General features: G+C 48.5%; 1 protein-coding gene and 1 pseudogene across 4 annotated transcripts; both read right to left on the bottom strand.

The window, feature by feature from the left end:
- Window positions 1-10,828: 10,828 nt before the first annotated feature.
- On the bottom strand, window positions 10,829-27,148 carry LOC142849029 (mitochondrial fission regulator 1-like; annotated as a pseudogene).
- A 49,661-nt stretch (window positions 27,149-76,809) lies between these two features.
- Macroh2a1 (macroH2A.1 histone) lies at window positions 76,810-139,971 on the bottom strand. Of its 4 annotated transcripts, none has more exons than XM_075969484.1 (9): window positions 139,839-139,971; window positions 129,834-130,038; window positions 104,820-104,926; window positions 104,254-104,451; window positions 98,080-98,187; window positions 93,437-93,536; window positions 87,629-87,718; window positions 85,373-85,547; window positions 76,810-77,560 (listed from the first exon to the last, which is right to left on the bottom strand). In XM_075969484.1, the coding sequence occupies exons 2-9, from the start codon at window positions 130,003-130,005 to the stop codon at window positions 77,395-77,397; spliced, it is 1,116 nt and encodes a 371-aa protein (XP_075825599.1). In that variant the 5' UTR covers window positions 130,006-130,038; window positions 139,839-139,971; the 3' UTR covers window positions 76,810-77,394. The 4 variants fall into 4 exon arrangements, with proteins under 4 accessions (XP_075825599.1, XP_075825598.1, XP_075825600.1 ...); XM_075969483.1 differs by having other exon boundaries at window positions 76,942-77,560; window positions 98,080-98,190; XM_075969485.1 differs by lacking the exon at window positions 93,437-93,536 and adding an exon at window positions 91,767-91,857 and having other exon boundaries at window positions 77,253-77,560; window positions 98,080-98,190.
- Window positions 139,972-143,601: the final 3,630 nt, after the last annotated feature.

The following is a 143,601-nucleotide window of genomic DNA, read 5'->3' as shown; positions in this document are numbered from 1 at the left end:
ATGTGGAGTGTGGGAAGAAGAGGGGTGAGCAGGTAGATTGTGGCTTTTTGGTACCCCAAAGCCACACCTCAACCTGGTTCAACTTCTTCAAAGTCATTGGCTAAAGGAGGTTCCCCAACACCTACTCCTTGAGAGAACAAGAGAGCCTATCTTAGTCATATGTCCACTGTAGTGATAAAACACCATGACCAAGACAGCTTATAGGAGAGCGGGTGTATCTGTGGTTTATGGTTCCAGAGGGCTAAGAGTGCATTGCCACCATGGCAGGGATCACGGCAGCAGTCAGACAGGCAGGCATGGCTCTTGAGCAGAGAGCTAAGAGCGCTCATCTTGATCTACAAACAGGGAGCAGAGAGAACATGCTGAGAATGACTGGAGGCTTTGAAAGCCTGTCCTCCTCAAGCAGGACCACACCTTCCCATCCCCTCTAGACCAAGTATTCAAATGCCCAAGACTTATGAGGGACATCTCATTCAAACCAGCGTGGATCCCGGCTTGTGACACAGGCATGAGAGTGAGTGGCCACCTCTCAAAGGTCCTGTATCTCAGCCCTGTTACTGTAAGGGTTAAGTTTTGAACTTGTGAGCTTCGAGGGACAAAACCCCAGTGACAGCAGTTATTGCCAGTTGAAAGGAAAGAAAGTAGAAGACCCAGGAATGCAGGAAATGTTGTGAGAGCTTGTTTGAGACTCATTGGGGCAGGGCAGCCAAGACTTTGAGTTCTGGACTCAGACAGACCCTGGCCTTCCACAGAACTCCATGTGCTGGGTGCCATGCTCTGGCACCCTCATGTGGCACAGAGGAACAGGAGCTCACAAGCTTTCCTCGTGATAATGATAAAGATGAAAATGGCATTGGTGACAAAGGGTCAAGGCTCTGCAGCCAGATTGCCTGAGTCCAAATCCCCATGACACTGCTGGACAACATGGGACAGCCCGTTCTTTTTCTAGTCTGTGCAATGGGGGGATGGCAGCTGTGTCTTTCTTGGGTGGCTGAGTCTTCTTGAAAGGTCAGGAAGAGACCATCCATATGTGACTGTTATTGCTATGGCCTCCTCCACACATTCTCCCTGGTCCCCACGTCGCCATACGTGAGGTTAGTACCGTGAGATTATTATGGTGAAGCTGGCAGGTAATGGATGCCCAATAAATATTAGCAGGGTGAAGGGCTGGAATTTACCAGGTGGCTTAGAAGCCTCCTGCAGTCATTAATTTTCTCTTAAAAGGATTCTTCCCACAACTTCCTGCCCGAGACTAACCTGCAAGCCGGGAGCCTGTTCAGCATGCTTTCCCTGGGTCTGTTTCGTGACAAGGTCCCACTTCCTGTGTACCCCAGTTCCTGGCTGGAGACAAGGATTTCCCCAGAGACAGATGACAGCAGACACCAACCTTCTCGGTGGGGCTGCTAGGAGCTGAGTAGCTATTCTGGGGGTATGTGTGAGCCAGAGCCTTCCCCCAGCCTGGAGGGGGAGGGGCCTGGCTAGCCTGCAGAGGAGGCTGTAGAGCCTGTCAAGGTTAACAGATAGTCCTTGGCTCTCCCTTAGGAAGCTACGCAACTTCTCCCCTGACTTGGGCCACGTTGTTTCAAAGCATATGGTATAAACTACTGACCACTGGGGGATTGCTTGAATTAATAAACTCATTTTTTCCCAGACTGGAGGTTGACGTTGAGTGAGGAGTTCAGGGCTCTTTTGCAGAAACCCAAGAGGTCAGGAGAACTTGAGTTGCCCTGTGTGTTCAGCCTTTTGCATGGTAGGCCTTTTCCTTGTCTGTGTTGTCTCAGCCGCCCTAGATTGATAGGAACCATGGTGAGCTGGGATAGTGGCTGGCAGTGGAGCTGGAGTTGGAAGAGTTTCAGTGAAGTCCACCCTCCTCCTGTTCACTCCTGTGATAGCCTGAACCTACCCTTCCGAATGACTTTGCCTAAGAAATGCTGGAGGGAGGGCACCTGTAATCTCACTGGAAAGTCAGAGGCAGGAGGATTGATTGCTTGTATAGTGAGTTCTATAGGTTATAGTGATCTACATAGTGGGTTCTAGGCTAGTCAAGGGTATAGAGTTAAATAATGTATCAAAAGACGAGGGAGGGAGAGAGGGAGAGAAGGAGAGAGAGAGAGAGAGAGAGAGAGAGAGCAGGTTTTTATTTTTTATTTTGTTTTAGAGAACTTCTAAAAAGCTCCAGTGGAGGAGACTTGGGGAGGTAAAGGTACGCGGCCCAAACTAGTGTTCCTAATCCTGACTCAGCCTCCTGGTCAGCTGGGCACTCTGTAAAACAGCAGCTGGACCTCTGCACCCTGGACTTATCCAGTAGTAATCAGGGAGGAGAAGGGGTCTCACACCTTCTTGTGGCCACAGATCCCGAGTCTCAATCACAGCGGGTGGGTGATGGTTGACTGCCCCGATTGTTTTCTGTTGAGAAACTTTGTTGGCAGATCCCCCCCCACACACACCTCCACTTGCTGAAGGAGACTAGAGCCCCAGTCCTTGATAAACTTGAGGCTTTCAATATGTATGGGTCCTCTGACACTGGGTTCTGAGTCTTTCTGCAGAGAGGGTTCCACGCCTCTGTTCCATTCCCTGCTGTCCAGTCACTGAGCTTAGGTTTAAACCAGGTCCTTGTGTCCTCAACTATGGTGAGACTTGTGGAGCAGGTGGACCAGCTTCGTACATTAAAGGAACATGGAGGTTCTTCGGAGTCTACCTTCCTCTTCTTGTTTCTGGTGGCTGCTGCTCTAACTGTAGCCCAGTAAGGTTACTTTAGGAAATGGAGTGTGTGGATGTGAGAACAGGGGTGTGTTTCCTGTGTGTGCTGAGTCCCTCATTCTCCCTTCTGCTGCGCTGCACCCTGACTCCAAACTGCGTTTTCCCTTCCCCACTGTGTCAGGGAGCCTATGCCTCCCCCCCTTGCAGTGTGTGCCTTGGAGATAAAGAATCTCCCCAGTGCCTTGGCTTTTTGCTGGGATGGGCACTCCAGGCTGCTTGGGTTTGCATCCATAGTATTCTGCTTGTGGGTTCCCGTTTAGGTCAAGGTCAAGCTTCGAGGGCATTGAGAATTTCTCTTAGAGACCAGGCTGTCTGTGAATGCACCCTCATCAGCTGCTATACATGGTGTCAGAGGCTGCAAGGCTCTGGTAGCAGAGAGTGGGTGCTCCTGCTCGGAATGCTAACTCCTGGTGGTGGATCGAGTGCTGACCGTGGGTGCCGTCTCTCTCCTGCCGTCTGCACTCCACGGAGGCATGTGTGTGCTATTTATGTGTCTAATAGGCTTCCTTACCGAGGCGACATTTACATGCTATAAAAAGTCCATTAGCCGAATTTAAGCTTCTCCAGAGATCATGGGGCCTAATCTACACCTGGCATTTGACACAAGGGCTTGAAAAATCCCATGGACTCTTTCTGCTGGGCCAAAACTGATATTGGAGCAGTAAGTGGAACAGGCAGGTGGGTGAGTGAATGCATGGATGGGGGAGGGAAAGGGAAGCTATCTAGGGCCAAGTGTGTGTTTCACAAAATAAGGGAGACTGGTATTTATTTATTTATTTATTTGTGTGTATGGCTGTTCAGTAAATAGCTTGAATTTCTAAAGCCGGTGGCAAGGTCAAATTCACTATTGTGAATGCCACCAAAACTGTTTTGTATTTTTATAGATTGAAGCCTTTTCAAACCATTCCTCATGTTGAAAATCAATGTTCAGAAATCTTTCTTTGCTTTTTGGCTAAAGACTTCACTGGGTTAAGAATCAATACAAGGTTAGCTTTCCCCAGTGCTGTACCTAAGCCTGCATCTTCTATCAAGGCTGGTCCTGCGGCCTGTCTGTAAATAGCTCCCTCTCCTGCCTCAGGACAGTCACCTGAGTTCTAGAACTACCATGGGCACCATGTGCTCGAAGCAAGGTCTCTACTACATGTCTGGACCTTGGCAGAACTTGCCTTGAGACCCTAGTGTGTCTTTCAAAGCCTGGCTTAAGGAACAGCCTAGCCTGTCTGCCTTCTCTGCAGACTCCCCTGACCTCCTGGAGAGGCTCCACGCAAGCCTCTTGGGCATCATTGACCATGAGCTCCCAGGGACCAGGCACAGAGTCTCCTTTTAAGAAGCCTTTCCCTAACCCATTGCTGAACATCTAGAAAATGCTCACTGATGCTACTACCTCAAACGGTACAGTGAGAGGTGGTGACAGACCCTAAAATCACACCTGGATTAAGGGCGGTACCGAGGGGAAATCATTGGGGGCCTCAGAACAAAATCTTCCGAGCTCGTGTCTAGGCTCAGGGACTTCCTCCTCTGTGAGCTTGATTGAGGGCGTTGACTCTTCTGTTTGCTCATGTTAAATTAGGAGTGAATGTCCCCATCTCCTGGGGTGCTCTGAGGGCTTCGTGAACATGGTGACTGCTAACTGTCCATATGTTAAAGACGCAGGAGAGCCAGGCTCGAACAGCCTGGGTTTGGGTCCTGTGCCACCACTGGTGTGAGCCTGAAGCTGAAATGACTTGTTTGGTTTCCTTCGTAAACGCTATGTGCTTTTGCCTCTTTTCTGGTGATACCCAAAGTTCCAGGCACTGAGCTGAGCCTGTCACCAGCTGGGCCAGCCAGCAAAGGGTTGCCACCCCATAGGCTGTGACCCCTGACTAACTCCTGTCAAGAATTTCAACACCTTCTCCCCCACCCTAGGTTTGGAAATTTGGGGCAGAAAGGCTGTTCCTGGCAGTCCTTGGGGTATGCCCAGCCTCCTGATGGCTAGCAGACCCTGGGACTAACCAGGAGGTGGAACTCGGCCTGGCCATGACCTCGGGCCCCCAAACCTGCTGGTGGTGCCCTGCTTGTCATCTGCGGCCTTGTCAGGGCCAGCTCTGCGTTCTCCAAGTCCCTGATGGCGCGTACTGAGTTATGTAATGCTGCTGAACCAGCATTTGTGAGTCACAGCCAATTTGCCGACCTCCAGTTACACTGCGCAGATACTCCACGTCACGGTTTGCCTTTGTCCCAGCGCCCGTAAGCAGATAGCGTAACCCCGCTTACCATTAGACATTTTGCAAATCATCTGGGTTCGAGCGTGCCGCAGCCAGACAGTTCATTTATGCTGTGGATGGTATGATTTGTAAAGCAATAAATTTCCCATCTCTCTGCCAGCAATAAAGTACAGCAAGCAGGCGGGGCCAAAGCCCTCAAACACACACGGGCTCCCTGAGAGACCTGGGAGCGTTCTGTTAGGTTTTGCTTCTCCGTCCCTCAGTTTGCCGGATTCTGAGAAATCAGGTTTGGGCCATAAATCTCCTCTTCCATCTGGGTGACTGCTGGCCCAGCACGGATTTGTCATTAGCATGTGTAATTGGCCCCCACCATGACCCATTTGTTACTTCCTGGGCCCCTCTTGTTCTGGCATTTGAGGGAGGGCCTGGGCAGACATCACTGCCTGTGAAAGTCATCGACCATCCCGCCCTCTTTCTAGTTGTCTGTCTGCGTCTGGAGCCAGGTCACAGCCTGTGAAGCTCAGGGGCATGGCGGGTCAGCGCTGCCAAGTGGCAGGAGCTTTCCTTAGTGTCCATGAGACAAGGGCGTGAGATTTTTCACCTGAGAAAAGTCCCCTGGTGCAAAGGTGGTCAAGGTCCGAATCAGAGTAACCCTGAAGGGCCAGGTCGCAGTTCTGTTCTTGGAGGAGAGTCAGAGTTTGGAAGGCCTGTTGTCAGAATGGAATCTTTAAGCAGGGGCTGCCTAAGGGGACTCCAGAGCTTCAGCTCGGCATGCCAGCTCTGGTCTGGGACACTGCAGGGTGGCCAGGAGGTTTGTTGTCCATTTTTGGCCAGACTTTCCTTGCTCTGGGTAGTAGTTTTTACTAATGGGGATTATCCCCATTCTGGTCTCTGGCTTAGATGGCAATGAGGCCCCAGGTGCTTCAGACCCTGCCAGCCAATAAGAGCCACATCCGTGGAGAATGTGGCCTGGAAACTCCCCTGAGAAAGTGAGCATCCTTATAGCCTGACAAGGCCTTCTAGCCCTCCTCTTCCCTCTGCCCACTTCTTCCCTTTGCCTTCTCTTTCTCCAAAAACAAACAAACAAAAAACAACAAACAAAAAAAATTCTCTCCCACTTTTGATGTTTGCTATCTTGTCCCATTTTAAATTTAAATCACAGTTAACCGATAACAGAGGGGAAATAAGTTATGTAGAATATAGTTTCCAAACTCTGTCGCTGTGGAGAGTTTGTGCTATTTCCTTCAGGTGGAAGTGTTCTATCTGAGTTGGGAGTCCCTGGAAAGGGCATTCCTGCTTTCACCTGCTGGCATATGGGGTCCAGTGATGCCCTCATTCCTTGGGCTTCCGGCATCAGGGATGAGACTGGGAAGTGGGGTTAGGGAAGCTTAGAATGAGGGAAGGTTGACCTCCAGGGAGGTCCCCGCTCTGGGAGCAGTCTCTGGACTCTGATCTGTCCAGTTCTTCCCACGCCTCATCAGGGGACCCTGTTTCCTTACTCAATCCCTTTACTACATGTTGACCTCTGTCTGCCCTGAGGTGGAGGTGGGGTTCCCCCATAGGGTTGTGACATAGATTGAAGGAATTGACCTGACACGCCCTGGCTTTCAGTGAATGTCTGACAATACCGAGCTGATGCGTGTACCAGCACACGGCCATCCCATTGCTCAATTTAACCAGAGGCCTGCATGTTCTAATGTAGGCACCCTTCTCCTGCCTCCACGGAGCACTGACTCTACAGGTGACATCTCTAAAGGATGACAGTCCAGCAGAGAAGTCTGTTAGGGAACTAGGAGAGTCTGACTTGGGGACTTTAAATGCAAAGACCTCATCCCCTGGAAATGCGGGAGGAGGGGCTGGGCAATCCAGGCCTCTGGACAGAGGCTATGTCTACCAATCCTTTGGAGCTCTTTAGAGAGAGAAGAGTCAGAGGTTGGAAGTGTGTTAGGGACCTGTAGGTCAAAGTCCCTGAGCAGAATGACTCTAGAGAAAGACACTTCTGGAACACCTAGAGAGAAGAGGAGACCTGAAGCCAGGGCTGGGAGTCCAGGTGGACAGGAGGCCCAGGATGGGGGCTTGGACCAAGTTGCCTTCTGCTGAAACACAGGGATGTCCACATTCCAGTCTGGTTGAGGGCTGATGGAAAGCTCTCCGGCTCGGCAGGGAGGGCATCACCAGTCACTCTCCGAGCAGGAGCAGTCAGAGAGTGACTCTAGAGGACGCCATTCTGTGCAGCTTTCTCACTTCACAGGTAGAGTAGCCTGGAGTAGGAACCCCAGGCCCAGTTAGGTAAATTCATTCCTCCAAACTTCCCAGCTAGGGAAGAAATACAGAGGTGAGAGCTCCTTACAGACTTCTAGAAGGCTAGGAGCAACATGTGGCCAGAGACCTGTATGCTGAGGTGTGTGTGACTTCCCCTGCCTCCCTGCTGGGACTCCCCTGGCTGGTGTGTGAATGCCTGGTGCCATCAGCACTGAATGTGCTATGGGTCAGTCCACACCTGAGTCTCTAATGTCCACTGGATGTGTCCTTTCTGCCTCATGGTAGCCCCAGGCCTTGACCAGGCATCGTGGTAGTTGAGCATTTTCATGATTTGATTTATGACACTGCTCAGGAAGAGGACGAGAGAGTGATACATGCTAGTTTAATAAAGTCGTGTGTATTCTCGCGAGTGACAGATGGATCACCCATGGCTGCCAGAACCACATGATCAGAAGTCACCAAGTTCAACAATTATGCAGAACATTTAGTCTCTTGGCATCATTTTATTTGAGCTAATGTGTGAAGCTTCTTCCTTCTGCCACTCTGGGCACTCCAGAGGTCTGCCATCTTGTGTAGGAAGAAGGGGGTGAAGGTCTGCCAGACAGAACTATCCATTCTGTTATTCCTCACAGAAGCATCCCCTTGTCACACAGAGATACAGTAGCTGTGATCACAAAACTCACCTGCTGCCTCTGTGCGCATATCCAGTGGAACCTAAGACCGCAGATCGGCCAGATGCTGACACATCTGCACCGGAGAGGAAACTCATTCAATCACCTTTACCGTTAACATCTTCTAGGACAACAAAGATTTCTTCTTTCCTTGTCTGGGTTTCAGAAGTCAAAATTGAGGTGTTGGCAGGAGTAGGCTTTCTGGAAGCTCCAGGCAAGCATCTGCCCCAGGCTCACTGTGGCTGCTGGCCATTCTTTGATGGAGGAAGGTCATTGGTTAAATAAAAAGAAACTGCTTGGTCCTCATTGGTTAGAAGATAGGTGGGAGGAGTAAACAGAACAGAATGCTGGGAGGAAGAGGAAGTGAGCTCAGACTCGACAGCTCTCCTCTCGGGAGCAGACACCTCAGAGAGACGCCATGCCCCAGCTCCGACCCAGGATGGACTTAGGCTAGAATCTTTCCCGGTAAGACCGGTGCTCACAGATTATTAGAGATGGGTTGATCGGGATATCAGAATTAGCCAGTAAGGGCTAGAGCTAAAGGGCCAAGCAGTGATTAAAAGAATACAGTGTCCGTGTAATTATTTCGGGGCAAAAGCTAGCCGAGCAGGCGGCTGGGGTGTTGGGGACGCAGCCCCGCCGCTTCTTATTACTACAATTCTTGACTCCTAGTTACATAGCTTCAGCTCTGTCTCTGTTATAGCCTCACACTCTGTCTTTCCCTCTTATGAAGACGCTTGTCATTGGATGTAAGAACAACCATATATGTAGTATGGTCTAGTTCCCAAGACCTGGGACAACTGTATGCATCAGCATGGTCTAGCTTTGAAGACCCAGGACAACTGTATACATCAACATGGTGCGGATCTCAGGAGCTTTCACTGAACTACTTCTGTAAAGAATTGTTTGTAAAAATTCCACATTCACAAGCCCTGGGTAACTGTACTTTTTATTGGGGGAAGTCTGCTCACTATGCCCCAGAGCATCGTGGGAATATTTTTTCTTCTAAGAGATGGATCATAAGGTTCCTTCTCACTTCAGAATGGGAGAATTAATACTGGGACAAGTCCAGCTTGCACCTTGGCTGTTGAGTTTTCTCAGACTAGAGACTTGGCCCAGGTTAGAACGACAGTCAGGGACACATAGACATCCAACAGGGCCTGCAACTAGACTTCATCCTTTGGGAGCAGAACCTCAGACCTTTCATGGAATGTTCCAGAATAATATTTCCCAGCCAGCGGAAACTTATAAGTATCTGGTCTGATGACCACTATCCATGCATGTCACTTCAGCTGGTGAACTAAAGGGCTTAATTTTAAATTCTATTTAGGCTTAATTAAATTTTAATATAGTTAGACCTAAGTGACTAGGCAGTTATACTGGAGAGCAAAGTTCCAGAGTTTCTTGGTTTGACCTCTTTTCCTTGTCTGTTCTTCATTTTATTGTTGAAAATAGATTTCGTCATAAGGAGCTAAGATGACTCTCACTTTCTGTGTGTGTGATATTTAGAGTTCTAACTTTTGGCTTGGAGACACAGGCCAGATGGCGTCGACGAGCTTTAGGCTGAGCATGAGAAAGAACTTTCTCCTTCTCTCCATGTGACAGGAGAAGGGACACTTTCCTTTAATGCCCCTGTCTCTGATGATGTCTGAGTTAAGCTGGAAAACACTAGATGGGGCAGGGCGAATCTGGAGTCCTGGCAGCAAGGGGGTAACCTGGCCAAGTCCTTACACCAGAAGAAAGGAGCAAGAACCTGTCTACACCTGGGTCTGCTCTAGGTGACTGGGGTTCTCCCCATCTAGCCCCAATCCAAACCACCCTTCCCCTCCCCTACTCCCCAGCTCCACCCCACCCCTACCCTCATCCCCAGCCCTATCCCCAACCCCACCCCTACCCTCATCCCCAGCCCCACCCCCACCCCCACCCCTACCCTCATCCCCAGCCCCACCCCACCCCACCCCTACCCTCATCCCCAGCTCCACCTCATCCCACCCCTACCCTCATCCCCAGTTCTACTCCCAGCCTCTTAGCTTCCTGAAGCTCAGGAGAAATATGCGTATCACAAAGCCATCCTTGTCACACGCAAAGCTTCTAGTCTCTTTGCTTCCACAGATAGGCAACACGGTCTTGTTTTAAAACACTGTGTTTATTTTTCCTACTGTTTAGACCCATCTTAAGCACACCATCGTTTGTTTACTTGCTTGTATGTTTTTGACCCTTCTGGATGAAACATTACCTGACAAGAGCTAAAGTCTCTAAGGAGGCATGTGCTGGAATGGCTGTTCGGGTTTTAAGCTTCAGCTATCTTCTTTCCCCTTCTTCTCCTTTCCTCTCTGGGCTATCTACCCCCCCCCCCCCCCAGCACAGGCAGAACAGCTCCCGAAGCTTGAAGGTGTCTGCATGTCTATCTCCACTCATGCTCAACAGCCTGGAATCTTGGTCAGGAGTAAAGCAAGGTCCGGGCTCCTGCCTCCACCTGCCCAGGGCAGAGGCTCAGCCCTGCTCTAGGGAGAGGTGTGGGAGGGCAGGCTGCTGACCGGGGTCAGGGAACAGTGTGCTGCTTGCATGGAAGACACAAATGAGGGATTTAGAGACATGAAGCTGGTAGGTGTTGCTAGGCAACCTCTCCATGGGGCCCGAGGTAACACAATCTGGGGAGCAGCCTGGTAGCAAGGCCTCCTAAGGACAAACCTGAACTTCACCATTGGCGTCTTCCCGGAGGTGGATAGGGCCGGAAAGGTCAGCAGAGCGGTTCTGCTACTGAAGCTGCGGGAACGCCGCTTCCACGGCTCCGTTCCCTCATCACTGGTATCCCCTTTCGCTTTTAATTTGTGCCCCATTTTGCACAAAGGAGGATCAGAAGTGGATTAGAAATATACACGCTATAGTAGGACAGACATCAAATAAGAAAACACTGGGGCAAGGGCAAAGTCAAGGGTGGCTGTTAGGGGAGGAATCCAACATGTGTTCGTAGGTCTGTGGGCACAGCAGTGAATGACAGTGTCTGGCAGCCAGCCTTCCTGCTTGCTGTGTGATAAAGGCTGCATCCAGGCGCCTGGTGGAATACGGCTGTAAGTCAGACTGAGTCTCCTAGTAAGAGGGTGTGCAATTGTGAGATGCTAGGTGTGTCAACACCACTCTATCAGTAACAACACAGCAACAGTGGCCTTGTCCTCCTGTCTTCAGCTACAGAGCCTGCATAGGGTTCCCCAGTTTCCCCACCAACCTCATTTCCATGGACTAGTCTCTTGACTGAGGCCATGGTGGTGTGGCACAGACATCCAGGCAGGCTGCCATATTGTGAGAGCTCTAGGCCCTTTGGTCTAGCCAGTTCTTTATGCCCACCCCTTGTGTCTTAAGCTAGAATGTTCCAGCATCGAGAATGCAGTTTCTTCCCATTGCTGTTCACCCCCTCCACTTACCCATTAGAGTCCCGGGCATATGTTAGTGAGTTCGTTATGACAGCATCTCGTTTGATGTTTCCAGCCACACTGCGAGCTTGTCATAGCTTAGCCATTGTCCCAGTTAGCGCTGTCAGCTCCACAGACGGGAGTCATTTTAGAAGGGAGTCTTAATAAACCGAAACCTGTGGGCATGTCTGGGGGGAACTGTCTTGGTTGTTGACATAGGAAGGCTCAGCCCACTCTTGGCAGCACCATTCCCTGGGCAGATGGTCTAGGGAAGCATGTAAAAGCTAGCTGAGGATAAACCTGTGAGAAAGTCAGAGAGCCAGGCAGCAAGCAGCATCCCTCCACGGTTTCTACTTCAAGTTCCCACTTGAGTTCCCGTCCTGATTTTCCCTCGGTGAAAAACTGTGGCTTGAAATGAGCCAAATAAGTCCTTTCTTGCCCCAGTGCAGATTGCTTTATCGCAGAAAAAGAAAGGAAGCAGGAACAGGCCTGTGGGAGCTAAAGGAAGCAGAAGCAGAGGGAGAGGACGCTGCCCCGCAGTTTCTGCCTCCTTCTGAGGAGTTCTGTTTGGGAACCTGCCTGCCTGGCAGACCCATAAAGTGTTTGATCCTCCAGATCCTGGCTTCCCTCTGGGAGGCACATTGTAATTTCATTGCTTACTTCAGTGGAGGGGGGTGGGATGATCCCTTCACCCCATGGAGATAGGGTAAGCAGACACTGGCCTTTGGGGTCCCCTCCCACTCCCAGGGCTGCCCCTTTGGTTGTCTACTTATTTATTGATTCACTCAATAAATATTCCCTGAGCGTGTGTGGTGCTGTGTGGTAACCTCTGGTCTCTAACCTAGGAGGCTTTTAGGGGAGCCAAGATCACCATGGGACATGGCATGATGGGGAAGAAAGTGACAGGGCCAGAGTGCCAGTTAGCAGCAGCAAAAAATAGGGACACAAGCAGGTCACGCACACATGGCCCTGTGTCATGTCAAGTGTCCTGGATCCCAACCCCTTTCCTCTTCAGCACTCCACAATGGGCTTTCTCTAAATGCTCCAAGCCCACCTTAGCCTGAAGAGCCCAGAATATACTGTTCCTTTGCTGGTTACCCAAATGGAAACAAACAACAAACAAACAAAAAGCCTAATTTTTCTTGTTCCTAGAGGTAAGCTCATCCCAGAAGGGCTAGCCTGTGACACAAACAGTCCTGTAAGAGGAGGACTCACAGCCAAGGGGCCCACTTTCCCCTGAGGAATGTTGAGGGAATTTTAAGAACGTCAGGGAAGTTGTGCATTTCCTATTAATGAACGGCATCTGCTCTTGGGTTACTGAGCAGAACTCTTGGATGCGTTTCAATGTTTTGATCCCCTTTAAAGAAAGCAGCCGCAGCTATCCCAGGGACGAATTCCAAAATAGCCTGTGGCGGCCATCGGAGCAGGAGCTGATTGAACTGCTGGTTATCATCCCATCCATCTGCCCGAGATAGAGACTTGTCTAAGTAAAACCACATTTCTGCTTTTCCAGGATCCCAGGTACCTAAGGAAAGGACAGCCAGGCAGACCAGGAAGCAGCACCAGGCACATTCTCAGACTCCGGAAAGTAGCTGCCCACTGATAGAAGAGATTTAGGTACGTTTGATCTCTGGTCCCCCATTTGTCCTTTTACAAATGATTGTAGACAATCTTGCTTTGAACGGCTAGGGTTGTTTGAAGAAGGCCAAGCTCCATTTGAGACCACACGTCTGGGAAGGACTGCTGTTGAATTCCAAGTGGAGTAGATGATGTTTCCCTCAAAGCCACAGGCTTGTTCTGCAGCTCTGGTAGCTGCTGGCCCATAGTGCATTGCTGCTCTCCTGCTTTCCTGCAGACAGAGCACTGGTGGAGCTTTCCTGGGCAGTCAGTCGTTCTTCTTACCTTCATCCTGGTCCTGCTTACAGGTGTATCTCGTCTTCCTCATTGTGTGCCCTTATCCGGTCTTGGTCCTGAGTCTGGTGCATGCCCTGGGGAAAGGCTTCTTCCTAAGAACAGAATGATGTCAGGGCACCTGGGAACATAAAATATGGGAGGCGAAGTTCGTCATGGAAGAATCATGTGGGGGTGGGAGTGGGGTATGTGCGAGTGGGGTGCTTGTGTTACTCAGGGCTTGGATGTACAGAGAGACACATGAGCCGGTCCAAATTCAGATGCCCGATCATCACTGAAAGACTGCTCAGCTTAAGGAAATTATAACGCTCACTCCCACTCACCTCCCTAAGACATGTAGGTTGAGTGTGGTTTCCAGCACCCACACTGCTTGGGGTCAAGTCTTAAATTCCCTGGGTAATGGTCCTGTGTGAGTATGGTTTCCAGCACTCACACTGCTTAGGGTAGTGGTCCTGTGGTTTAGCCATGTCATTTAATTTCCCCAAGCATGCATTTCCTCACCTAGTAACCAACACACCATTCATTGAGTGGTAAGAAACAAAATTGTGCACATATAAAACACTACTTGCTTTGCCTGCTGAGTGTCTACCCCTTGGTGACTGCGTGTCCAGCCTACTGTGTGTCTAACCCACGGTGGCTGTGTATCTAACTGATGGTGGCTGTATGTCCAGCCTGCTGTGTGTCTAACGCTCGGTAGCTATGTCTTGCTTTGTAGTTACAATTCTAAGCTTATTCCTTTGTTTATGATGCATGAACTCCTTCCCTCATATGAACAGCTCCATATGCAAAAGGTTATGAGACTCACGGGGAGGGGAAGTGAGATTTCATTTCAGTTTCATTAGCAAAGAAATAATGTGTGAAAGACAAACATTAGAAATCCTGTAAATACAAACTCAAAGCAAGTTATTACTAATACTCATCCTTAGAAAGGAACTCCATCTAGGATGTAAAATCCATAAGAGAATGATGCCCTTACTCTAATCATTAAAAATAAAAACGTCAGACAGCTTACAAAATCATATCCAGTCCATTACAGAGCAACCTCGAAGATATAACCTAGTGAATTAAAACTGAATAGTGGGCTTTCCCGAGAAACATGGCTGCTTTATCTTGGGTAGAGCAGCAAGAAGGAGGAGGGAGGAAGGAGGAGAGGGAAGTGGAGGAGAGGAGGGGAGTTGTAAGCAGTTACAAGGATGCTGGACTTAGGAGAGCCGAGTGTGGACAACAACACAATATAGAATTCATGGGTGTGTTCCCTTGTCTCCCTCTAGTCCATGGGCCTCTATGAACTAAAGAAGAGAGTCAGGGCAGACCAGGGGCTAGAGGACACCTATGCCGCAGGAACATCCTGTACTATAGTTAAATGTAAGGAAAACCAATGGAACCGCCTATCACTCCTGATGTCTGGGGAGTGAGAGGTGAGGTTGTCTGCTAGCAGCAAGGGACTGAATGGGTGTAGGGGTCCCATCTGCAGCTAGGGCAGGAGAACCAAAAGGAACTACCTTGAACCACACCAGGGGAACAGTCCACAGTCATGTGTTGCTGGAGGATGGGTAGCAGCCAACTCTCAGTTAGACCCTCCAGAGTATGGGGCAGTTTTCTTCTGCTGGATGAGACCCAGACACCTGCCCACGCTATGGCGCCTCAGTTTACTGCTCCTGCTGCTGGGAGAAAGGTGGGAATTCACGATCCTCTCTAAGGCCAGATGTCAGGCTCCCTAAATAGATTCGGCTTGCAAGGACTTCCACAGGGCACCAGGCAGCAGCAGCTACTGGAGATGGGCGGTAATGCTGAGAGACCTCTCTCATCTTGTAGTTCACAAGGGGCAAGGTGGTCGTGTTAGTTATTTTTTTGTTGCTGTAATAGAATACCCAGGCGAATCAGTTCCGAAACTAAAAGGTCTATTTCAGCTACGGTTCTGGAGAGAGAGTCCATCATGGCAGGAAGCTGGGGTAGCAGGAATGGAGGTTAGCCTGGCAGGGAGGGAGCAGAGAGGTCACATTTCATCTGCACATAGAAGGAGGAAAGAGGAGAGAGGGAGGAAGAGAACAGGAAGCAAGGCCAGACTATAAAGTTCTAAAGCCCACCCCCTTGTGACAAACTTCCTCCAACAAGGCTCTACCTCCCAAAGGTTTCATAACAGTCCCCAATAGTGCCATCATCTGGGGACCAAATGTTCAAACGTCTGAGCCTGTAGGGGCCATTTCTCCTTCAAGCTATCACAGTCGTTAGGAGCATTGAGACAAACGGTCATACTGGGCTTAACAGTGAGTACGGGTTGTGATCACCGCTGGATGTGGCTAAAATAACAAAGTCCACAACCCGTTCAATAGAAACCAGACACTCATTTATCTTCATGCGTGAACACGCTAATAGAGCTCTCGATTTTAGTATGCATTTAGTCACCTCTCTACTATAAATGTAGTGTGTGGCTCAGTATAGATTTACCAAGCACACACATCTCAAAGAAAGAAAGATGTGATTGTTAAGATGCAAAATAATCCCATGAAAGTTGGAATCGTCAGACATTGTCAAACTGTATATATAGTCCCTGCCCATTAGGTCTTTGGCATAAGTATAAGGACCTAATGGAAAGACAGGCAACACATTCACAGTGGAGCTGTGAGACCTGGCTAAGATGCTAAGTGGGAACAGGAGGACTGAAGACAGAAGAACAAACGTGACCTCAGAGACTGGGACTCAGTGGTTCTGAGTATTGAAACAAAAAGTCAAACCAAACTGTGATGGCAAATATTGGTTGTCAACTATACTCTCGTGGGAAGAGGGAGCCCCGACTGAGCAATTAGGGTCTCCAGATTGGCCTATAGACATAGCTGTGTGGGGTTTTCTTAAATGCTAAGTGATAGGTAAGGTCCGCCTACTATGGGCAGTGATGCTCCCTGGGCAAGTGGGCCTGGGCTGTGTGGGAAAGTTATCTGAGCAAGGCCGTGAGCATCAGTCCAGTTATCTGAGCAAGGCAGTGAACATCAGTCCAGTTAACTGAGCAAGGCAGTGAGTATCAGTCCAGTCATCTGAGCAAGGCAGTGAGTATCAGTCCAGTCATCTGAGCAAGGCAGTGAGCAACACTCCTCCATGGTTTCTGATTCTGTGCTTGTCACCAGGTTCCTGCCCTGGAGGTCTTGCTCTGAACTCCTCCAGTGACAGATTATGACCAAGGAGTTTGTAAGATAAACTAAATCCTTTGGGTCATGGCATTGGTCATAGCAATGGGAAGCAGAATAGGACACAAGCAAAAAATGTAACAGCAATTGGCCTAACAACCAACCAACCAGAGCTCCAGAAGGAGATGAGAGAAAAAGGCAGAAGAAATCAATGACAAGATCAGGAAAAAAATTGTGAAACTCAGGAAGAAACAGAACCCATTTAGCTCAAAGAACACAGAAAATCCCTAATAAGATCATAGCCAAGAGAGAAAGTCCTTACTTTCCTTCAAGTTAAGAAAAAAAAATCTTGAAATCAGCCAGAAAAGGAAGAAAAAGCCAAGGTGAACAATTATAAGATGAAGGCAAGGGCTCATCAGATATAACAGAAGACAGTAGACAATGACACAACGGCTCTAGCCTGGCAAGAAAGACAGACAGACAGCCCTGACAAGCTGATATTTGACAGCCAGTGACGAGACAAAGAAGACAAAAGCCACAGAAATGTCTCCAGTAGTCAGGACATGGAAAGAGGACTTCTAGGAGCAGGCAGGAATGATTTTAGAAGGAAACCTGCTCTAAAGCAAAGGTGAGAAAAGTGATTGGATGATTAAGGGTGAGTGAAAGGCACCCTCAAACCTCTTTAAAGGCAGCAGGTCATGTAAAGAAAAATAATAAACATGTGACTTCCAACCTTAGAAACATACATAAACACATATGACATGTATGCCAACATTTACTTTGATGTTTCTCAATGGCTAGCGTAGTAATGGAACATTTTTGAAGGTAAGTTGTGATGAATTCAAGATAAAGAATACAGTCTCTACAGAAAATTTTAGAGTATAATTTAGAGTGATAGGACCAAAAAGGTAGTATAGGTGATGAAACAAAATTCTTCTCCAAGATACAGAATGCATAGAACAAGAAATCAAAGTGCAGAAAGAGCACGGAGGGGTGGAGGAGAGGAAATTCATTATATGCATGCATAAAATTCTTCAACAGTAAAAAATGAATATATAAAGATAGATCTCAAATTTGGTATATATAAAATAAAATATATGAACAAATTCATCAATAATAAATAGACTAATCATCCCAATTGAAAGCAGAGAGTAAAGATGCAGGACCCAACTCTATGTGCCTTATGAGGACTAATACTTTAAACATGAAGATACGGAGTTGAAAGTAAAAGATTTTAAAATATATCTACCAAATACTGTACACAAGAAACTAGATAGAGCTGTAGTGTAGACTATACAGTGTAGACTTAAAGATGACGAAAAATTAAAGGGGACATCTTATGATTATATTTAAATTTTAATCAATCAAAAAAACCTTTCTATACCTAATACATGTTTGGTTCCCAGCACCCGAATTCGCTGGAAAACATGTGCTGTTTATTGAGCAGTCTGGCTTCTAATTGCCACAGAGCTCAAATTATTGGAAAGTTGTATAACGTTACCAAACCAGCATTAGTCTTCATTGTCACAACAAGCACCTGAGAGAAACAATTCAAAAATAATAAAAACTTATTTTGGCTCATGGTCTCGAGATTTCAGTCCAAGACTGACTTGATTCCATTACTTCCGGTCTGAAGCCAGGAAGAGCGTCATGGACATCACAGTATGGTGGCCAAGAAGGAGAGGGGTGGGGAGAAGAAAGAGTGAGAGGCAAAGAGCTAGCAAAACCCTTCGAAGACTCATGTCCATGACCTACTTCCTGCAACTAGGTCCCAGCTATCACACTCCCCCAACCTCCAAGCCATTCAAAGATTGGATCCACCACAGACTAAACCATTGATTAAGTTAGAGAATATATGAAAGATTTTAAAAGTTAAATAAATGACGAGCATCCAATCAAAAGTGAGTGAAATGACTTGAAGAGAAACTTCATAAAAGATGATGGACAAATGGCTAGTTAAGCCCACGGATGATGTACAGATACCTAGGAATCAAAAGTATAAAGCCAGGTCCTTCTGAGGAAAGGAAGCCTCAGCAGCTCACAGTTTGGAAGGTTGGAAGACACACCTGGGAAGTCCCATTGGCTTAGTGTCTGGTGAGGGCCCCTTTGGTGGTATCAGACAATGAGAGAATCATCATGGCAGGAACACATACATATGGGAGAGTATATATGTGAAGACAGTCAGGCAGGAAGTTAGACATGGTCCTTTGGAGGAACTCGGTCCCAGAGCACAGCTCACTCACTCAGTGAGGCCCGTACCAGGCCCATCTGAGGACAAGGCTCCAGTGACTTCACTATGATCCTCTTGGCCCTACCGCTAACAGGTTCTACCTCCTCTCCAACTACCGCTCTGATGACTAGGCTTCCACATGGACCCTTCAGAACAAGCATAAACATAGCAGCACATGAAAAAGTGCTTGACATCATTAGATCGGGAAGCAGGAAGTCCAGTCACGGTGTCACCGCTAGACACTGGCACGACGTTGAGGTGAGACAACTCGGCACTGGCAGTGTCTGGAAGAACTAGATGCTTCTGCATTACTGGCTGGAGTATGACGTGGTATGACAACCCAGGGAAGCCGGCATTTTCTTAAAAGTTAAAAATACATCTATCCTGTGACCCAGAAATTCTAATCCTAGGTATTAACCTCAGAGAAATAAAAATAATTTTCCATAAAAATCCTTGAATAAGGATATTCACAACTGTCTAGGAGTGGGTCAAGCGTGGTGCTACATGCCTGTCATCCTAGCACGTAAGAGGCAGAAAGATGGAGAATTGAGAGTGTAAGGACAGTCTGGGGCTGCACAGTAAATTTTAGGATAACCTGGGCTACCCATACACAACAAAACTTACCTTCAAAAATCAAAGGGTTGGGGTTGTAATTCAACGTTAGAGCAGTTGCCCTAGTGTGGCCAAGGCTTTGGGTTTGATCTCTAGCATAACAAATAAAAAGCAATAATTAAAAAGCCCTCCCAAATCAGTGACAGAATAAAAAAGCAAAAGTCAGGTGTCCATCAGTGAAGAATACATAAGCTTATCAGGCCCGGTCAGGCAGCAGCATGCACACGTGGTAGAATATGTAGGTTATGCAATGCCATGGATGACAGTCAGGCATGTGAGTGAGTGAAGCTGGATTTTAAAAACTAAGTTACCTAAAAAGAAGGCTAAGTGGGGGACATTGGTATGGGGCGGCAGAAATCAAGTCAAGGCTGATTTCTAGAGGAGCTTGGGAACCCATGTGAGATGCTGTCTTGTGTTTTCATATGTTCATTAAAACTGAACAGAGGACCAGAGACATAGGCCAGTGGCAGGGCCCTTGCCGAGCACATGTGAGGCCATGTGCCTTGTCCCCAGCACTGCAAAAGCAAGCACACAGACAAAGCTAGGGCATCCATCTTACATAAATTTCCGTAATTAGAAAATGCAATGTAAAGGTCATTATCTTTTATTGACCTTCCAAACATAGGTAACAAATGTGATAGTTCGCCATTTCAGATGACTCAATGATATAACGTTATCTTTTTTTAAAAAATGACTTATTTATGTTTGTTTTATGTGCATGAGTGTTTACCTACATCTGTGTACATGCGTGCATCAGGTGTATGCAGTGCCTGTGGCTGCCAGACAGGGCATCAGATCCCTTGGAGCTAGAATCATAGATGGTTGTGAATTGCTACGTGAGGGCTGGAAATTGAACCCAAGTTTTCTGCAAGAACAAGTGCTCTTAGCTGCTAAGCCACCTCTCCATCCCCCAAATTAGCTTACGACGGGGAGAAAATGCCATGAAAAACCCACTGGAAGAAAGCAAACTGAAAGCATTCAGTGGGAGCCATGCACTCTCAACCTGTCCTGCAGCAGCACCGTTCTCGAGCTGACCTCAGGTCCTTCGGGGAAGTCACTGGGCAGGAGAGAAGCAGGCCACCCTTGCCCTGTGATGTCCACACAAACAACCACCGCTGTTGTCTGTCAACGGCATCTTCTGAAACTGGAGTCCCTGAAATGGTCATCGCCAGACTTCAAAAGCTGGGGGTTGTCTTGGTTATCTTTCGCAGAAGCTCAGCTTAACCTCCTCCCTGATCTGTGACATCAAAGACACTTCGGTTGCACAATCATCCGCCACGACGGTGTCCCAAAGGCTCCTTTTGGAAGGTTTGCAAAGGTTCAGAACCAATGATGAGTCAGGCTTCCTCGGGACCCTCTTGCCCACCCTCTCCTCCTCCTGGCTCTGCTCAAGGGTCCTTGGATGTGGTGGCATGAGGTCTCTGGCTTCCCTGGCTATGAGTCTGGCAAGGCTCTGCTGTGCTGTAACTCAGGGCTAAGTTCCCAGCCTGCCTGTAGGAACAGCTCCATCAGACTCAGCCTGGGAGAGTAGGGCTTAACCATGTGTTTATGTTTATTAGGTCACTGGTGGGAATTTTTGTTGACTGGGGAGTGAGTCTGTACTCCTTTCTTGAACGGCCAGAGCATGGCCAGCAATGGTCAGTCAGCTTTGATGCTGTCCTTCCATGTCCCTGTCTGGCAGGTTCTATTTGTCACTCTTGGGTTTTAGATGAAAGCCTACTTCTGTTTGCTCTGCTCTCCCTGTGCCCCCTGGAAAGCCTTACGTTCTAAAACAGTATAAATAGTGACATGTACACATGTTTTCTCTTTTCAAACTGAGCACGGTCGATGAGTTAATGGTAGACAAAACGGAATGGAATTGTGCTCCCTAGCTCTGTAGCTCCTTCCCGGGGCTTGCGTGGTTGTTCCAACTGTCACGTCTCACCACCCATGCGCAGATGCAAAATTTCAGTCTGCTTGGGATTCTGGAGTTGGGCTTGCAGATGGAACTGAAGACCCTCGCTTTTGTAAAGCCGTTCTGTTTTTTACTTTTGTTTTTAAGCGTAGTTAGGTCCAAAGCTTACATCCATTTAGCTGACCTTTGCAGCAGTAAGAGCTGTTTTATAAGGCAGCTGAAGAAGTGAAAGTTATCCGCAGAGCCGGGTAATGTAAAGTATTTATGAATGGAGGTGCAGGCCTCAACCTGGGGGTGTAAAATGCGCGGCTGTGCTCAGGCAGAGCTGCTGATGACTCAAGCCTTCTTCGCAGTAAAGCATAATTCATGCTGCTGTTAGCCCTTAAAACAGGAAATAATATACCCATTTAACTTGATCACAATTTATATTACATGTGCATATTTCTAAACAAATGATGTAGATGGAGAGTTTGGTAGCAATAATATTTATGAATTACACTTTTAGTTAGCAAAGGAAATGTGTGACCTCTTACATTTGGTTTGACATTTGAATTTGCTGTTCAGTGTATTTGACAGGCATGATGGATTCTCATTAGCTCCATGTATAAACAGGAAATGCTTCCTCGGTGAATGGTTATTAATGCAGGGCACCCCTGGATCTGAACGCTCGGTGGCTTATTCTGGTCCAGACTGTGACATTTAATTTCTCTCCTTAGAAAAAAAATATAGTAAAAGTGAGGCTTTAATTTTGTCGCTAGAAACCTGAGCAGTGTGAAGGCTGTGCTCAGAGTCTGGGAAATGGCGGATGAACAGTGGCAGGCAAGGCGGCTGTTGGAGGCGCAGAGGAAGGCAGTGGTCTTGGTTGCAGCCAGCCCCACGTGGACCTGCAACCGTCTGCCTTCGTTTCCAAGTCAGATAACCTATAGGAATTAGAACATGACGTGGGGCAGATTGGAGTAAGCCCACACTTAACCTTGACCCGCGGTGGGGATTAAAGCGGTTCCTTCAAAATGGGAGTCAGCACAGATTTTTGTACAGTGGAAGGCAGTGGGTGGATTTTGTGTTTTCGGCTCCAGCTTGGCCCTGAGCAGCAGTACCACACAGCAGAAGCTAGGCTGCAAGAACCAGAGAGAAGTGTGTGACTTCTCTCCAAGCGAGAAGGGCTCTGGGGTAGCTGCCCACTGCAGGCCCGACCTGTCCCCAGATGGTTCCCAGCAAAGCTTAGAATCGTGTTAGATGTCAGGTAGAAACCCAGAAAGTGAAGCTATCAGGCCCTTCATCTGCATTCCGGGTCTTCAGAGAGGGAAAGTAGCAATTTTATTGTTTGAGGTCAAAGTTTAAATTTAGTTTATATCAGATTACCCAAATACGCTTCTGTTGAAGTTAGAATCTCGTGTGCAGAGGGAACAGGACTGTAATAAAAGTGAACAGGGTGAGAAATAAACCCATTACAGATGAACTCATCACTCTAGCCCCCAACATTTAAGAGCCATAACCATCCCACAGGAAGGGACTTCACAGAACACCCTGTCAACCCCACGGCTACCCATCCTGGCCCTCCCAGCCTTGCTCGGTCTTAAGCTAGATATTTATGAATGAACTTGATTTTTCCAGTTATGCTAAAAATTAAATCCCACCAGGGCAGAGCTCTGTTTCCCTCACTGCTGTACCCCGACCCTGGCTTGCAACAGGTGTTCCCTGAAGGGTCTTTAGCTCTTGTGAGCAGAAAGCAAAGACTTCATAAAACGAGGGAAGTTGGTGCCGAGGAAGAGAACCAGGCCTTGGGGGCTCTAAAAACTGCTCCCAAAGAAGCTGGGGTGATATGTGGGTTCTTCTGGAGAAGGTAGGTTGGGGGGGCAGTTGTCAGACCATGAAAGAGGTCACACCTGCTTGCAGGGTTGAGGACTGAGTTAGGAGCACAGCCACAGCGAGGGCTTGTGTGCGTCTGCGAGCTCTGTCCTGCCCACATCCTTTTAGGATGGTATCTGTAGTGAGCAGAGCAAAGTGAATCCTTGTAGGTCTAGACTGAAGGCCAGGAGCATGGATGTGAGGCTCCTGGGAGTGCTTGTGAGCCACACCAAGCAGGCCTGTCTGCTTTCTCGACAAGGATGAGCATTCTGAGGGTGGGTGTGTCTCTCTCCAGAGCTGGCTTTACTGTGCCCATGTAGTCTGGAATGTAAGCTTTATCAAGACTTGTGTGAGCTCTAGACCTATGGAGTGTTACCCTTTTGACAAAGGAAGGGTTTGTGGGAACACCACAGGCCTCAGAAACTACAGGTGAAACCCATTACTCTCTGTGCCTTTGATAACAGTAATTTACAAGCTGGTTGTTTTCTTCCCTGTAGAAATGGACACGCTCAATGCCCTCTTTGCCCAAATGCTGCCTGAGGAAGATAGTATGGGTGCTGTATTCTCCTGGAATCTCAAGGCAAACCACTGTTTATCAGTCTGGTAATGCCCATAGTCCAAGCTTTGCTTCCCAAGACTTGGCAATGCGTTCTGCCTGCTGCTTCACCCCCGGGGTCAAAGTAGAGAATGAGAGACACTGCCACAGAAACCAAGTCTGAATGAACAGAGAACTTGCTTCACCTCACTGATGTGGCCGCTGCCTTCCAGGACAGTTGCAAAGAGAGACTACGTGTTTGAGGCAGCATGACAGAGAGGCGGGCATGGTTTTAGAAGCTGCAGTGTGACCCAGAGATGAGCCTCACAGGTCTGCACCTAGGACTCCCAAGTCCTGGAACTGAGAGCAGCTTGGTTGTGAAGTCCCCTGGGAGACCAAGGCCACGTTGAAGGGAAAGGAAGCTGGTCTTCTTCAGATGTGGCTCGGTATTGATGAGCTAACTCCCCCTTCGCCTCCACACCCTCTGAAGACTAGAAGGTTCCACAGGCTGAAGCATTGCTGAGAACTTCCTGCTGCTACCTTCTTTTCTCAAGTCTCCATCGCTCCTTACCAGGTAACTTCACATCTAGCCCCCTTCGTTGATGTTGCGGTCTCCTCTTGCGCTGCCCTGGTCCTGCTTGGGATGTTACATCTAGCCCCCTTCGTTGATGTTGCAGTCTCCTCTTGCGTTGCCCTGGTCCTGCTTGGGATGCCCCCACCAGGAAGCCCTGCCCCTGAAAGTTCAGATTTTATCTACCTCTACATTTGTGTGGATTTCCTAACTGGTCTCTAAGGATGTTGGGTATTTTGCACCCACCTACCCTCTACTCGTCCTGGGTAAAAGACTGTGGGTTTTTTTCTCTTTTTTCTTTCTTTATTTTTTTCTTTCCTTCTTTCTTTCTTTCCTTCCTTCCTTCCTTCCTTTCTTGTTTGTTTTTTGTTTATTTGTTTTTTGAGTCAGGGTTTCTGCGTATAGCTCTGGAGCCTGTCCTGGCACATGCTCTGTAGACCAGACTGGCCTACAACTCACAGAGATCCTCCTGCCTCTGCCTCCTGCGTGCTGGGATTAAAGATGTGCGCCACCACCGCCCAGCAATGCTGTTCTTGAACCACTTCACAATGGCCATTGACTAGTGTGCATATTGATTAAGCTTGTTCTGAGTATCTATAACCTCTTCCCTTCTTCCAGTGAACTTTGTATTTTGGGGTAAAGATTTTTTCTACTTAGAATATTATAAAGTGATATGTTTTATATTTTAAAAACAAAGTAGCATCAAAGTCTATAAAGAAAATGTCACAAGCATGGTGGCACATGCCTTTAATCCCACTAGTTTGGAGGCAGAGGCAGGAGGACAGCCTGGTTTGCACAGAGAGTTAGTTCTAGGTCAGTCATGGCTACATAAGAGACCCTGTCTTAAGAAAGAAAACAGGAAGGAAAGAAGGGAGGAAGGAATAGTTTGTAAGAGAATCCCTCTGTCCACTTCCCTTCCCGTCCCCAAGACTTTCAGAGTCGGTTAATATAAGGTTATTCCACCCATAGCTTTCTTCAGGAAGTCATGAGCAAATTTAAAAATGTATGTGTGTGTACGTGTGTGTGTGTGTGTATGTGTGTGTGTATGTATGTGTGTGTGTGTGTCGAGTGAAGGTTTTGCCCATGTGGGCACATGTGGAGGTCGGAGGTTGGTGCTGGTTGTCTTCCTTGATTGCATTTCGACCTTATTTGTTGAGGGCGGGTCTTCACTGAACTTGGAGTTTACTCTTTGAAGCTGGAATGGCTAGTCAGCAAGCCCCCAGACCCAGCTGTCTCTGCCTCCCAGAGCCAGGTTCCAGGCCCGCACCACCATGCCCGCACCACCATGCCCCCAGCTTGTACATGGATTCTGGAGATCCAAATCAGGTCCTCAGTCTTGAAGTGCAGCGAGCACTTCACCTACCAGCTATCTTCTATCCCCTCCCTCCCTCTCCTCTCATCCTCTCCTCTACCCCTCCACTCTCCTCCTTCCCCTCCTCTCTTCTCCCATCTCTTCTCTCCCCTCTCTTCTCTCTCCTCCACCCTCCTTCTTCCCTTCCTTCCCCTCCCCTCCCCTCCCTCCTGCCCCTCCCTTCTCTTCTTTTGATGCTGCACTCAAACACATCTTTCTGTCTTGACATTGCTCTTTAACCCTGTGTGTGATAAGATGAGTCGGAGAGTTTCTAAAGAAAACCTCGATTGGGGATGTGGGCAAATTCCAACCTTATGACCTACAGCGATGCTGCTGAAATATTATGGTATGAAGGACTAATGTCCAGCAGGACATATCAAAGGGGAGTCCATCTAATACAGGTGTAATGTAAAGTGGGAAAGTCCACCGTGGTGGTCTGTTAGCCAACATAAACTGCCACTCATTCTTCTTTCCTAACTGCTGTTAATTCATATCCAGTGGCATAGGAACAGTGTTTACACATCAGGAAGTGAATATGATTTGATTTTAGTGTTTTCCTCTTCTCCTGTATATGGCATAAATGTCTAAAGGGGATATTCAGGGACTTTATCTTTTTTATCTTTTTTTTTCATTGTCATAATGAAAATTTTATTAGATTGAATTTCACTTGGTTATATTTAAATATAAATAAAAGCCTGCAGGGGAAAATTAACACTGGAAACTGCTCGGCAGTGAAATTCAGAGTTAGTCTTTGTGGGTTTTTTTTGTTGTTTTTACTTATGTTTTTCTGTAAGTTTGGGATTTCCAAAGAAACAACTGACTTAGGGTGAGAAAAGCAGAAATACGAATGAAGATGTCCTCCTTTTGGGGCACACTGTCTATTAGGAGTTGGGAACATTAAAGCCTTCATTTTCCCTGTAGACTTCAATATACGTGGGCCAAACTGGGCTGGCTCAGAGGCAGCCTCCAACCCTGGCTTTGGAGATCCCCTTTCCACATTGCCTCGGTTATTGAGTCGATGCTGAGAGGTGACTTCTTTTTCAGGGGCCTCTGCTCCAAGGGCAGCAGGGTCAGAGTAGCCACATCTTCCTCTGACCTGGTGGCCAACCGTCACTTCACCCTGTCCCCATATTTCAGGATCTCTAGAATATTTTGTATGTCAGACTTCTTCAGGATCCTCTTGGTCAAAGTCTTTCCAGCACTGGGCTTTCACTATCTTCTTTCTTTAATCATATCTAGAGCAGACATTCTTTGGGGGAGTACTAGCGGAGGATGAGGGTGCTACCTTAGCAGATGTGGCCTGCCCTGGGTCTCTGTTGCTCCTACAGGGTCACAGTCTTGGCAATCTGAGGTCTGAGGGCAGCAAGCTCATTCTTCTGCAAGGCCTTCTCACTGGCCAGGATTGTCTTTGAGGAGGTTTGTCTTGATACAAGTTTGAGAAGGAAGTGTGCTTGCTTGGGGCTTCTCAAAGTAAGGAACTGCCATCCTTGCGGGGGGGGGGGGGCTGGTGTGGACCTGACCTTTGGCCTGAGTTACTGAGAATTCTCCTTCTATGACTACCCACTCAACATTAGCCGAAGATGCCACCATAGCCTATGCACGGGGCTCCATTCTTCTGCATGGCTGGCAAGCTGAAACTGAATTCTTAAACAATGAATCAGAGATAAATTGGTACCAATTTTCCTTACGATACCTCGAGATGAGCTATATGGGTTTCCAAAGTACCAACTGCATGCTAACTCCAGCTGGCTGCAGCACCATCCTCATGACGACCTTATCCAGTCCAGCATTTTGAGTCTTCCCAATGTGCAGTTCAAATCCTTCAGGCATCCACAGCAGCTCAAAGAACAAACCCGGATGCACAGTGGCCTACACCTTCCTCAGCTTTTCCAGGATTCTGTCTTTTATTAGATGCTACTACGTACATTCTTATCTCTCCTTAGCAGTCAATGAGAGCTCTTTCTTCCACATCCTCAATGGAGTTAAGACATGCGCGGTGTCAGCAGCATGAGCCCTGGACCCTGCCCAGTTCTCCTCTTACTGTTCACCAGGAAAGGGGAAGGCTTTGGATCACACATGCTCAACTCAGGCCTTTTCCAAGTTCTCAAAGCAGCACACATATCTTTTAGCTTAAAAAAAACAACAACAACAACAAAGAACCAAGTTTGAATTTAGCCAGCTGCGGTTGATGCCCTAAGTCACCAACCTCTGCTGAGGACCACAGAGCCCGCCTTAAGAGACCCTGGTGACAGGTACTCTTGTCCTGGGAGGCTTGAGGGCTGTGTCACCTGGCTTTCTTTTCAGTATCTGTTCCTGGAGTGAGATTCCTTTAGGCCAAGCTTTAGCCTACAGCAGAATTTTTTATGGCTGTGAGCTAATCCCCTAGCAAACCCTGGTTTATATAGAGATGCTGACATGGTACTCTCGCTGGTGATTCAGCTGAGGCCACTGGGCTATTTATGACTCCCTGGTGCCAATAAGGGAAAATTCTCATCTAGTGTATTCAGTTTCTGTTGGGACAGGGGTCCCTCTTGTCCCCCCAGAATGACTATGGAACCTCTTACTCCAAACTTGAGCAAGTTCGGGGTCTGTGCCGGGGAAGGGGGGCTGCCTCAGAACAGCTCGAATCGCAGTAAGTTACAACCAAGGTGGGCTTTTCATCTGGGATTGCAAAAGCCTTAGAAACAAATAAATATTTTCATCCCCTATTTTATCTCTGGGCAGTGAGCCCAAAAGGCATCTTAATTCCATTCTGTGAAACTCAGGAGAAAAGCTAAGGATGACCTAATGCCCCCTTTCTCCTTCGCCTTTTTGTTCTTACTGCCTTGCCCACGGCTGCTAGAGGCAGGGGAGTGGGGTCCGAGGGGCCGCACCTAGCAGTCGTGAGTCAGGCACAGCTGGAGAGTATGACAGATACCTTTGGGGGCAATACTGCCTGCGACCAGTGTATTCAGCATAGGACCAGATAGGGCTGGTGGGAGGTGACCAGTTCTTGGCTTGCGCTTCATTTCAGCCAGAGGCTGAGAAGGGCCCGAGTGCCTTATTTCCTTACTCCTGACATTCTTTGTTTTGGGTAAAGATGGAATCCAACTTCAAAAGAACATGGAGATAAATTATTCCTAAGGTAAACTTACCATTTTCAACGTTTTAAATACACTATTCATTGGCATTAAGCACACTTGTGTGAAAATCTGCGTGGCTCTACAGTCAGGATCTCCCCCTCCAAACCCTTCTCATCTGCCCAACATAAACCCTACTAAACAGTAGACGCCCACTCTCCTGGGAAGACTCCTACCACTGTGGAAGAGGGGTTTGGAGGCTGAGCCCTGATGGCCAGAAGTTCGAGGCTGTGATCAACTGGCCCGGTTACCATGCCGCAGACTAGGACATAAGCCGGGGCTGCTTGGCTCCAGAGCCCATGCTCATAACCATTTCTGTGTATTTATTGATAAGCTTGAGGGCTCCCGCACTGATCCCCAGGCCAACAGGGTCGTCCCAGGAGCACCAAACATTGCTCTGAACTCAGCCCCAGCAGCCAGACCGGCCCCACCTAATTTGAGGCCTTTGAAGTCAGTGATGTCAAAACCAGGCAGCTGTGTCTTTAAGCAGCTTTTATGAGGCCTGTCAGGGTGATGGAAGCACTTAGAGAGGCAGGCAGATAAAGGATGGCTGGACTCGCCTTGATAAGGTGGTCTGAGATGGGGTGACACTGAACCCCAGGACTGCGGTTTCTGTATGGGAGTGGGCGGGATTTCTGGCAGACTGGAGAAGCTGTGAAGACAGGCTGGCGGCCCTGGGATTTAGTGGTTTAGCTTTGTGGAAATCTCCAACTTCAAGGACTTCCCTGTGATGACTGAGCTCTGCCAGGCTAATTAGGAGCGAGCTCGGTCGAGCTCTGGAAAAAGGATGGAGCGAGAATGGGTGATGGATGCCCAGAGTGGCCATGAGGGAGGTGCTGTCGTCACTCGTGACAGATGAGGATCACTGGGGACCAGCAGGACAGACAGCAGGGAAGGTGCTTGGAAGGTGTGCAGGGCAGGGGGTGAACCACCTTCACACAGTTCCTCTCTCATGACTCCCCTTCTCAATGGTCAACTGGACATGGGGGCAGCGACCGATCAGCTGGGCATGGGGGCAGTGACTGACTAGAATCATCCTTGAACTTATGGCTTAGCTGGGGACTAGCACTCATCTTGTAAAGACTCGTGGCTTTTTTTATTATTATTATTGAGAAAAAAAAATTTCCTCCTCCTCCCAGCCTCCCACTCCTCCCCGCTCCCCCCACTCCTCCCCCCTCCCCCCACTCCTCTCCCCCTCCCCCTACTCCTCTCCCCCTCCCTCTCCAGTCTGAAGAGCAGTCAGGGTTCCCTGCCCTGTGGAAAGTCCAAAGTCCTCCCCCCTCCATCCTGGTCTAGGAAGGAGAACATCCAAACTGGCTAGGCTCCCACAAAGCCAGGACATGAGGTAGGATATGAGGTGAAGGGGCTGCTATGGATGGGAGCAAGCAAGGAGGAACCATGCAGATGGTCCTTGGGCTTCCTTAGCATGCTCCCCACAGAACAGGGGCTCATGGGATATGTGCTCGGGCAGCAGCACAGCTCTGGAAAAAGAATGTCTTCTCAGCCAGGCTCTTGGATGTGAGGGAGATCCCCTTACTCTCCCTGTCTTAGAGCCAGCAAAGGTTAAACAACTGATTTAAGGTTGTACAGCCCAGTCAGAATGTTTTAGCTTGTGTCTGTACAGAACCGGGAGAAGGGCCTGCCCGCACTCAAAAGGGCCTGAGGTGCATAGAGTATGCTGGAGACAAAGCTTGGAAGGCAGGCTCCATGTCAAGTAGCTGAGTAAGAGGCCGTACCATCCCTGTTGTGGCAAACAGACCAGGAGCAAGAGCAGGTCCCTGTGGGCAGGGTAGGGTCTAAGAGGAACAGGATTCTGCTCTGCCGTATCCACAGAAAGGTTGGGTACAGGCTTTTTATCACAGCAACAAGTAAAGGGGTTCAGAGATCTGTTTGGGTTAAAGCCCTGCCTCTGCTACTTTGTCCTTGAATGGCTTTTTAACCCCTCTGTGCCTTTCGTCATCTGTGGAGGCATTAACCGTGCATATGGCATACAGCTGTCTTAGGCAGCAGATGAACGAGTTCTCATCTTTAGCTGGCTTTCTTCAGAGCGATGTGCCAAGAACTGAGCAGAGCATTTCCCGGGTTTGTAGACTTTCTCCCACTTGGCTTGGCTGAAGATGGTGGGGCAGAATTTGACAGGGGAGGGCACATGGCAGGCAACATACAGCACCGGCGTCTTTGTCCTCCTTTGACAGCAGGGGTTGGTTCTGGAAGGTCAAGTCAGGTGTGGTCCTTTGAGGAAGCTCTCAGGCCAGTGGGGAGAGAGTTGTCCGTTCATTCATACCATCGCACAGCCACCATTTATGGAATACCTGCTTTGTGCCGGAGACCTTCCTAGGTACCGGGAGCAGAGCAGACATGGAAAACGGGACATTTAGCTGCCTTCGGGGCCTGACTGCTAGGCTGTGGGTTTATGTTACCGGAATATCATCAAGATACATTCAATTTGGAGTGACCAACCTGGCCTTCAATCCCTACTTGCCAGTCACACATCTTTCTGGGACTCTGAAGTCAGATGAGCCGGGGTCTGTATCTCAAAGAAGTTTTTTTTCCAAGAAAATAAGCGGCTAATGCACAGACAAGAAGCAGCTCAAACCTGCATTTTCAAAACGTTTCTGTTAACATGGGAAGATAGAGGTTTCGCTGTGCAGGTTGATGAATATTTTTTAAATTTAGTGATGCATTTTTATCAGAGTCTAGAATGGTCATACAAAGAGACTGGACCACTGTCATTCTTGGTATGGGAAAAAAACAAAACAAAACTCAAACAGTCTTTAGACTAAAGGATGAAAGCAGAGCACAAATCTGTGCTTTGGGTGACAACATCGCCATGATCTTTGTGTACCTCAACACTGACCCTTAGATGGTCACCAATAGGACCCAAGTGGCAGGACAAAGCCACTGTGGATCGCATCACCATTGCCTCATCAGTCTGAGGAAGCCACAGCACTAAGCAATGGGCTGAGATGGTTTGGGCCCCTCGTGTTCATTGTGAGTTTTGACTTTGGTGGCATCCCCAGAATCAGACCAGCCCCTCAGTCACATACTGTGGCTAGAAATACCACTGAGCAGCTGCCAAGCCTGTGCGTTTTTGCAGGAGAGCTACGCTAAAGGAGCGATCTGACCCGAGTGTTCAAAGTACTCCCGCAAGTGGTCTGGTCACATGATAAACAAGTCGAGCTTGCTGTCAGGAGGTGAGATTAGTCCCTCGAGGTTTTAAGTAGTGCAAAAAATGAGAAATAGGTTGTTCAAGTTGAAAGAGAAAAGGGAAAACTAAAAAGCATTGTCATGAGGTAATCTTGGACTGAAGCAGCTTTGAAACTGAGTTGTGTACAAGTCTCAGTGACACTGACTTGACCGCCTTCTAAATACACAACAAACATCTGTAATTTTGAACCTTATAAAAATGATTTTTCTGGTATAGATACAAATCATGGTAATTCATTTCAAATGTCAACATGATAAAATCTAGAATTCCCTGGAAGATGAGCCTCGGGGCATGGCCTATGGAAGATGATCTTGATTGGAGTAGCTGAAGTAGGGAAGACCCCCTACTATGGGTAGCGCAATTCCCTGGGCTGGGATCTAAGAGAAATGAGCTGACCTAAAGCATTTCTGATTTTCTGCTTTCTGATTGCGAGTGATCAGGCTCCAGCTACCCTGGGTTGGCCCTGACCCTGCCTCCCTGCCATGATCAATGTTGCCCTCAAATTGTGAGCCAATATGTGCCCTTCCTCCCTTAAAGTCACCTTTTGTCATAGCAGCAAGTAAGATAATAATAAAGGAAATCGATTTAGACCAGCAGCTATCAATCCATGGGTCGTGACTCTCACCGGAGTAGCATATCAGATACTTATATTACAATTCATAACAGTAGCAAAATTACAGTTATGAAGTAACAACAAAGATAATTACATGATGGGGGGTCACCACAACATGAGGAACCGTATTAAAGGGTTGCAGCATTAGGAAGGATGAGAACCACTGCTTTTGATGGTCCCAGCCATAACTGGGGCCTTCCTGAGCTTTGGTCAACTTGAAGTAGAATCAAGGGGTTTGGTCTGAGCTAGCCAGTGAGCCAGAGGACCTTGTCTTCAAGAGCTAGAAGAATAGACATTTGGCTCTATATTCTTGATTCTGCTGAAGAATCATAATGCATAACCCACAGGTGGGGGCTGAAAGTCACAGTGTACCCTCAGAAATGGAACTTCCTCCAGGACTGAGTAGCAGGTGTCCTGGGGAGAGGGATCAGATTATCCCGAGCTAAGATTGCCTTAAACAGGCTCTATAAGTAGATGATCAGGCCTCCAGATTCAGTGAGAGGTAGCCAGAGAGTTTTCATATGTGGTGACTGTTTCATGTACCCTGCCTCTTCGGGAAGGACAGGGTCTCCTGCCACAGCTGGAGTCATAGAGACAGGACCTTTAGGACAAGAAGCACGGGCAGAGGGGCTGACCCCCCTGCAGCTGACTGCCTACTGCTGACTCCCTGCAGCTGACCGTCTACTGCTGACCCCCCTGTAGCTGACCTGCATGCAGCTGATCCCCTGCAGCTGAACCCCCTACAGCTGACCCCCCTGCAGCTGACCATCTATTGCTGACCTCCCTGTAGCTGACCTGCATGCAGCTGACCCCCTGTAGCTGACCCCCTGCAGCTGACCACCTACCTACTGCTAACACCCCTGCAGCTGACCTGCCTGCAGCTGACCCCCCCAGTAGCTGACCCCCCAGTAGCTGACCCCCCTGCAGCTGGCCCCCTGCAGCTGACCCCCCCTGCAGCTGACCCCCCTGCAGCTGACCCCCTGTAGCTGACCCCCTGAACTCTGGTAGCTGAACTTCAGAGGCGTCAAAGCTGATGACTTTCAGCTCCTCTCCTTCTTTCAGTGTTTTTATCCTGAATTTTATTTTAAAAATAAGTTACCTTTATACCTAAAGAGTCTAATAGTTCAAGAGGTGATCTCTCTTCCTCCTTCCCTCCCTCCCTCTCCCCTTCTCTTTCCTATTCAGGGGTAGGTCTTTGATATGTTTGGAGGAAGGAAAGTGATATAGTTAATTCCACAATGCTTTGTTTCCCTTAGTCTTTCTGTTTGCTTCTACCTTCTGCTGGACCTTGGTTATCCCGAGACCTACTCAGATTCTCCAGAACCATTCTTTTAGTCTCCTGCAGTGGCGGCCTTAGGGGACAAGGGTGTTGTCTGACAGTTTGGCAGTCTTCAAGAGTCGAAAACAGCCTCTTGATGTTGCAGTGCTGACCCCCGGGGTCTCTCTTTGCTACTGTTGGGTTAGGACTTGGTTTTTCCCATCTGCTTCATCTGTTATCAGTTGTCCAGCTTCTCATATTCTTGCTGTTGAATTCTTTCCATCCCTGGGGACTGCAGTTGAATGGTGGCTTTGGGTGGAGTGGAGATTTGTACACGTTTGCTCAACTCCCTCTCTAACTGGGAGCCAATACTCCCTTCCCAGAGAGCCATGGCTCCCTTCAGCCCAGTGTCCCACGGAATGCTCTGCCCCATGCGTGTGTGTTTAGTGCTGATGTTAGCATTAGCGCTTGGTCTCTGAGGACAAGTGGTCTGCTACCATTTGACCTAGAGATGGGCAGCTTATCCACCGACCTCTTAGTGAACCCTGACAGTGGTTCATGTTTTGAGACAAAGACCCTTCCCCCTTTGCTACATTTTCCCCACACTTAAAACCCAAATATACTGGGGAGAGGGGAGGAAAGAAAGGGAGTGGAGAAAATGTATAGCTCAATAAAAACAATGAAAAAAACCTAATATATTGTCGGTAGACCCGAGCCTAGCTATGCCAGTCATCCTCTGTTGCTTTTGATAGATCATAATTTTGCTTCAAGCACGCTATACCATTTAAATCAGTTTTTATTAGCTTTTCTCCTGCATAAGTCTTTTCCTGAGATTTTATTTAACAGTACTTTAAAAAAAAAACACTCAAAGTTGAACTGACAATCCACGAACCTGAATTTCATTAGAAACTTTGCTGTTTGTGTGTTCTGAGGAAGCCAGACTTACACTATGGAAAAGCTTGTGAGCTCAGTTGGTGTCCCCAGCTAGGCGAGGCTGCACACTCAACACCAGCACCAAGCACTGTTTGTGTCCCCAGCTAGGCAAGGCTGCACACACAACCTTCTTTGCCCAACATTATACTTCATGGCATTTTTGACCAAAAAGGAAGGTGGTATTTTGTTAGTACCGACAGCACAGCAGGTAGAATTCTATTTAGAACTGGAATAAACAATATTTCATCTATACAGAGTCCTAATAAAAACCTCAGGAGACATAGAAATGCAGATGTAGATATGACTAGTACATGCTTGGAATGTATGCCAGATGATTAACAACCCCTGACGAATTTTGAGTAAAGCAGACACAAAGGACCAACCCCAGGACCAAACATAAGCAGGCACATGACCACAAAAAGCTCCTTGGAGCCTTCTTCCTACCCATCTGAAGTCAGCAACTTTATGTTTTCACCACCATAGATTAGATTGGTTTTGAACCTTCAATTTTGTATCTCCCATATCAATACCCAGTCACTTCAGCACTATTAATAAGAAATGGCCTAGATATTCTTTAAAATGGGCTTTGTTCTACTAGCTGAGTTGGTCTGGGTTTTTTAACCAAAAATGTTCTCTGTGTGTGTATTTCTGGATTCTGCATCCTAGTCTGCTGGTGTTTGATTATCTCTTTGTCAGTGCTGAACCATCCTAGTTATTGGAGCTTTATAGCGAATCTTAAAACCAGGTAGTGAGGTTCTCTAACTAGCTTGGCGGTGCTGCGTTTTTATCACAGCGAAAAATACATATGGTGTGCCACGTGATGATTCGATGTATAGAGTTATTGTAAGTCTAAAAACTACCAAAATTTCATATGAAATTATGTCATCTTTTTGCATAAAAGGAAGCAAGGTCCTGCATGTGATTTGTCCTTTTCAGCTCCTACAGTGTTCCCCGAGTTGGTCCGAGTTGTGGCAAATGGGATTTGTGCATGTGTGCGTGCTTTGGAGGGGCACATGCTCCCAAACACAGGCTTGTGGAGAGCAGAGATCAGTGTTATGTTGTCTTGTATTGCTGTCAACATTATCTTTTGAAATTGGGTCTCTCACTAAACCTTGAGCTCACTGATTTAGCAGACTTGCTGGCTAATGTGTCCCCAGGATCCTCCCATCCTTACCTCCCGAATCTGGTATTACAGGGACATGCTGCCACACTTGGCCTTCTTACATGGCTGCAGCCATGCTCAGGTCATTGTGATCACACAACCTGTACTTTACCCACTGGGCCATCCCCCAGCCCTGGAGTCTCTCCTTAAAGACTGAATAATAGTCGATGTCCTCTCTCTCTCCCTCCTTTTCCTCCTCCCTTCTCTCTCTCACACACACCCCAACATAGTCTTCTTCATCCAGTCATTTTCTGATGGCTATTTAGCCTTTTCCATTCCGTGGTTACTGTAATACCACCATGAACATGGGAGTGTGGGTTGTTAATTGGAGTGTTATTTCATTCACATCCTATTGGTAGCAGCTGCCCAATGTTTGTCCCTACTGAGAGGAGGTAAGGGTTCCTTTTCCTCTACATTTCTGCCAACATGAGTTACTGCTTGTCTATCTGTGAGAATCATTCTACCAGGCATAAGGTGCAATTTCCTTATGGTTTTGAGTTTTCATTTCCGTGATGATTAATGGTGATGAATGCCCTTTTATTTAGGTCTTAGGGATAGGTTTTATGGTATACAATGTGCCCACTTTAATTCTTTCACGCGTGGGTAGCTACTTTCCCCACCTTCTCTACCGACTATGACATTAGCTTTGGGCTTTTTCACAAATGGCTTTTATCACGGGTGAGCAAATCTTCCTATCTAAGTTGTTAAAAACTCCTGTTATGAGTGTGAAATGCGTCTTTTGCATCCACTGAGACGACCAGGTGTGACATGTGTTTCATAGCTTTTATGGAATGTATCACATCTGTTGGTTTGCATAGGTGAAGCATGCTCGCATGCCAGGGGAATGTTCCACTTGGTTGTTGTGAACCATCTTTCTAATGTGTTACTGCATTTGCTTTGCTTTTATTTTGTTGGGAATTTTCTACCTCTATGTTGACCAGAGAAACTGTCCTGTCCCAGAACTAGCTCTTGTAGACCAGGCTGGCCTCGAACTCACAGAGATCTGCCTGGCTTTGCCTCCTGAGTGCTGGGATTAAAGGCGCGCACACCACCACCCAGCTAGTCTCATCACTTTTAAACATTTGTTTTTATTTTGTTGTATGTGCAGGTGTTTTGTCTACATGTATGTCTGTGTATCACATGCATTTAGTGCCTAGAGAGGCCAGAAGAGGCTGTTGATCCCCCAGAACTGGAACATGAATGGAATGCCTATTGTGTGTGCTTGTGAACACGGATGGAATGCCTATTGCATGTGTTTTGAACATGGATAGAACCCTTATTGCATGTGCTTATGAACATGGATGGAATGGCTATGGTGTGTGTTTGAACGCAGATAGAACCTTTATTATTTGTGCTTATGAACATGAATCAAATGTCTATTTGCTCTTTTTTTTCACTATTCACACCTTTGAATTTTCAGAGAATGTATTTAGTCTTCCAATTTCCACAGAAGAACGTGATGGCACTGGCTCAGTTTGAAGGGAACAGACCATAGAGCTCTCCTGGGTCTTACAATACATTAATGTGGTGACTTGGCTGCCTGTTTAAAGGCATTATCATCATCATTATCCAGTGTCTGTCATCGTCAGCCTTCATTCTAAGCTTCCATAGAGAAGCCTCTCATGTCTTCTGCTAGATTTCTAGGTAGTTTGTGTTTTACGTTGTAAATTGTGCTGTTTTTCCTACCCATTGTTTATTGTATGTTATGTACGTGCATAAGATAGCATAATAATATAGTGTTATGTTTTGAATATCATCTTTAATTGCTTGCTATCAGTATGTAGCAATGTAACAGATTTTTTTTTTTTTTTTTGGTTTTTCGAGACAGGGTTTCTCTGTGGCTTTGGAGCCTGTCCTGGAACTAGCTCTTGTAGACCAGGCTGGCCTTGAACTCACAGAGATCCGCCTGCCTCTGCCTCCCGAGTGCTGGGATTAAAGGCGTGCGCCACCACCGCCCGGCCTGTAACAGATTTTTATTCGGTGATAGGAAATTTCCTTTCTTAGCACTAGGAGTGGGGAGTGTTTGGTGTGTGTGCGTTCTTTAGAATTTATCATATAAGCAACTGTGTCCTCAAGAGAGAAACAGTCCTCCGTTTGCTTGCTGGTCTTCATGTCTTATTTGTGTGGACACTGTAGAGTCTCTCCAGAATGGAGCAGGTGAGAGTTGGTGTCTTTTGCTGCTCTCTGCCGCAAGGGGAGGGAAACTCTGATTACTCAGCTTTGAAACATAACATCAGTGCCATTAGCTCTACAGTAGCAGGCAGTCGCTCCCTGGTTTGCTGCTTTGTGAGTTCTCTTCCTTTGCTGTTCGATGCACTTTCCGTCCCTCCCCAGTAAATGGGATACAGCAAAAGTGATGGGGCATCGATATCAAAACTAAAATTCAGTTATGAAAAGACTGGGACTTCCGTCTTGGGGCTCAGTCTCTCTTGCTAGCTTGCTCTGTGGGAAGCTGTACACATTGCAAAACCCCGAGAGCTCCTGTCAACAGTCAGTGGAGCTCAGAGAGCCTGCATTCAGTAGCTTCCAGGGAGCTAATCCGGCTGACATCATGGGACGGCTCTGATATGGGTGCTCACTGCTCCTTTCATCTTCGGAGGAGGCTGGCGGCAGCAGCTCCCACTCAGCGCTAACATGACACTGAACTCTCAGCCACAGCGGAAGTCACTCAGATTCCTGACTGGAAACTGTGGCAGTGTTTGTCGCCTTTCTTTGCAGATGTGTGGTATGGTTTTTCTTTCATGGCAACTGGTGTTGAATCTTGTCAGTATGAGTCCATTGAGATGATTACACAGTTGCTAGTCTTTATTCTGTTGATACCGTTAATTATATTGATTTCCATGTAAAGCTTACAGGGCCTTATTAGGCTTTTTATACAGTATTGTGTTCCACTTGCTAATGTTTTAAAGTATAGTTACTGTGTTTTTATGACAAATATAGGTCTGTGATTTTCATTTTATTATTAGGATATAGGTCATATACCATAAAATTTACCGCCTTCAAAACAATGTGCAAAACAGTGACTTTTAGTATATCTGCAAGGCCGTAACACTGTTGCTGCTATCTGACTCTCAACTCCGTTCCTCTGGCTCTAAAGAAGCCTCAGACATATGAGCAGCCCCAGCCCTGTCCAGTTCCTAAAAGCAACAAATCTGCTCCCTTCCCTTGTGAATTATTATTCTGAACATGTTAGACAAGCAGACTCAGGAGTTATAAGTCACTTTCTAACTTCTTAGTTAGTATACTATTTTTGTGATCTATCCACATTTAAATCATGGAATAAAAGGCATATAAAAATTCCTTGTTTCTTTCTATGGACCCCTACTTCTGTGTGTTATAGATGTGCTGTATTTTGCTGTCCATTCACAGCTATAGACATCTATATGGTTCCCCACCAGGTTTTTCTTTTTGCTACTCTGAGTAATAATCCTCTGAATATTCATAAGCAAGTTGTGTGAATGCATGTCCCCACTTCCCCTAAAGTATGCCTAGGAATAGAATTTTGGGGTTGTATGATAATTTCATGTCTAACTTTCTTAGCAACTACCAAATTGTCTTTACAGTGGCCACATCATTTTCAATCTTTGTCTGTATCCTTAATATGTGTTACATCTGTCTTTTTTCCTTGTATCCCTCCCGGTGAGACTAAGAAGTTGTCATGGCTTGGTGCTCTTTTTCCCCAAGAGCTGACTGCAGTAAGCATCTTTGTGTGTGTGTGTGTGCTCACACGCGCCATCTGTCTATCCTCTCTGAAGGCATTTGTTTAATTTGTTTGTTTTTAAAAGTTGGGTTATTTGCTATTTTATTATTGTGTTGGCACAGTCTTTGTGTGTTCTAAACTCAGGTCTCTTCAGAAAAATGATTTGCAAAGTTTCTTCCCAAATCTGTGGTTTGTCCTTTTAGTTTCTTCGTAATATTTTTTTGAAGTTTGAATTAAACATTTTGGTGGTGCCCGGCTTATTCGGGTTTTTTTGTGTGTGTGCGTACTAGAATCATATTTACAAAATAAGAAATCATGACCCAAAGATCAATAAGATGTGTGGTTTAAACTTCTTCCCAGGGTGTACAGTTCTTTGTTTAACATCTATATTTTTGACCCATTTCAAGTTAAGTTCAGTGCACAATTTGGGATTCATATGTATCATCTTGTATATAGTCTCCATTTGTTGAAAAAGCTGTACCGTCGCCAGGTGAGTTGACTTGATGCCCTCGGCAGCCTTGGTGGTTGCATCAGTCTGTTCTTTGTTACTGCAGCAAATGCCCCAGGGCAAGCTAATTTCATATAGACCCGAGGCCCCAGGCCATCACACTGGCACTGGCTTCTCTCTGGTCAGGGCACTGTTGGCTGCATCACCTCATGGTGGCAGCATGTGTGTGAAGAATGAGTCACATCTCAAAACTGGATGCCAGAGGGAGACTAAGCCTTCGAGTCTCTTCCAAGCTCCCCTTGCCCACATGGCCCAAGGGTTTCTCTTTGTGTGCTACCTCTTAAAGGCCCCTCACTGCCATTGCTGCCTTTGGGGCCAGTCTTCCAACACATGATCTTTGGCGGACACATTTAGATATGTCCAAAGCATGGCATCCTGCTTAAGATTCATGTCTGTATCTTAATGAAAATGTATCGCATTTCCATGGTCCACAGTCTTAGCCATTCCAGTATTCATCAAGAGTCCAAATTCAGGACTTAGGGAGATATCTCACATGGTGATGTGCTTGCCACACAAGCATAGAGATTGGAGTTTGAGCCAAGTAAAAAGCTAAGTATGATAGCAAGGGCTTGGAACTGTAATGCTGTTGAAGTATTGACCAGCCTGCCAAGTCAATAATTGTAGCTCCAGCTCCAGAAGATGCAGCGCCCTCTTCTGGCTTCTGCAGGCACTGCATTCATGTGCACATATACACACATATATATGCATGCAATTAAAAATAAACTTTAAAATAAGTAACTTGGACTCACAAGAAAGTGTAGAGTTGGTACTGAGACTCTGTCTCCCTTGTTTCCATCCCCTATGGCCATAGTTCAATTCCGAGAACTGGGAACTTAGCGTTGCTCCAATACCACGAACTCAACAACAGTCTTCATTCTGACTGTTCAGGCTTTTCCAAGAGAATCAGTTGAGAAGTTTCGTTGCCACACTCCCTTAGTTTCCTCCTGTCTCCTTCAGTTTCTCACTCGGCTTTTGTGATCGTGACACCTTAGAAGGGCTATTCTGTGGTTTGTCTCTTGAGCTAAGCCTGTTTTCTCAAGATAGCCTAAGATTGAACATTTTGGGCACAGGTTCCTTCTAAGCGCTAGGCCCTTCTCAGTTATCCACCTGTTAGTCTTATTGCTTGTAGCATTTAACACGCTCCACCCACTCATGTGGTCGTGGCAGCATTCTCTGCTGAAACTTTCCATTTGCAGTTAATAAATGCCTTGGAGATTGTGCAAGTCCCCTCTGGTTTTGAGCATTTCTGGTCTTGGTGTTAGGGATATTGTCTGCAGCAGTCACCGGGACAGGTGCCTTGTTCCTTTCGATTGTAGAAATTGCAGTTATTTAATAAGGAAATGCTGTCCCTCCAGCTCATTTATCCATATATTCCTTCTGTTATGTCAGTATTGAGCCACATGCATTTATTCTACAGATTATCTGTTTATATGCATTTTGATGCTCAAATTGTGTCTGTTTTGGCCACTGAGAATTCTTGGAGGTTGGTTTCTGTGACCCTGTGACTCTTACATGGATTTACACAGGCGTGCTGGGGATCGTGCTAATTAGTGTTTTTTTTTTCAACTTGACAATAAACTGGGGTCATGTGGGAAGAAGAAGCCTCTATCGGTAAAATGCCTCCATCAGATTAGCTGTAGGCAACTCTGTGGTGCATTTTCTTGATTATGGTTGATGAGAGGGTCCTGCCCACTGAGAGCAGTGCCATTCCTGGGCAGGCAGTCCTGGGCAGTATAAGAAATCAGAATGGGTGGGTGTGCAGCACATGACTCAGCTGCCGAACCCTTTACCCTGCCAAGCCTCAGCCTGCTGGGAGCCGAGACGATGTCTGTGGCACATGTTACCACCGAAGGCCATGCGGATGGCCGAGGTCTGTGCAGCAGCCTGAAACCATGTCAGTATCCGTAGGCTGTGCTGCTGCCGGGAGCTATATGGACGCACCGCCATCTGAGACAGTGGTGACATCTGGGTCTTTGCTGCCACCAAGGGCCACGTCTGGGTCTGGGACCCTACTGCAGCCAGGGTCCATGTTGATGTCAGTGGTCTGAGCCATCACCGGAGGTGTGGATGTCTGTGGGCTGTATTACCACCAGGGGCCATACTGATCTGAGTGGCCTTTGTTGCCACCTGAAGCCATGTTGGTGGCCATAGGCCGTGCTGCTGAGGGCTGAGACTGGGTCTGTGGTCTACTGCAACACAGGGCTGTGTTCATGATCTGTGCTATCACCAAAGACAGTATGGATGTCCATGATCCTGCTGACTTTCAAGAGCAAGGAGGCTTTTTTTTTTTTTTTTTTTTGCTGTGGTATGGGGATGGTTACAGATGCACGGTTGAGAGGGAGGGATGAGGAAGGCTTCTGTGGCAACTGCTATCCACCCCAGCCCCCTGCCCCCAAAGTAGAGTAGGCTAGACAGGAAGCCACCAGAGAACTCACAAAATGCTCCAGGTTCCACTTCTTTCCTTTGTTTTTCTTTTTAAATTTTAAATTCTGTCCCAGTCCTAGAATTAATCCTTTTCCTGTTTCTTGTCTGCTTGCTTATTTTAAATTGGAAAAATGTATTTAGAGATGGAGAGCTGGTCAGCCTATGTCCTCAAGGTTATCACGTTATCATCGTCTCCCAGTCAGTGCACACAGCTTGGAATTGCACGTGTGTACCAACGCATGCACACGAGCATTTGAATTTTCTTCTCTGTTTGTCTACCTGAGTGTATTTCAATATTTGGTTCATATTGATGTTTCAAATTCCAATCCCATTCCACAGTATCCACTTTGACGGCCCTCGTTTCCTCATTTGTAACTCTGACTTAGATTGTGAAGAGCCCGGTTTCCAGTATTTACAATTTTTTTTCAACTCTAGCGTATATATAAAGTTGCTTATGAACTGCCTGGAGATGCACATTGGCTAACGACAGCACAGAATTGGAATTCGGCTTGTTTCCCTTTGTTCCATAGCACTTGGTTAAAACATGGCCGTGGAGTGACTTAGGGTAGCCCCTCTCTTGCCCGTCTCCTTCACTGGACTTATCAGTTCTAATACATTCACAGCCATCCCTTCTAACCTGCATTCCTTACTGGCTTTCTTCATGTTCAGGTTGGTGCCGTGACAGAGACTGGGCTCTTATTAGGTAGCTCTCTACCTTATTCTTTTAAGATTTATTTTATCTGTTTCCATGTACACACACGTGCATTCTCGTCCTGTCCTCTGTCTCCATCTCCCTCTCTCTGAATCTTTCCCCCACGCACACATGTGTGCAGGTACTGGCAAAGGCCAGAGCTGTAACTCCCCCTGGAGCGTTACATGTTCATTTGAGCTACCTGACGTGGCTGTTGGGCAATAGAATTGGGTCCATGCTTTTAACTACTGAGCCATCTCCCCAGCTCCTCTGCCTTGTGTTTTGAGCTCTCTCAAGGACTCTCCCTGGAACCCTGCACACACTGATTTGACTAGGATGACTGCCAGTGGTCTCCAGGGGTCCAACCAGTCTCCACACCCCTGCGCTGGAGTTCAGTTACATATGTGCTGCCATGCCTGGCTTATGTGTTTGTTTTATTTTTCCATGGGTGATGGATCTGCAAACTCAGGTTCTCATGCTCACACAGCACACATTTTACCATCCCAGTCATCTCCCGGTCCCTCAAAACCTGTTTCTTACTTTTCTGAAACACCGTGCCTTTTTATTCTAACACTCCCCATTCATCCCACCCCAGATCCAAGCCTCTGGCACCCATCAATCTACGCTCAGAGTCCAGCTTCTTTAGGTCACATGCACAGTGTTTGACTTTCTGTGTTCCGCTTATCTAACTTAGCACGGTCATCTAGGTTCACCTATGCCATCCCAATGGCAGGGTCCCTCCCACGTCTTTTAAGACTGACTGCTTTTCTATTGCATATAACACACCACTTTTTTAGCCATCCATCCACTGATGGACACTTAGGTTGACTCTGTAGGTTGGTGATTGTCTCATTGTTGTTTTAATTTAAATCATTAATCCCTGGTGATTAGTAAACACTGATAGGGGAAGGAGCCCCTCTCCCAACATGGAACTTTCTGGAAGCCACCATGTTCACCATGAGGGCAAAGGAGGTGCAAAGAGCCGACAGCCAGAACAGATGGGAACTTCTGAGCCAAAGTTCATTTCCTTGCCACTGTAGAGGCAGAAACACAAACCCAGGCCTGATTGTGAACTCTTGGCTACTCTTGGCCTAGTGAGGGTTCTCTCTTCTCCTTTTAAACCAGGTTTGACAGCTCTTTCCTGATAGGTCTGATTTTCTTCACTTTTTCTGCACGCCCACACTCAACCAATCAGGGCCTGGCTAGTCCCCTATACATTCAGATGCAATGGGCTTCAGAGAGGAGCACCACCACAGGGTTGGTGGAGGAGGAGTCGAAGGACAGCCCTTAAGACTTGCTGGACTCAGATTCATCAGGGTCTCCCTGCACCTGAGGCTTCTACCCTCAGAGAGCTGGCTTGAGCTAGCCTCCAGGATTTGACCTGAGACTACAAAAGCTGCTTCTCCCTCTCCTGCAGCTTCAGAGACCCTTGAGAGCTGTAGTGGCTCTCCAACTGGCATCCCGCTGCTGACTAGAATTCCGATCTGTTCAGCTTCATTGTCAAGTCCCACTTGGCAGCTGATCAAAGTTGTTCATCCCTTAAAGTTGTTAAACCCAAACTGCTACTAAAGCACTTCCTGTAAGTAAGCTCTCTTCACTGTCTGCCCTCTTCACTTTTAGAGAGGGCAGGGAAGGACCTAGTCGGAGATAGAGACGGTCTCAATGACCAGCTCGATGCTGAGCAGTTTTCACATACCTTTTGGCCATTTACATGTCTTCATTTGAGAAATATCTGCTCAGATCTTTGCCAATTAAAGAAAAAAAATCAAGTTTCTCTCTCCCTCTCTCTCCCCTTCTCTCCTTCTTTCCTTGTTTTTGTTTGTTTTTTTCAAGGCAGGGTTTCTCTGTGTAGCTCTGACTGTACTGGAACTCACTTTGTAGACCACACTGGCCTTGAACTCCCAGAGATCTGTCTGCCTCTGCCTTTGCCTCTGCCTCCTGAGTGCTGGGATCAAAGGCGTGCACCACTACTACCCAGCTCAAATTCTCTTCTTGTTATTGAGTTTGCATTCCTTGTGTGGACAAAGCTCTGTCCCCCAGGCATGGTGCAGTCATTAACATTTTGAACCAGAGCCTCTGTGATTACCCAAATCAGATCCTCACGGGACTGAATTTACTAATGTTCCCTTGTAGAAATGGGGAGGACGCACAAGCTGGCTCACAGGAGAGCTCGCAAGCCCCTCCCTGAGGAGGTAGAAGTGATATACAGCCGCTGGAGGTGCAGGGAGACTGTGCTAGCCTCTGAGCTGTCCTTGTTCCCGTCCATTACTCTTCACCCCTGTTCTGTAGGAAGTCACCCTGTGAGTCACTGGTTCGTCAGGCTACACAGACGGGAGTGTTTCTCTGGTCTGTGGTGAGTGTCCTATCTGGGATGGAGACATCTGGGATAGAGACATTTGTTTACATAGCTCCAGGAAAAGTCACACAAGTAGAGTGTGTGTGTGTGTGTGTGTGTGAGAGAGAGAGAGAGAGAGAGAGAGAGAGAGAGAGAGAGAGAGAGAGAGAGAGACAGACAGACAGACAGACAGAGACAGACAGAAACAGAGACAGAGAGAGCCTTTTCTTAGAGGTTGTTTACAAAGATTTTCTCCCATTCTATGGGAGAAATTGTTTTGCTGTGTAGGGCTTTTGTTTGTTTGTTTTGATGTTATTTGATGCTTGTCCTTTCTTTTGAGACCATAGGAAAGACCTGACCACCACTGTGGAGCTTCTGCCTGAAGTTTTCTTCTACTTGTTTTATAGTTTTATGCTTTACACTTAAGTTGAATCCATTTGGAGCTGGCTTTGATATCTGGTGTGAGAGAAGGGCCCATTTTCATTCTTGCATGTGGTCATTCAGTTTTCCCAACATTATTTTTTTTATTTAAATCTTTTTTTTATTGAGAAAATGAGAAAAAAAAACAAGTTTCCACCTCCTCCCAGCCTCCCATTTCCCTCCCCCTCCTCCCACCCTTTTCCCCCTCCTCCCACCCTTCTCCCCCTCCCCCCACTCCTTTCCCCCTCCCTCTCCAGTCCAAAGAGCAGTCCTTTCCCAACTGTCAAAGGCCCGTTGAGTGGAGGCACACAGGTTTATAACAGTTTTCTAATCCTGTTCTCACGGACCACGCACTGTCTACCTGCTCTAGGGTTGTTTTTTCTCCATATTTCCAGTTTTGAACAGTTTGGTTTTTGTGTATCTGGATGTGATATTCTTTAACTTTACTCGATTTGAAGTCTCTTTAGCTTGTTTATTTATAACCCTATATTCTTTACCAAAGTTTCAAACTGAAAGTATTTAAATACTTTTTCCTTTGGTACTGCTGCCTTTTCTCTCAGGGACTTCCGATGACATGGATGTTGGACCTTTTGAAATTACTGCAGGTCTCTGAAATTCTGTTCATTTGTCCTTAAACTTTACTCTCTATTGTTTAGCTTGGATAAGTCTCTTAAAAATCCACATCCCGTTTGTACATTCTTGTTCCTATAATCTCCATGCGATTGAACCTATCCTGTGATTTGTAATTTCAGAATATGTTTATCCGTTCCAAAGTCTGCATTTTCTTTGGTAATTGTCAGATTTCTCTACACACTCACCATGTCAAGTCGTTTGGAACTAGGGATACTGTATGGTAAGTTATGAAACTGTGGGTTCTATAATGTTAATTGTTTAGCAGATCATTATCAGTTAGGTTCAAGCTGCAGCTTCAGCCTTGCTTTCTCTGGTCAGCTCTCGGTCTGTTTAGGTTCTGTGCATGTATAACAAGGGTCATGCTTAGGGGTTTGTTGGCTTCTATTCTGATTGCTTCAGCTTCCAAGGCCCTCCCTTTTGTGGTCCTTAGACCTGGAGAGCCCAGTTATGTTTGTTTTTGTTTGTTTGTTTTGCATACTGATACTCTTGCATAGTGGGACCTATTCGAGTGGCCATGGAAAGGGAAGGACAATCTCCTAAAAGGACAGGTTCCTCCAGGGTTCCAGTGCCCTTGCTGTGGCTACTGTAGGGCTGGCTAACACTCAGCATGTACTCCTTGAGATTAGACTTCTGTGGCACATTCCTCGTGGATGCTCACTGGCATTGCTGAGGACCAGTGGCAAGAATTTAAAATGTGTTGAAAATCTGCTCTAAAATGTGTTTTCATTTCTATGACCACCCAAGTTATGATCATGTTAAACGGGGAAGGGCACCAGGGCTGGCCAGATGCTGCTGGCTATGGTATCAGGCTCTTTTCTAGGCAGGGCAAATGTAGAAGAGGTGAAGTTCAGCTTACAAAAACGGGCTGCAACTGAATCCCCAACTGGGAGTCTGGAGCGAGCCCTGGTTGCTCTGCTGGATGAACCCTATTCCCAGCTCCTGCATGGCAACTCACAGCCGTCTATAACTCCAGTGCCAGGAGATCTGATGCCCTTCTGGCCTCCATGAGCACCAGGCATGCAGGTGGTACACACACACACACACACACGCAAAAATATCTATAAGCATTTTTTAAAAAAATTAAAATCCCAGACTGCAAGGAATGCTGAGTGCTTTGTTAAAAAAAAAAAAAATCTTTGTTCTTGTGGCCACCATAGTTTCTACAAGCTTTTCTATGGTGCACCTGCCTTTGAACCATCCATGTATCTAAGTAGCTCCTCACCCTTACTACCTCCATAGTTACCCCAGTAAACTCATGGGTGCACTAAGCTAAATTTAGGTGGAGTGAAGTATTTGGCCCATTTCCGTGGCCCTTTCTGGAAGGAACAGATGTTTTATGGTGTCCCTCAAGGAAAAGCCACACAAGAAGCCTGGAGACAGGGAGTGGGGAGAAGGGACAGGGAGAGGAGGAAGAAGATGAAAATTATGGTGCTAATGATTCTCACAGCAAATGCTTATGCACCACTTGGTGTGTCTGAAGCAGTGTGCACATAGGCTCTCAGGAACAGATGGCCAGAATGAAGGGCACTTTTCAGAAAAGCCAAATGGCAGGTGGTTAGTGGCCGAGCTAGGTTTAGGCTCCATGTCCTGAGGGATAACCTCACCACTCTCTTGGAACTCTGCCATGAGGATGGGCAGGATCGGGGGCTTCTTAGTGGTGTAGTCAGCCATCTACCAGAGCATTTCTGGCCAGTGCCACCCAGGACAGTCCAAAGACCTCTTTCCTCCCTCCCATCCCAACTTACTCTGTTTTGAGTATAGACAGGCTCCTAGTACAAGGTCCTTTGGCACTTGTCTTCTTGGGCAGTGACCTCACCTCACATGCTCTATGGATGAATGTGCACCTTCTGTAAGCTGGCGAACGTTCTGGAAGGTTTCCTCTGGGCATTGGTGCCATTCAGGGGCCTGGCATGGTATGAGTTGATTTTTTTTAACTCTGGCACCTTTAGACTGGTCTGAGACTGTGTTGAAGTTGCTAACATCGTACTGCAATAATATATTTTGAAGGGGGAAGCCATATTTACATAACTCTATTCTAAGTACTGTTTTAATTGCTTCATTTTATTATTGGTTATCATTGTTGATCTTTTTCTGTGCCCAATTTATAAATTAAACTTCATATATGTATTTATGTATGTATTCTGGAAAGCATAGTAATACAATGTTTGGCATTGTTGTGGTTCTGGCATCTCCTGGAGGTCTTGGAATATATCCTTCCCAGATAAGGCAGGCACACCGTATCTTCTCCCTGTGTCTTTTGAATCATGCAGACAGCACCGTTTGCAGAACAGCAGAACCTGTAAGAGGCAGAGTGTGGGTAGAGAAACTTAGGTTGCTGGAGTATGCTCTTACGTGGGAATGTTGGCTTGGCCGCCCCTTCTTCTCTGTCTTCACTTCCCAGCCATTATGGGGCAGTGAGTTTCTTCTGTCCTGGGCTCTCACTAGCCTGCCACAACCTGGAGGTGACAGGCTTGAGCAGCTGTGCCTTCAGACCTGGGAAACCACGTGCCCAAGTAAGCTTTTTCTTTTTTTTTTTCTTTTTCTTTTTTCAAGTTGATAGTATCATTTGGAATAAGCAGGGTTTCCCACAGGCTAATATTTTGGACACATAGTCCAGAGGTGGTGGTACTCTTTGGGGAGGTTGTGGAAGCCTACAGAGACAGAGCTAGCTGAGGGCTCTTGGGGATAGCTACCTGTCTTGTTCCTCCATCTCCTCTCTGCTATCGGGTGAAAAGTGCTCCCACCAAATGGCTTCTGCCATCACGTTTCTGCCAGGTCAGCCTGGAGCCGAGTATCCACCAGCCACACTCTCTGAAACCACCTCGCCCGCTTCAAGGTACTTCGGTCAGCTATTCGGCCACCCTGACGAGAAAAGCGTCTTGTCCTTTCAAAGTGGCACTGGGATAGGGTTGCTGCTGCGATGGAACCCGACAGTGTGGTTCCTAGGCCTTTGAAACAGATTTATGGGACCAATTTGGAAACATTTGGAGCCGCAAATGGAGAAGTTCTAGAATGCTGTAAGCATAGCTTAATGGGTGAGAGTTCAGGAAACTAGAATGCTGGTAGGAATACAGACCATAAATAACCATGAGGCTCAGAGGGGAACAAGGGCTCTCCCGGGACTCTGTATTTATCCAAGGATAATGAAAAAGACTCATATATCCTTACGAGTATTATTTATAAGAGTTCCAAGCTGGGAACAGCACAGTGACCACCCAATGACAACTAGATAAACAAATTGTGGTGGACCTATATTGTTAAATAGTGGTTCATAAAAGAGATCTTCCTAAACACAACAAAATGGCTGGATCTCAAAAAACACTAAATGAAAACCCCACTCATTGTGTGACTCCATTTATGTGAAATTCTGTGAAAGGAAGATTATAGGAGATAGGTGGGGGCTGGGGGCAGGGTCAAAGGCCAGTGGACTGCCCTGGCTGTGGAGAACATGCAGAGGAAGCTTGGGGGGGGGGAGGGCAGTGGAAAGGCCAACTGTGTATCTGTATATTAACTGTGGTTATGGTTCCATAACTATGTACAAGTACTGAAGTTAATCAAGCCGTGTCCTTAAAACCAGCACATGTTATTGCCTGTGATTTATACCTCAATAAATCTATGGAAGAATATATTTCAAACGTAAAAAAAAAGTAAAACAAAAACTAGCGATTCCAAGTGCTGGTGGGTGGAGTAATTGGGCCTGTCGCACATTGTTTGGTGAAGTGTAAAATTGGGCAGCCCCTCTGGGAAAGGAGCTGGCAGTTTCCTTCAGAGTCAAGCACACACTTGCCATATTCCATTCCCGGGTATTTATTCAAGAGAAATGGAAACATATGTTCACCGAGAGACTTTTACGTGAATATTAATAGCAGCTTCATTCATCAGAGCCTCAAACTTGGAATGACCCGAGCTTCATCAGTGAATGGGCGGATTGTGGTGCAGTTGCGCGGTGAAATACCACTTGGCAACAAAATAACAAAACAGAACGCCCACACACCAATGAACTACTGATATACACAGCATCCAGGGAGCATCTGACCCACATGCTGCATGCAGAGGGGAGGAAGGATGCTCCCACATGAGACCCTGGTCCCTGGAATAGACAGAACCATTGTCTGGAGCAAAGGATTTGGCTGTGGAAGGGTTAGAGGAAAACTGTGGAAACAGAATGTGCCTGCTCTCACCTGACTGTGCTGGGTTCCAGGTATGTCTGTGTTTATCACAAGACAGATGCTGGAGACAAAGGGGGGACATTTCACTTCACATTTGTCAGAGAATTCTACCAACCAAGTCAGCAAGAAGTTTGCTGCATTGTTAGGATGCCTCTATAACTTGGAATTCTCGTTTTAGAAATTCTGCATTAGAAACTGGAAACATAAGTCAGTTTTTAAAAGTGTCTTCATTTTACTTTTAAAGCTAATTTTAAAAAATTACTTTGCATGAGTGTGATATGCATGTGTGTGTTTGTGTACCAGTATGTGTGCATGCATGTACCACGTGTACACCTGGTTTCCACAGAGACCAGAAGAGAAATGTGGATCCCATAGGACTGGAGTTGTAGGTGGTTGTGAGCCACCATGTAGGTGCTGGGAATGGAAACCGGGTCCTCTGGAAGAGCAGCCAGTGCTCTTAACCACTGAGCTGTCTCCAGCCCCAAAGTGTCTGGTTTTAAAAGTGGAAGACACAGCGTTCGTGAAGGATTTATGTCTCCTTCCACTTTAACATGAACTTTGCACCTTCCCGGGGATTTTTCCATGTAGTTTTCCCTGTAAAGAACAATCGCTGCAAGACAGAAATCTGCAGGAGCAACCCCAGATTTCCTTCCATCTGCTGGAAATAGGCAGAGCTTGGGTTTTCATCTGGGGCCGGTAGACTCCTTGCTTATCTGTTTATTGCACACCCAGGAAACTTGAAGCTTATTTAGATAATATCCATGGGCGTTTTTTTCTTTAATCCCTGTTATCTTAGTGATCTAGTAATACTAATTTTAAAAATGATTTTGCTCTAGCTTAAGATAATGGGTTCCCTGGGCTGCTGTGGGGATGAGGATGGCTCAGCTGTGCTGTATTCTGACATGGACACTTGTGGAAAGGGAAGGGACAGAAAATTATGGCGTGCTGGGTACAGGCCCAGCTGTCATATTTAGTTCCAGCCTCACAGCTGCCAGCACCGCAGTTCAACCCTGTAGCTGAGAATCAGGTCAAGGAAGCCTTGTGGATTGTTAAGTGGTAAAAACGAGCTGGCAGCCTGGGATCTTCCCGGCCTGGGGTGTCTCTGTTGCACAGCAAGGCAGATGCACTGTGATCTGGAGGCAAGCGGGAGAGCAGCCTCCCCCCTTAGTTTGAGGTGATGTTCATCTCGCCTGTGACCTTAGCATATAGCAGCTGATGACCACACTGGGAACACCACACCTCTGTCCAACGTGGTCGGCAGGGTAACTCTCTGTAGCTGTGGAGAGTCTGGGCGAATCTGCCCTCGTCCGTACACCCACGTTCTGTAAAATATGTATCTCCCAGCCAACCCGAAAAGACCCCACAACTTTCTTGTGAAAAGAAAGTTCTCAGGGCGTGAAGAGCTTGTGTCTCCATCCTCTACGAAGCATATTTTACACCGGATTGAATTTCCGTTCTTCACGCAGGAGTCAGCACCAAGCACAAAAAGCACCACACAAGTAATGAATACCCAGAACACATTGTTTTATCCTTAAATGTTTGGGCCAGGCAGCAACTCCAGGCAGGTGTGCCACTCTGTCAGGATCTGCTCGCGTCCATCCATGGACTCCCGATGGGGTGGGGAGTTAGGGCTGAGCGGAGCATTTGTGAGGCAAGACAATGGCGTGTGTGTGTGTGTGTGTGTGTGTGTGTGTGTGTGTATGAGGCTGGGGGAGGTTCATGGCCAGGTCACAGCACAGCATTCTTGCCTGGGCCACAGCAGCACCGAGGGCCTGCCTGGAGCAGCCAGGACAGGGGGTGCCGGTCTTAGAAGGCAGGGCTGCAGCTGCTGTGTTTGGTTTCCCCTTGGACCTGGGGATTTAGATAAAAGGGCTGCTTTTATTGATTGTAGGGACTGGGGGAGGGAAGGGCCCCTAGAATCAGCCTTCGCCTTTTTGTTTTTCTAAGCAAACATTTATTGAGCATTTACTGTGTGCCAGGCACCCTGCCAAATGCTTTTCATGCGTTATCAAGTTTAATCCTCAGGACAGGCCTGCTGTTGGGGTCTCTTTTCAACTCAGCAGACCAAAAACCTCAGAAAGGTTAAGTATTCTGTGCAAGGCCACACAGCTTATAAAGGGTAAGGAGAGTGGACCCAGGAGCTCGCTTTCTTGGATGGATGGCTCCCTTCTTTCTGCCCCTCCCTAGTCCATCTGCTACTCTGTCACCACAGTGGTCTGAGAATTCAGTACAATCGAAATCCTGCCCAGCCAGCCATGCCCTTCCATGTCCTCTGAGTTGAGTTGGTGGGTGACAGTCTAGTAAGCAGGGTGTCTCTCGGCTACCCAGGGGGATTGGGTGCGCAACTAGCTTTCATGGAGATACCTGCCTCTTGCCTCCTTTGTTCTCAATGCCAAGCTACAGCCTGATTATCCTCTGCCTCCTCTACTCCTCTGCCCCAGACCCTCTCCCATGGGCTTGGTCCCTATCCCTAAAGGAGGGCCTGGCTCAGTTGCTATTCTTTGCCTAGTTGTAAAGCCACATGAAGAAGCTGGCTGGTGGCTGGAGGTGAAGGCACTGCCATGCCTTCTGCTAAGCCGAGGTAATGTGAGGCCGATGTTTAGGCAACAGCTAACCCAAACAGCTACAGTCTGGGAGGTGGGATGGGCCAGATCCTAAGCTGAGAATTTGGTTCACTCCGGACTGTCTGCAGGGGTTCTGAGGTCGCTATGGGACAGCTGGAGTTATCAGAACTGCATCACACACAAGCAAAGGGCTCACTGTGACATGCCAGGTGTTCCTCTGGCCAATGGGAAGTCAGTAGGGCAAGGATTATCCAATTTGAGATCACAGAGACAGAAACACATTCAATGCCACTTGCTGAAATGAATTAGGATCCTGGCTGGGTGTTCAGGTTGCAGGGACCTGGGCTGTTAGGTTAGAGTTGATACCCTAGAGGAGGTGGATCCTCCTAAGTCCCTCACCTGTAGAGCGCTGACCCCAAAGGACAGGTCCTTCCCCTAGGTGGGTCCTATGCTCTTGGAGCCTCTTCTGCACCAGAGACACACGGAGATCCTGTTAAGACATCGCGTTCATTGTTCAATCAGTCAGGCTAATCTGCCTGCTCCTCGATAAGGAGAGCGATCAGGTTTCAGGGAGATTTTCCTGGGATTACTTCTAGTAGCCGCTCAGTCTAGACAGGCCTCTCAGTTACGGGGGTGTAGACAAAGGCGAGAACTAGGAATGCATGGGCATAAGGTAGCCACAGATCCCTTCGGACGCCTCCTCCTTCCCCTCCTCCTACTATCTTTATCTTTTCTTCCTGGGAGGCCAGGCAGGGAGGAAACTGGTTCACTAGCCTGGGGACTCTGGTCAATCTAGAGTCCTGAACCCCTACAGTGTGCCAGGCCAGCTGTCTAGAAACATCCTAAAATGTTCCGTGAAACATGCTTTCTGTTTGGTCCCCGAAGCCCTCTTGATGCGGTGATGCTTGGTGTGCCCGGTATGCAGATGAGGTTGTTAGGTACTTGGTGGAGCACCACAGCAGGAAGGGGCAGCAGTGTTGTCGTGTTGAGGGATTAGGCTGGGAGGGGCACGCTGACCACCGACACCCTGCAGTGTGTGTATAGGAGACACATGCTCCTTCTGGTTGTTGTTTTGAGTCAGGCTGAGGTTAAACTCACAATCCTCCTGCCTCAGCTTTCAGAGTGCTGAGATTATTAATATGCAAGGCCATGAAATATTTCTGATACATTGCATTGTAGCACACCTATCCTGTCAAAAGAGGACCAGGTCTCCAGATGGTGTGTGCGGTCCATCTACAAACCTCCATCCTCGGTTTTAGCATGGCTTGGGCACTTCCGTGTTCAGGGCAAGCCATTTCCTGACATCAGTATGCTCATCTGTGAAACTTGCAGAATATCACCTCTGCTTTGATGTCATGAGAGTCCCCAAAGGTCAGTCACGTAAAATGAGTTTGGAAACTGTAGCGCGCTGTGTTGATGCTTGCTGTCAATCTTTCTCTGTACTGCCAGCTTCCAAATCACACAGAGACTTGTTAATTATGAAAGATCGGCCTTAGCTTAGGCTTGTCTCTAACCAGCTCTTATAACTTAACCCATTTCTGTTCATCTACTTGCTGCCACATGGCTCGTGGCTTTTACCTCTCCCCCTGAATGTCTTGCTTTCTCTGTATCTGGTTGGAGACTCTGCCTTTCTTCCTAGACCACTCTCTGCCCAGAAGTCCTGACTGTATCTTCTGCCTAGCTATTGGCCATTTAGCTTTTTATTGAGTCAATCACAGTGACATAGCTTGACACAATGTAATTAAATATCTCGCAACAAATGCTAGTCACTAGTTCCTACCTGGCTGCTGTCATAGAACAGGCTACAAATGAATGAATGAATGGACGAATGAGGCTGGCTGTCCTTCTAAAATGAGATTGGAGTATTTGTCTACTCCCTTTCTCAACCTCCCTGTCTTGGATGGTCCTGAGGCATGTGGGGAAACAGTCCTGATTGCCAAGCACCCCCAGAAATCTCTTTAGGTGATTACAGGAGACAGTGGAGGCCCCTCTCTGGTTTACTGGAGTCACGAGGAGGTCACACATCCTGCCCCTCCCTGGTGTCCTGAGGACATGCAGGTATGATCCTCTGGGTGGTACTGCTGTGGCCATGGAGTTCTGAGCTGGGGAGGAGCCTGATCTTCCCCATTTGCAACAAAGTTGGGACAAGGGCCTTGAGGGAGTATTGTTTGGGTACTTCTATAAGACCTAGAGGCAGGAAGGAGGTCATGAGACAGACAGACATGTGCAGTCAGAGGCTTCTTCTCTGTCTCGCCTGGGCCCACTGGGCTGGTTTCTCTACTGTCCACTGGTCCCCACAATTGCTTATAGGATAATCAATCACTCAGAGGCTATTATAATTGCTTGGCTGATGGCTATTACGAGATAGCTCTCACTTGTAAATAAACACATTCTAATAGTCTGTGTGTTGCCACATGGCTGTGACATTACCTTAGGTGTTCTGGCATCCTGTTCTATGGGCGGCTTGCTGGCATCTCTCTCGACCCTGCCTTCTTTCTTTATCTCTGCTTGGATTTCCTGCCTAGCTATATTTTATCCTGCCATAGACAAAAGCAGGTTCTTTTTTTAACCAATGTGAGGAATACATATTCACAGCACACAGAAGGACATCCCACTCCCTTTTTTCTTTCTAATTAAAAAGAAAGGTTTTAGCTTTAATGTAGTAAAATTATATACAACAAAAACAGTTATCAAGTAATAATCAGTTACAATATTCAGTCTGTTTGTATTTGACAAAATTAAAGAAAACATTTTATCATCTATCTTGTCTTTGTGGGTCTAAAACTTTATATTCAGTTTATCTTTTATCATAACTAAAGAAAACTGTGATTGTAACTATCTAGTCTTCAACTACATCAAAGACCCAAGAAGGAAATAATATTAACTGAGTAAGCAGAAAGTGCAAGCAAGCGACTTCCAAAAAATGTGAGAAATGCCAGAACCAGCTGGCTGCCTGGACAGCCACCCAATGTCCCTCTGCAATGTTGGGGCATCCAGCTTCAGCCTACAGGCCTAGCATATCTGGCAGACTTTTCTGTGAAGCAGGATTTTTTTGTTGTTGTTGAAAAGTTGTACTATCTTGCCTTGGCAAACTTTGGTAGCTCTTCCTCTTGTGTCCTAGGCCACTGAAGACTTTTCTGACTTGGGAATGTGGGAGGAGGCCACCGCTCAGGAAGGGTTTGTCTTGGCAAGGGTGAAGACAGGAGCTTTAGGCCGGACTATGAATCCACAGGCAAGGCCTTCACTGTGGGCTGGGGGCAGGGGACAGGGAGAGATGTAATTGGCCTTGGGTGCCTTGACTCATTTCCATTTTTACAAAAATACCACTGGGCTCAGAACAGACGCCAATTTAGCCTAAGCATGGCTTCCTCTCCGTGATGAAGAATCAACTCTTTACCAAGCTAAGCCTGACTGCGCCCAGTAAGGTAAGTCGTGGGGTACTAACACCTGTTTGTGCTTGTGGCTGTTGAACCCTAACCTTCCCACAATCAGTGGGTAAAGACAGGTGGAAACCACACCTGTGGGTGAGAACCAGGGTTTAGAGGGCTGGGGAAAAGGTTGTTGGTAAAGCACTTGTAAGCCTGAGGACCAGAGTTCAGATTCCCACCACCCACAGAAAAAGCCGGGCAGGCAACACACGCTTGTAATCACAACGCAGGAGTGGTGGAGACAAGAGGGTCCCTGGGACTTGCCTCGGGCCTCCAACATGCAGGTACACGCACACAGGTGCATGGACACCTGCACACACATGAACACAAACATACATATTCACACAAAGTAAACTCATTAAGACGTTAGCAGCAGTTTCACCACTTTCTGCAGAGCCTTGAGTGAACCACTTGGTGACTTTGGGCCTCAGTTTTCCAAGTAGCCCAAGTCTCAGTCCATCTCCCATCAGGCTGCTTAGAAGAAGGCGAAAGTGCGTGCTGAGATCTGGTCAAGTCTACAGTCCTATTCTGTTTCAAAGAGATGTTACAGATAGAGAAAGATGGTGGCATGTGGCTTTCACTGGCAAGGTGTGATTTGGAACTCTGCGCTTAGCTTTAAGGCTTCTGTATTTTTAAGATGCAGGCACAGACAGTGACTTTGTGAACAAGACTCCAGCGGCTCAGGAAGTAACAGCAAGACAAGACAAGTGAGGTCGCGACCAGTTAAAATGGAAACAACAGGAAAGAGGCAGCCTTTAGGATGAGAGGAAACCTTGTCCTCTGGCAGAGGATTGAGATCTGAAACACAGAAGGAACTTCACACATCAGCTCCCGGTGAGGAAGGAGCCAACTAACAAGTGGGCAGACAAGCTGAGCATGTGTTTTCCAAAAGAAGACCATGCGGTTCCTTTATACATGAAAGACATGTGTGGTGTCTTTAGCTGTGAGACACCCATAGAGAATGTAAGGAAAGTAGTAACAAATGTTGGGGTGCATTATGGGAAAGGGTCACTTTTACACTATTAGTTGGATTGTAAACCAGGCACTATGGAAACCAGTATGAACATTCATCCAATGACTCAGCTGTGCTATGCCTGGGTACATTCCTAAAGGAGTCGGCCGTGTACCAGAGAGAGCAGTATCTATACTTTACTGCAACAGTGTGCACAACACCCAAGTTAGGGAATCAGTCCATGTGTTCATCAGTGAAATTGTGGGGTGTCTGCACAATGAGGAACTCTTTTTCCAGAACAAAGAATAAGATCATATTGTTGATGAAACTAGAAAGAACTAAACGTTACCATGTTAAATGAAGTAAACCAGACTCAAGGAGACAGATGTCACATATTTCTCGCATGTGCGGCTCTATGTGGCAGGGAAGGAAGGAAGGAAGGAAGGAAGGAAGGAAGGAAGGAAGGAAGGAAGGAAGGAAAGAAGGAAGGAAGGAAGGAAGGAAGGTGAATGTAATAGTCTAACTTTAGGATAAAGGATTGGTAAATGGGGAATAAGAGACTTATGGGTTTAATATGAGGTAAGCCTATTATATACATGCGGTCATTATACACATGCATCATGAGGTCACAACAAAACTCATTTTGTAAAATTAATACAAAGGAAATTAATATACATGCCAAATAAGACAAGTGTTTAAATGTTTCAAGAGCCCAAGCTCTTTGGAACCAATCCGTCTTCCCGATGCTGTCTTCTTTGATAGGTCAGAGCAGGCAGAAGCCCGTCTGCTCTCTGCCCTGCTCATCATGACTGTTACATATAAAGCTAATAGCTTTAGCACCTGGACTGTCTTATCTCCAGCACAGAGCAAGGAAGCACATCCTGGGATTAGCACTGTTTTATAGTGGACAGACAGAGGACAGTGAGATAATTCACCCCAAATCACCAGCTGAAGATGGAACCCCAGAATCTCTCACTTTCTAATATTGCCTGCAAATCAAGAAACATTTGGCCTTTCTTTGAATCTTTTGTTTCTCAGTAACTGAGTCACTAAGCCATTCTGCTGTCATGTGATGGAGGTGTGAGAAGCCTGGAAACGCCTCTCTCTCGGAGATCAATAATAAAACCAACAAAACATTAAAACACAATTGCCTCAAGGCTCTACAAGGAACTAATTTCACCCTTTTCTCATAAGAATGTAAAATGGTACAGCCACTTTAAAATTAATTTCTGAAAAAGTTAAGCCCAAGTTTACAGTTGAACCCAGTAGCCACTGCATCTCTTTCTGGGTTCTCCCCCAGATAATCCAGATAATCTCACGTCCTTACAGGCAGCTGATTAGTGACCTCCAGTCTATGGGGATCTTAATTCCTCCTTCCCATACAGTATGATGCTCACGGGCTCTGGGGATTAGAGAATGGGCACAATATAAAACAATCCAGGTTGTCTTGCTTTCTTACGGTCAGCCCATGAGCAAGATACACATGCCTGCTACTTTGCCAGCCACATTACCCAAGACAAGCAAGAATTTACCCAGTGAAGGCTATGCATGATTGTTCATCGCAGTGATATATATATACCACCAACTGCACCAACTGGCAATAACCCAAGTGCCCATCAGCCGATTCACGGATAAACGAAGCATGCCACCCATTGAGCACAGTGTGATGTCACAGTAGGAATGAAGGGACTGCTCATATGTGTCACAATATGGATGAACTCTGAGAATGTACTGCATGAATTAAACAGAAGGAAGTTCTCCTCCCCCTTCCTCTTCTCCCCCAACCCCATGCTCCCAATTTTGTCAGGCATTCTTGTCTATTTCGACTTTCCAGGTGGATCTATGTTTCTCTTAGGGTTCACCTTGTTACTTAGCTTATCTAGGATCATGAACTATAGGCTCAATATCCTTTGTTTATAGGTAGTATCCACTTATGAGTGAGTACATACCATATTCTTCTTTTTGGGTCTGGGTTACCTCACTCAAGATGGTGTTTTTCTAGTTCTATCCATTTGCATTCAAAATTCAAGTTGTCTTTTTTTTTTAATCACTGGGTACTACTCTAATGTGTGAATGTGCCATGTTTTCTTTATCCATTCTTCAGCCGAGGGGCATCTAGGTTGTTTCCAGGTTCTGGATATTACAAATAATGCTATTATGAACATAATTGAACAAGCGCTTTTATAGTATAATTGAGCATCTTTTGGGTATATGCCCAATAGTGGTATTGCTGGATCCTGAGGTAGATTGATTCCCAATTTTATGAGAAACCACCACACTGATTTCCAAAGTGGTTGTGCAAATTTGCATCCCCACCAGCAATGGATGAATGTTCCCCTTACTCCACATCCTCTCCAGCATAAGCTATCATTGGTGTTTTTGGTCTTAGTCATTCTGACAGGTGTAAGATGGTATCTCAGAGTTGTTTTGATTTGCATTTCCCCAATGGCTAAGGATGTTGAACATTTCCTTAAGTGTCTTTCTGCCATTTGAGATTCTTCTGTTGAGAATTTTCTTTAGTTCTGTACCCCATTTTTTAATTGGGTTATTTGGAATTTTGATGTTTAATTTCTTGAGTTTTTTATATATTTTGGAGACCAGTCTGTGGGATTTGTGAAGATCTTTTCCCATCCAGTAGGCTGCCTTTTTGTCTTATTGACTGTGTCCTTTGCTTTACAGAAGCTTCTCAGTTTCAGTAGGTCCCATTTATTTATTATTGCTGTCTGTGTCTGTGCTTACCAACTCTGGCCTGACAGGGAAGGAACCAGCATAGGACCAAATTAGTCCCTCTGAATACAGTTGACAGTTGTATGACTGGGGCAGACCGTGGGGCCACTGGCAGTGGCACCAGGACTTATCCCTACTGCTTATACTGACTTTCTGGGAACCTATTCTCTTTGGATGGATACCTTGCTCAGCCTGGATATAATAGGGAGGGCCTTGGACCTTCCCCAAAAAATGTGCTTTGCCCTCTTCTGAGGAGTGGATGGTGGTGGGGAGCAAGTGGAAGGGATGGGAGGAGGGGAGGGAGTGGGAACTTGGATTGGTATGTATAATGAAAAAAAGATTTTCTTTTTTAAAATAAATAAATAAATGGAAAAAAAGAAAAAGAGAAACTGCATTGAAGCAATCGCACCACACAATAGGCCGGGCAGTAGGTGGTTTGTGGAGCAGCAGCATGGGGCATTTACGAATCTAGTTATGTAGCAGGGAGCCAGCCTCGTGAGGAAAGAACCTGCCGTGCCAGTGTGAGGACCTGAATGTAGATCGTTGGCACCCATGTGAAAAGCTGGCTACAGTGCTTTTAGGTAATTTGGGTCTGGGAGCTGGAGCAGGAGCTCACGGGCCAGGTAGCCTTGCTGAGCCAGAGAGCTCCAGTTTAGAACGATTCTGCTGTGAAACCAGGTGCTTGTCTTTGATCCCAGAACTCAGGAGGCACAGGCAGCTTGATCTCTGACAGCCTGGTCTGTGAAGTAGTGACGCAGTAGTGAGACTCTGTCTCAAAATACCCACAGATAAAGTGGAAAACAATAGAGGAAGATGCCTGCTATTGCCCTGTGGCCTCCACACACACACACACACACACACACACACACACACACACACACACACACACACACACACGAGAGGTAGAGAGAGAGAGAGAGAGAGAGAGAGAGAGGGAGGGAGGGAGGGAGGGAGGGAGGGAGGGAGGGAGAGAGAGAGAGAGAGAGAGAGAGAGAGAGAGAGAGAGACTGACCATTTTCCATTAAAGGAATAGTGGTCCTTAGAGAGAGCACTGGTTCCAAGCCTAGACAGAAACAGTTCACGATGAGCCGAGGGCATCTCATTACAGCAGAAGTGAAGGAAGGGCTTAAGGATGGAGAAGGTCTTGTAAAAGAGAAGTTGAAGGACTTGAGCTTCTCCTAGTCCAGCCTGCGGTGTCTGAGCATCAAAACGTGTTGTCATGGTGATGGGTTAAGAGCTATTATCTAGCAGCCAGTCCCTCACACTGTGCTGGCGGATATAGAAGAGAAAGCTCTTATTGTAGAATGCCAACTGGTCACACCGAGCGACAGATGAGGTAAGTCTGTTCAAAGCCGATACGATAATTAGTTGAACAGAGTTAATTAAAACTGCTGGAGATTTAAAAGTTTAAAAATACATTTGCTGCTGGTGGTGGTTCACATCTTTAATACCAGCACCTGGAAGGCAGAGGCAGGTGTATCTCTGTGAGTTCAAGGTCAGCCTGGTCTACAAGAGCTAGTTCCAGGACAGCCAGGACTGTTACACAGAGAAACCCCATCTCGACTGACTATCTATCTATCTATCTATCTATCTATCTATCTATCTATCTATCTATCTATCTATCTATATATATATAGTCATATATGACATATGCTGGTCTCTGCTCTCTGCAATAATCCAGAACCTTCTCATTCATGTGGCAGTTGGTCTCTGTTCTGAATGGTCCCAAGCTGCATTTTTGCTTTTTTAAAGGTTTCTTTCTACAGACTCAAGTGGCTCTGCCTCCACTGACTTTGCTGCTGGCCGAGACTGGTCATTTGATGCTGTCAGCAGTGTTACCCTGGTCCTGACTCTCCTCACTCACTGCCTCTGTCTGCAATAGCTCAGATGCCCTGGCGATACGTTTGTCAGATGGTAGTGCTGGCTCTGAGAATGTTCTGTGAGGAGCAGAATTGGACTTTCCAGTTGTGAAACCTATTGGCTCTTTAAGGACCCTGGGTCTGTCTTGTCCTCTGAAATGTCCTGAACGAGGAAGGTAACCCGAGAGCTGGATCCCACATGACAAACCATCCTCACTTAGCCACGGGGCATCTGGTATCTTCCTAGATCAGTTTCTCGTGCACTGCAGTCTACAGGTTTGCTGAGAATTGGCGTCCTTAGGCCTCACACGAGCTGCTGAGTGGTCATGAGTAGAATGGCTGGACTACCTGCGAGGCAGATTGTCCATAAGCAACCATTTCAGAGGGGACTCTAGGGGTGCCATCCAGGGAGACAACAGATGATTCTCTGAATAGAAATTAGCAAACCACGCTTGTTGGCGAACTGAGCAATCACCTCAGCCTTGCTCCCAAGCCCATCCCTCAGCTCTGAGGCCCACACTGTTTCTTCATGGCCAGAGTTTCTCCATTTGTGCATGGGCTCAGCCCTCATGAGACCCTAACCTCTGCTTGTCCAGCCTTCTCAGGGCCTGGGAGCAAGGTGCCTTCAGGAGCAAGGTGCCTATCAGTGGAGCACACTTCCTGTGACGTCTCTGGGCTAAGGACAGATGACCCTGGGCTGGGAGTTGCCCTGTGAAGTTCGGCCCACCACCCACAAATAGGCTTGCATCATCCCGTAGCTGAGAGTTAAGTTTCTTGTCTCATTTTTCACGTTTGTGTTGGCCATTCTCCTCAGAGCAGCCTTGGCTGACCATGGAAAAAGGGGGAGATTTTGCTGCACCTGCTTCTAAAGGTCGTTCCAGTAGTGAAGAAGGGCTTGGGGAGCTTGAACAGAATCAGGTGTGCCATTTCTTGGTGGACCTGGTCTGGGCTTAGGTTGAGTGTTCTCTTGGGGATGATAGCAAGGGTGTGTGCTTTCAAGAGAGACCCACAAGCAAGCCTACATCACAGAGTGGCAGTTTGGGGGTTTTGTTTTTTGGGTTTTTTGGGGGGGGTTGTTTCCCCAAAGCACAGCTGTTGTAAGCCCAGGAGGCTCTGCTTGCATGGCCCATGCTGGGTTTTTGGAGGCTCCTCTTGCTTTCCTCATCCTCAGTCAAATGGGCTTGAAGAGCAACCTGCTCCCCGAGAGTCCATCTGTGCCAGGCCCTGTGGTAGGAGCCCAGGATAAGAGGTAAGTGATCTAGTCTTTTTTTTCCAAGAGAATTAAATGATATATTCAGAAGTTGTCTCTTCCTTTTGGAGTCCTGGAATCTCATAGTATTGAGAGGCCAGATTGGAGCTGCCAAGGTTTCCTCTGGATAGTATAATACCCACAAAGCCACCCGCCTTGCAGTTGACTTCAATAAACAATGCATTGGTCTCCATGTATAACCCTAGAGAAGGGGCCATCTAGGACACAGCTTAGATCTCATCTTCCCTGGCACATTTAAACATATATATAGTATTTTATTAGTTCTTTGGGTTATTTTCATACATGCGTACAATCTATTTGGATCATATTCACCCCCATTCTTCCCCATCCACCCTCATCCTTCTTACCACTCTTCAAATTTCATATCCTTATTTTCTTATAACCCACTGAGTCCAATTTCAGGGCTGTTATCCAGGAGGGGGAGAACTGAGAAGGCACCTCCTCCCTGGCGTTGACAGGAGTCTGGTGACTCCTTCAAGCATTTCTCTGTCCTCTGTACCTGTTTCCTCCCATCCCCTGCCCCCCAACATTCTCTGCAGCACCATCTGTTTGATTTGTACACTGATTTGGGACTGGACCCGGCCTCTTTAACTTTTCTTCTTGTATTTGCGTGTGCATGTGTATACCTGCATATATGCTGTGGAGGTCAGAGGTCAACATCAGATGTCTTTCTCTGTTGCTTTCTACCTGCTAGTTGATGGACTGGACTGCCTGGTCAGTGAACTCCTGTGAGCCTCCTGTCTCCCCTGCCCCAGGCACTGGGTTTGCAGAGGTAAGCCACTGCGCGTGGCTTTTCCTGTGGATGGTCAGGACTGGAACTCAGGTCCCTATGCTTATAGGATAAGAAGTGAACTGATTAGGCAATCTCTGCAGTCTCTATCCCAGCCTTCTCGTGTGACTAACGTTGATGGGTTCTTGCTCCATTCAGAAACAAGATGAAACTATTTCACACATTCTCCTCGGATATATGAATTTCACAAAGATGACCAGTAGACAATTCTTAGAGTTTGAAAAGAGCTATCAACTTCCCAGGTGTTTCCAGGTTGAGATGCAGCAGAGAGATGCTAGCTCACACGAGGGATGGATGCTAAGCAGCCCTGTCTGGGGTAACTACCACCATGGCCCTCCCTGGTCAGACAGCTTTGGGTGAACTGGTTCTAGGGAGCCTGGTGCAGCTAACTACTCAGGTAAGAAGAGGTTTATCTTCTGGAGCAAGTGAAAAAGCAGCCATGCATTAGACTGAATCCCCTAAGTCATAGTGACCCTGCCTCTTCAGGAGAAGCAGCACTAAATCATGATGCCAGCTAAGGTCACCCCTCACTCTCTCATTTGGTTAGGAGCCCGGCTCTTTCTCAAGCCAGGGAACCTATCCATCCATGCAGCCAGCACCAGTGAAAGCTAACTGAGGAAGAGAAAGACTTTCTTTTGGCTGTCAGTTCGGGAGGTCTCGTCTGTGTTTGCTGGCCCCGTTGCTTTTGTGCCTAGCTTGAGTCCGCACCTCACAATGGAGGGGACACTGGGAAGCAAAAGAGGAGAAGAGACAAAGATACTGTGGCTTGCTCCCCAGTAGACTCCCCACTGGGGCACGCTTCTTAACATTGTCATCCTCTACCAATAGCTTCATGCTGGGGGAGCCGTCAGTGTGTGGGCTTTTGGGGAACAAGATCTAAGCCATAGCCCTTCCTCAGAGAGGTGTTGCCACTCCGAGCTACCATTTATTGAGGACTCCTTCCACTCTAGGGACATCTACCAGGTCATTTCATCTTCACAGCTATTTCAGTGACAGTGTGTCTGTGTACAGCAGTCATACATTTTTATAGGTAAGTTACAGACCCAGAGAAGCTAAGTAGCATACCCCAAACCACCATCTGCAGAGCACAGAGCTGGAAGCCAAGCGCGGCTACCACTGACGTGGTCGTGCTAAGGCCCCTCATTTCTGTGACTCGCATATGGGAGCTGCCTAGGACAGGTGCGTGGGCGAGGGCTCTGCACTAATACCTACACCCCCACCCCCGAGGTGTTACTGGGTCTCAGGCATGAGACCCCGATTCCTGGACTACCCTGGGCTGCCAGGCAGGCAGGTGGCATCCTCCAGACCTGCCCCAAGGTGAACAGTGCCCTGGGCAGTCTTCCTGCTCCTCCCAGGCAGGCAGGCAGGCAGGCAGGCATCTGTGGAGACAGACCTCCAACCCGAAGGGTGAGCACAGGGCTGCCTAGGTTTAAGGTTCAAAGCCGAAAGGAAGCTCTCTTTAAATGGAAGGGCAGCATGCGTGTCGGGGCCAAAGAAGGATGGCGGAGAACTCCTAGTAAAAGTTTACAGTTTCCTGCTTTCCCCTCCTCTCCATCTTTAAGCCATGAAAGCCATGCATCTGGGGGGCCGTCTTGCCGAGCAAGGGCTGGAACCACCCAGCTCCCCACCCCCGGAGCCCAGCCAGCCAGGGTAGGGCCTCCAGCTTCATCAGAGTCCACCCTCCACTTTGCAAAGTACAGGCCATCTTCCAGCCTGGGGGACAAAGAGCAGTCTTGAGCTGCCCACAGGAACTGATGGCACCTCCTGCCCTCGGCCGGCTGGGCTGCGAGTGGGTAGAGGAAGCTCAGCTGTTATCCTTTTTATGTGTATTGACTTAGCAGAGTGCAAACATGTTAAAAGTTCACTTTCTCCTTTATAGGAGTCTATAAAAAGGCTCTTAAACCGGAGTCCTAGGGCTTCCGCAAGACAAATGTAGGATGAGGCCTCGGGGAGGTGCTGTGCCTCCCTCTGCCCTTTGCAGAGCCGGGGGGCTGCTCTGGTGTGCCAGGCCAGGGCCTGGGCGCAGGCCTGGACATTTCCATCACAATGGGTTCATGCCTGTGGCCAGAGGAGCCCAGCTGGGAGACTGCCCTGAGGCTGGCAGGCTGTTTCTGGTGAGTCCTTGGTGACCCCCTGGGTGTGAGTGGGAGGGAGCTCTGTGGTCCAGGACTGTTTCCTGGACCCAGTTCAGAAGCAGCAGTTCTGAGTCGCTAAACAAGCTGGTGTCTGTGAGAGAGGGAATGTCCTCTATCAGAGGGACGGTTCTCAGCAGTCGTCCTGCCAGGTGACTGGGGTTCCTGGGTGGCCTGCTGTGATAAGGGACACTGAGAGGCCTGGGGTGGAAAAGAGGGTTCCTTGTTTGGCTTCAGGAGCTACAGAGAGCACCAGGCATCTGTCTGTGGAAACTGTTCTTTGACAGTCTCAGGAGCAGGTGACGCAGTCCAAGGTTGCACCCCAAGGCAGTATGGAGGGTTGGCCACTGCCAGAGATCGTCCAGCCTCAGTTTCTCCACCTGTCCTATTAGGAGTGGTCACTTCTGTGAGTGCTAGACTCAAGAGTTTGTCACAAGGAGAAAACCAAGTCAGAGGAAGGAGCTGGAGTGGGGGATGAGGTTTCTGTGGCCCAAAAGAACTAACCGGCCGCTGACAATCTCCTCAGGGCTACCAGGCATACTTGGCCATGATGGAATGAATTGCACTTGCTTTTTGCTCAATACATAACTGAGGATGGCTAACAAATTGAGGCACGGGGCTCTTAGTCTGGCCAGTCCCCTTGCCCTGCTTTCTTTCCTGCTGTGTTACGGTTGTGGCTTAAAACAGGAATGTGTAGGCACCCCTAATCTCAGATGCATGAACTGGGCACTTCCTAACCTCAGACGCATGCATTGGGCACCCCCTAGCCTCAGACGCATGCACTGGGCACCCCTAATCTCAGATTCATGCACTGGGAACGCCCTAACCTCAGATGCATGCACCAGGCATCCCCTAACCTCAGACGCATGCACCAGGCATCCCCTAACCTCAGATGTATGCACCGGGCATCTCCTAACCTCAGATGCATGCACTGGGCATCTCCTAACCTCAGACGCATGCACCGGGCATCCCCTAACCTCAGACGCATGCACTGGGCATCTCCTAACCTCAGATGCATGCACCGGGCATCTCCTAACCTCAGATGCATGCCCTGGGCATCTCCTAACCTCAGATGCATGCACTGGGCATCTCCTAACCTCAGATGCATGCCCTGGGCATCTCCTAACCTCAGACATATGCACTTGGCACCCCCTAAACTTCAGATGCGTATACTTGGCACCCCCTAACTTCAGACACATGCATGGGGCACCCCCTAACCTCAGGCACACTCACTGGGCATCACCTGACACTTATGCCCTTCTAGCTCCACAAACCTGACCCCTGAAGTGGGCTGTAGCAGGGAGCTCAGTCCATCTCTGCATGGTGACTGACCCAGGCGGACTGCAGAGGAGCAGGTCCTCTTGGGACCTGGGTGGCCTGGGTGAGCAGTGACTCAGAGTGCCCCATCTCAGCTCTGAGGCATCATGGGTGGTATCTACAGTAAGAACTTGAGAGGACCTTGGCTCCCAGGGGAGTGAGATCACGTAGAGGAGGAAGCACATTCAGACTGTCCTCTGGGCAAATCCATTCAGAATTCCTGCCTACAGACCAGTTTTGCAGCCTGGCCTGGCTTGGCCAATCCGCCTGGGTCCTGTGGTCTTTCTGGGTCTGGACAGTGGAGCTATGTCACAAACAAGAAAGTCCTCTTCAGGAGTTCGGCATGAGGGTGGATGGCAGGCATTTCTGTGTTCCTGGAACGCAGCCGTGTTTATTCTGTGAGCAATTGTTTCCACGGATCTCTGATTCTCACTGCTGCCGTGTTTAGTGGATCAGCATCATTCGTTCATGAAGAGGCCCCGACTGGGACATTTGTCCCATATTCTAAGTCAAATGACACAGACAACTCAGGGCATCATTCTGATGGGCTCTGTGGACCTGGTGTTCTAGAGTCAAGCTGCTCAGTCTAGCTGTCATGTCTCCATCAAACCGTGACATCCACTGACTCGGTGGCCACCACAGACTTGAAATGTGGCTTGTGTGGGTGAGGAAATGAATTAGTGGCTTCGTTTAATCTTAATTAGTTTAAATTTAGCCACATGTGATAGCGTCTGCCCGATTAGCCAATGCTGTTCTGGAATGTTTTTTCCAAGATGGCCTTGCTTGGTTGCTCTGAGACACGACAGGGAAACATGGAGGACTCCAGAGCCTTCGGTCCCTTTGGCCTCATACGATCAAGGCGACTCCTAATTAGCCCATGGCTGGAATAACCATGTAAGTGAGGTTGCTGCTCCCGAAACCTGGTTGTGGCTAGTCTGGGTGTGAGCCCTAACCAGCAAACAGTTTCTACCCTATCTGTGACTAAGAAATGAAGGCTCTTACTTCTAGGCCATTTGTGATCAACACTGTGCCACCAACCCTACACAAGAGGGGAGGTCACTTTTCACAAGATCACACAGTGGTAGCTTAGGTCTTCACTCTCCTGGGAGTTCCTCAGAGCATAAACCAAAAGAATGGCCAGGCCAGGCCAGGCCTCCCCTGCAGCAGAGGCAGGACACGGGGACTGGAGGTCACAGGTCACAGGACACCATCCCTCTTACTTGGAGCTCCTCTGTGTCCACCCACTTTCACAGACTCCCCAGTGAGGAGACCAGTCCCCCAGGTCTGGACAGCCTTGGCAGCTCTCCACCTAGGAGCTCTTTTCTCTGCCCCTGACTCTCAGGGACATCCTCTGACATTTTCTGGGAGCACAGACCACACCCCTGGGCACATCTCTGTGAAATGGCTTCTCGAAGCGCTACCCTGAGCTGGGCAGGGTGCAGAGTGGGGTGGTCCTGCTCTGTGGGGCGGGAGCTGAAAAGGCCTTAATAGGCACATTGTCCCCATGTTTCCAGAGTGCCGCCCGGCCACTTCCTCACACGCTGCATGCTGGATGAGCTCATGTCTGAGGCTGTGAGCAGCACAGAGAGCTGGGCCTGGCTGCTGGGAGGCCCTATGGCCTGAGAAGCCCTCGCAGGCTCAGGCTGGCGGAGTCCTGAAGCGGAACGTTGTAATGAGCGACGCCGCCTGGATTTATGGGGCTGCGCACTTGGGCCTGGCCTTCCTTCACGGGCCTCCACATGGGAACAAAAACAAGTGCTGGCCCAAGTGCGGCGCGACTGGGTCTTAACGACAGTCTGCTAATTACGGGAAGGCCTCTGCCAGAACCCCAACCTGAGGAGGAACACAGGGGCAGTTCCTGTCAGCCCGGGCTCTGCTGTGTCTCCCGTCTGTCTCTACCCGGGAGACCCAGGGCGTGCAGACTGTAGTGCGCATTCACTAGCTCTGCCTCCTTAGACGTTGTACTGAACTCACCTCCTCCTCGCTTGTCCCCATCTGTAAAATGGGATCCCAGCTCTTCAAGGCCAACCGAAGATAGTGTCCCAGAGCGAATAAGAGCTAATTTCAGAATTTGTCATTCCTGTTTTGAATTCTGGTTAGGCCGGGTCCCTGTTCTGTGGTCTACACAAATTGTCTTACCCCTCGGATCCAAATGTTACCTAGAAGGCAGGGATACAGGGAAATGGTGTGCAGAATGGTTAGGAGGACGCGGGACCGTCTGTGGGCTCCTCCGGCTACACACAGTGTTCACACGGTCCTTACTGCACAGTCACGGCCCTGTGCTGTCGATGTTTTCAGCCTAGGAATAGAGGTGGCACCTGCCTGGGTCCTATGGTGGGCTCTCTAAGGCCCCACTGCCACAATGACAGCGCTCAGTGGTATGATGGTCAGGGAAGCGGAGGTGGGACATGCTTCCTGCCAGGAGCACCTGGAGACCCACCTGGGCAGCCTCACTATGCTGAGGGCCACAGGCCCCTCTTTTGGATGTGAAAACAGAAACAACAAACAGGTACACAGTACCGGGAGCCAGGCTATGGTACCTGGAGCAAGCTGCAGGACTGGGCCCTCTTGTCACATCGTGACTTATGAGGACCCCGCTGACACAAACGTGCATGCAATCACCAGGATGGGCTATGAGTGGCCCAGCCAGGACAGCTCTCTGAGGCCAGTGCCCTGTCCTGTAAAATGTACCTACCCGGCTCATTGGCACACAAGCAAAGGCTCTCTGAGGCCACAACACTAAGTCCTTCCTGCAAGCCTTCCCCATCATCCTTCCTGGTAGGGCTGTGCTAGCATTCTCTCCAAATCTGAGACCAGGTCACACAGAGGCACCAGAGGCTGCGGGATGCAGTATGGCCAGAGGGGCTGCTAGCCTCCAACACCAGAGGATATGTAGGGTGGACTGAGAAAAGGCATCCTTCCCAAAGGGAAGCGCTCCTGGAAGATGCAGGAAATGTCCAAGGAGTAGAAACAGGCAGGGTTGGGCAGGGCTGTAAACAAGCAAAGACGGTGGTGGTCTTGAAAGAGCTGGTGCATGCAAGAGGCTGCATGAGCAAGACGTGAGGCCCCTCTGGAATGTGGTCAGACACAGAGGTGCTGAAGAGAGCAGGGAGAGATCTAGCCTTTTTCCTTGTCAGGCCACAGGGGAAGGCAGCTCCCTACTTCTAGGGTCTCTGTTTAATCTGTGAGACAGACATTGAGTCTGTACCTTGGGACCCCGTGAGGACTTCCATGGCAGTGTATGTACATACGTGCTATGTGCTGGAAGGGGCCGCGTGACAGTGACGGTTTGTGTGCTGGAGACACACTAGAAGTCAAAAAGAGAGTTCCGGAGACGGCCTTTGGGAAGGAATGCCCCTTGGATGTGATGCTGACGGAATCATCAGTTCTTTCTCATCTCTTTGGACGGGCACAACATTAACTCCTAGGCACTCTTAAGCACAGCGGGCAAACAGTACAAATGCCTGGAGTGAGCGGAAGTCCCTTAAGTTCACGGGGCATTTGTCCCTGTGGTGGTTCCTTTAGTGCAGGCAGCTAGAGGACCTCAAGGTGAGACCTCATAGCCGAGACCTCTGTGGGACCTAATGCGGGGCTGCTCGGCTTCAGTTATGCGAGGGGTCTTGCTCTGCACCATTTGACTGACAGCTCATTACGCTGCTGCCGTTTTTTGGGCAGTGGAATTTAATCTCCCAGCCGGGAAGCAAATCAATTTGCCCATCTGCCACAGCTGAGCCTTCTTGAACTCAACTCTAATTTATTCTCTTAAGCTTAGGAAGCCTTGTTTCACAGCACAGAAATATTAAGTTTCCCAAGCAGCTTGGGCAGGGGCTCACAGGCAGATGTTCCAGAGTGTCTCATCTGGGATCTGGCCTGAGCAAGCCATGATGGTCAGCTGGGGACATACCACCAGCTAGGTCTAGAGGAAATGGATCTCTTGCCCATTAAGCCTTTATGGTGTGTTGGGCATGTGTAGGGGACAAAATATCACCTGAGGGTGCAGAGATGTCACCTGCCCAAGAGCTTGGGGCAAGAAAGGGCTCCCGCCAGCAAGGAGCACTGGCTTCCCGGTCTCTGTGTGTTCTAAGCTGTGCTGCGCTCCATTCTGTGATCAGTCCTGTGGTTTGGAGTGCTAGACTGGAGATTTGGAGAACGTCTTCCTGGCACCGTACGCTTTCCCCTGTCACAGTCCAGATGGAAGCCTGAAGCCAAGCAATGACTTTCAACCTCTGACATTGGGGCAGCTTCCCTACTCTGCCCAGGAAGGCAATCAGGAGACCTGTTGGCCAGGATGTATAGGACCGACTTTGTGCACACAAACCCACCCAGGGGCAGGGGAATCATCCTAATGCATGAGTGCTGCGCATGACTGTTGCGGGCCGGGAACCCAGCAGACTCTGTTTAGTCTCAGGAGACTTGTTTGAAGTCCTTCAAGGGTTCTGATGGCAAATCTGTAGACAGTTGTGTCCACTTCACAGAGCAAAACAGCTCCAGGAGGGCACCTCAGAAACTGTAGCTGTTTGGTGGGAGTTGGCACCCACTGTTCCCACTCAGGGTCTAAAGATGGTTATTTGTGCGTCCCCCAAGTCTGTCCTTGACCAGACAGAAGGTTCCAGAACCTTCCATGTATGTGAAAGCATGTCTGTGTGTGTGTGTGGGTGCAGGCACAAACATGAGCAAAGGATGGGGTTGCCAGAAAGGCCGCAGAGGAGGCAGGTGTCTTCTGTGGAGGGAAGTGGTTCTTTCTGAAACAGCTCCTGAGTCTAACAGTGCAGCCCCTGCTGGGTTGGCTTCCAGGGGTCAGGGAGAGGCCAGTCTATTTACGTGCCTTTGCCTGGAGCGCAGGGGGCGTCGGGGCCTGGGATCAATGAGCAGTGTATTGCCTCACCTGTTGGGAGGGTCATGTGATATGATTTTTGATATGAGGGGGCCCCACAAGCAAACATGACAGGTCAGGTCATATTTTAAATAGAAGAAAAGCCTGAGAAAAGGTGGCCCCACCCCTTGCCATTGACCATGTCCCTTTCTTCTCGTTGAGGAGTGGGTGTCAGGCTCCCTCCTGCCCCAGCACCCTCAGGCAGACCATCCCCCCTCCCCTGCAAGGTGGCCCCAAGGCCAGCTTCTCAGATAAAGTTGGCCAGAAGGAGCTCGGGGAAAATTAAATATCACGGTTGCTAATGAGGATATGGGCTAGGCGTTGCCTCCAGGACCCCAGCGTGACTGCCAAGCAGCCCACATGGCAAACAAGGAATGAAGAAGCTTGCTGGGCCCCACCTCTGAGGAAGGCTGAGCAGATAGCCTTGGAGCCCTGGGACCAGGAGGTGTAGGCTCTGGGTGAAGCAGGGAGATTGTTGCCCACGCCCCCCGCATCCTCCGTAGTGTATAAGCTCATTTGTCTGTCAGGGCTGGTTGCAGCTCTGACCCAGGACCCACCTGACCCTGGATGGAAAGGAATTTGCCCAACGCCGAGACTAGGGTGCAGAGGTTGGGGATGGAGGAGTAGAACGCAGGCCTGGGTCCTCAGCAGAGGGTCCAGTGTTTCTCCCACATGGAGCTGAGGGAGGGAGCTGCCATGTTCTGCTTTGCTCTCTTGGCTGAGAGATTCCAATCTTTCCTACCAAGTCTAGGGCTAGGCTACATGCTCCAAGAAACTCTCTTGAGCCTTCCACATCAGAGAGCAAAGCTCACTCCTCTAAGCCCACTACTAGACAGAGGCACTGTCTGACTTGCCTGTATGACAGGCCACCCAGCAAAAGCCTCCATCAGAGAAAGCATCCAGTAAATCCATGTCAAGCACTAGCTTGCTAAAATACACATTTTAAAGTTATATATATTATACATATGGGTGTTCTGCATACCCTCGTCTATGCACCATGTGTGCCTGGTACCCAAAGAGGCCAGAAGGGTGTTGGAACCCCTGGAACTGGAGTCATGAACAGTTGTGAGCTGCCATGTAGATGCTGAGGATGAATCCTGGGTCCTCCAGGAGAGCACCCAGTGTTCTTGACCCCTGAACATCTCTCCGGCTCCTTCAGTACACATTTTGACTCATCTTTCACACACTAGGTTGTTTATGGCCCCAAGGCTGACCACCCAGTGAGCAGACAAGAAGCCCTGTCTAAGTGCAGAGCCAAATAATGGGCTGATACCAGAGGGGAGTCCCCCTGGGGAAGCTCTGGTAGTCAGACAGAGGTGGGTTCAAATCCTCACTGTTTCTAGCCATGTGGTCCTGTGGGAACACGCTTCACCTCTGTTCCCCGTAGCTGTGGAAACTGTTACTGTCCTCATAGGCTTGCATGAGAGCAGGGGAGAGCATTCATATGGAGGAGATGCTCGCTGCGGCTATGACGAGTTCAGTCCCAGCTGGAGCTCTGGTATCTGTTAGATCCCAAGGGTCACTGAAGGCTCATGAAAGAGTCTGCCGAGAAAATCATGGATTTATTCAGGGTGGAGCCCCACCAGAGGGCAAAAGTTGCTCTTCAGAAATAATCAGGGGAGGGGGTGAAGATGGCCCAGTGGGTCAGAGTGTTTGCTATGGAAACATTAGGACCTGAGTTCAAATCCATAGCACCCACAAAAATAAAAATTCCAGGTGCGGCTTCATGAGGTTATGATGCCGGTGCTGTGATGGGGCAGCGGGAGGAAGATCGTGCCAGCTTGCTAGCTGACAGCCCAGCTCTGGGTCCAGTAAGAGGCCCTGTCTTAAGTAAACATGATAGAGCAGGACACAGAGGTGCACATATATCTCATACACACACACAGACACACACAGACACACACACACAATTTCCCAAGAGAGGAAGCAAGTTTGTTTTCTGGGGTCACTTTGGAATATAAGGGTGTATGGCCCTGAAATCTAGATGGAGGTGGGGGACTCTGTGGCATTCTCTGTCACTTATCCATGACTTTGGCAGGAGGATGCCCTGGGCTGCAGAAGGACATTTGTATGGCCCTGAAGCCTGGATGGAGGTGGGGACTTTGTGGCATTCGCTGTCGCTTACCCGTGGCTTTGGCAGGAGGATGCCCTGGGCTGCAGGTCACCTGTAATGCTTGCACGGTCCCTCACAGTAGTTTCTGTGCACGGTTTACTAACTCGAGCCTGGTCTTCTGGAGGAGGCTGGGATGTGGTCTAAGAGGCTCCCCGTGGATACATTTCTTACACGGATACACACACACCGTGGGTACTTTTACACACTCTTTCTCACACGTTTTAAGAGGCTCCCTATAGGTACATTTCTTTTACACACACACACACACACACACACACACACACACACACACACACACACACACACACACGTGCACACAAGAGGCTCCCCTTGGATACATTTCTTACACTTTTGGTTGCAAGCCTAGCCTTGAGCCATCTCTCCAGCCCCAGATGGTTTTCTTAAAAGCAGTGAGTCTCTCTCCCTGACTCCCACCTCCAAACAGGAGGCTGGTGGCGGACAACACATGATGACCCATTTAGAGCTGGTTCACAGACAAAGGGAATCTCAGGTGGCCAGTTAGACCTTCCCTTTTGTTTCCCTGAAGTTCTTTAGCGCACACAATCCCAGGAATTCACTGTACACTGAGAATCATTTAGGTGACTTTGTTAGTTCGTGCAAACCCTGCTAATGCAATGAATTCTTTTGTGCTCTTGCCAGAACAGAAACTGCCTGCCCTTTTCTCGGCTCCCTTCCGAGTCCTTTGGGCGACATCTAGTGGAGGGTCTTCAAAAATTCCGCCTTGCTTCACTAGACACCAAAGGTAGAGAAACCCAAGTCTCAAAGAAGCCATTTAAACCTGGCTCCTTCTAGTAAGTGCCTGAGAGGTTCATTCTGAGTTAGAACTGCCACCAAGGCCAGGTGGCCTGTCAGAGAGATCAGTGTCCGGGCCCGTGCATCTTGTCAGGCAGCGGTCTCCCAGGCAAATCATTTACCCTCAGCTGGGAGGTGGCTGCAGCAGGCCTAGCCTTTGGATGTGAGAGCAAGGAGCGTGTGCACTGTAGCCAGGGAAGGGCTCACTACAGCGCCTGGCACAGCAAATGCCAAAACTCTCACCGAACAGCAGTCTCTACTTATGCGCCTGCAGCAGCTACACGTAGGAGTGATGCTCTCCAGGACGAGGACTGAGCGGCTCCTCTGAAGTCCGCGCTCCTTTTTAAAGATACGTCCCTTGGGAAATCAGTGCCAAACTGAGCCCCATTCTAATCAGTAGACGAGACGATCTAAACCTAGCAACAATCTGGGGGGGGGGATCCTGTGAGGCTGGGAAAGCACTGTTGAGGTCTGCGTTAGAAGTGGTTGTGTCTACTGCTGAGACTGTTTGCGAGCCTCCCCTTTTGGTTTTTGAGACAGTCTGTACAGCCCCGACTAGCCTCTTCTTCACAGGGCTCCACCAGTCCCTGCCACCACACCTGGCAGAAGAAACCTTTCACGTCCATCCGTTCGGGTACTTCATATTCCTTATGGTTCTGCCTACTCTTCTAGACAGTCACTTCTGAAATAAACGAGAGATGGCACCTGTGCCTTTAGGCAAATGAAGATTAAGTCACAAGTGCCCATGAAGTAAAATGTGTCTTGTATTTCGCTAAGGCATTTGGACCCTGGAGTGGCAGGACATCCTGGGATCTTGGTAGTGGCACAATGTCTTTGGGGACCCTCTTGCCAGGGACCCTCCTTCAGGGCTATGACCAAACATAAACCAGGAGAGGGCTTGAGGCTTCAGTTCTATCTGCAGCGCCCAGGCCCAAGTCAGACGGGGTAGGAGGGTAGGAGGAGGTTGGCCCAGAGTCCAAGGCTGTCTCTGTACCTGCCACTTACCACCCGGGTGGCTTTTGGGTACACAGCCTGCCTCCTCTGTGAAATGGGGCAGACACCCGGACCACCCTCGGGAGATTCGAAGCTTCCTACATGAACTCTCTACACACCTCTTGGGCCAGCCGATGTCCAACCTACTGGCCAAGGCAGAGGGACTATCGGGGAGCCTTCTGGGTTGTAGGATAAGGAGACCCATGTCCTAGGGAGACTGGCCTGGGACACTCAGGCAGAGGGACTATCGGGGAGCCTTCTGGGTTGTAGGATAAGGAGACCCATGTCCTAGGGAGACTGGCCTGGGACACTCAGGCAGAGGGACTATCGGGGAGCCTTCTGGGTTGTAGGATAAGGAGACCCATGTCCTAGGGAGACTGGCCTGGGACACTCAGGTACAATAATGCAAAACATGCCAGTCACAGCAGTTCGACATTTTACTAAATCAACTCACACAAATTTCAAATTGCAAATATAATTAAGGACAACAGATTCAGTTCTGTCTTTAACATTTTTCATTTTCAAATCTATCATTAAGACAAAAAGTAAACAAAAGTTAGGTCTGTTGCAAATTTTATGATTTTTCTTCTGAGGGAAAAAACATTATAGTAAAAAGAACGCCACTGGGTGTACAGTAAAGCACCACAACACACATTACAAATGGGGCTTCCTGCTGCTGCGACACAGGAGAGGGACCGTCCTCCCCACTGCTCTGTGTTAATCAGGACTTCATTAAAGGAAAACTATAAAATCCCCTAGGTTAACTAAGTCAGACACGGTCTGGAACGCAGTGCTTAACAAGGACAATGCTGACTATCAGTGCTAACAGAAAACATTTTATAAGGCCCAAAACAATCAAACTGGAAACCAAAACCTTATTTTCCCTAGATGAGCAAAACTGAAAACGAAAGCAGTCCCACCTCCCAGTAAGAGCAAAGGTTATTTTTTTTTCTTTCTTTCCAGTTGGAGGCAGGGGACATGGTCTGTGCTGGCTCTAGGGATCACTGGCCTAGTTGGCATCCAGCTTGGCCATTTCCTGCACATAGATGCCTATACTCTCACTGTCAAAAAGCACAAAGTACACGGTTTTGATGGAGGAGGACATAGTGGACACGAAGTAGTTGGAGATGGCCTTCAGAATGAGCTGGGCCGCCGTCTGCTTCGGGAACCCATTCCTGTAGGAGAGAACACAGTGGTCAGCATTCAGGGCTCCACAGTGAGCCCACCTCGGCTTCCCCTGCAGGGTCCTCACTCTGGGCTGGAGTTTACTGAGCTCTGAGGTGTTCATGGAGAGTCCTTGTGGGACAAGTCGATTAGGGAGCTCTCATGTATTGTTTGTACTTGGGAGTGACCTCTCTCGGCTCAGGGCATGGCCATCTCAGGGACCCTCCTAGAATCCTCGCCCTGAGGAAGACTGGCTCTGATACAAGGGCCAAGAGTAACGGCCCAATGACATTAAGAACAGAGATCTTGAGCACACCAGAAGGCAAACCATTTCTAACCATACTGTAAAAAGTGCCTGCAGTGGGGAAAAAGAAGCTAGACACACTGCTCAGAACCGTCTAAATGGGGATCACAGTCTACCCATCCGATAACTACAGCTGCTTGCTATGAACTCCTTTCCATTTGCCTGCCCTCTCCGTTAGGCTTCTGGGGTCGATTCACCTGGTTTGGTGTTTGCTGTCTACCTGCGGCTCACTGTTCTTCTGCATGCTTAACAAGCAACTCATTTAAAACCAAAAGCATGGCTATTGCAGCTCATCGTCTAGGCATAGCCATGCAGCACTCACATGATGACAGGCATTTAACAGTGGGCATAGGAAGAATATGATACAATCGTCACAGGGAGGCAGGGCCCCGGGGAACGTTATAGAAGGTGATCAGTAAGTAGGGACACTAAACGTGCACAAGATGGTAAAGGGTACATAAGCTTCTGCTTCTCTTTTCTGTTGTCCCTGGAACCAGCGTTAAGAGTCCCGTCAATGTCAGCCATCATGGCACGGGTGGGGTGGGGGTGTCTCTGAATAGCTCTGGCCTCTAGTTGTATGGCCCTCTTACTGGGTGTCAGCAGCAAGGGCTGTTGGTCCAGAGACCATCTTCAAGGCAGAGCAAAACTTTGGGTCTTGACTTCAGGATATCATCAAAGTCTCCAGATCAGTGTCCTGCCACTGGTATATGGTTCCACTGAAAATGCCATAGAGCTTGGAACTTAGAGTATGAACTCGGGTCCTGGTCAACACTGCATATGCACCCCCAGGAGTTGCAGTGCACAGGCGCTAGCCTGGTGGAAATAATCTAACACTCAGAGTAGCTGTCATGGACAGCCTCTTGCTTACTGCGGTCTACCGTCTTGGTCTGCCTGCTGGTTTGGCTGGTCTTCCTGGGTGGGTGCCTACTTCTAGGTGGAGTGGTCTGCACACCGGAGTGGCAATGTCTTCCCTAACACTTTCTAGCCTTCTGCACCATGTGCTTGTGACACCGAACCACCTGGGGAGTGACATTCTCCATAGCTGCTAGTGTTCAAGGTGTCACACGGCCACAGGAAAATGCTCTTCTGTGACCTGCTGTCACTGAGGAGACCTGGGCAGTCCCACATAGTTCATCCTTAGAGGGTAGAGTTCCCCCTCAGGGCATTTTCCCAGGCTGTAGGAAATAGTGACCCTGGTAGTCTAGCCAGGCTGCAGGATGTCAGGGACAGGACAGGAATACGGGCTATAGTGAGGCACCCAAGGCGACTCTCTCAGGTCTTACGGTCAACTGGGCACAGGGGCCGTGACTTCCTCCGGTATGGAGGAGCACAGAGGGTATGCCAGGTGCGGCTGCCAGAGGAGGTGAGTTTGCCCTTCAGTTGTCAAGAGCTCTTCCCAGCAGTGCAGGCCACAACTAACTTTTGGGGTGTACCTGTGCCCTGCTATACCCTCACTCAGGATCAGCTAACGGCTGCTAGACCAGGCAGACCTCAGTCCATGGGCATAACCTAGATAGATGGGACCTGAGAACTCGGTGGGGGAGCTGTTCTCTCCATGTAAAGATCCAGGCCATGCTCCACGAGAGCCATGCTCCACCAGAGACAGGCCTGTCTCTTCACGCATGCTCAGGTGAGCAGAGCTGGAGGAGGGCCTGAGGAACTGGGCTGCAGGATGCCCTCCTGTGTGCTCAGTCAGCTGCTGTGCTTGGCTTCCAGCTCTAACCTTAGCCCCACAGGAGTGCAGTGATGTAGACACCTGTGGCCCAAGCCTCTACCTGACTGCAAGGCCAGTTTCTAGGTACACTGCTGGTCAGTGTTTACAGACAGACCCTCAGTACTTTCCAGTTCTGTGCCTCTTGGAAGGGGTATGTAACTACTGCTGGAGGAAGGTTCCTTCCTGTTCCTGTACTCTAAGTCTGAACCTGTAGCTGGTGCTGGCATCATGGACACCTCGTCACGCAGTCCTGGCTGGGCTCTTCCTGCAGCTTTCCCTCCCTCGGGTCTGTGGCTATTCTTTGGCACCATGCTCTGCATGCAGGCTGCAGGGCAGGGCTGTCAGTCTGGACTTGCAAGTTTACACCAGCAGCACCCTTCACACACACCCAGCATGTCCTCCTGCTGCGCTGCCCTGCACGTATGCGAACCCGTTCATCCTAGGGAGCCAGGCCCTAAAGCAGCCTGCTGAGGCCATGGAGACAGCAGGAAGAAGTGAAGAAGGCACTTTCCTCACGCTGCTGGCAGATGTGTGAGATGCTGACACTTCACCCACCATCCCTGCAAAAGGTGAGGGCCACTGTAGCCAGAGTGCCATGGCTAGCCCCTCGTACAGCACACAGGAAACCTGACTACATGCTCTTAGCCCATGGTAGAGGTAAGGCAGCAGAGAGATGCAGACTTCCTGGCTGTACAATGATCCCTTGTCTGTGACTTGCCCAGCCCTGTGAAGGCAGAGGGCAAGACAAGATAATGTGTGTTAAGCATCGGGGTGTGGCCGAGGATCACCCATAAGGTTCCTGTGGTGGGTCCCAGCCCCTCAGACAGCTATGACTAGATGGCTGCTGTTGGTATCACAACCAACTGTAAGCACTGTAAACAGGGTATGGTGCCCAGCTCTACTGGAGAACTGTGGGTCTGGCTGTTGGCATGTATACCACGAGCTCCTTGGTACAGGTACTGCCTCAGTTCCCATCTGAATGGTCACTCCAGTCTTGACAGGTCTCTGCTTTCCTCTCTAATTTGGGTGAGCTGAAGACTTGAGAGGGCTCAGGGCTTCTGCTCTGGAGGTAGAGTCAGGCTTCAGCTGCTCGTGGGCAGGAGGAGCATCAGGACGTGAGCGCTGGTGTTCTCAGGTGTGATGAGGATGAAGAGAGGCCGCTAGGGCCACCTGGGATCCCCCTCCCAGACTCTCCTGGTCTTACCTGTCTCTGGCTTGTGTTCATAGAACCTCAAGTTCCTCAGGCAGGGCTGGCCCCTCTTCTACCCATCTTGGGCCTTGTCTGGCACACACTAGAGCCATGTTGCGTGTCCCTTGGGTCACCCCTGCTGTGTCTGAAGCACCCTTTCTCCTCATCTGGCCCCAGTCTCCCTGGGCTAGTGCAAAGGGATCTCAAGGGCTCTGTCAGGTCAGGCAGATGGGTCCATGGAAAGCTGAGCTCAGCAGACCCATATATGGGGTGTGTTCCAGCTCCCCTAGTCTGCAGAGTCCTCTCCTGTGTAGGCCTTGCTAAGCCTTATCACTTCCAGGGGGTTAAGGGCCATTGTGAGAAGCAGGCCAGCTGGAGACCCCAGAAAACCTGTCAGAAGCCACATCTGAGACAGAGCCCAGACAGGTGTCTTGGAAGGAGAAGCGGGGAGCTCTGGGTAATGGGTGGACATTGCTGTCACCTATATGATCACTTCGGCTATGAGTTTTATTGTGCCGTGCTGCTGTCCCCAAGACTTTACCATTTCCCCACGTTCTCTGTGGCTTTTGAGTGGTTGCCTGTGAAGCTGCCCAGGCTACATCTTGTAGAGCAGCGAAGAGCACTGGAACCTCGGTGTTCACGTGTGCGATTCCCACAAGGCCATGGGACTTCACAGTGGGTGTCACACCTGGGTACAGGACACTGCTGTGCCCTAGCAGCTCAGGCACTGCTGAGATTCACCACATTTCCCAGAAAAATCTATCCACAGTGGGCACGCAGGGGGTCCAGCCTGCCTGACAGCAAACTCTAGCTCGGCCAAGGATGAGCTGTGTGACCTCAGGTGCATGCCTTGCCCTCCAAGTTCGCTCTTTGACCTTTGAATGGATTTAACAGTGGCGAGAAAGCGGCTCGCAGTGCCCGCAGCTTTGTTGCCCATAAATGGTGTTTGAAGAACACCAGCTTTCCTTCTATGCTCATAAATCAGAAGGAGGGGTAGCTCAAGTCCCCCCGCCCCGCCAGAGTTCCTGTGTGCTGCCAAGATGGGTCCCTTCCTCGTGTCTAACATGGCAAGGTGTGACCAAGACCAGGGTTACAGGCATGGGGTCTCCACTGGCCCCCGTCAAAACCAGGTGTCAGGAGCAGACCAGCACGTGTCTCTGGGAAGTGTTCCCCAGAGTGTCACTGTGTTCCCTTGACTTCTACGCCAGAGACACTGGATGCCACAAACAAGTCATTTTATTCCCCTCTTCACCCCTGTGATTTACTGGCTGGCCAGATATAATCCCATCCTTTGCCCATGAAAGCAGGGGCAGCTGCCTGCACGGCTGTGGGACGAGGTCTGCCTGACAGATGTGGCTGGGGAGCCTGCACATGTGCTGCCGTTGGCATTCTGCCCTTTAAAGGCTTCCCATTGATTATTTTTAAAAACTTTTACTCCATGAAAAATGTAAATAAGTTTGTAATAACAGATGTTCTTTTATGGGAATTACTTTTATGCTTCAATTAAGAATTTCCCAATAGCCATATGAAAGAGCGTGAAATTATTACCTCCGATAAAGGGTGCTATGCCTTGCTCTTCAGAAGCACCTTTCATCAGGGCAGATCAAAGCGCATCCGAAACATTAATTAACTGAGCCTCTGAACCATCTGTGAAGAAGGGTAGACCCCCATGGCCTCGCTTATTAAGGAAGGCCCAGAACAGAGAGACTGATTCATTTACCAGAGGTCACACAGCACACTAACATAATGCCAAACAACAGACCTTCTATGGGAGGCGGAAGCAATAAGTATGGCTTGTTTTTTGTTTGTTTGTTTTTTTGTTTTTGAAAACAGGGTTTCTTTGTAGCTTTGCAGCCTGTCCTGGAACTAGCTCTTGTAGACCAGGCTGGCCTCAAACTCACAGAGATCTGCTGCCTCTGCCTCCCAAGTGCTGGGATTAAATGCATGTGCCACCACTGCCCGGCAAGTATGGCTATTTAAGCTCCGATTCAGAAGCTCTGCTAAAATAAAAAATAATAAAGATCTTGAATCTACTTTGGGAGGGGTCCTGACACCTATAACACATCCAGTTCTACAAGTTCTGTGGCATGACTAGACACTTGTCTTCGCAGATACTTGCACAGCAGAGGGAAAGGGCACTGGGAAGGTTCGACTCTGCTGTGTGTCCAGGAGACAGGGTAGGGTCTCACGCTATAGCCAGGCTCCTTCCTCATCTTCCAAGAGCTGGTATTACATGTCAGCTGTCACTCGGCTTTCTGGTGCCGATTTGAAATGCTGTCTACACACGGTGTTGACAGGAGACTGGAGTGGAGACATTCAGAGGACACAGCCACCCTCTGAGTTCCCAGGGGCTCCCAGCTCTGCTGGGCTGAGCTCCTGCTTTGGCATGGCACCTGCAGAGTGCTGCCAGGTGTGAGCGAGCTGCAGGAACAGGTGTGAGCTGGAGTCCTTTGAGCTCATCTACACTGCGGAGTCTGGTTCTGGTCTCCATGTGAACAACACTGGGGACTGAAGGGCCCGTCACCAGTGCAGGCTACAGAGAGAATCTGCCACAGCTCCTGGCCTGGGAGGGATGGCTGGGATGGGCTCTGTCTGGTATGGCTCCAGAGAAACAGGGTCAGCAACAGCTAGAGACTGACCATCATGGAGTCACTTAGGTAATGAGATCTCAGCGCTGCCCAGGGAAGCAGGGGCCTCTGCCTTCCACGGTTCTTTTGACGGCAGAAGCAATGTTTGGCAAGAGATGCTTTTAACCTGCAAGGCAAAGGCTGCCTGGAGGACAGCACAACACAGGGTTCAGACAGTCACTGCCCTTATCCCAACCTACTCAGGTAGAGGAGGGACACAGCCTCAAAACTGGGAGGGGCTCTATCCAAGCTACACCACTCGCCCAGTACAGACTCCCAGGTAAGCTTCTTGAGGACTCAGCTCCTGCCAGCAAAGCCCCTGCAGGGCCTGCACTGTGCTTCGTGCCTGGCCCCAGCCTTCCCAGGCTAGTAGCAGGGAGGATTCAGGGCCTGATGTTCTGAGGAACCCTGTCCCTCTCCACGGCACAGCTCTCAAACCTCCCCAAACAGCCTTGAGATGCTCAACGGAAGTTTCTCTGCCATTAGTCAGCAGGGCATGGCGGAGCCAAGTCTGGACTTGAGCTGAGGAATGGTTTATGGCTAAGTCCGACCCCTGCCTCAGCTGCAGAAGGAGTACACTGTCCCAGCACTGGTCTCATAGTCCACCTGGGCACATGATGAACAGGACCTGGCGCAGGGCCTAGCCCCGAGAGCTTGTCTTTGGATATTTTCATTCTGCCCCACTTTGTATCCACCTCCCTCTATGGCTAAGGAGGCCAGGCATGTGTCAGGGGTGTCCCTGTATGGAGGCCTAGAGGTCATTGCATGAAGCTGTAAAGGTGACACCCGGATTTCCTGTGGCAACCCCAATATGTTGGAGATAACAGAGTCGCAGGATACCTGTCAAGGAAAGGTGCTAACGGGGAGTGGAACCAGCCCAGGTGAAAGTGTGCTGCAATAAGCAAGCTGAAAGGAGCTGGAGATCTCAAGAGCGCTTTGACATCAGACATGGAGATGCAGCGTTTAGAGTGTGCCCTGCTGGTTTCTGGTCTTGCGTTGGTTCAATATTTCTTCACTATGTGCCTTTTCCTGCCGTTTGGGATGGTAATGCGTATCCTGTGCCATTACATGTTAAAAATATATGATCTGCTTTTTGATTTCACAGGGGGTTACAGTTAAGAGATCGCCATGAGTCTCAGAAGAGAGTTTGGACTTTAAAACATGCCTGAGACTGTTACAGGCTACAGCAACTTTTGAAATTGGACTAAATGCATTTCTGCATTCTAATGTGGCTACAAGCCTATGGGGGCCAGGGAGTGGATGTGGTGGTTTGAATAACCCCATAAGCTCATAAGGAATGGCACTATTGGGAGGTGTGGCCTTGCTGGAGGAGGTGTGGCACTGGGGATGGCCTTTGAGGTTTCATTAGTTTAAGCCAGGCCCAGTGGCTGGCTCTCTTCCTGCTGACTCCAGCACCGTGTCTGCCACCATGCTTCCCACCGTGACAATGGACTAAACCTCTGAACTATAAGCCACCCCAGGGAAATGCTTTTCTTTGTGTGTCTTTACAGCAGCAGAACACTAAGACGAGGGCTTTGCCAGAACTCTCTACGGCAATCCCGGTTTCAACAACCACACAGTTACAGGTGTGTGCTGGAAAGGTCTTTCTCCCTGCTTTCCTCCTCCTGTTTGAACCCACTGGAGTCTTAGAGCCTGTGAGGTCTGTCTGTCTGTAGACTCCTCTGTGGTGAGACTTGCTGTCACAGAGTTTTAGGTCTTTCTAACTTTTCTTCAGCACACTGTATTTTTAAATGACTTTTAAAAATGATGTGTATGTATATATTTGTATGTGCTATCTGCATACAGGTGTCTGCAGAAGTGAGAAGCACGTTACCCTGAAGCTTGAGTTTCAGACAGTTGGAAGACTCCCCAGGTAAACCCCAGAAGAGCAGGAAGTCCCACCACACCACTTGAGGCTTCCTTGGCATTCTTTTGACTGTGCTTCTGAAGGGGGCCATAGTTACAGAAAACCCATTCCTGTGCCCATACCTGCCACTGCCAATGGACGGGAAGGCAATGGATTTCAGCTTTCTGTCATCAGCTAAGGCCAAGCAGTTTTTCACCGTCTTCTCCAGAAGCTCTTCACACTTGTCTGTACCCCAGACTGGACTATTACAGTGAATCACAAACTTGGCGGGCAGGCCATGGCCTGCACTAACAGCAGCTGGAAGGGACAGAAAGCGACACATGTCACAGGAGGCCAAACCCACACCTCTCTCCCGCTCTAGAGTGACCCCTTAGCTGCCTCTGTGGGCCTGTGTCCAAGGAAGACTGCAGCTGTGCCCATGCTATGACTCCAACATCAGCCTGACCTGGGACCCACGCTTCAGGCATCTCCCCACACGAGCAGTGGCATTCAGCTCGCTGCTCCAGGAGCTGCAGAGGAATGTCCGCAGTCCCTGTCTCAGAAGCATGGTGTGGGGCTTTCACATCAGTTCCACTGAATGTCCGTGAGTAACTATGTCTAACTTCCTATGCATGGGTCAAGACGGCCTTGGGCGTGAGGCTTTGCAGAAGCGGCAGCCTGGTTGTGTGACCTGCTCCTGTCCACGATGACAGAACAAGACTTGCTCTTTAGGGCGCCCCGCTTCCCTTTCTGAAGGAGGGGCTGGTTTCCAGACGCACAGCTCCATGACTGTCTCCTCTCCTACGTGAAATCTAAGGGCACAGCCTCAGTTCTGTCCCTTGCATGAGCTGGAACCAGTCTCTGTGTCTCCTGGAGCAGTGCTGGAGCCTCTACAGGAAGGCACTCTTGTTGAATAATCAGCATTGCCCCAGGGGCATCGTAAGACACTTAAGGGTCTTGTGGTGTCAATAACAATTGTAAGGCTGTGCTCCATAGGTTCCCACGCTCTGGGCTAAAGGGTGACATGAGCCTAAGGAGCATTTGAAGCTAGGGCTAAATTGGGTGGGAGAGGGCTAGAATAAAACACATTAACGGATTAGCTCCTATACTTTTCAAAACAGTTTAAGTCAGGTATAATCTCAGCAAGAACATCACCTTATTCCTCAAGTTTGAGAACAGCTTGGGTAACTACAAAATCCTAATAGCTTAGAATCAAGACCTAAAAATTCTATTAAAATAATCTGAACCATTCTAAATCTAACATCCTTCCTTCAGTCATAGCTCTGGTTGTGCCAGGCCTGCCTCCCATCAGAGCACAGCATGTGCCAAGAGTCTCTCGTGGGCCTGCAATGGGTGCATGGGCAGGAGTGGCCAGTAGCCCCTGCTGTAGTCAGCTGTGTCCACCCTCCCTACCCTCGTACAAGGTTGGCCTTAGGTGGGATTGTCTAGAAGAGCCTTTTCATTGGTGCCCTGCCCACTGTGCCCCATGGCACAGATCAAAGTTCATATTCCCATGCCACAGGATGCTGATACTAGTAAGGATGCAGGTGGTATTTCATTGCTGGGCAAGGCCAGCTGTCTCTCCTGAAAGGACCTCTGTAGACATTATATATAATTACTAATGTCTACGTGTAGCCAAGATTTACTTTTTTAAAAAAGGGCCTTGACAAAATGGACATCCAGGACTGTAGAGTAAGAAAGGAAAAAGCTGGTACACGCCTTAAATCCCAGCATAGATCTCTGAGTTTGAGGCCAGCCTGGACTACAAAGTAAGTTCCAGGACAGCTAGTTCCATAGAGAAACCCTGTCTCAACAAACAAAGGAACAAGAGCTTGAAATGAGGAAGGGAGGGTCTGTCTTCATGCAGAGCAGGTACCCCCTCCCCTTGAATGGACACAGGAAGCCCTGTTCTTCACACCTAACTCCCCAAGGTTCCCAAACTTGAGCCCTACTTCTGGATTCAGCCCATCCCCGATGGAAGTCCCCAGTCTTTTTCTTCCCTCTCCAGCCAAGAATGGTGGTTATGGCACATGAGAAATGGGTGTTTGTTTCCCATTAAAAGCACAGCTGAGGAAGGCTGAGGAAGGTGGCTCACCAGCAGACTTGCAGGTGGCTCAGTCTCACCCTCGATTGTTCCCAGCTCTCAGATCTGTCAGCCTTGGCTTCTATAATTCCTTTTCCTTTGAGATAGACACACCAGACAGGAGCTACTAAAAATTTTTTGCACATGAAGGAGGCTTTCATGAGCCTTCACCTGCTGACTATGCACGGGCTACGTTCTAAGGGGTCAAGGCCGTCTTCCTCACAGACAAGTGGCACTGCTATATGCCCTCTGCTCTCAGCTCCTCCCGAGCACTGTGCAAGCCACACCGGATGAGCACAGGGCCCGCCCACCTTACCTCCAGCTATTTCCAAGGGTCCATTCTTTTTCCGAAGTTCAAGAACAGCTTCTACAAACTCCTTGCCACCCTTCTTCTCCAGTGTGTTTCCTAGGCAAGGGCAGGGCAGGGTCAGAGTGCCACCCCCTGTCTGTGGCACACAGACACTCAACAGGTCACTTGACATACTTTAAGTGGTCTGAGAAGCTACACTTTCACAAGGCTGCAAAACAGAACCTATGCCCTGGCTGGCCAGAGAGTGAAAACCCAGAAAAGATATGCCCTCAGCCAGTGGCCACTAGGCACTACAGTTCGCTCTGGCTCCTTCTGCTGCCCCTCTCTCAGGGTAACAGGGGTAGCAACACTGGAGATACAAAGGAGACATCTGTTCTTGGCAAACATGTCTGATTTCCAGTGCGTGACAAACTAGGTGGCACTGGCTTCCAATGAGTGTGCTGAGGGGCTTATCTCGGGGAGAAGCCCCAAATAAGGAGGTCTGTGAAGCTGAGGCACAAGCTCCTCCTATCCAGCAGCCAGCGCTCCTGGAATGAGGCCAAGGAGAAAGTGTTCCCATAGCCACCCTGGGCCAGCACTGCGTGCTTAGTTCCTATGTTGCAGCCTTGGTGTCATATGTGAATTAAATAAATAGAGAAAAGAAAGAAAAAAATGGTCTCAAGACAATATTTTCTTAATTACATTAATGATTCAGAATTGCTTTAGGAAAAGACGAAAACATCAGAAGCAGAGCTTAAAGACAAACTGGAATTGCACAACGCTTGGAAAAGGCTGGCTGCTTAGGACCCAACTTTTAAAAGGCCTTTCTGAAACCAGGATGCTTGCTATGAAAGCCAAGATGACCAGCACTGTCAGAACTCAGGGCTCCCCAGTTCAGGTGGGCCACGAGCAGCAATCTCAGCCGTGGTGACAGCAGCTTGTCCTGTTTGTCCTGCCCACAGTTCTCGTCTTCCTTAAGCTCTGGTTCCTCAGTTTGTGCATCTTAAAGTCCTTGTCCTTGAAGAGGATGAAATACTCCCCTTAAGATTCCCATTTATCTTGGAAAGTCTAAGCGTACCTGGGTTGGCCAAGGTCTACTGGAAAGTACCAGCCAGACCAGAATTACCGTTTCGTGTATATGCATGTTCCTTGGGTGTGAACTAACCCAGGAAGTGTCTGGAAGCAAGAGGAAGACCCTGAACATGTCACAGGGAAGGCAGAGCAAGGCTACTGGCAGGGACTGACCCATCACCGTCACTGCAGCAGCCCAAGGGGCGTGGACGAGAGTGGTCAGAAGTCCTGAGCTAAGACAGGACCGGGCTCGGGAGTCTTGTGGTGGGATCCTGTGTCAACAGCTCAGAATGCTCTTTTGCCTTTACCTCCCTGAAAGCACCCTGAACTTTATGTGGCTCAAAGTCATTTCCAAAGATTTTCACCTGCTGCTACTCCATGTTCATAGCAAACTTCAGCACCAGAGTGGTAACTGAATGTGCCAAGTGTCTCAGGGGACCACTCTGGGCCTCATGCCCCCACACTCAAAAGTTGGTACGGCCCAGATATGAGACCATGATAGCACCAGCTGAAATGTCCATGCAGCTGAAAGCGTGGGGTCCAAATAATTTAGTCCATAGTCTAGTCTTCCGTTTAGCCTGTCTCAAGTGTGAAGGGGGCGCTACTCTGTTGGCTACTGTCTAAGGCTCTGTGACATCTACTCTTAGGTGAGAACTGAGCAATTTGGAAAACAGTCAGGTTCTTCACTTGTGAAGATCACTGATTCCCTTCTAAGATATAAAACATTTCCTAAGAAAATAGGCTGCTTTATAATTAAAGGTGTTTTATCTTAGGAAGAGTGTGTGTACTTGAAATTTTTTACTCATAATGAAATATTGCTTTAATTACAAGTGAAATTGCAAGCTAAAAATACACTTAATGCATTTCTCAAACTTAAAAACTGAACCCTAGGTCACAGGCAATCAACCCAGTCAGGACTTGACTCCTACACACACACATGTATGCACATGTTCATGTAGACACACGTGTACTTTTTAACAAGAAACAGGCCCATTTTCAACCATATTGTCAACACTCTTAATGTAAGGCTCTTGCTTTTTAGGTTCAACTTCAGGGTTAATCATAAAGCAATCGGCTGATTTGCCCCCAAGCATAAACATGTGTTACTCCCAGGAGAACAAGAACATTATTTCATGCTTAGAAAGCAGGCATAAGTATCAGTGTTCAAAACAGCCTAGGCAAAAATTTAGGCTTGGACAAATGTCAGGCTCAGCCTGTGGTCTATTTCACTGTTAGAAAGAACTTTTGATGGGTAAAGTTAATCACTGGGCTAAGCATTCCTGCACTCGAATCCCTTCTTCCAGCAGTCTCAGGACTCAGGAATTCACACCAAAAACACAAAGTGCAGCCATTTCCTCCTAGCTTCCTCTTTCCCTTCTCTCACATCAAGTGGGAGCTGGAGCCAATTGAGGCCATGCATGAATCTGGATTATTGTTGTTTTGGGATTGTACGAGGTATCTGAGGTCAGTACTAGTTTGGACTGGATCTCGGCAGAGAGCACAGAGGTGGGCTCTGGAAGACTGGGTTCCCGTCTGCTACTCTTTCCTCCTCCTGAGGTTTTGCTAGCTGTGACAGCGATGGTACCAGTCCCAGCTTGGGGACGCCACCTTTGCTTCTCATGTCACTCACTAATGGGCTGCAACCCTGTCTCAAACTTATACTTCTTCCCCTCTGCTCAGTTCTGCTGACCAGGAGCCATTCACAGAGCCAGCGAGACACTCTGCCCGGGGCCTTCAGGGTCCCCACTGCATCTTACACCCTGGAGGACAGGATGAGCAGGCCTTAGGCATTCCCAGCTCACAAGACCAGACCTATGCCACTCATTTATTACTTTTCTCCAAATAAGTACTTCCTTCCCATCAAGTTTTTATTGACTTGAGAAAGGAAACATCTTTCTTTTAGCTGCCTTCCTAGGAGGGGATTTAACTGTCTGCAGCTGGGTTTCATTTTGGCATGGCACACTTGCCATCTGCTCACTTTCCATCCGTGTCTGAGGTCTAAAATGCCCAGGAGAATCACCAGCCCAATTCGCATGTCTGAACCAAGTGCAAGCATAGGCTCTGCTGGTGACACTGAGCCAAGCTGGGCAGTGCGGGCCCAGCTTATCTGTGCCCAGTGCCCAGGACTCCTTGTCTCATCTCTCAAGGTGACAGGGCTTGGTAATGACTTGGAATGTCACCATTCTCTCTGGGTCCACATTGAGAACACTGATGAGGCCCAGCACCCCTATGTCAGGTCACAGATGCACGGAACACTGAGGGCACCAGGAAGCACAATCCAAGAGCCACCATATAGGTGCTGTCTGGTCTTCACAGACCCTCATTACCAAGGAGGTGTGGGGGCTCACATGACTTGGCCAGGTCTTACAATGGGTCGACAGTGAAGCTAGGATTCAGGCTCTTCCTAGGTGGGGAATCTCACGACATACCCTCAGGGCCATGCTGGGTCCTGACCCACATCCCTCAAGTTGTCACCTCAGCTACACTGAGCAATGAGCACACTGGACCCACAGGTGCCAGCTGCCAGGGGGAGCCAAGTGCTTCCTGTGTCTAGCAGGACACTTCTCTAAGTGGTGTCCAAGGACAGCTCATTAAATCCACCTTGAATCTCGCTGAAACCCTGCATGTGGGAACACATTTAAAAAGAGTGACTGACCCCTTTGTGTGTCTAGTCTGTGAGACCATTCGCAAGAACAAACATCTTCTGACATATGACAGTGGCGTGGGCACTGAGCCCTGTGCATGGGAGTTTGCATGTCTGTTCCGATGAGGACACACCAGTGGCCCTGCCTGCCTGTCACTGAGGCCTGTGGGAATCCAGTCTCCAACAGAGCGGTACCTCGTGAGGTGGAGAAAGAAATGCCGCTGAGCCAGCTTCCAAACCAGAAGTGCCCACGGGGCAGCTGCACGCTGCACTGGCTGACGGCCAGCTGTACTTCTCCAGTTCACAACCCAGGGACGAAGGCCCCAGGAAGGTCGGGACGGCTGGAAGTGTGAAATGAATGCAGCCTGCGTAGCTGTCAGAGGATCAAGCTGTCTGCGCGGCCGACCGACCATGCACACACACACTCGGCAGCACCCAGCTCGGCATTACCTACTTCACCACCGGTGTAGAAGTCAGTGTTTGTCGGGTGAACGACAGCATCACTGTCGATCGAGGCAATGTCAGCCTGAACAACTTGCAACTATAACAGGTAAACAAATGTAGATCAACTGTGTTGGACCGAGACCCACGCACAGGCACATTTACTAACGCCCCAATGGCAGGGCTGGCCTACCTGGTCGATTCCAACATATGAGCCCAAGGGGCAATCAGTCCACGCAGTGTGCGCACATGTGGATGGGAGTGAGGACAGGAGGAGGAATATCAAATGTGACATGTTTAAATTAAACATTTGAATGACAAGTCAAAAAAAAAAAAAGAGAAACACACATATGATATCATTTCCAAAGATTAAAAGAAATAGAACAACGATGCCCCACTTTACCCTGCAGAAGCCTGTACAATGCTGGCACCCCACTGAGAAGGCTACAAAAACATGGCATCTGCTTTGAAAAAAAATGTGGACTGTCAGGCCAACCACAACAATGAGTTTCTCCATTGGTCTGCAGCAATCAACCTGGAGGCTTGATTTTTCCTCGGGATTTACCATTTCTGCCTCCCCTGAAATAAGAGCTCAGGACAGCCCAGATCATGTCCAGAGTTGCCCGTAGTTTTTCACTGAACGGGCAGAAATATTTTTCCAGGCCGTTCTCTTTTCCCAGCCAATCTTTTCAATGTATTTTGGACAGAACCGATACCATTTATAGCTTCTGCCCTTCTGTTTTACAGACGGCATCTGGATAAGGCAGGTGGAAGGCATATCTCAATTGGGGTACTTCTGATTGGGTGTTCGGCAAAGGCCAGTTTGTGTAGGTGGGAGTGGCCCCTTGATGAGAAACCCACCAGGTTAGGACAAAAGCAGCTGCAGCTGAGAGCAGAAGGCACAGAGACTATCCTGTGGTTGGTGCTGTGTGGCACTGCCCAAGAGGCATCTGAAAAGCCTGTAAGCCCCAGCAAGGCTGTACCCAGACAGGTACTTATCATGCTTTGAGCTACAGTTCCTCTCATGAATGAAACCACAGAGGTGGGATACCTTATGCTGAATGTCTGCTCTCCTTGAATGGAACAAACTCAGAAAGAGTCTGCCCTTCTGATTAACACCCCCCACCACCAGCCACAGTGCCTGCAGGAGGCACCCAGACACACACCGCACGGGAGCAAAGGCTGAGGACAGGGCTGGTAAATCTGCTTCTGAGTAAGGACAGTCCATGACATAAACGCTAGCTCGCTTTCTGCCGCACCCTGAGTGCCATTCTAACCAAGCTCAAATGGAGAAACTATTGTTCTGTTGTTACCTGAGATTTCTCAGCTTAAAAAAAAAAATAAAAAGGAAAGAAAAAGAACAACAACAAACCAAAAAAACACGTTTTAAAATCCCTCCCAAGAAACCAGCAGCCAGTCTGATCATTATGGAAGAGAATTTAGATGGTGATGTATTTGCAATCCAGGAGAAGTAGCCAATCACAATCGAGACTTAAGAGACCGTCTCTGTTCAGAGTGGCCTAGAGCGAATCAATATTTAGGGTCTACAACCATATGCCAATCAAGGATTGGGGATTTGCCTTGACCATGCTTAAGTCTAGGCAAATGAAAAGTCTAAATTCTGGGTTCCAAAAATTCTCATCTGACAGCTGGTGGTGCCAAACCCCATCCCCAATTACCTAGGTCATCTTTAAGGTCAATGTCAGCATTGGTAGGATTGATTATGGCCTCCACCTCAAAGCCGGCTAAATTACTGATCTCACTGTGAATAAGGTTCAGCTGAAAAGAGAAGCACGAGGTGGGAAATAACAGGAGAGCCGGCAAGGTGCAGAGAGATGACCCCTGGACATGGGTGAGGCGGCAATGCCCACAGTGTACTGGGCACAGAGAGAAACAGGAGCTGCTGGTAATGCGGATCTACTTCAAACAGAAGAGTCCAGTGCCACGGGTTGCTAGGGGAAGCAAGCTAGGCGGGGCATTCAGAACCTGCAGGTGTTGCTTAGGGTGAAAAGGGAAGCACAAGCCACACTGGCCTGGGAAAAAAGCTGGTAGTTTTCCTGTAGAGGAACTTGTAACCATGAGGACCCAGAACCAGGATGCTCGGTGAGGGGGGAGGCAGGGTCCTTGTCCTTGGGCACTAAGGTGGTAGAGAAACCCTACCTGGCTGTGTATACAGCTACAAAGTGCCACTGTCTTGTATGTGTTCGCAAGTCTCTAAGGCTCTCTTCACCACTGTAGCTGCTGGCTGTCTCTCCTTCCTTCCATCTTACTCAGGGACAGCAAAGAGCAAGAATAGTTTGTTGCTTGGGAACATTTAACTCTACGTGTTCATTAGTCACATAATGGAGCTCTGGAGACACCGGGGAAGAAACCCAGTCATTCTCCAGAAAGACAATGTATCTTTTTAAAAATAATTTCACCTCACAGGTCAGGTAGCACTGAGGCTGGTGGGTGGCTCACAAATACCTTGTGTTGTGTCTGCCCCATCACTGGGTCTTTCTGAAGGGCCACTGACCTTTCTCCCAGTGTTGCTCTGCTGCCATGGCAACCCTTGGTCATTAACTAAGAGCAGTGAGTGCTGGATTCTGCTGCCCTGTCTTTTCTGTAGGTTCAGGTGTGGCTATGCTTGCACATTCACAGTCTCTGTTTTGTCATCGAATTGCTCCTTCTTCAGTGGTATCAACTGTAGCAGAAGCAGTACACACGCACCAAGGCCTAGGCTTGGTGAGTGCCTGAGCCTGCATGGGGCAGCAGGACTGAATCCCTGTCCTGATGTTCACTATGGAGGGGAGTAGATGGAGTACAAGCCAGTATGGCTCCTGCTACTGAGCCCCCAGGTGTTGAACTTCTAAGGCCAAACATTTTGTTTTTAAAGAAAAAAAAATTGGTAAGCTATATGCAAGAGAAATACTCCCCCAAATTTCTGATCCTTAAAAGCTGCTAGACTCTCAAAGTCCTTTGGGAGAAAGCAATGGTAAAAACAAATGTGGTTGTTTGGCCAAAGAAAGATTCAAAGACAGAGGAAAGGCCCGGTTTCCTCACTAGGGCTTCCTCTTCCTAGCACCTCGTGGTGATTTGGGGCTAGTCACATCCCTAAGGCAGCAGAAGAAAGCCACCAGGTTTCCTCATGAAGCTGCGTATCAGGAGCTCTGTACCAGGGACAGATGCATTCAACCCTGTGGGCCTGGCTGTTCCTTCCTGCTGGGAAGAAGGGAGGATGAGCACAGACTCCAAGGAAACACTATTTGGAAAAAAAACAAACTAAGCCAATACTCCATGCCCTCACCAAACAACCAACCTGCACTGTGAAAAGGCAAGAGACTGGTGAGAGAAGTAAGGGGAGCCACATCAGGCCACTCCTGTCTTCACATCTGTGTTGTTCCTATGTCTCCCATGTTTCTAGCCTAAACCCTCCCAGAGCCTTGGGCCTAGGGGTACCATATGGTGACCAAGCAGTGCCCCAGAAAGACGTGAACATCCAGAAAGTGCCAGAGGCCAGGGTGGGGCCATGCTGCATGACCCCATCATCATGCCCTGTCCTCCTTCAGAGGCTGTCCAGTGATCTGCACGGAAGGACAGGATTGAGAGCTCCCCCTCTCTTGCCAACTTCCCACCCTCAGAAGAAGTGGCATGGAACAAAGGGAATGCCCAGTACCTGACACCTGGGCCTCTAGCACTGTACCACGATCCTGAACTATGCCCTCCCTAACTTGATTTTCCAGCTGCTTCAAAGACCGCTTCTCCACAAAACAAAGCACCACTGCTGACAGAGACACGGATGCATGCACTGCAAGTGGTTTTGTTGTTGTTGCTGCTGCTGCTTTAAATAAACCGCGAAGTTTTTAAAGAGTGAAGGGGAAGTCAAGTCTCGGTGGGACCACAAGGCGAATATTTGTGGATTTGGGCTCACAACACTGTTTTCTTAAAAAGGGGGGAAAAATTCAACCATGTGTGAGCACGGCCATCACAGAGTAATGAGGGCAACTGCTCCTGAGGCTGCAGTCTGTGAAATGCATCATTACCAACAACTAGAGCCCAGGCTTCTAAGCCCCGGACTGGCTCCTCCTGTGAGTAGCTTAGCAACCAGGCTCACAGGGCTGGAGGGTCAGTGTTGCCTTTCTCCACCTGCTTGCTTGCTACATTCAAGTGCTGCTCTCACTGTCACAGAGCAGGGGATCACAACCATGCTCCTACAGAACACTTTCGGAAACATTTTACCAAACCCAAACTAATGCCCGACCCAGGCGTCCAGGGTGCTTTGTGTGACTCCACGGTCCGTTTTGACTCCTGCCCCACAGGACTACACACTAAACTTGTTGCCTGACAGTCAAAGCCAGCAAAGGGCCTGGAAGTGCTGCTGCAGAGTAATGTCCTGGATGGCACTTACTCTGCCTCAGGCTACCTGAGGGGAGGGTTCTTGAAAAGACAGAAGCACCCTAATTTCCACTGTGGGTGCCCAGGCTGACTGAGGTAATGCAAATTCTGTTTGCAGTGAGTAATTCTGGGGACCTCATCTGGGGATCGGGGGGGTCAGCACATCCTTCTGGACACGCATTCAGCAAGAAGGGGAGTTTCATGACCTCCAAAGTCTGAAGTGTTTAAATGTCCAGGAAAACAGGCTGGCACTCAGTGCCTTGTTCAGGGCTGACCATTGGACTCTAGGTTCTAGTCCAGTAAGTCTTTATTAAAAGGCAGGCCCATCAGGCAGACTAGCTTTGTGGTCTAGCCTGATGCCTTCGTTCTACTTATCAGACCATCTGCAAATTATTGGAGCATCAACACCTTTCTCTGGCTTTCTGGACCCTGCCAGGCCCAAAAGGGACAGTCAGTATTAAAGAGATTTACAGTGTTTTCCCTGAGGTACCCAATCTGCACTCAGACCAGGAGGAAGAACTGCAGAGAGCTGCCATGCCCAGCTCTGCAGACAAAGGCAAGGTATCTTCAGCGGGGCTCCAGACAACAGCCCGGATGTGGGCATGATCCCATGTCTTTCTGAACTGCCAGAGCCCACAGGACATCTGTGTTGGCACACTGGCCTGACATAGCTTGGTGCTTTCCCTCTGTCTGTAACTGTGTCTTTTCCGGTGAGGCAAATGTGAATTCTAGCTGAGGTGGCAGTGGAATGGAGTAGAATCGGGAAAGGCCAGGGTGGAGGTGACAGAGGACAGGGCAGCTGAGGAAGAAGGTAGGTATCCCCAGAGACTGAGCAGGGCTACCTGTTCACTAGGTCTCCTGGCTCTGGCTAATCATTCCCTTAGGGAAGGAGAGTAGTCTTAAACAACAGGGATTTCACACATCAGTGGCACCTGAGGCACTGTGCTTGGACCTGTTAAAGGGGTGGAAGGAGACCCAGGTGTTTGCCTTCAGTGCTGAGCAGAAGCTCAACTTTCAAAGTCCCAGACCTTAAGATGACAACTAGAGCTGCTGCCTTAGAAAAATGCACACAAAATACAGATGATGGTTATAAAACGTAAAGAGGACGGTTAGATTCCGGAACAGTCACCGCAGGAATTGCATCATGAGAGCCTGAGTGCAATTAGTGACAGAGAGGGAAGGGCTGGGGACAACTGGCAATGAGCGAGCAAGAAAATGGTGGCACTGTGATGCAAAATAAAACTGACAGTGAGGACCTAAAAATGATGCAGCTTCTAAACCAATTTACACCACCTTTAAGCAAACCAACCTGCAAGGTCGAATTCAGTCCTTAAAGATTTTTTATCTTTTTTTTTTTTTTTAAATTGAGACCATCCCCACCCCTCTTTTAACCAACTCTCATTTTCAGGTCTTAAAAGCCTTTGCATCATTTTTATTTTTAATAAAAGTGAATCAACTTTTACAAAACCATGGCGTCCTGGCAAAGCTGCATCACTGGGGCGGCTGAAAACATATTGCCCATGGTTAAAACAAACGACTGGCTAGAGGGGTCGCCTGGTGGGTCAGTGAAGAAGTCCCTGTCCACCTGTCAGTTTGTCTAAGATCAACCCAGCTCCCTGCATCAGATCAGAGCCCACCAGAACTGCTGGATAAGGTCTCTCTCCTGCACATGCCCCCTGATGACCAGCCTACTCCAGGGAAGTGGCGCCTACTCTGCGCTGAGCCCCAGGTCCTGTCCCCCACCTCCCCTCCCTGGAACCTGCCAGAATCCCGACCCAGCTTGGTGATTCTATCAGCATTCACCCCCTCCCTGGGACTACTTCCAAAGTCAACCCCCCACACCCGGCCAAGTTGGTCTGCCCACCCTCTGAGCTGAGTGGTACTCAGGAATCTCAGCCTGTGTTCTCTCTCCCAGGACCCTGGAGCAGACTGAGCGGTGTCTGCCTACCTTCTGGCCGAGGAAGAGGCTCTTGGTGGAGAGGACAGTAAAGCCATCCGCAGGCGTGCCCTCCGTTGTACTGTCTGCGCTGGCTGCCTTGCTGACTTCTCCCTGCTTCTTCTTGTACAAAGCACAGAGTTAGAACATGAACCATTGGGCAGGGGCCATACAGCTGTCTTTCCTAATGAGACGACCCCAGGCCTCACCCATTACCAATTAAGAGAACACAAGAAACAAAAAACATTGGCATGTCCCACAGTGGAGGCTATGACTTATTTTGAGAGCCCAGAGGTTTATGAAAAAAAATTTAAATTGTATATTTATTACTTATAGTCCTGAAAAAATTCTTAAAAGCAAACCTAAATTTCCAATAACTTAGAATAGAATCACTTCATAAATTCAGAATAATATCTCTTTGCTAATGGTTTTTAAAGATCTCCCCGTTTTAGATACTTGCACATGACTTACTGCAATCCAGTGCTCAGAAGGCTGAGGCAGGAGGACTGCCACTAGTTTAGGGCAACCTGGGCTACACAGCTGAGTTCTTAGAGAGCAGACAGTAGCCGAAGCCCTTTTCCATTTCCTCCCTAGAGCTCAGCTCACCGGGAGAGTGCCATGGAGGCTCCATGGGGCCATGCTTTAACGCTCTCCCCAGCATCCTGCAGACTGAAATCGGTGTGCCCTGGAGCTCCTGAGGAACTCCCCAGAAGAGCAGAGGCTCTGTTCTCAGCTCCCCAGTGTGTTTCCTCTGCCCTGGCTCCCTCACCTCTCACCACCCAAGTAAGTGTTGAAAGCGCACGTGGCTCTGGAGACACACAGATGGAAACGAAGAGGAATGGATTTCACTTATTTGTGGGTTGTCTAATTCAGCTATCAGATGAGGACAGTGGGAATGGTGGGACTTCTAGTTAGACAGTTCAGCTTCTTTCCTTTCCCTTTCCCCAGATCATCCACGGATCCTGAGAAAGGTCCAGTGGGAGAAGATCAAGAAGATGCGACTGAGGCCTAGCTGGGTGGCAAACACCTGCCTAGATGATGGGGAAGGGGCATCACAGAGGGCTCTGCTTTCCAGAATGGAGGTTTCGGACAGTGAGCTCAAGACAAGGCCCGTGTCCTGGCCATGTACCTGCTTACGATTCAAATCCATAAGCACTGTATCATAGCAGGCTCCCCTACAGTGAAAAAACCATCTAATTTTGTCGATTGCTTTAGCAGTGATGACTGCTTTGGTAATAATAATAGCTAGCCTTCCATAAACTAAATAAACTGGGCCCACAGCTCCAGGGTTTGGGGATCAGACAAAAGCACTGTATCAAGGAGGAGAGCTAGAAGATGTATGTGTAGGTTCTCGCTGGTTCATTTTCCTACTGGCTTGAATTTGTCTGAGAGCCAGGTAGACAAGAACGGCATGGGAGCCACAGCCTTTGGAGATACCCTGTCTGAGTGAGGAAAGCAGAGCCTGGCAAAGCCATTCACACGGCTGCTGCTTTCAACAAAACTAAAGAGCCATCATAGTTGACAGCTGGAGATCACCAAAAAGCACACTGGGGGGAACGGTTAATGGTGACGTTCCAACGTCAGCTGCTATCAGCGGTGAGCATGGCGTACTAACAACAGCGAAATCTCCGTGCTGTCTCTGTAACTCACTTGTAAATCTAAGTCCATTAGCTGATGGGAGACTGCTAGCCTGACCTTTGTACCAGGACAGAGGAGGACAGAGCGCTGCTGAAACAGACCTCTCTATCATCCTTTCATCGTTCCAGGAAGCAAGTTTTGCAAGGACTGCAGCTTGTGCTAAAGAACAGGATGCTGACCTTTGTCTCATCTTAGCAATCCATACAACTTAGGGTCCTTGAACGAACTGGAGAGGAAATCATTCTACTACAAGATGTTTTCCAATAAATTTTAATTTTTTCTCTAAAACCTGGCATGCATTTGTTGGTTTAATTAAATGTATACTATTAAGTGTGTTAACTTGGAAAACGTGCATTGTTTAGTATAAGATCACAAGAACGATTTCAAATGAAACATGCAATGCTCTGCTACAAACATGGCTAAAACACTAGGCATAGAGATACAGTATACGAGGTCAGTGAAATGACTCAGCAGGTAAAGGCACAAACCACATAAGCCTGGTGACCTCAGCTTGGTCCCCAGGACCTATAAAAAAGGTGTGAGAAGAGAACAATCAAAGAGATTGTCTTCTGATTTCCATACTCGAATGGTGGCACATGCACACACAGCACAGGCACACGTGAGCACATGCATACACATACACACTTTAATAAAATATTATATTAGAACTAAATTCTGTAGGGGAAGTGAAAGGACGGTAAGTAAAATAGTACAAATTTTTCAATGTTAGTAAATTGCTGTGAATTTGTACTGGATAGCTGACTCTCCTGAATGCATACAAACAATTGACTATATGTGTGTGTGTGTGTGTCCGTGTGTGTGTGTATGTGTATATAAATATATGTATATACACACACATACAGCAAGAGAAAGAGAGCATACCAAGAAACAGCCTTAAATTTCTTATGAAGAGTCTGTCAAGGTTTTAAATGCATATCTACAAAGCTTTCGAAAGCTCTCTTAGGAGGTATTTAAGCAAAAATCTTGAACACCACTATTCTAGTCAGCGCAGTGTTGCAGGTGTCTCCCCAAGGGTTAAGCAGATTAGGGAGAGCACACTGCCTTGTAAGCAGTGAGAAGACCTCACAGACAGGTGAGTGTTCTGTGGACAGGTGTCAAGTATCCATTGTTAGAGCACATGCCCGGGGACATGTGTCAGGCATCCATTGTCAGAGACTGTTGCCATGGTCAGGTGTCAGGCATCTACTGTCGCTGACTTTATAGAAATGCAAAAGTGCTGTATATTGATCATGTACAAGGCTGTTTTCTGGAGTCACATTTAAGACCTTGTTGAAAAAGATGGAGATAATAAACCAAGTTCACCTAAGCCTCATCTTCTCTTCATCAGTCAAAGGGCAGTGAACTGCCAGAGTAGCAATTACTCATGAGAACCAACTCCTTTCTTTGACATCCCTTAACAGTGTTCTCAGTGCTGTGACCCTTTAACACAGTTCCTCATGTTCTGGTGACCTGGAACCATAAAACTTATTTCGTTGCTACTTCAAACTATAATGCTGCTAGTTATGAATTATAAAGTAAATATCTGATAAGCAACTCCCCATGGAGTCTTGACCCACGTGTCAGAACCACAGCTGCAGCAAACCATCATTCGCTTAGTTTGCCCGATAGTCCTCAGAAAAGGGGCACTCACCAAAATCAGCCTGGCCTTCTGCCAGGCACGAGCAGTAAGCACACCTCCATCACCGTGTGTGTGTGTGTGTGTGTGTGTGTGTGTGTGTGTGTGTGTATGTGTGTGTGTGTGTGTGTGTATGTGTGTGTGTGTGGTCTTCACATAGGAAAAGGGTGGATTTGAGATGCAAGAGGATGAGAGAACTAACTACCCAGGTCAGGGCAGCTGCAGCTCCTGCCACAACACGGACAAGTTAAGTGCTTTGTGTGAATTCTAAGCCTTCCAAGGTCCCGTGCTGTAGCTTCAGTTCACAGATGGGGAAACCGAGTACCATAAGGAACTCACCAAGAACACACACATGGTATAATGAAAACACAGGTCACAGACCCTAGGCTTTTCACTTCTGACACTACGCTACGTTGCCAAAACAGTGGTTATGTGATTTAATGCTTTAAACATCTAGGATAGAGGGGATTCCCATAAACAAATTATACACACACACACACACACACACACACACACACACACACTTTCTGAAAAGTCTGTTAATAATTCATTACGGACTGACAGGAGCAAGATCTTTTTGTTGTTGTTGTTTCTGCCTCCAAACTTACACACATTACCTATACAAAAATATATTATGCAATATCCCCAGAGTCACTGGCTTGTAGGGCTGGAACAGGCCCTATCATTTTATGGGCTAGGGCAGACCAAGGCAGAGAGGGAGCAGACTTGCCGGAGGCCACCCAAGTAGGAAGAGCCTAGGGCACAGCAGAGCTCTGCACTTGGGCTGCAGGGTTTTCTGTGCCCTCCGTTCCCACTGTTGCTGACCCAACTGTCACACTGGAGATTTTCAAAACCTTCAAATTATATAGAGTTGAGGGAGAAAATTACGATTTGAACTTCAAGTGTTGACACTTGAAAACTACCTTTCAGTGCAAGTGTTTTAGCACTGTCCCGGGGGGGAGGGGGGGGCTCTGCACAGGCCCCTGGAAAGGGGATTCTCAGGATGTTCCATGGCAACGTGGAGATGCCAGGTCCTCCACACTGCTGCTGGGCGCTGATACAATTTACATTAAACAAATGTTTTGAAAATTAGCTGTTCACAGTTCCAATTTCAGCTTCCCCTAGGGTTTAATGTTAGCCAAATACTGGTACAGTAAGCAGACAATGTGTTTTATTGTGTGGAAGAAAAACAGACCACCACCACAGACTCTCTGCTTTAGTAATCAAGGGAAAAGCTGAGTGTTCAAGTGATTATTGACATATGGTTATTAGGAACATAGCTACTAGGGACTAGAAAACACACACACATACCCCCCACACACAAATATACACAACACTACACACATATACACACCACACACACCCACCAAATACACATGCAAATACACACATCCACACAAATACACTCACAGCATCCACACAAATACACTCACACATACCACACACACATTACACATATATACAAATACACACATCCACACAAATACTCACACGCACACACACCACATATACACATAAATACACATGCCACACATTTCACACATACAACTACAAACATCCACACAAATACACACCACGCACACTCATACATACAGGTCCATTCACTCGCACACTCCACAAAGAACAAATTCCTGTTGTTTAGTGAGCTGGAAAGTTTAGAAAATCACTGGGCAAAACCTACAACAGGAAGACTAGGGTCAAAACCTACAACAGGAAGACTAAGGTCAAAAGGACCAGGACTCAGTCAGGTCTGCTGTAGGCACTGGTATCTCAAGATGTGTTCAGATGGCACTACTTGAGTACATGAAAGAGAGTAAGGGCCAAGTTCAATACATGGCTCTACCCTGCTGGTGCCAGCACCTAGTTCCAGGGCCTTGCTGTAGGCCGCCAGGCCCCAGGGGTCCATTTTCAAGGGAGAAGAGGTTTGGCTTCTCTGTGTTTCTTCTAACATTCCAAAGGGCCAGGCCACCTGGCACTTGTCCTGCTTCCTCTGCCCGTCCCTTCCTCCCAACTGCAAACAGAAGAAGGGGGAGAGAACCTTCCAATCTGCTCACTTCATAGTTAGGAATGAATGGGGAACATTCTGTAAAGCCCCTCCCTGCCTGCCCTGCCTCCTCCAGGACTCCTCCTGAGCGAGGTGGAACACAAGTCTCTGGAGAGGACGTCTGGCTGCTCTTCAAGGTCAGGATTCTCTTTCCAGAAATGCGGACGACTCTGGGACGTGGAAAGGGGTTTCTTTAGATTGAGATCTCAAGGCAGGGTCGTCACACTCACAGCACCTTCTCTCCAGCTAACACACGCTTCAAAACACGGGAAGAGATGGGGATTTCTTTTTTTTTTTTTTGCCCTTTCATGAAAATAGCTTAGGTCATGCTGCCGAGAGGGCTTTCCTCCCACAGATCACGGCCTGGACATCACACACCAGGGAAGAACTGAGGAACTGCCCCAAGCCTGTACTGCTGACAGCTGTCTGCAGTGTTCCTGCTCAAGCACACCCAAAGGAGGACACATTGCCATGGAAACACAATGACACTGTACAACTCAGCACCAAAGCAAGTAGGCAGAAGGTCCCTCTGAGGACGGTATGGCGGCTGAGCTCTGGCAGAAGGAAACCGTTCCATAGGCCCTCACATCAATGTGGGAGACCAGGTCAGAAGGTGTGGGGCTGGGCTGCCACCCACCTCCAACTGCTCCTGGATACCCACTACTCATCCCCAAGTCACAAGGGCTCAGTCCTCCAACTGTGGCCAGGTCCCAGGAGGCACTCTAGACTAGGCAGGGAGCTGGACTCCCACATGTTCCTGTCTCAGCCAGTTTCCCCAACAGGGATGGGAATTAGCTCTGAAGAGGGCTCGCGAGTTCCCCTGTGACCTTATTTACCCCATCCCACACATCCCTGCCAGATCCCATACCTTAGACTTCCGGGCCCCCTTCTTGGCTCCTGTTTTCTTAGCCACTGGCTTCTTCTGGGATGGAGACTTGGCCTTTTTGGCCGGTGGAGGCGTGATGATGGCTTCCAACTTTCCCTTGGATCCTCGCTTCTTCGCCAGCAGCTCAGGGTGGATATTGGGCAACACTCCCCCGCTGGCTATGGTGACTCCTTTGAGCAGCTTGCAGGAAAAGCAAAGTCACAGGGGGTGAGCCAGACCACCTGCTCCAGGAGTGACCTGCCTGACTCAAGTGGTCGGCCCTGTTCATACATACCCTGCCTCTGTGGCAGCTACAAGGATGGGACAGGACTCAGACGACACAGGGACAGAGTCCTTCACTCATCACTTGGTTTCAGTTTACACTATCATCTCTCCCAGGAGAGGTGGGCACCCTTGCCAACCCCCTACCCCACTCCCAGTGAAGTCCCAACAAAAAAAGAAGCTGCTCCAGGTCTTGACAGCCACCACAGGCTCTCCTGGGTCGCCTGAGTGTATTACTAGCATGCGGGGGGGGGGGGGGGGGGGTGGCAGGCTGGAGAGCCCCATACCTGGTTCAGCTCCTCATCATTGGCCACAGCTAACAGGATGTGCCGGGGAGTGACCCGTCCCTTCTTGTTGTCTCTTGCTGCATTGCCAGCCAGCTCCAGGATCTCAGCTGTAGGCAAAGAGGAACATGTGGTCATTTCAAGGTATTAGAGAACTCACTTGCCTCTGTACCTCATGCAGGACGGGGCACAAGAAAGAGCTAACCAGAAGTGGGAAACTACAGGTATGTTTTCTAGGCAGAACTTCTGGAGAAACCAGGGAGAGTTTAACAGAAAAGATGGGCAGGATTAAAGGTTCCACCTTTCGTTTTGGAAATGGAAAGTTGGGAGGAATGGGAACCAGTGGAAGGCCACTGACTAAGTCCACGGTAGGACTAAAATAGAAATCCAGCTCTGCTTCCATCTCCCAGAGCTGCCTGGGAGGGGTGTTTGGAGTAGATGTGGCCAGGACACAATACCTGCATTTCCGGTAATATATCACCCACCTGTAGAATATAGGGGAGGGGGCTTGATACAGACAGTGCTTGAGAAATCTTTGGTGCCTGAATCAAGAAAGAACACCTGCACATTTGGATTTGAAGTCAGAAAGCTGTGAGTAGACTTATAAAGTCAATGTCATGGTCATATAAAACAAAGGGGTGGGGATAATACAGGCTGAGGAGAGCTAGGAACAGAGCCAGTTACGGAGTGTTCCTTTGACGGGATCCTCCCAAGTCATTCTGAAGACAAGTGAAGAGGGCTGAACATGGGAGTCACATCCGAGGAATGGTCTTGATGATGTGGATGTTCTCCCGTGCATGTGTTGCTTTACTGGTTGATTAAAAAAGCTTTTTTGGCCAATGGCTTAGCAGAGTGGTGCCAGGCAGGAAATCCGAACAGAGAAAGAGTGGACAGAGTCAGGGAGACGCCATGTAGCTGCCAAAGGAGGACACCCCGGAACCTTTACCGGTAGGCCACAGCCTCATGGCCATTCACAGATTGATAGAAATGGGTTAACTTACGATGTAAGAGCTAGTTAGGAATACACGAGAGTTGTTGTATTAATATAGTTTCTGTGTGATTGTCTGGGTCTGGGCAGCCAGGAACAAAGGAATAGTCTCCTACTACAATCTTTCCTAAATTGGACAGTAGCATGGTCAATTTGAAGGGGGCATTCTTGTTCTTAAGGAATTTATGCACCCACATGGCAGTTCACAACTACATCTAAGTCCAGTTCCTGGAAACTGACGTCATCTTCTGGCCTCTGCTTGTACTGAATGTGCATACGCACGCGCGCACGCACACACACACACAGGAAAACATTCACACACATAACGTCAAAGTAAATAAAAATAAAACAGAAAGTTCACGCTCAAGTATTTAGGAATGGAGCGTCCTGACGTTGTTGTGAGAAGAACTGTGGCAGCTGCTGTTTAATCTGCTAGGGTCAGAGTCCCTCTTCCCAATCCTGTCCTTTGTAACATGTACAGACCTGAACTTTACAGACAAGTGATATGTCTAAATGAAATAAGCCAGGCACAGGAAGATAAATACTGTAAGAGCCTACTAAGATACCAGATCTACCTAAGTTTAATTTAGAAGTTGGGGCTAGGGTGGGGGTGTGGTGATGGGAAATGAGGGTCAAAGGGTAAAGGTTGAGTTATATTTTAGGGAGAGTTCTAATGGTGTGTCCAGGATGGTGACTGTAGTTTGTAATACTATGTATCTCCTAATCACTAACACGTATTTTAAATGTTCTCCAAACCTAAACACAGGAATATGAAGGACAAGTATGCTAACCAGATTAACATACTAAGTACACACATACAAAGCAGCACTGTACCCTGAGTATAAAGATTGGTATTTATCCATTAGGAATAATACAATCCTTTTTTCCAGCATTTTGTATGTCTAAAATGTCTTCAAAACAAAAATCACGAGGGGGAATAAAACAAGACTGGGAGGCGGGGTCTAACATATAGCTGATGCTTACAAAGTCAATCTTCCTGCCCTTCAAGGCAGTCTCGTGGGGAAAACACAGATCGTCCCCATTACCAATGGCACTGGGGAGTGCCCTGGCAAGAGATCCCTCCAGGCTCCCTGCTCGGCAATACAGTTCCCTTGGTAACCCTCACTGTCTTCATGGGATGTGCAGACTGTTCCTTACTGTGTCATCTGTTGTCCACGCTGTGGGTCTGCCCACGCCACCTGTGATGCCCTTCTATACCACCCTCCGGGCCAACTCAGGTCTGGCCTTCTGCTAGCACTGACCAAGGCCTAATAATTCCAGCTTCGCTGCATGTTCTAGATTACCCCGACAAAGTCTGTGCTTGGACACACCCTGGGACAAATAGAGATATACTGGCAGCTGTGTGAAAACCAAGCCTCAAACTTACAATACTCGGGCCGTCTATTGTGCTTTGAGACACAGTTTTACTTTGGTCTTAGACTTACTAGGTAATCAGGCTAGCCTCAAACCTGACTCTCCTGCCTCAATCTCCTGAGAGCTAGCTTAGTGCAGGCATCACCACACTTGAGATAGTATGTATATTTTTGAGATTAGCAACTAAGCCCCATGCCAAACTTGTTACATTTGTATAAAGACGATCGTGAGCACTGTCTTAATGACAGCAGGCAGAAGGGGAATCAGTCACACTTGGCACAGCAGGTCACTGTCCCTAAATCCAGGAAATCATTTTGCTCAGTCGTCACCCAGAGACAAATAGCCTGCATCTGAGAAGGGATGCAAAGGCACTGAGGTCTCCGTCTTACCAGCAGGAAGGGAGACCGAACAAGACTGCACAGGAGGCCAGAGCTCTAGGGAGTACCAAACTGGGCTTCATGTACAACAGTCACAGTGTGAGGCAGGAGACTGGCCAACCCCTGCAGGCACTAACTGGAGACAGGTTTACCTTTCCACCCTAGCCTCACAAGGTGATTCTACAACCTCAGTACGCACGGTTTCTCAGTACTGAGGGAACTGTTCTCTCATGGGCTCTCATGGTAAATGAAGAGGTTAGCTGTAGTGCCTCCGGATGCAGAAATGCCTGCTTGTGGTCCAGTGGAGCCTCAGGTTCCTGGCCTTGTGGTGAAGGAGGAAATCCACAAGGCTACTGTTCTACCTTCAGCTCTAAAGTTAGCAAAGTAGGTACCTGAGGCTCCACAAGAGCAGATTCTGGCAGTAAGGGGCAGAGAGAAGAGCCCACCAGAGCAGTTCCAGGGCTAGAACTCGGCAGTTAGGAAGGCTTTAGGGGTGGTCTCTGGCATCACGGAGCTCTGGAGCCCACTCTTGGACGTTTCCTAGTGTTGTAAACTAAAAAGCGGTGCTAGAGAGAAAGACGCCATGCATAGAGCTTATGTGGAAGGGATGTTTATTAGGGAAAGATAACATAAAACAGGAGAAAGGAAGGGGGAGACTGGCCTCTGGGGATAGGAGCAGCAGGAGAAAAGAGAAAAATGGACAGAGAAAGAGGAGGAGAGAGACAGGCAGAGAAGCAGAGGGGGGAAACAGAGAAAAAGAAAGAGAGGTGAGGTGGGCAGGGCACTTTTAAAAAGAAACAGTGAATGTGCACAGGAGGTGCTCTGAGTGGCTGCGGGCTAAAGACATATCCTGTCAGGACCCCAAGGACAGGCCAGTACAGACACCAGAACACTAACATCAAGCCTCTAGCCTCTAGCATACTCCCCTCTTAAGCCTTTCCTCCTTCCCTGAAGCTATAGGGAAGGAGGAGCCAGAGTGTGCAGAGGGTGCCTGATAGGTTACAGTCTGCTGACCCTCCTGCTAAAAATGCCTTGCCTGCTCCTTTTGGAACAGAGGGAGCATACAGGAGCCTACAGCGCCACTCTGAGCCCACCACATGACAAGCAAACATGGGAGCAGTTTCTTGGAGAAGCAGCCTCTTTTCTCTTCTCACAGGAGTGCTAACAGAAGGCTTCCTCAGTCAGAGGTGGGGTGAAGGAGAGGTGGGGTCTCTGGGGTTTCTGACTTTTTGTGGGTTTTGTTTTGTTTCCAAAACTGTCCTCAATTCTCTGTGCAGGGAAATAGCAGATATGAAGACAGAAGACCCTGAGTGGTGCGGGCAGCTGATGGGGGGGGGGGGAGTAGACTGTGAGAAATGGATAGAAAGCAACCGAATGCTCCAGAAGCAGCACCAGAGGTCAAGGGGTGCACTAACCCCCACAGACCTGAGGACACCCAGCTTTCACTAGCCTGCCCCTGATTTGTGGCTCCAGCTTCAATGGATTAGTTTTCCCTTGGAAAACTTTAAGGACACCTTGTATGTTGCCAGTTTAGCTTGGATTCAGAGAGGCCAGTTGGAGTCCCATGGGAATGGTGATGTGAAGAGAGGAGGGTGGAGAGTTGTAGGAACGGGGGCTCCTGGGAAAGAGCATGGGAATGATGTCACTCCCTTGCCTTCTGTACCAAGGAACTGAAGTCCAAAGCTTCCTTTCTGCAAAACCCAGCAATGTGCACAGGCCAAGATAATGTCCAGCACTAGGTTCCTAGCACCAAAGAGTGGGCCGTGGACTCTGCAGGGAGGAGCAGGAGCTGTCCACATTACAACAGTACAACAATAGGTGCGGCTTGGACAGACTCCAGCTGCCTGAGCCAGTACTGGGGTTTGTTTACTCACATGTGTTTCCAGATGGATAGTAACCATAGTAACACTATCACGAGGGGACACACAAGACAGAGCACCTCAAAGACACACCTTTGACAAGAAATGTGCTCCACACCCAAGCTGCCTCTACACTGCATTTTATAACAGGTGAGAAAGAAGAAGGGCAAATCCTGACTGCAGCTGTGAGCACTTGCTCCTTGCTGAGCAACAGGTACCCTCTGCCCTTTTAGAAACAGCAATAAAGTAACAGCTTTCCTGGCCAGGATAGGGCCGCCTGCTGCATGGAGAAGGCGAGATACAAACTGCCAGGCATTCAGCAAAACAGGGTGGTTCCTGGTTGCTCTTCAGGGTACACTGGTCTTTACACAAAGGGAGAGGAAGATTGCCGTGAGACTGTGGCCGGGTGTGGGTGTGAACACCACAGGGAGGAGGGCCTGAGCTCTGCTCTTCTGAATGTGACCCTCTCATTGGTGAGTTACATGGAGGGCAAGATCATGGGGGCTCTGAGCTGTAGGGCAATTAATTCCTGCGACTGCATCTCCATGGCTTCCAGGGCTCAGTGCCTAGACCCTTCCTCAGAGGGCTATTTAGGAGCCGCTGACAAGCCATGGAAGGCTGGGATGGGAGCATTAGGAGACAAGAACCAGAAGCCCGTGCCAGGCCCTTCACCCGTGGAACATTCCTCCTGGCCAGAGACAGGCTAACTGTTATGGCTAATGACCAACACTGGCCTGGTTTGGGGCCCGGAGCACACGAGGTCAGCTCCAGAGGGGATTGTAAATACGGTAAAAGCTCCCCAGGCAGAAAGGCTGCATGAGGCGCACTAATGGGTACTTTGGTAGCTGTTCTTTTAATTCTGTTTAAAGATCTGACTGGAAAGACACCCAAGCACCCCACTCTTGGCCAGGTCTCCTGGCTTATGGTGGTCAGGACTGGTGATATGGTCTTGTCTCCTCAGAATACACAGTTCTCAAGCCTCATTGAACATGATGGTTTTAGGGCAACATGACAAGATTCCCATGGCCCTGGACAAGGCCATGATTTAGCAGCCCTTTCATCTCTGGGACAGCTGGCTGAGCAAGAATACTTCTGACAGCCCTGCTTCTCAATTTTACCCCAAACCCAAAGGTTTAGAATCTCCCCTCCCCCTCCCCCACACAACATCTCCAACTATAGCACTCTGCTGTATGGAAGCATTCCGTCTACCTTCCTTGAGGGAGATGAAGTCATGGCTTGCAGAATTAGACTCTAACAGCTAACAGGTGATGTGGTGAGGCTGAGCCAAAGTCCAAACACAGACCTTGCAATAGGAAAGAATCTGGGGCTTTTAAAGAGCTGTTTGAAGCATCTCGTCTAACAAAAGAAAGATCGAAAGTAACAATCTGAAAGCAAAGAAAGCAAATACTCGCATAATCCCAGGGAGAACACAGATATCTGCTGCAGAGCCAACAGCATGACAAGGAATCTGTTCATTGTGTTTCTTTTGATTGCTCACCCCTCCATGGACTTCACGAGGTTCAGAACTGGGACACCATTCCAGAAGGCCTTAAATTAACCCAGTCAACCCCAACTGGAGGATGACCGCTACGAGTTTCCTGTGTCCTGACAACACCATGGTCCTCTCTAATTCCCTCAGTGACCCTAGTGTCTGCTGCCATGTTCACCACAGAATCCACCCCACCTTCCAGGTGGGGAATCGCAGAGACTAAGGCTGGCAGAGTTGTCCCCTTGGTGGGGCTCCCTGCTGCTGGCCTGACCCAGAGTCCACCCTCACCCAACCCTGGGCTTTCAGAGGAACCGGGTATTCCATAAAGTAAAGGCTACGCAGGCACTGTAGACAGTCTTTCTATGCTGAATACAGAGACTTTTCACAAGTGAACTGCTCCACTGCTTCCCACGAGGCCCATGCAGCTCATCCCTGCTGTCAGCTCTATGAACCAGGTGGCATCTGGTCCAGTCCCACAAGGACTACCAACAAGGCAGAACTGCAGCCTGACGTGGAGTCTCTGAAGTATGCTCCACTGGACACGTGTTTTTCACATGTCAGAGTCATATGCGGGTTTGAAGAGGCATGCATGCTAACAGAAGAAACACTTGAACTTTGCTGCCAAGCCCAGTGCTTGAGCAGCTCCGATGCAGGGACCTGTCCTTCACCTCTGCAGGTATGAGCTTCACTTACACCACCTCCAGGGGCCTGCGGCAAAGGGCAGCAGCCGTGAATGTGCCATGGGTGACACCAGGTCAGGTCTGATGTCAGGTACAGAGATTTGAATCTTAGCTTCTGTAATTTGCTGTCAGACATGGCTAAGACAACACCCTTCCGCATTCTATGAAACACGACTGAGGTTAGCTCTGAGGTTTGTAAGGGCTGTTGCTAAGTAAAAATGCTTAGTAGACTTAGTAACCACAAGCTACTACGTACTAAGGCTACACTATCCTTATGAAGAAGAGGGAGGAGAGGGAGGAAGGGGCAGAGGGGAAAGGTGGTAGGGGTGGAGGAAGGGGAGGCGATAGCAGCACCCCAGCCTTAATTACCAGGGCAAGAAACTAGACTTTCTTTCCCTTGTTTCCTCATCTAAGCACCGGGTGGACAGAGGTGTGTGAAGAGCAGCAGAAACCCTGGTGTTTCCTCCCCAGCAGTTCACCCTTTGCTGTTACACTTAACAGTTTACATATGTTTGAAAAATGCACTTGAACTCTATTAACCTCTGTCCTGCCAGACCTGCCTTGATAGAACACAGCACCCCAGGCAGCTGCACAGGCAGACCCCCAGGCAGCAAGCGGGCTCTGCCTTGGGATGGGGTCAGGGACTTTTATCTGACCCCAGCAGGGGGCGCCATGGCCGGGCAGAACCAGAGCCAGGTGCGGAGACTACAGAACTCTTGCAGCAGAAGAGGGAAAGGGAAGGTGGCCTAAGTAAAGGTGCTCTACCCCAGCCCTGGCTGGTGCTGCACCACCAATCACTTACTTTCAAGGTCTCTAAATTAATTTACAAGGAAATGGTTAATGTGTATGCTTGTTTTAATACGGAAAACCACAGCCATTTGTTCTTCGTTCAGCCAGGAAGGGGTGAACAATCAGATGGCTACGGAAATGAAATGATTTAGAGCATAATGTAAAGAGGAAGTTCATTTAAAGAGCCCCTACTTGGTACCATTTTCCAGATGGGCTTCTAAAGGGAAACCCAGGCACAGAGCAGCAAACTGCTGCGGTACACTCTCACACAGGCAGCATGGCCATGGGGAACCAGAATCAGAGAGAAGTAAAGGAAACAGAAAGAAATCAAAACAAGAGTGAATGCCAAGTGGCGCAGCTCCATGCTGTCCCACAGGCTTTGGCTACTACAAGTCACTGTCTTCTCAGAGCAAGGCTGCGAGCACAGGGAACGTCAGGTTGCTCTCCATGGCTGAGTGTTTCTAGAAGAGTAGCCAAAGTAGCAGAGTGCCACAAAAGGAAGGACCCCAAGAGGGACTGCAGCTCCTGGGGCCACCCTCATTAGCCCTACCTTTGTACTATCTGTGGATTCCTGAGGCTGAGGGTCAGTGTCTAGGCACATGTGCATAAGCTCAGTATACACCCTGCACTCCATTCTCCCTCCTTTGAGGGGCCAAAGAAGAGACATTGGTCCAGAAGCCTCTTGCCCTCCACTGCGTCCCCAGCACTCCTGAGCAACACAACCTTGCACACTGATTGCACAGGCCTTCCATTTGAGGCCTGTGGGGCTCTCCTGAGGCTCCTGGCTATGCAGATGCTCCCTAGAAACTTGCTATTCTGTGGCTGCCAGCATGGGCCAGATCCTTCCCGAAACCCCAGCCCAGGTCACTCCAAGAACCATGCCCTCCTGGCTTCTACTATTTCCAACTCATGCTCTGGAGTCCCCTCACCCTTGGCCTTGTACCTGTCATCCCCTCTGTTGCAGGACCTCTGTTTCCCTGGTCCACCAGGCCACAGAAGGGTCTCCGGCCCCTGCACACTCTGGTAGTGACATGTGTCTGTCTGCTCTGGAGCTGCCCCCTCAGGCTTAGCCTTCACTAAGAACTAAGACTGGATGCACACCAGTCCTCCTGGGGGTCACCAGGGGCTACTTGAAACAAGCAAGCACAAAGTGGACTAGTGGTCCCTGGAGACCAGTGGGGCCTGAGGTAGGGTTAGGAGGTCAGGCAAAACGGTACTGCCTCAGGCAAGTTGTCCTTGTTTTCTCAATGAATGCAGACACTGACTCTCAGCAGTCAGCATCCAGATTTATAAAGACAACAGATAAACGTTGCCAAAGTCTACCTCAGCTACTAATCACAAGTAACATCAGTTAGGATATAAGGACGATCACAGCTATCTGCAGAGCGTCTGAGTTTCCAAACAGCCCTGCCAGCTGAAATGGGAGCCCTAGGAGTAGGCTTCTAAAAGATGCAAAACAGTTCCCTTCAGACAGACAGAGACAGACAGGTGTAATCATATAATGAGAGGACATCGGGCAGTCCCGTAAGCTACAGAAGGGGGCAGCTCTGGAGACCCGAGACCACACACGCTCCAGCCACTAAATGGAAGATGCAATTACCTAATAAAGAAGCAGCCAGGGTCCCAAGAGAAGGTAGAAAAGGAGGGATGGAAGGTACCCAGAGCAGCGGGCGAATGGTGCATCTGGCAAATCCAGGGAGGGTTTATGTCACCTTCTTGGCAAGCAAACCTGCTCATGGTATAGATGACAGACCTTGGGGACTTTAGGAGCAACAGGAAAAGGCAGTCTGTGTGAGTCTTCTAAATCCCTCCTGCTTGCCAGTAACAGCTGCCCCATCAAGTGCCCCTCCTTCCACAGGTGTGGCCATTGCTCAAGTTCATCCCAATTCTGCTTCATTTAAAACTCCAGGCTCCAGCGCAGCTCCAGTTTCCCGGCATCACAACCCATCAGTGCCCTGCTCCCTCCCGAAGCTTACCATTCTGAATAGTGTCCTCCTTCATTAAAGAACTGTTCCTGCCATGCTGTGGGACTTCAGGCCCCGTGCGAGGAGCTCAGCTACCACCAGAGAGATGGGAGAGAAAGACTCAGTCCCTGTGCTGGATGACAGCCTCTGATACGGTTGACGCATGGGACAATGGATACAAATCCTTTGACTCCTACACCCAGCTTGTGTACTTGGTCAGGGCTCGGTGAATCTTTCACAAGTGGGTCATTCTGGATGAATTACTGACTGAGAGGCCCGATCACTGGTGTGGTCGGGAGGTGCGGAAGGCGATGCATGGGCTGTTCTCCAAGGCCCTGGCCTGGTTTCGTCTATCAGAACACAGGCTCTGGATACAGTGCGGGCGAGGACCATGGGGACAAAGAGCCATCCCAGAGGAAAGCAGGTAAGGCTGGGCTCGGGGTGTGGCAAGCCCTGGCTCACAGCCCCAAGTGAAGACTGGGCTGGGGAAAGGGGTAGAGGCGGGCTAGGTCCACCCCACTCAATGAACCTGTGCATACCATGTGAGCCCATTACCCTCTTGGTGCACTGAGTTGTTTTTTTTTTTCATTTCATTTTCTAGATTTATTCTGGAAAATTTATTAAAAGGAAAAGACTATTTTCACAAAGTACATATATAAAAAACAAGGGAGAAACAGGTAGTCAAAGCACAGAGAGAGATCCTAGGCCTCACTGAATATCCTTTGTCAGGTGAATTTTACCAGGGGAACTTTTACCTACTAAAAAAATAAACTGGACAAAAGGCAAGGCAATGCATACCATTGGGTATAAGAAACTGCTACGAGGGGGAAGTATGCAACAATTCAGACCAATAAAACAGAAAAGGGGTCCAGAAGGAATCCCCATTATCCTGGGAAGTCTATGTATGATCCAGGCAGCAGCTAGATCAGGGAAAAGATAGGGTCTTCAGTTAACCGTGTTGGAGTAACCAGTTTACCACATCAGGATAAATTCCAAATGCTTTAAAGTAAGAATATAAAAAATAAACCACTACAAACAGATCATTTTTTCCCGTGGTGTCAATACCTACTCTCTGCCCTTCACACAAGTCACTCTCGTTAAATCAATGCTGCGCAAAGACAAAAGGCTTGCGAGGAGGAGGGAAACCTGCTGGAGTCGAGAAGTGGGAAAGGGCAACGGAGTAAGAATGCATGTGTACACGGACAAACTGTCAGACAGCATACGGCTGGGGATGGCTCAGCAGCAAAGGCTCCTGCCACCAGACCTGATAAAATCTGAGCTCAATCTCAGGAGCCTAGCTCCCAAAAGTTGTCTTCTGACCACCACACACGTGCCATGGAAGCAATCTCCTGTACACACATATACACATACAAAATCAATAAGCATGAAGTGTGTGTCCGTGTGTGTCCCCTTCTGAACAGTGACTCAGAATCCAACAGAAACGGACTAAGGAAGACATCGCATTGGGGTGGAGAGATGGCTCAGCAGTTAGAGTACTGCCTGCTCTTGTCCAGGGCCCGGGTTCAGTGCCCAGCTCACAACAGTGTGTAATTTCAGATCTAACAGATCTGTCTCCATTGTACACACATAGTATGCTTATATTCATACAGGCAAAACACCCATACAGATAAAATTAAAACAAATCTTTTGTAAACATTTTATACCATTATTTAAAGAACATACAATTTAAATTTAAATTTAAATATGATAACAGAAAATTATGTAAAATCAAGAAATTATATTAAAATAAATAAATACAGACTAGCTGACATTTTTTAAGAGCTCCAGCAGAACTTAGAGAAACTGGCCTGGGGACGACTCAAGTGGCAGAAGCACTTTCCAGTCTGATGACCCATGTTCAATCTAGAAACCACAGAGAGCCCAAAGTGATGTGCACTTCTAGGAAAGATAGGAGCAGAGACCCAAGAACCATCCAGAAGCTCATGGGCCAGCATGACAGACCCTGCCTCAAAAAGAGGGTGAAGACAGACCCCAGAAACTGTTCTCTGACCCCACGAGCCCCGTGGCACTGCACACCAGCCACAGATGTTGTCCTCTGACCCCCACGTGCCCCGTGGCACTGCACACCAGCCACAGATGTTGTCCTCTGACCCCCACGTGCCCCGTGGCACTGCACACCAGCCACAGATGTTGTCCTCTGACTCCCATGTGCCCCGTGGCACTGCACACCAGCACACAACATAACATTTTCTGACTGAACCACAGATTATGCATCATTGAAGAGAGTCAATAAACTGGGAAGACCCAGAGGGCTTTTACCCAGATCAGAAGAGCTTATCTAGAATGTTCAGAAAGAGATGGTGGAAAAAATAAGATTAACAGAGGAAGGTGGAATGAAACACTATCACATGTTAAATCTGTCATCTATAAAGAAAGACCGAGATACCGTCAAGTTCACAAGCAACCCGAGAGTATTTACCATGAACAGACATACATCCCAGAAGGAAGAAAGCACATTAAGGTTGTGGCATGTGAAGCCTGCATTTCAAGATGCTATAAGCTTCTCTTGGCCCAAGAAAAACAGGTCCTTAATGTAGAAGTTGTCTGTTCTTCTGCAGATACTAGTGGCAAAAATAAAAATGCCAGATTGCTTCATCAAGAGATATCATGGGGGTGGGGGGAGAGCTGAAAGAAATGAGTGGAAAGAGGATCATTTCAGGGTTAGGTAGAAACCTGGTGCAAGGGAAAGTCCCAGGAATCTCCATGGATGACCCCAGCTAAGACTCCTAGAAATAGTGGATACACGGCCTGAATTGGCTGGCCATCTCCTGTGACCAGGCAAGATCTCCAGTGGACACCAAACCAGCTTCAGAATCCTTGATCTACAGCCTGCCCTGCCTATGAGATGTGCTGGGATAAGGGTGGCACAGAGGCTGTGGGAGTGGCCAACCAATGCCTGGTCCAGCTGAGACCCATGCCAGGAGAGTGAGCCCACTCCTGGAATGTCAAAGACCTAGGATAGAACCAAAAATGATGAGAGAAATACAAAGTCAATGTAATGATGCCTAATGATATTCTCATAAGAATAGTGACTACCCCAATTATCATCAGAGAGGCTTCGTACAGCAACTGGTGTAGACAGCTGCAGAGGCCCACAGTCAAACATTAGGCCTAGTTTAGTGAATCCTACTGAAGAGAAGGAGGAAGAATTGTGGTAGCCAGAGGACATCACAGTAAAACCCACAGAATCCACTAATCTGAGCTCAGACGCTCCCAGGCTTAACTGACAACCAGGGAGCCTGCATGGGACTGACCTAGGCCCTCTGCATATATTTGTGACAACTGTAGAGCTTGGTCTTCTTGTGGAGCTCCTAGCAGTGGAAGCAGGGGCTGTCTGACTCTTTTACTGGTTTTGGAGACCCTCATACTGGGCTAGATTCCTCATTCTGGGTTGCCCTGCCCAGTCTCAATGCAAGGCCTGGTGCTTAGTTTTACTACAACTTGGTATGTTGTTGCTATCCATGGGAGGCCTGACTTTTTCTGAATAGAAATGGAAGAGATGTAAATGGAGATGGGGAGCAGAGGGGAGGTGGGAGGAGGGATTGGTAGGAGAGGAGGGAGGGGAAACTCTGGTTGGGATGTAAAACAAATGCATTTTTTTAGAGAGAGAGAAAGAGACCATGAAAGCACAGTGAGCCTCCACACTCTACAGTTCTTAGGTGCTGTGGTTTATCTTCACAATGGCAGAGATTTTCAATAAGTATAGAATAATGTGTGAACAGGTATGTAAACAGTCTCAATATGGATGTTATACTTGGCAACAAAAAAAAATTAAGTCAAAATAGACCACAGATCTAACTGTATAGAACAAGAACCATAAAATTCATAGAAGGTAATGGGGAAAAAACCTTGATGTCTTTGGGTCTGATGAAAACACTACAGTCCCATCTGTGAAAGAAAGAACTGACAGGTTAGCCTTTGTTGAAATTAATTTGTTCTGTTCTATGAAAGACACTGTCAAGGGCTGGAGATGAAATTCAATGACAAAGCGTTTCCCAGATCTTGTGAAGTCCTAGGGTCAATCCCCGGCGCCACATTAACAACAACCTCCCCAAAAAAGAAAGAGAAAGAATAAAAGGAAGGAAGGAAGGAAGGAAGGAAGGAAGGAAGGAAGGAAAAAAGGATGAAAGGAAGAAAGGAAGAAAAACAATGAGTTGAGTGTGGTGATATCGCCCTACAACCTCAGAACTGGGGATGTTGAGGCAGGAGGATTCTGAGCTTAAGGTCACCCTAGTCCTCGCCAACATAGATACACAGTGATTTCTAGGTCAGCCTGGATTACAGGCTTCAAAATGGGGGCGTGGTAGTGCTGACATGGTGACACAGGCCTTCAATCCCAGCACCTGAAAGACAGATCTCTGCGAGTTCGAGGCCAGACTCATTTACACAACGAGTTCCAGGCAAGCCAGGGCTACACAATAAGACCCTGTCTCAAAACAACAAAATAAACATACAAAGAAGCCTAAGCACTAAATGATAATATAAATTAAGTCTGATATAAATATGTGATCCAGCCCTGGGAGAGAATGGGGATCCGGGACAACTATTTCAGAGTATCCAGGACCCATCTGCTCCATGGACATTTTAGGAAAGCCAGATTAGTCAGTGTAATCCCTAACAACAATACATACACGTCTTTACACCCACAGGTAAGTGTAATCTTCACCCCTAACCAAAGAAATTTCGCTTTGCAACAGAGAAACCACAGCCAATGAGATGCAGAGCTATGGATCCCAGTGTGAAAGGCTACATGTACAAAGCAGTCCTGCACTTAAGGCTCAGGAACACTGCAGAAAGAGGGCAAAAAAAAAAAAAAGTCATAAGAGCCAGAGGCTCAGGGAATTTGCTAGTAATGTCAGAAGCTACGCCCATAAAGTCTCACCACGTCTGCTCAAACGTGAGCTGAATAGGGATGGTATCAATGGACACGCCGAGGTGGAGCAGGAAAAACCCACAAGGCCTAGGAGCAGGAGAGGTCGTCTTCTCCAGGGAAGAACACATCAACTGTTTGATGAAAACATACATGCAAGTAACACATGGACTAAGCAGGTTATATTTAGGAATATATATGTAATATATATATGTAAATAACACATACATATATGCATGTAGTAACAATGAAAGAAGAGGCCATGAATTTGAAGCAAAGTGGAGAAAGTTTGGCAAGGGGGGAAGAGAAGGGAGAAACATATTACCTCAAAAATCAAAAGTAAAAAAGAAAGGAAGAATAAGAAAGAAACAAACTAAATCCAGATCAAGGACTCTTTAAGAACTCAGCCTGGAGCTCTACAGAGCCTGTGCGGCAGTGCAGCAGAGGAGGCCAGTCCTCCAGCCCTCCTGCTCCTCCACATCTGCAGGAAGGCGACCCTTGGCTTCCAGGCTCTTTCCTTTAGCCCTAAAGTACCCCAAGGGAAGCCATTACTACTGACACCGTTCAGTTAGGGAAGTAGTGCTGAACTGATTCTTGTTCAAGGGCTCCCTGGAGTCATCTGCCCCTCAAGAGATGAAAGACTGAGGTTGCAGGTGGACACAGCTCCAGTCTGTTTCCAATAAAGAACACTGATAGTTCATGTTAGTGACAGCCAGACTAACACTGCTCATCCTGCACACAGGGCTGCACAGCCAGCTGCTCCCTCTGGTTGGTGGGATTGTAAGTATGTTTCAGTTTCTTAAACTTTCCAACACAAAGTACTCACAAAGCCAGAAAAGGAAACAGATCCAAAATGGCCTCTGCACAGTTAACTTTAAATTTCAGTAGCCTCCACCTTTCTTCTTGTTGCAATCCTGTCTCCTTAAAATTTTTGGCTTCTCAGTTCTGTGTTTTATTTTAATTTAAGGAAAATGAGGTTGGTGCTGTCATAGTGTCAAAGCAGTCATGCAGACAAGGCACGCAGGCATTCCAAGGCTGTGCAGCATCACAGAGCTCAGCCTGAATATATTCCACTTTCTGCTCTATTTTTAGCTGTGTTAGTTCAGGACACACTGGGGTGTCCCAGAAAGGAAAGCAGCAAAGAGATTTGGGACTCATTTTCAAGGAAAGTGACAGATTAACTGCAGGCCCTGCCAAAGCCAATCTTCAGTTTGGAGGATCCTGTCTTTTTCTCCACAGAAGTGGCAAGTGTGGGCCGGGCGGTGGTGGAGCGCGTCTTTAATCCCAGCCCTTGGGGGAAGAGGCAGGCGGACCTCTGTGGGTTCGAGGCTAGCCTGCTCTACAAAGCAAGTTCCAGGTCAGGTTCCAAAGATACAGAGACACCCTGTCTCGAAAACAAAGCAAGTGTGACAGCTGCGAGTTGCAAGGCACATCTGTGTAGCAAGGTTGTTGTTGCCAAGTTAGAGACCAGAAGCCCCATGGTGCATGGGTGAGGACGACCATTTTGTTGGCCAAACCCAGTTGGCAGGAAAATGTCGAGCAGTCATGCCTTGTTCTTGGGGTTTAGTGCAGGCAGGCCCAAGCCCTGAACCTCATTCAGGCTGAATAGTGACCATCAGGTCACCCTGGGGGTGGAGGAGTGGGGGAACATCTGCTTCTCCAAGTCAGGAGTTAGCCCTGAAACTTTACAACCATCAGTCAAGTATCTGACCTGTAGCACTGACCACGAGAGGTCATGGAAAGGCTCTAGCCAGGGAGTAGACGCAAGAGGGAAGACCAAGATTAGAAACATGGGGGATGGGGTGGGGCTTTGGAAATGGAATGAAAGAGTAGGGGATGATCAATATGCAAGTGCTGATGTCTTCATTATATTATACGTTTTATAGATTTGACCCAAGCAAGGCAGAAAAGCCACAGGCCACCACCTCATCCTACAAGATTCACATACCAATATGAAACTAGGTTTTTAAACATCCTAGCTTCAACTCAAATCAATGGTCCTGTAGGGATATCCTATCCTGGGAGTTGGTAGCCAACATTTCCCATTCTGCTCATCTGCATAACACCCTTTGCTGGTGTTCATTTGGGCACACAGGCTTCAGTCACTAGAATGTTAAATACAGAATAAAAGGTATGTGGCAAGATTACATAACAAGGGATGGGACAAAAACAGGAAAATGATCTGATCATGGAAGAACCAGGCCTGTTCCCGCAGGGCTTTGGTTGAGAGGCCGTGAAGGCTCTTCCTTCCAGGGCAAGCTTCTTGAAGGCCGAGCTCTTGTTTCCAGCCCCAGTGTGTAGCACTAGGTCCCTTCAGTAGCTTAGCGCAAGCATATATAGCATGAACATAAAACTTCCCAAGGTGACTGTCTAACTTAGATGTTTCAGCTGTCTACATTACAGTTCTCTATGGAGGAGACCTGGGTATTCCTAGGTCCAGCTTGGAGAGTCAACGCCAAGCCAGACTACAGTTCATTCTTTAAGGTGAAGCTTTGTATCTCCTAACTTAGCCCTCCTCAGATGCCACCACTTTGGGTCCCGTGCTCCTAACTATCATAGCAAAGTCTTCATATAGGTATTTCTTCTTTTATTTCTTATGTGAGATGTCCTTCTGTATATATGTTGCTCTTATTAGTTAATGAATAAAGTTGCTTTGGCCTATGGCAGGGTAGACTATAGACAGGCTGGAAGAGATCTAGAGAGAGTAGGTGGAATCAAGGAGACACCATGACGCTGCTGAAGGAGAAGGACATATTGGAACTTACTGGTAGGCCACAGCCTCAAGGTGATACACAGATTAATAGAAATGGTTTAATTTAAGATGTAAGAGCTAGCCAATAAGAAGCCTGAGCTAACAGGCTGACCCGTGTTGTAATTAATATAGTTTCTTTGTGATTATTCTGATCTGGGCGGCTAGGAAACCTAAGAGCAGTCTCCAGTTACAAAAAGACACCCACCGTCTGGAGCATGGATCCACATAAAACCTAAAAAGACTTAAAAAAAAAAGAAGAAGGCTTCTAGATCCACAAAGAGAGAGAGAGAGAGAGAGAGAGAGAGAGAGAGAGAGAGAGAGAGAGAGAGAGAGAGAGAGCGAGCGCAAGCGAGAGCGCGCGCGCCAAACACAGCTTCTTGGTGCATTTTTTTCTCCAGATAGGCTCTGTTTGCTAGTGGCAAGCAGAGATGTGACTCCTTTAAGGGATGGCTTCCTGGCTCACCATTAGCAACAACAACAACAAAACAAACAAACAAACAAAACCAAAAAAAAATCTTGCATTTTCCAGGTTTGTGCTGGCAGCACGAACTCTGGCTATTTGAGAGGTCCTGTGCTTAAATGGGGTTTGTGAGCAGCATGCTACTAGTTCCTTAATGGCGACAAAGACCCACTGCATCCCTGGAGCTGGGGCCATGAGCAAGGCTAGCAGAGGCAGTAAACATACCTTTGTCATGTTGGATGGGGTGGAGCCAACAGGCAAGGCCATGGAGTTGGTCCTAGCCACACCCACTTAGCATTTAGGAAGAAAAAGGTGCTCCTGGTCAGAAAATGATTACAGATATGCAATAAAGACAGATTCAAACAAAAAAAAGACCTCTGAATGGGTCACAATGTTGGATATATGTATATGGGCTTACGAGAGAGAAGAAAGAGTACAGAAAGTCATAAATTAAAGAAGTAAAGACAGTATTAAAAGGAGTAAAAAAATTAAGCCACATAAAGATGGGACATACATAGAGAGTCTGGATTATGTATATTATTGTGTTTTCTTTAAATTTTTTGATTAAAGAGACACATTTGATTCTGGATGCTGCTACACTAAACCAACATATATATATATATTACAGGTATTTTGACTTTAAAATTTGAAACTAAGGATATGTTACTTTGAAAAAAAGGTTCTGCTTTTGTTTCCACAGAAGGTAAGAATCTGTGGATTCCTTCCAGGCTGCTGTGGTTTGAAGAACCAACAGCCCCCAAAAGGTGTCTGTGTACCCTAAAAATAATTCACCCAACAAACAGCAGAAAAGTGACTGCTGAACTTTCCAAAAGATGGGATGGTTCTTTAGGGTTCCTGCTTTACAGAAGAAACTGCCAGAAATTATGCAGGACACAGAAGAAAGCAACTGATGAACTTTGCCATTACAAGACAAAATAGATCTTTAAATTTTCTGCTTCATAGAAAAGTCTGATGGATACTATGGCCTGTAGGCTGAAGATGGATGCCCCAGCATTGCAGAGAAACTTTGGGTGACAGTCCAGACAGTAATATGTATCTATCAATTCTAGAGTTTTAGACATTGCTTGCAATGCATTTCCTGTTTACTTGGGTAATTTTTTATCTTCCTGGAGTCTTTGAAGAGTTGAAGACAGATAGTTACAGTTATAGTTTGGCTTACTAATGATAAAAGATAAATTAGATATGAAACTTTCCAGATACAAATAGACTAAATATTTTAAGTATAATTCTTACTTGATAACCTGTTTTACACATGTAATTTTGCTATGTTAAAGTTAAAATCTTCCTTTTTACTTAGAAAAGGGGAAATGATGTGGGATGTCCTTCTGTGTTATGTGTTGCTCTTACTTGAATAAAGCTGCTTTGGTCTGTGGGACAATGGTTTGTACCCTGTCAATTGTATTTTAATAAAACACTAATTGGCCAGTAGCCAGGCAGGAAGTATAGGCAGGACAACCAGGCAGGAAGTATAGGCGGGACAATGAGAATGCTGGGAAGAGGGAAGTGCAATCTACAGTCCTGACCCAGCCACAGAAGAAGCAAGATATGACTGCCTCAGCAAATAAGGTACCGAGCCATGTAGCTAACATAGACAAGTATAATGGGCTAATATAAGTTGTAAGAGTAATAAGAAGCCTGAGCTAATGGACCAATCAGTTTAAAACTAATGTAGACCTCTGTGTGATTCTTTGGGACTTACCGGCTGTGGGACCTAGTGGGACAGGAAGCCTCAGCTCGGTGTAATAGGCCAAAAGCTGGGCCATCTCAGCTCCTCCATAACCTGAGAAATCTTTCAGATTTCCTTCAGCGAATGACTGAGCTCCTCCCACAGGAACCAATGCCAGCTTCAAGTTCCAGAGCAAGATGCACTACCACCTCCTCACATCCCTCCATCCTTAAGAGGAATAAAAGACAAGTTGCATGGCTGACCCTGAAAATACAACCTCCACAATGTGTAACCATGCTCCGAATCTCTGGTTCACAGGGTACCACCAGCTCAACACCTTCCCAGGCTAGTCTGGCCTCAGCTCGGTGTAATAGGCCAAAAGCTGGGCCCTCTCAGCTCCTCCATAACCTGAGAAATCTTCAGATTTCCAAGAATGTTTCAGAACTCAAGATACAGAACCTTCAGCACCAGAAGAGTTTGCCAAGGATGCACCTTGAAATGTCCAATGATGAAGGCTTTTGGAACAGAGTCCAGCAACTCTAAGACATCCTGTGGGTACTGGGGAGACCAGGTAAGGGGGTCGGTTGGAGAGACAAGTCACAGTGGACAAGGACAGCTCCCCTTATCATCCTCAATGGAAGTGGCAACCCGGACACCTCAGAATAGAACTTGTGGAGACTTCCTACCTCTCTTATGTTCTATTTTGGCACACAGGGTACACAGTCAAGAAGACTCTGCAGCTGCCTCTTCCTCCACTTCAGAGCTCACTGGGACAAGGACTGAGACATCCACCTTACAAACAGTAAGGTAGCCCTAGGTCAGAGTGACATCAATACTGTCAGATCAGAAGGATGTAGAAACCCCCAGGGGGCACACTTCTGGGCATGTGTATAAGGGAGTTTCTAAATTGGGTTAATTAAGGTAGGAAAGCCTACCCTAAATACGGGCAGTACCATCCTGTGGGCTGAACATCAGCATCCATGTTTCCTGCTTGGACACAGTGTAAGCAGCTGCCATCTCCTGCCACCGCCTCCTGTGATGAGAGGGAGACTCTGCCTTCCCACAGGGAAGGAGGAACAAGTGCTTTCTTCCTCAGTCATTCTGTCAGGGTTCTTGTCCCAGAGACAACAAAACTAACAGAGCTGGCCACCCATGGACATCCTCCCTTCTCCAGAAGGCTCAGCATGTCCACAGGCCCCTCTTGTGTCTCCAGCAGCCTTTTCAAAGGTAAGAGGCAAGTTCATCTTTCAAATGGAAATCCCCAATGCCATGCCTGCCTCTGAGTCTGGGCCATGCAGAGAAGAAAGCAATCTCTCTGCAGGGTGCGGGGAGAACAAAATATACAGAGATGGTTTTAACAACATCCTCCAGGAGAGTTTCTGATACCTGCTCACAGTCCCACTTCTCCCTCACAATATGGGTGGTCCTGCCTCCTCACTGCCTGGCACTTACCTGTACCTGTTCTGGAACGAAGTTCTCTGGAGTAGGATGGGTCTGGTGTTTGTGCCAGATTTATCATAGCCCACTGTGAGGACCAGCTAGGTGAACGAGCCTTCCCGCCGACACTCGCCTGGTGTCACAGCACAGTACTGAATGTTCATCTTGACTAGACTCCAAGCTGAAGGATCTCCAGGCTGAACTCTGCTCCCTCCTCCTTCTATACCTTGCTTGTGATTGAGTGTGGAGCGAGCATCCAGCAGATATGGAGCTCAGGGAGTTGAGACTGTAGAAACTTTCCAGCTTCTGCAGTGTGACTGACACCAAGGCCTCCCCAGGCCAATGCTGACATCTCCTTCTGACCCCTGAAACTTTCCCTGACAGTCATTCTCCAGGTCAGGGGTGATCAGGCAGGCACCCCTTTGCTTTGCTTGTGCCTACTCTGCACACAGTACTTAACTGGATAGAGCTCCACAGAGCAAAGCCCATTCTGCCCAATCACTCTGTGGTCTCATGCACAGCACAGCATCTGACAAATAGTAGGTACTCAATAAATATGCAAGATGAACAAGAAAAGGTCTTTGGTAAAACAAAAGCAAAGAGCAGAACAGAAAGAGGATTTGGTCTACCTCTCCTTTCACTAATGATCTCAAAGCAAGATTGATGCTGTGGGACAATGGTCTTGTACTGGTTTAATAAAATGCTGACTGGCCAGCAGTCAGGCAGGAAGTACAGGTGGGGTGACCAGAACAGGAGAATTCTGGGAAGAGGAAAGGCTCAGTCTGCAGTCATCACCCAGGCACAGAGGAAGCAAGATGAGAACGCCTCACTGATAAAGGTACCAAGCCACGTGGCTAACACAGACAAGAATTATGGGTTACTATAAGATGTAAGAATTAGTTAATAAGAAGCCTGAGCTAATAGGCCAAACAGTTTATAATTTATGTAGGTCTCTGTGTGTTTCTCTGTGACTGAACAGCTGTAGGACTGGGCAGGACAGAAACCTCTAAAACCCCAGGTATCCCTGCACGTCCCATTCTGATCCCACAACCTTCTGAGAGCAGTCCCTGTGCACGCAGCGCTGCTCTGAGGACTCCCGCTGGACACAGCCCCTGCGCTCATCTGACTTGTCTCCATCAGGACACAGGATACCGTGGCCTCACAGGTAACAGTACAGCACCAACAACTCTGGACATTCTCCTGAGTTACATGGGCTGGGTGTGTGATGGGCAGTGTCAGGGGTTGTTCACACTAAGGACTAAAGATGCCTGCAGGAAGACACAGTGTGTATGCAGTCAGCAGCAGCCCTACCTGAAGAACTGCTTCTCCAGCGATGCCCTCTCCATTGTGAGTACCACCACCATGCCCATAGCAGGAGGGGCCATGGCAGGGCACCATGGTCAAAATCTCCAAACCCATGCAAAAGGATCTTCACCTAGGTCCCTTAAGTCATGGGCTCAGAGTCAAAAGGAGACAGAAAGACAAGAGACTCATATAGATACGTGTGGGGCAACAGGTGGCAGTCGCCTGAGATGACAATGGTATTGTCCACTCACACTTCACTACCAAAACAGAAGCAGATATGGGAAAAAATAAAACTCCCAAGACAAAAGCTTTCCCATCTTACTCTAAAGAAGTTGCTCTGGCTCTCAAAGAGCCTGGATTTAGTGGAGCAGGGACAGTTGACTCCATTTGAGCTGTAAGGAAAGTGACTCACCGTAGGTGACCATGTCTGTAACTGCCTATGTAAAACTACAGTCCTCTGCTCTCTATCTAGTCACCCACCCCTTCTCCGGCTGACTGCCAATGCTATGTGTCATTTCCCTGTGACAGTCAGCCTCAGTTACTACCTGACAGACCTGGAAAGAGGGAGCCTCAGCTAAGGAACTGAGCCAACAGACTGCTGTGGGTACATCTGGGGGACATTTTCTTGATTGCTAACTGATGGAAGACCTAGTCCACCATGGGCAGTGCTATCCATGGGCAGGTGGGCCTGGACTGTGTAAAAACCGTATCTGAGTACAAAACTGGAAGCAAGACAGCAGGCAGTACTCCCCCATGGGCTCTATTTTCAGTCCCTACCCCAATTTCTGCCTTGGCTTCACCCGATGAAGGATTATAACCTGTAAGCTAAACTAACTCTCTCCTTCCACCAAGCTACTTTTATTGGTCAATGTTTTTCCACAGGACAGAGAAACACACCAGAACACTGGGTACTCTGTTTCCTCATCTATAGAGTGAGACTCGTGCCCAATTCACACCACAAGGTCTGTCGCCTATGGGCACACTTCCCAAGCAGAAAATCAAAAGCCCCAAAATATGTGCAAATACCTCATGACTCGAACAAAATGACTACTTTTCGAGGCTTGATGATCAAGAGAATGTCATCTCCCTCACGACTGTGTCTGCTCCAGGGAGGCCTGAGACTTGCCATGCGGAAAGGTGTGGACAATCCAGGAGCAGTCCAGCAACTCTGCTACTAGCTGTGCCGGTTTAGAAGAGGTGCCCTGTCTTGTTAAACCTCTTCTTTCTTAGAGGAGAGGCAGCCACAAGTGTCAGGGAGCTTCTTTTTAGCACCCAGGAAGCTCATCCAATTAAATGCCATTCTGAAAGACAGCAGTATCTGGGGTCTTCAGAACCCCTTAAAGGATGCATGCAGACAAAGCAGCATCTGGGGCCTACAGAGCCTCTTAACAGGCATGTGCAGACCAAGCAGTATCTGGGACCTTCAGAGCCCCTTAAAAGGTGTGTACAGACCAGGCAGCATCCGGGGCCTGCACAACCCCTTAAAGGGTATGTACAGACCAGGCAGCATCTGGGGCCTTCAGAGCCCCTTAAAGGGTGTGTGTTGACCAGGCAGCATCTGGAGCCTGCAAAGCCCCTTAAAGAGTGTGTGCAGACCAGGCAGGTCCTTTCCTGCTCCGAGGCCTCATTTTCTCCTTACTGAAAACAGGGACAGAATCTTTCCCTGCCCAGCTGGCCTCCCACAATGGAGCCACAATCAAAGACTAGACCTGTGCAAAGGAACACAGGCTGCTGAGAAGTGGATGTCTCCAAGACCAGGACCAGAGATGTGCAAGGTGAGACTAAGGCACTGAGCTCCACAGCAAGAAAACATACAGAAAGCAATGAGGACATGGAAGAGGAGCATAAGAACCAGCCTTTCCTTCTACCTTGGGCCAGCTGAGCATTAAAATGAACCATGACATGAGTGGAGAATCACACAGCAAGTCACTCAGTCCTCAGCCAATACTGATAGCACAAAAATAAGAAGGGAAGGGCAGCAAAGTGGAGAACATCCCACTGATAGAAGAAAGCCACCTAGGATATACAGAATGAAAGAAACGAAAAAAAAAAGCTCTATTTTATAACTACCATATTTCAAGGTCATTCTTATCTCTGTAGAGTTGGGGGAGAACCTGGGCTACAGGAGATTTTTATCTCTAAATAAATAAATAGCCCAAGTCCCAAATCCTTGCTCAACCACAGCATGATCTATGGGCCCTAAGATCATCCCGGGAGACTAAAGACCAAGAACGACAGACTGCTGAGTGAGAGTGAGCTGAGCTGGTAGCTGCCACTCCAGCAGAATGAGGAACAGGACACGCCCACAGCCGCTGCAGAGTAAGAGTGAACACCCTGCTTCGCCCACAAGTCAGGGCCTCAATCTCGCATTATGAGAGCAGCTCAGAGCAAAGGACATCCGGCAAGGTGAGTGGCATGGGAGCCTTAAGATGCCGAGGGGATGGGAAGCTCGGAAACAACCAAAGCCTGGAGCCAGTCAACCTGAGGGACACGCGCAATCCCACATACTGAAACAAATCCTGAATCCAGAAAGAAATCCAAAGGTAACGCTAGAAATTAGGGTAACTCTGAAAACTTAAAAACGAGGTACCTAACATCTAAAAATAAACACAGAAGAATCTGCACACAAAACCGTAAAGGAGGGGGCAGGTAACTGAGGTAAAATGTTAGTGACTGGCAGATCTAGGTAAAAACAATTCTTCTTCTATTCTGACTTTTCCAGAAATTGGAAGAAGCTTCCCCAAGTCCTTAGAAAGCTCACAGACCACTTCCCACAGGACAGGGAACACTGATTGCTTTTCGGGCGGGGGGGGGGGACTTAATTGGGGGAGAAGGAGGGAAATGGGAGGCGGTGGCGGGGAAGAGACAGAAATCTTTAATAAATATATAAATTAAAAAAAAAAAGAAAGCTCACAGACCCAGCACATCCACCCCATGGTGCCACAGCTAGCTTGGGCACACCTACCTGTCAGGTATTCCAGGACAGCAGCCATGTACACAGGTGCCCCCACGCCGATCCGATATTTAGGGTGGCCTTTCTTGATGTACCGCAGCATCCGTCCCACGGGGAAGATGACTCCTGCCTTGGCTGACCGGGAGGTCTTGGTAGATTTCTTCTTCCCACCACGGCTCGACATGGCGGTGGCCCCAGAAGCAGATCAGCAAATTCACTGTGAAGGCAAGAAGCACAGTCAGGGCCACTGGGGATGGCTCACTACCCATTTTCCAGGGCTGCTGTGGTCTCGACAGGAACAGAGGACAGGCACAGCAGGCAGCCTGCCGAGGCATTTATGTGCTTGAAAGGCCTTGTCCGAGCCTTGCACAGAGAATGCACAGTTTTGTACATTTCATCCTGTGAATCAGTCTTACCGGTCACTTCCATTTAAATGCTATACTGATGACTGCTCCTAAGTGTCTTGCCTTTATGCCTCATGTGTAAAAATAATAAAAATAATGGGATTTTCTATTATGTTCTACACCTCTTCAATAATTGTATTTTTACGCACTTGAGACTGGAATAATAAATCTACAACATAAAGGAAAGTCCACAGTCTTCACCTAGAATAAGGACGTAAAGCCAAGAGGCTGGATTCTGTAGTGAGAATTGTGTTCTCTCCCCAGGACCCTGATCTATGACAGGCAAAAGCAGTGAGGAAACGCCAGATGCCAGAGGTGGCAGCTGAACAAGGCCTTCCGAGTGCACGCAGTCCACTGGGGCTGCCTCGGCCCCACTTTCGTTTACTCTCTACTCCCACCCACATGGCCCTTAGCCCAGAGGATGTTCCTTGGCACCTGCCACGACAGGACCCAGCTCACCCAATGTTAACCACGTAGACGCCTGCCACGACAGGACCCAGCTCACCCAACGTTAACCACGTAGACGCCTGCCATGACTGGACCCAGCTCACCCAACGTTAACCACGTAGACGTCTGCCATGACTGGACCCAGCTCACCCAATGTTAACCACGTGGTTACCTGCCATGAACGGACCCCACTCACCCAATGTTAACCACGTGGTCACCTGCCATGTACGGACCCAGCTCACCCAATGCTAACCACGCGGTCCCAGGCATCTGCAAAGTCCTTCACTTGTCTGCTCTCCTACTCTACCCTGCAGGCTGGTCAGTCTTATCACACACACACCTGAATGTGTCCTCACCCTGATTCAAGCTTACCAGGACCACCACAAACCCCAAGATAAAAATCATGATCCTTGGGCACCACTATGCGAGGCCCTAGAAATCTGAGCCTGCCACAGAAGTCTAATTTGGCATCGCATCACTATGAGCTCAGCTCTGATGGAGATCCACGGGGCACCCCACGAAGGTCCTCCGGCTTGGCTTCTTCATGCCTCTACGCTGATTCTCCCCTTGTCAGGGCCTCCTTTAGCTGCATTCTCCTTGCTCTGCTAATTATCTCTGATCTAGCATAATCTCAGCTCCGCCAGCTTCAGGCCACAGCAATGATGGGCCCTGATTCCAGCATCTTCTACAGACTGCACGTGGGAGGAGGGCTGAACTGGCTGCACTTGTAGGGTGGAGAACGCTCACACTCACACAGAGCCTGCATTACAGGAGCTTACACTACCCAGCAAAGCTCCCTGCCCTCCCAAGGTGGCGGGGAGTGGTGATTAAGAATCCTATAGTCAGCCAGGCAGTGGTGGCGCACACCTTTAATCCCAGCACTCGAGAAGCAGAGGCAGGCGGATGTCTGTGAGTTTGAGGCCAGCATGGTCTACAGAGTGAGCTCCAGGACAGGCACCAAACTACACAGAGAAACCCTGTCTCAAAAAACAAATTGAAACAAAAAAGCCAAAGGGGAAAAAAAGAACCCTATAGTCACTTAATTTATAATGGTAACAAATGTAAAATTTGCATGTGAAGTCAGTGTGGGGTGGGTGCTGATGAAGATGGGTTCTGAAGGATACCGGGTGATTCTGGAGTCTCCCTGAGGCACTCTTATGGACAGGTCTCCCATGTGCTAAGGCACTGAGGTCAGGCTCTATATGTGGGCCTTCCACTGCTAAAGGCTATGCCTGTGAGCATGGAGACCCCAAGGCTAGGAGTTCTTGTTATTAGCTGTGAGGGCCACAGACAACAAAATTCCTGGGTGTGCAGGGGCAGCCACACCACAGCCGAGGTAAGGTAGCTCCAAGCCCTGCCAGGAGCCCTGCACTGCGCCAGGTCCAAGACACAAAGTCTTAAGGTCTTGGGATGCTGGGAGACGGTCAGAGCTTTTCTGAAGCAACGTGCTCTCTGTGGCCACAGCATTCCAGGGCACACCACGTGCACAGGCACCCAGGCTCGCCGAGCACGCAGTGGGGGTGGCACACTCGTACCTGTTTTCAGGGGAGTTGGCACTGGTTCCTACAATCTTTGCCAACAACCCAAGACTTTCAGAGCATTTACTGTGGGGGGGTCTCTCCTCTGTCTGCAGGAGCAGCCTGTGGTCAAGGATAATGCCAGCAGCTCAACCCTTCATGATGCATGCACAGACCAGCAGCTCCCCCAGAAAGCCTACAGATGTGACTGTGCTGCCTCTGTGGACAGCTGTGTTCAGTGGAGGCCATAGGTAGCAGGACGGGACAAGTGTTACACATATTCACTTTTAGGTATTAAAAGTATTCACTTTAGGCATTCACTATTAGTGTTAAATATTCATATTTAGGAATGATATTCCTTCTGTTTCCTTCTGACAGCAGCCAAGAGTCTTTATGCCACAAACTAGAGACACTCGGTCCCTATGTCAGTATCTATCCGGCTACCAGACCTCTATGACAAAGGCCTACTTATCAGTTCTACAGGCACCTTAAAGTTCTCTGGGTCTCTAGTCCCATCTGTGGCAATATTCTGTGAGCTCTGAGAATGTATCTTTACCTATTTCTACAGCACTGCTTCCTAGTGTCCTTGCTGGCTCAGGAACCCCAGGCCCCTCTGACATCCCAAGCCCACCATGCTGTGTCAAGAATATCTTTAAATACACTGTTTCTCCCACCTGGAATGCCCTTTGTCCTGTTAACCTACTGAACGAAGGTTCACACACACACCCTCTTGGCCCTGGCCATAGCCAGAATGACCACTGTTCCCTTCCAAAGCCTGTGTCAGCACATGTATGTCAGCACGTGTATGTGCCTGCCCAATTCAACTGCAGTGCAAGCGACTGCATGCCAACTGCTGCAGGTGGCTCATCATGGATCCCAAAGCCACCATGCTGGTGAGGAGCATCTCCCTATCTCCTCCCCGTGTCAGCATCTTCACTAACGTGGGAGCTGTGCTGCAGTTGTGTTACATGCTTGTGCTCTCTCTGCACTTCTACAGTTCCCCAGCTGTGCTGTAGCCGTGTTACACACCTAGGTCCTTTCTGCACTTCCTCTACAGTTCCCCAGCTGTGCTGTAGTCGTGTTACACACCTAGGTCCTCTCTGCACTTCTACAGTTCCCCAGCTGTGCTGTAGCCGTGTTACACACCTAGGTCCTTTCTGCACTTCTACAGTTCCCCAGCTGTGCTGTGGCCGTGTTACACACCTAGGTCCTCTCTGCACTTCTACAGTTCCCCAGCTGTGCTGTGGTCGTGGTACACACCTAGGTCCTTTCTGCACTTCTACAGTTCCCCAGCTGTGCTGTGGCCGTGTTACACACCTAGGTCCTTTCTGCACTTCCTCTACAGTTCCCCAGCTGTGCTGTGGTCGTGTTACACACCTAGGTCCTCTCTGCACTTCCTCTACAGTTCCCCAGCTGTGCTGCAGTTGTGTTACACGCCTGGTTCCTTTCTGCACTTCCTCTACAGTTCCCCAAGTCATGGAAGAACGCTGTGTGCCCTGAGCCTCCTCACCTCAAGCAGTGCGTGTTGGTTTTTAAGCATTCTCTGCCCAATCACTTCCTACCTGCAGTCTCCAGAGAAGCCTGTGCATGTGCCAGGTCCTGCCTGCTCCGAGACCTCCGGGGTGAGAGCAGCTCCAGCTTAGCTCCAGTGTGAGAAGAGTGGCCGTGGGAAAGGAGGCTACTGGGCAGCATGATCTATAGTGAGGAGTTCCACCAACCTCACCTGCTTCTACTACGGCTCTACTACCAGTAGGCATATGGCCTTGGTCCAGTGACTTAATCCCTCTGAAGCTTTTCTTTTCCTCTGTCTGTTAGAGGTGATGGTAAAAAGGACCATAAAGAACTGATAGGAAAACTGGTTGAGTGTGTGAGGAAAGGGGCTGACACTCCGAGTCACTGCTCAACTGTGAGCCAAGACACAGGACACCTAAGAAAAGGCAACTCTTTAGTGAGACACTTGTCCTGGACAGGGCACCACTGCCAAACTGCCATTAGGTAATTCCCTACAACTTATTTCTCACTCTTAAAAATTCCTGCTATGGTTTGGACGTGACACCGCCCAGACTCAAGTGTTAAAGTAGACTCCATTGTGGTGATAAGGGACATTGACTTTATGATGTGGAGCTAGTGGGGACTCTAGTACTGGCTCCTCCAGACTCCTCTGCCTTCCTCTCTAACCAGAGAGGATCATGCTTACCGACCCCTTCCTCAAAGCACTGTAATATGCATCAGGAGGGACTCATCCGAGCTAGGCTGAGGCTGGCACCATACCCACAAACCTTCGAAACTGTGAGCTAAGTCAAGTTCCTTGTGAAGTTACCTAGCCTCAGATAGTTCAAGATGGCAGCAGAAAAGCAAATACAAAAAGGTTCAGAAATGGTTTCGATGACTGGTAGTCGCATCTCCATGACACATAGATCCCGACCCCTCCCATCTGTGGTTCTGCCATCTTTCATGCCTGTCTCCCACTGTTGCCATGGAGGATAACACATAGTCTTAGGGGCCATGCCTGAAAATGGGCACACCACTACTGACTGTGAGCTATCTATCAGTCAGAACCTAGTTACACATCTCTATGGAACCACAAGAAGGGCTGTGATGGGCCATGACAAGCCAGTCTAAAAGCTGACTCTGAAGTGACGGTCTGAGCGGCAAGTCCAGTATAACCTGTGTCCTACTGCAGCCTGATCTGAGGGAAGGACAGTCCAACATTGTGGACAAGACTTTCCAAGCACTCAGTCTCTCCTCAGGACACCACTGCTATTCTTCTGGGCATCGAAGAATCTCTCTCCTTGCTGTGCTAACCATCCAGGAGGATCCATCCAGAAGGATCCAGAGGGTCCCAAACACTCTGAAGACACTGAAAATGCACCCGGTTATACTGCATGCTAGCCATCCCTCGGCTGTCACCAGTCTAGGACATGAAGCTCCTGCCACTCATCCTAGGGGATCTCTGGGTCACATCCCTATACTCTGGGATACTTCCTACAGCTTTGGGTGGTCAGAGGATAGATATTTAATCTGGCAGTACATTTAGAGGCGGTACCTTCAGGAAATGATTAGGATTGAGTAAGGTCACTAGACAAGAATCCGCATGAGTCAATCTTGGTGCCTTTAAAGGAAGAAGAGAGTTTAAGACTCAGACAGACAGACAGACACACACACACAATCCCTGTCCCACACCATTTGATACTCTACACAACCTCAGGACCGTAACAGGATGAAGGCTTACCTCCAAAACCCCTTTCTTTTATAAAATAGCCCACCTCTGAAAGCTCATCATAGTACCAAGACGGAGCAGCTCACCCTGTAGTTCCTTCATCTCCAGGCTAATCACAGCAAGCATGCACCTCGTTTGCAGAAACCCAAAACTTACCCAAAGGAAAACTTGTGGAGAAACAGCACATGAGTAAAAAGGCAATTTCTACTCGCAAGCTGCTTGACAAGGAAGGTGTACTGGGATAGTACAGTCTGTCCTCAGAGCACAGATGGAGCAGAAAGCTGGTGTGAGGACTCCATGGGAGGGGAGGACACGACAAGAAGCCCTCATTCTCCAGGAGGGACAGGAAGGGAAGTGCTGTAGAGATCTGCCACCTGCCCGGCACACCTTCCTACAGCAACCTCCTTCACTCCCATCCACCCTCCCCACACCCTCTGTCCTTCCTAGAGGGGCCTGTGTCTTCTACGGATGATGCAAGTCCATCAAGGGGCTCTCCATGCTATTGTGGCCATGCTTTCTGTCCCTGCTGACATCCTGGCGAGGTCAGTACTGAGGCACAAAGTTTTGAGCATCTTTTCTTTCCCCAATCTTTTATTTCTAGCAACTAAAGCATCCCCAGTCCAACTTACTCAGTTATTCTTGCTATAGCTCCGGGGGACCCAGCAATAAATAAATAAATCCTTATATGATAATTTCCCTCTGCCAATTCCTTCTAATATATTCAATGATTCTTTTCAATGTCATGTTCTCTTCAAATGCTTTTTCAATCCTCCCTTCCACCCTGTTCACCATTCTGATCCAACCTCAACCCTCGCTACACTGTATCATTGGCATACCTCAACACTCACTACACTGTATCATTGGCACACCTCAACACTCACTACACTGTATCATCAGGACACCTCAACACTCACTACACTGTATCATCAGGACACCTCAACACTCACTACACTGTATCATCAGGACACCTCAACACTCACTACACTGATGCTATAGCAGAGACAGCCTTTACCAGGGGTGACCAACGCTTTTAACAGAACAACATGAAGTTGGCATCTACAAAGTGCTGGACCACATTCATGCTACCCTAGGACGCATACAGCTTGCAGGTTGTAGGCTGTACATGTAATCAATCAGGGCACCCAAATCGTAGGAATGATCCATTTCATTTTCTAAGCTTCAAATATATGTGTATTGACTGCGAATGAAGTTATTGGTTAGAACCACTGGGGAGTTGTGTCAGAGAACCTGAGTCCTAGACCTAGGCATGAAGGACTCTGAAATGAAGTGTTTAAGGCACTTTCAATGAGGGCCACCTGCTCCATTCCCTGCAGTTGAGCAGATGCTTGTATCCAGTAGAGATCACCTGTCAGCGCTGATCACGAAGGCAAAGCAGTGGGGCTCCACTCTAATGGCAATCCTGTCTGCAACGCTCTCCTGCATATTCCTTTCCTGCCAGACTATTAACAGCAGCACTGTTGTCCTGTCCCCAGAGGCACGTGGCTGCTACACGACCCAAGCTGCATTCTGATTGGTTCAGAACAGAGACTGGTCTTTGTACTCTAGTCAATCAGGAAAAATCTCTCTGTGTTCATCAAACACTAAGTCACATAATGAATCATTGGCAACCAAAGGCAGGACTACAAACAGAAGCAGTCCCGGTACACATGTGTTGCTCTGTGTCCAGCTTCCAGCAGTGGGGAAAAAGCACACCCCGAACCCAAGGGTCAATCACAAGCAGGAGATGGCTTGTAGCTGGGCCTGAAACTTCACCCTTGAATATGCCCTACAGTGTGCTTCCTGAGTGGCACAGGGAGAGGGCAGTCCTGCATTGTGAGGGCAACACTGCCACTTGATTGGATTCCTCTCCCTGCTAAAGGTTGTGCTAAATTCCAGGACAGCACCTCCAAAAAGCCATTAGAAGAAAATGTGACCTTAAGAGGGCAGGAACCCAGTCAGTGGATGTCTGGAAGCTTCTGGCTGTTTGCTAAACAGGCATCCCAACCAAACAAGACTATCTCTGGCCACTGCTCTCCTCCCTTGCTTAGTGCTCCTTGGTGGCTCCGGACTGCTCTTAGGATCAACTGTGGTTCTGATGAGGATTCCTTGTGACTTTGCCTGCCTGTCCCCTGTCCCTAGAGTGCCATCCTAAACCTCTGGCTGTACCTCCAGGTCCTCCCCTGTTGTCTTCTACAATCGGCACACGTGGTTCCTCAGTCCTCAGACACTGGCCCCCATCTGTCCTCCTTTGTGCAGCAAACTTCCCCTTGATCTTTCCAGGCCACTAGAGCTCAGTCCCACTAACCCAACTGTCCCTCCCCCACTGGTCTCCTCAGAGCCACTCACCTGCTTGCATCTCCTACAGTCAGTACAAGGCCTGGACATTTCTTGCTCATGAAATTACCTAACCCAGAACAGATTCCTGGAACATACTAGTGACTGCAAGACCAACCAGGTGGGGTTGCTCTCAGCAAACAAGTCACAGGCCTCTCTGGAATGAAGAGTTGATCTACTCAGATGCACTCAGAAGACCTGAGGCACGAGCCACTAACCATAAGCATACTGGCTGGGGGAGGGGCTCAGGATGGGTAGGCTTCCCTCCTACTCCCATCACCCCTTCCCATCCCGTGTTCCAAGAACAGGCTCAGAGCCCATCAAGAACCAAATGCTACTGTACATCTCTGAACATCACAGAGAGATTATCTGGGTTTTCCAGTTTATTCTTTCAAGTAAGTCTTTAATCAACTTGGGGTATCATCAGCTCCAAGCCTGTCACTGGGGGAGGAAAAAACTGGCTCTTCCTAGGAGTCAAGCACATGGCACATGGTACCAGTGACGCTGGCCCATTTGGTAAAAATCGAGCCAATGTGGAGGCATCACGCATGACTGTCCAGACAGTTCTCAGTTACTACAATGTGAGCTCGCCCTGCCTCATCATATGTAAACTATCAGTGTCCACCCACCCCTCCCCCACACCTTACCTATGGATAAGCACTAACAGCAACACGTGAAAACTATGGCCCTCATTCACAGCAAAACGAGAAAGGGAGAAAGTCTAAAGTCTCAGGAGTTTCATTATCCTTGAGGGGAAACCCCCACAAATCGAAAAAGGTGATCTAGTCAGAGGGTGTGTGTGAGCGAGTTGCTGCTGCCCGACTGTGGACTGGGGGCATTAATTCCAGTAGCAGGCACCCACTGTCCATTTCGGTGCTAACGGCAACTGTGCCTGCAGAGCAGGAACTAAAGGTGGCAGGGGGTTAGTAGAGTTGCCCAAGTTTGCTCCTGAGTCTTGCACTACAGCATAAAACTGCCCCAAACTGGGACTCCCTGCAGCAGAGTCTGGAAACAAAACACTTCCTCTCTTTTAACAGTAAAACCTCAAACCACAGAGGTGTCAGCAAGGAGGAAAGCGAGCAGGAGAACCCTTCTAATTGTCTATTCTTCTAAGCAGTTTATTGGATCATTAAAATCTTAAAAAGACTTCGTAATGATTGTAATTGTTGCAGCCAAGGTCTGTCTCAACTGCTCGTTCAAAAGTCACTCACTTTCAAACTTTGAAAAACACGTCCCCTACATTGCTTCTAAAACTCTTTCAAGCGATCTTCTGCTCGGCTCAGCAACGTGAGTTATCAGCGGTCACTGCAGGTGTAGGGGGGACAGGGCTCATCATCTTGCACACCTGTTGTCAGGTGACCCTGCCAGCAGCATCCCGCGCCTTCCATCTCCACCCGCCCCACCCCCAGAGACTCTTCTCAGTTGTCCCTCTGCGCGCGGGGAGCCTACGGCCTTCCGGAGTCACCTTAAAATAACACCTCCCCACCACAAAGCAAACAAAAGGCGAGCGAGAGCAGAGGGGCTTCCACGGCTCCTCTCCGGCCCGCCCCGGCCTGGGATTCGGTCCTCGAGTGGTCCCCGGGCCTCCCCTGCTCAGGCCTCGCGGCGGGTCCCCTCCAGCCGGCCACACAACGGCCCAAGGCTCGCGCCCCACTTATTGTGCCCGGGAGGACACGCGCGGGCCGGTGGCGCGCGACCAAGTACAACTCCGAGCACAGCAGCTCCGAGCCCGGGGCGGACGGGCCAGTCAGGGCCTCCGGGCCTCGGTGTCCTCTGGCCCGCAACAGCTCTGGTTCTACCGCCCGGGGAGGGAACCCGAACGGCCCCTTTCCCACAAAGCGCCCCGGCGGGGGCAGGGGTGCGTCTCCAAGAGAAGTTGGTTTCCGGGTTTGCTTTCCGAACAAAACCAGCCGGACCCGCGCACTGCTCGGACAGGGCCTTGGCGGGCTCCGTGCAGCCCGCTGACCGAGGGCACCCGCCCGAGCTCTCCCGGACACCAAGCAGGGCCGCTGCGCACGGCGGCGGCGGGAGGGCGCGCGGGGCCCAGACGGTGCGGACCGGCAGCCTGCGGCTCCGAGGCCCGCGCGGCACTTACCGGGCGGCTGCAAGGTGTGGGGCCCGAGCCCTGTCGGCCGCTCGCGCTGCTCCGCTCCGCACTCCTGCCGGCCCGCCCACGCCTCCTCGCTTCCCGCCCGCGCGTCCCGCGCTCGCGCCCTCCGCCCGGCTCCGCTGGAACCAGTGAACTGGAACCACTCGCGGCCGCCCCGGGATTCCCACAATGCACAGCGCGCCGCTCGTCACATCCCTTCCCGGCCTCGCGCGTCCGGCCACCCCTCCCCGCGCTGCCCAGCGCCCCGGCCTTGACCCCGGGCCTGCGCCGGGGTCCTGGACGTCAACGGTTCTAGCCTGGGCTGCACCCAGGCCTGCCGGCCCGCCCTATCCCCAGGCGTGGGTCCGCGCGCGCGAGCTGCGGGAGTCAGGTCTCAGGAAGATGCTCGTCCGGGGCGCATCGCAGCCTGTGTCTTCAGTGAGCACCTACTGTGTGGCTTGCACAGCCCCAAGCCCAGGAGCGTCGTCTACAAAGACCGAGGATAGCATATTTGTTGTTACCAGGGATTTTTTTTCTCCCCAGTCAGTGCAAACCCCCGGCGCCGCAAGCCAACCTGATGCGTGCTCCCAGATCCGCCGCTGCATCTCAACTCCCTGGATCAGTGGGGTTTCTTTACAGATGGCCTCAAAGTCCGATCTTGCTTTGTTCATGGAATCGGTCAGCTACCTCCACTAAGCAAACGTTTGTTGGCTCTTGGCTCTAAGTGGAGATTTACTAGTATAAGCAATGACACTTTTCTTACACATGTATTAAGGAGGGGAGAGCAGACAGTCAGAAAAAGACATCCAAGTCCATCTACAGAACACCCCCCCCAGCTCAGGCTGCGCTAGAATAGCAGCAGGTATTTGGATTATGACCCTTAGTCTTTAACATTTGAGCCAGCTCTCCACCCCTTATGCATAATTTTCAAGCGACACAAAGCACTGATACCTGTCATCCAGGCTTTCATTTTTCAAGTAAATACCTAGGACATACTTTGCACCATGCATAAATTTGAGTGTTAGGTACGAAGTGATGAACAAAACAGAAGTGATGAACAAAAAAGTCCCTGACGTCCTAGAGTTGCAGTCTGGTGGGGAAAGAAAAGCAAGAGACAAAGAAATCCTGTATTACAGAATATAAATCCTGGGAGGAAAGGGGGTAGGAAATTAATAGGAAAGATGAGACAGGGTGTGTTTAAGAGGCGGTCTTGGGGCTGGAGAGAGGACCCGGTATTTAACTGCACTTCATGCTCTTACAGAGGACCCGGGTTCTGTTCCCAGCACTCCTGTGGTCCTGATAACTGCAGTCTGGGGGGATACAATGTTCTCTTCTGACATCCATGGGTACCAGGCACCATGTGGTGCACATACACAAGTGCAGGCAAAACACTCATGCACAGAGAATTAAAATAAGTAAATTTGTTTTCAAGAGATGGCCCAGCCAGGCAGTGGTGGAGCACGCTTTTCATCCAGCACTCAGGAGGCAGAGGCAGATGGATCTCTGTGAGTTTGAGACCAGCCTGGTCTACAAGAGCTAGTTCCAGGACAGGCTCCAAAGCTACAGAGAAACCCTGTATCAAAACAAAACAAAACAAAAGGCTCAGTATGAAAGAAACATTCAAGGAAAGGAAGGCCTGAAGGAATAAAGGGGGCAAGCAAACCATGTGGTTGTTGGAGAGGAGTGTTCCAAGCATGAGGCTCTGAGGCAGGAGCATGTCTAAAACTATTATGGAGCAGAGTATGAAAATGGAGTCCAGAAAATGAAGGGAAAACACATTAGTCAGACTCTCGGTCACTGTAACAGATATTTGAGAGGAACAATTTAAAGAAGAAAGGGTTTTTGTTTTTTGTTTTGTTTTGTTTTACTACATGTCAGAGGTTTCAACCCATAGTCCACAGCCCTAATGATTAGGGCATATTGTGAAATAGAACATCAAAGTGGCAGAGCACATGGCCGAGGCTACTCATCCCATGGCAAACAGGAAGCAAAGAGAGGGACGGAGCCAGGACAGTAATGAGCCCTCTGTAACCTAATTCCTCCCACGAGGACTCATACCCTAAAGCTTCTCAGACTTCCTCAAGCACCATCACCAACTAAAGACCATACTTTCAACAGTGGACATGTCAGGGTGGGCGTCATATTTAAGCCATATTGTCTGCTTCTGGGGGCTAAAGGGCCAGTGTCATCTCATAATGCAAAAGACACAAGTGGCCATGGTCTTAATATCCCAATGTTGTTCAAAAGTTCAAGTCCAAAATCTTGACACTTGAGGCAAACTCTTTAACTGTGAGCCCCTACGGCAGTGTTTCTCGACTTTCTGAGTGCCCAGGCAGCTGAAAACAACCAAACACTTCTCCAGGTGCCCTTGTGTTGAGCTGGGAACTGCTAAGCACACTCCTATCAAGGGGAAGTCTGGCCGATCTTCGAGATGCCTTCAAGGTATCCTTTCTGTTGTCCTAATACAAAGCTCTTGGCTTCTCCTTAGTAGCCCTGGTTTCCTTAGAAACCATGTCTTTATCAGCTTTTGACGCTGACTTTTCTGACCGAGTTGCAAGTTTCTCAAATCTTTCCTGTTTGGGATTTTCTCCCAATTCTCACTGTAAACCTGGCTAAAAGCATCGAGCAACACCCATGCCACACTTGAGTGCTGCCTTGAGTCCTCCTCCATCAGATTAATTGATCGTTCAAACCCAGTCTTCTATGTCTCATGACACAGACAAAATGTAGACACAACTACGTGCCAAAATGTGATAAACACGGACTCAGTTTCCGATGAAGTCCTTGTCATTTGAAAGCTCACAAACACTGTTTTTCTTGTCCACGTTAATATCCATTATGGTCTTGTGAGCTTCGACCAGAATTTGTCTGTTAAATGCTAGTTACAGGGTGTGACTAGCCTACGTCTTCAAGCTGTATATCTCCTCCCATGATCTAGTTCTAAAGGTATCTGCACTATGCAGTCAGATTAAGTTCTCATATATCATATTTCCATGTTGGTCATGTTGTGACTGAATTAAAAGAAGCAAATTAGGGAAGATTTATCCCAACTCACAGTTTCAGAACATCAAGGCAGGGAGTGCTTGCTGGAGCCACTCATCACCTTGTATACCTAGGATGCAGAGAGACTGCCTGCCTCCCTGGTGCTCTCCTCCCTCTTCTATTCCATCTGGGCTGCCAGCCCATGGTACGATGCCACCCAGATTCATGGCAGATCTTCCTTCTTTCTTATTCCTCCCAAAGATACACTTTACTAATTTAGATACTTCTTAATCTGTTCCAATTGGCAATTAAGATATAATCAAGACTCTCCGTGACAGGAGAAAAGCTGAGAAAATAAAGACACTTCGAATCCCAAACAAAGCATTCAGGGTGCCTAGGGAGCAGACATGGGGAAGCCAGAGGGCTGACCTTCTTTGTCGCTAGATCCCCCTCTGAATCATTGGGCAAGCACCTTAGTTCTGTGGTGGCCACCAGGTAAAGTCAGAGCCTGCCCCCCCTCAAGAGACCATCTTGTGTCACCTCCACTCCTGGAACCCCAGCGTGCTCTTGACACAGACTACATAAGAATACAGTAAGACTCTTGTACTGTCCAGTGCAGCAAGCCTTTACCTGCCTCTCTCCCCCCACCGTGGGCCCCACCCTCTCTCTCAGTGATCTGCCCTCTTCCCAGTCTGGCTCAGGGAGACACACAGATGCTCCTCTTAATTTTTAAAGACTTTACCCCCACACACACACACACACACTGCAAGATAAATGTGTGTTCATC

The sequence above is a fragment of the Microtus pennsylvanicus genome, chromosome 4 (assembly GCF_037038515.1).
Source record: "Microtus pennsylvanicus isolate mMicPen1 chromosome 4, mMicPen1.hap1, whole genome shotgun sequence".
In the NCBI taxonomy this organism is placed as follows: Eukaryota; Metazoa; Chordata; class Mammalia; order Rodentia; family Cricetidae; genus Microtus; species Microtus pennsylvanicus.
This window is presented reverse-complemented; position numbering and strand designations above follow the sequence as displayed.

Coding starts and splice junctions, on each gene's coding strand:
- Macroh2a1 (XM_075969483.1), bottom strand. CDS start 130,005: ATGTCGAGCCGTGGTGGGAAGAAGAAATCTACCAAGACCTCCCGGTCA. Junction 98,191..104,253: donor AGGGGGCCCGGAAGTCTAAG/GTATGGGATCTG, acceptor GCTTTGTACAAG/AAGAAGCAGGGAGAAGTCAG. Junction 93,537..98,079: donor GCCTCTTCCTCGGCCAGAAG/GTAGGCAGACAC, acceptor TTCTCTTTTCAG/CTGAACCTTATTCACAGTGA.